The sequence below is a fragment of the Esox lucius genome, chromosome 10, assembly GCF_011004845.1.
Source record: "Esox lucius isolate fEsoLuc1 chromosome 10, fEsoLuc1.pri, whole genome shotgun sequence".
NCBI classification, from domain to species: Eukaryota; Metazoa; Chordata; class Actinopteri; order Esociformes; family Esocidae; genus Esox; species Esox lucius.
In genome coordinates this window covers 27,952,114-28,064,107 of record NC_047578.1, presented here as the reverse complement: position 1 = coordinate 28,064,107, position 111,994 = coordinate 27,952,114, and the positions used below count along the sequence as shown (strand labels likewise).

Sequence of the window (111,994 nt, the reverse complement as noted above, 5' to 3'; positions counted from 1 at the left end):
TATATATATATATATATATATATATATATATAAAATATATATAAATATATATATATATATATAATATATATATATATAATATATATACATACACACAAGGACAGTAGTCAGCCATTTTGCCAGTTCTCTTATTCCTGAAACGTTTTAAGGGAGGCATTTATAAGACACCTGTATGCCAAAGGAGAAGTCAATTGGATTTATGGTTCATGAGAAGATTTTTATAGTTTGACACATTTTCATTGTCCAGAAAAATGTATCATGGCAGACTTTATGGGTTCTTGAGGCTGTTTTGTTCATCATGAGAATTGAGGCAGGTACCAAATCATCATTTTAAAATCATCAAATTGAATTGTGTACTATAGCACCCCTGGTGGAGGAATAGGGGTTGGTGTCTGTATGGTTGTTACACATGGACTATTTTAACAGTGCAAGTTTATAGCATTTTTCATCATGGACTTTGAGTTAATAAGCATTTTAGGTGCCAAGAATAAAAATTATAATAATACTAACAATAACAATAGGGTTTCTCTTACTGGACAACCCCTAATTACAAGATACATTTGTTTTAAAAAGCACATAGATTAATTTGTTGTCAAATTAAAGAAGAATAACTTGAAATAATAAAATGTTCTTCAATTAACAATCAAAAGGAAGAAACAAATGTCTAAGTTTGCATAAAACATTATTTTGCGATTGAGCCAGCAGTCAAATTAGGTCCATACAGCTGATCATAATGTGTGATCATAATAAAGTAGGCACAAGGCAAATCTCAAGACATACAAGATTTTATAAATGATATGTGGAAGTATGTGGCCTACATGTTTTGGCAGATGCAGGACATCATCGTGATCAATTGACAACGTCGTCAGCAAAGCACATTACTGCATCTTGGCTAGCTAGTGATAGTGACAGCTTATTGCTTCACGAGCAAAACATTTGCGGGCAGGCAACTTTATCTAAGTCTGACAAAAACAAACCGGACAATTAGTTGTCTAGTTAGCATTTTTCATATTTGAATGAGATCGGAAGAAACACGAGAAAACAATCAACTGGTCAGCCAGCTACACAGCTACTGCAACGCTTTCCATTACTAGACTGAGCAAGCAACCGTTCGAGCTCCACAGCTGATGTGCTTTTCTATTAAGTTATCACGACAGGGATGCTGTTTTCATCAAAAAGATATTACCAACATTTCACAGCATAAAATATGGACAACACAAAACTTATAGCCACAGTTTTACTTGCTCACCTCAACATCATTATCGCTTTTAAAGAGCACGGATGTTTCTAACCTCGTATCACCAAACAACACAGAAACAATCTCTTCTAACGTAAAAAGTTGTGGCTGATTTGGCGCTAGCATTTTGAATAAGGCTATTAATAAAAAAAAGTGAAATGACAGCATACCCTTTTTTGGTTTCTAATCAATGATTACATCCATGGGAATACAGTAACATGCTTTTATCAGGTAGATTTTGTGATTATACACACACACAACTATTATTTTTAAAGAAACATGCCCGTTCAGCGGCCGCAACGGGCATGTTTATATTCAGAGATTCAACAGACATTCGACAGACATTTTACATTTTAAAAACTACTTGCATTCTTCACTGAACTCTGACTTAAAATATTCTATATTAGGTTGGATAACTTTTACAAGCCTTTATTTGATCAAACAATAAAACCTAGATTTTACACACATTCTCTCTAGCATTGAAAAACGCTATTATATCGCAATAGCTTTTTCTAAAAGTATCATAGAAACTTCATTCCAAGTTCCAAATATTCTCCAGTAGGCTGGACAACTTTTACAACCTTTAGTTTGATGGAAATAGTACACTGAAATTTTATAAAATGTTTCTAACATTGTTCAAAAGTTGTGTTAAAACTATGTATCATAGAAACATAATTCCAAGTTGAAAATATTCTGCAGTAGGCTAGACAACTTTTACAAACTTTAATTTGATGGAAATAGAGCACTTAGATTTTAAACACATTTTCAAACTTTGAAAAACACAGTTTTAAAGCAATACATTTTCCACAAAATAACATCCAAGGAGGCTAGACGAGATTGGAGATTTAGCCTCGCGATACTAGCCTAAACAAAGCATTCATTGTTTGAAGTTATTCTGAAATTCCATGTAGAATTCATAAATGATGAAATGCAAAAAGAACCAGTGACAGGCTTAGCCACTGTGTTTTGGCAGTTTACACTGCATGCAGAATTATTAGGCAAATCGTATACCTCCAGATTTATTTTATTGTTGAACAAACTCAGCTCTTAGTCAATCCAAAATATAATTGCAACTCAAACCTGAATGTTTAACAAAGGAAAAATTTGTTTTGATCTTTCTCAGGGGAATACATAAGTGTGCACAATTATTAGGCAACTAAATTACAAAAATATTCAGTGACCGATATAGCCACCCTTCTTTTCAATAACTGCCATGAGCCTTCCGTCCATGCAGTCTGTCATTTCTTGATCTGTTTCACGATCAACTTTCACTGAGGCAGCAACCACAGCCTCCCAAGTGCTGTTCAAATAGGTGTATTGTCTTCCCTGACTATAAATCTCACGTTTGAGAAGGGTCCTCAAGTTCTCAATAGGATTTCAGTCAGGTAAGGAAGGGGGCCAGGTCATTATTCGGGCATCTTTGAGGCCCTTGCAGTGGAGTACTTGTATGTAAGGCTGGGCGATATGGACGAAAAGTCATATATATATAAAATCATAAGAACCGCGAGCCTGTGACCATGTGAACAGCATTTTGGAATAATACGGTTGTCGTAATATTGGATGTGTTACTTTGGTATTAGGTCATTTATGCATTGAGGGGTGTCCTAATCCTATTACCTTCTTTCCAAGAACCTAGCTAAGCAACTCTTAATAATATTGTCTACTTCTGAAATTACCTACTCTTTTGTATGATTCTCAAATAATAGCTAACCAACACTAAATTATTCTCATCGATGACTCTCAAATTATTGTTCTCTGACTACTATCAAATAACTAGCTCTGACTCTCTTGACTAACTTGCTCTTTCAAATCCTTTTCTAATTTCCATTTGCATGCATATCTCAAACTCCTACTGCCAACCCTCGAAGTGACCGGATTTCATTAACCTTTTTATACACGCAGTTTCATAACAGCCATTCTGAAAACGACAACGGTTGGGCCTGGTTGGAACTCAAAGGTAATTTTGTGACGTCTGAAGCTTTGAACATCATTGGTCGCATGGTGTTGTACTTTGAAACTAGCTTCTGGTACACTGCATCAAAACAGTAGAGCTTGGAAAACTGAACGTTGCTTCGGAGCTTCGTGTTAATTTTTCATGTCTCTAGCAAGCAAGTTATATAGCACAATTCATACATACAGTGGGGAGAACAAGTATTTGATACACGGCCGATTTTACAGGTTTTCCCACTTATAAAGCATGTACAAGTCTGTAATTTTTTATCATAGGTACTCTTCAACTGTGAGTGACGGAATAAAAAAAAAATATCCAGAAAATCACATTGTATGATCAAGTAATTAATTAGCATTTTATTGCATGACATAAGTCTTTGATACATCAGAAAAGCAGAACTTAATATTTGGTACAGAAACCTTTGTTTGCAGTTACAGAGATCATACGTTTCCTGTAGTTCTTGACCAGCTTGACTGCAGCAGGGATTTTGGCCTACTCCTCCATACAGACCTTCTCCAGATCCTTCAGGTTTCGGGGCTGTCGCTGGGCAATACGGACTTTCAGCTCCAAAGATTTTCTATTGCGTTCAGGTCTGGAGACTGGTTAGGCCACTCCAGGACCTTGAGATGCTTCTTAGTGAGAGCAAATGTCCAGTCAAAGTCAAAGCCAGATATGGCATGTCACAAGTAGTTTTATTGAAACCTGCTATTTCAGTGAACAGTTGAAAAATCAAATGAATAAATAATAAACAGGGCTCTTCACCTAGTTCATGATTAAATGCTCAGCTGTTCAAATAACAATAACGTAAACTTAAACACTGTATAACAACAGGAGTACATTTTTTAAAAATCAAAGCTCCATAAGGTGCACTTTCAAATAAAAATAAATCTTCAATTAAAATAGCCATAAAATAGGCCTATCTTTTTCTGAAATTAATATTTATGTTTATTATATTTATTTTTTCTAACAAATACGCAGATGCAAATAAAGAACATTACAAAAGAATAAAATATGACAAACCCTAGTAAGGGCAGAAATTATATATAAAGAAAGAACAAAATAAAGTGCTCAGTTTGAGAAAATGTTTTTTAAACATCAGCCTGAGATTACCTTTTGCTTTTTGTTAACTCAATTTCTTATCTGAACTGCCTCAACCAGTTGCACAAGAAACAGACTATAATAAACATTTCCCCCCTCTTTTTACTTTGATAAACAGTAATGCTGTCTTGAGGTAGACATTAGAAGACAAGCGTGTCCTCCTTCATTTAAAGAGTTTGTGCGAGAAACACCAGCCTGTCTACGGCATCTGGCTTCAGAGATGCTCTGTGGCAGGTCACGATATTGCCACTGCAGCTGAAAACCCTTTCGGAGGGTGAACTGGTAGCTGGTACCAAGAGATACTTTTTTTGCCAGGTGGCTCAGAGCTGGAAAGACAACTTCACAATCCTTCTACCAGAAGGTCAGTGTCACGCAGTCAGTAAGTGTGGAGAAAGTAACTTGAATGCCTTCTTGAATGCTAAGGACTTCTTTCTGTACCACTGCTTGAAGAAAGAATCTTCCAGAAACTGGCAGTACGTATGGGAGTTGAGTTTCAGTCCATCTTCAACCCGAAAAGGTCCAGTTACCTCAGCCTTAATGATAGCAGCCCATACCAGTACCTCTCCTCCACCTGGCTGGTGCCTGACTCGAAGTGGTGCCCTGTGTCCATTAGTGATGGCCACAGGCCCATCCATCTGGTCCATCAAGAGTCACTCTCATTTCATCTGTCCATAAAACCTTGTTTGTCTTCAGGTATTTCTTTGTCCAATCTATACAGTACATTTCAAATCTTATTCAGTGGTGGTCGTGTTTCAGCTTTCTTCACCATGGCCATGTCTCTGAACACTTGACACCTTGTACTTCTGGACACTCCAGGTAGGTTGCAGTTCTGGAATATGCTGGCACTGGAGGATAATGGGTTCCTGGTAGCTTCACGTTTAATTGTTTTGGAGTTAATTTGGGTGTTTTCTTCTTCATGCATTTTTTGCAAGGCAGTTGTCTATTCGCAAAAAAACTTGAGTGTCAGATGGTCATGCCTCAATAGTTTAGCTATTTCAAGAGTGTTGCATCCCTCTGAAAGGCATTTTACAATTTGGCTTTTCAGTGTCCGTTAAATATATTTTTTGGCCATTTTACCTGAGGTGCCTAATAATTATGCACACCTTGATATTAGGTTTTATTCACTTTTGCCATACCATCCCTCATTACAGAAATGCATATCACATGAAAATGATTCAATCCAATGAGCAGTCAAGTTTATATGGCTTGGAGTTTGAAAGTGTGCATAGAAATAATACGATCAGAATACTCACTTGCCTAATAATTGTGTACAGGATTTGATAAAAATTGTCTGCTTGCACCACAAACTATGACTTGCCTGCCTAGTTCTTTGCAAGCTGGGGGAAAAAAAGGTCTTCACAAATAGCCTGTTGTAATTAATTCTCCAAAATGTTCCATGATGATTCCATGTTTTGGGCTGTGCAATCTTACAAGAATTAGGGTTGCCACCCGTTCGGGAAAATATGAAATAGTTTCACATTTCACTGCATTAACGTTCCTTTTTCGAAATGATCATTTCCACATTTGACGGTCTTAGAAAAAAATATTTTGGTCACTATCAGGAATGTATATTTCCTTTTGTTTATTGCTTCACAATAAACACAGCCATACATTTGTCTTGTCATTGATCAGCTTGAGACACCTCACACCTGTATTTAGCCATGCTGCCTGTCTGTGGACATGTGTGTGTCAAACTCTGCTGAGTGGCTGTCAGCTACTCTACTGCCATGGTAACAATGAGGCGCGGAACTGATTTAATAGCAAGCGACATAATCCGAGGCTGTTTCCGTGAGTCTGTGCAGTAGCTAGTATTTCTTTATAATTAAGTTTATGATTTGATAGAGCAGAAAATATGAACTTAGCATTGGTGGACAACAAGCTAGCAAGTCCATTAGGGCTTTTCATTCAAGTAGCACCTAAAAAACCTCTGCCCAGCAGCACGTATTGCAATGCTTATGTTGTGCGTTGCTATTTCTTTCTTCAAAATATGCTTCAACTTAATGATTGATCATTATTACTTAATCCAGGGGGATGTTAATTGCTATATAGGTAATCATTTTAAAATGGTCTCACTCCCACTTTGTTTCCCCTACCAACAGGCCAAGCACCTACAAAAGCCTTATGAGATAAACCTGATGGAGGAGCTGACTCTGAAGGGCATCACCCAGTACTATGCGTATGTCACTGAGCGGCAAAAAGTTCACTGTCTTAACACGCTGTTTTCCAGGGTAAGCCTTAGCCAGTCTCACTTCCCTTGCCCTAGCCCCCTTATTTAAAAAGATGACAGACTCTAGACAGAACCTAGAATTTGGGTGCAGGTTAGTCTATTATTAACGTTTTGCTACCAATGTTTTAAATCCATTTCAAAATGTGGAGTCATGTTAATTCATTGGTATTCATTTCTCGTGTGATTTTTGTTCCCATACAGTTGCAAGGTCAAGACATGTCATTTGTATATTCTTTTGGGAAAAATTGCATTTTCCAGTTTTAAAATGATCTTTCTCTTGTGATTCTCACAGCTGCAGATCAATCAGTCTATCATCTTTTGTAATTCAACCCAGCGAGTTGAACTGTTGGCTAAGAAAATCACCCAGCTGGGCTACTCCTGCTTCTACATCCATGCCAAAATGATGCAGGTGAGACCCCATGCAATATTTTTTACCCATGCTTTGCATTTTCAAATAAGTGTATGTGGATATAAGAATCGCAGATCTATGAAATTCTTCAGAGTAGGAGACATTGCAGCATATAAAATAAACAGATTAACTATATAGCTAATTTAACATTTTCACACCGTTTCAGATATCATTTATTTACGTAATTATTCAGAAGCTCTCAAAAGTTTTGGACAAATTATTAATTCCTATTCTTGCATATTTAGTAATGGACAAATACGATCAGTGAAAAAAGCTTTTTTCTCATGGGAAATTATTGAGGGGGACACCAAATGTAGTGCTGTAATACAGTTTTAGTTTGCGCCACCGGTTTGCTCGCTACTACAGGTCAGCAAATTCAGCAATTGTGTGTGAACCCTACCAACACAAAACAAACTGACTATTAACCCCACATTAGCTATGCGCATTGAGTGCCTTTCAGATGGTTGACACGAACACAGTCACCTTGCCAGCTTAGGAACACTACATAAATTGCAAGCTTCTCTCATTGACTCATTCAAACAGATGCAAACAGTGGTTAATGGTACTGTAGCTAGCTAGCAAACATCAGCTAATCACTAGCTAACAAAATGTAACCTGTAATTCAATGCAGCAAAAGTGAGTGACTGAAGATTGGTGACTGTTATAAATGTCTGATTGTACTGAGCGGTAGAAAAGAAATGTCTAACATATTCCTTTGTTTGAACTACTTAGTGAAAGTCAGCCACCAATGACAGACTCCCTCAGATTCCCCCACACACACTGTAGTTATGTAGTACCTGCATGATGTGCCACTGCTGAGGACTGGATCAAACCATTGTGAGGCAAAGGGTGGGGGGTCGCAATATTTTGAAACTTAAAAATGTCTTAAGTGTCTATAATCCTCAAGTGCTTTCATTGCGTGTTCCATCCATCCATCCATCTTCTCCCGCTTATCCGGGGCCGGGTCGCGGGGGCAGCAGTCTAAGCAGGGATGCCCAGACTTCCCTCTCCCCAGACACTTCCTCTAGCTCTTCCGGGGGGACACCGAGGCGTTCCCAGGCCAGCCGGGAGACATAGTCCCTCCAGCGTGTCCTAGGTCTTCCCCGGGGTCTCTTCCCGGTGGGACGGGACCGGAACACCTTCCCAGGAAGGCGTTCCGGAGGCATCCGAAAAAGATGCCCAAGCCACCTCAGCTGACCCCTCTCGATGTGGAGGAGCAGCGGCTCTACTCTGAGCTCCTCCCGGGTGACCGAGCTTCTCACCCTATCTCTAAGGGATCGCCCGGCCACCCTGCGGAGAAAGCTCATTTCGGCCGCCTGTATCCGGGATCTTGTCCTTTCGGTCATGACCCAAAGCTCATGACCATAGGTGAGAGTAGGAACGTAGATTGACTGGTAAATCGAGAGCTTCGCCTTGCGGCTCAGCTCTTTCTTCACCACGACAGACCGATACATCGACTGCATTACTGCAGAAGCTGCACCGATCCGTCTGTCAATCTCCCGTTCCATCCTTCCCTCACTCGTGAACAAGACCCCTAGATACTTAAACTCCTCCACTTGAGGCAGGCACTCTCCACCAACCTGAAGTGGGCAAGCCACCCTTTTCCGACTGAGGACCATGGCCTCAGATTTGGAGGTACTGATTTTCATCCCCACCGCTTCACACTCGGCTGCAAACCGTCCCAGTGCATGCTGAAGGTCCTGGTTAGAAGGGGCCAACACGACAACATCATCTGCAAAGAGCAGAGACGAAATTGTGTGGTCCCCAAACCTGACACCCTCCGGCCCCTGGCTGCGCCTAGAAATTCTGTCCATAAAAATGACGAACAGAACCGGTGACAAAGGGCAGCCCTGCCGGAGTCCAACATGCACTGGGAACAAGTCTGACTTACTGCCGGCAATGCGGACCAAGCTCCTGCTTCGGTTGTACAGGGACCTGACAGCCCTTAGCAAAGGACCCAGGACCCCATATTCCCCAAGCACCCTCCACAAGATGCCGCGAGGGACACAGTCGAATGCTTTCTCCAAATCCACAAAACACATGTGGATTGGTTGGGCAAACTCCCATGAACCCTCCGACACCCCGTAGAGGGTATAGAGCTGGTCCAGTGTTCCACGGCCCGGACGAAAACCACACTGTTCCTCCTGAATCCGAGGTTCTACTATCGGCCGTATTCTCCTCTCCAGAACCCTGGCATAGACTTTCCCGGGGAGGCTGAGAAGTGTGATCCCCCTATAGTTGGAACACACCCTCCGGTCCCCCTTCTTAAAAAGAGGGACCACCACCCCGGTCTGCCATCCAAGAGGCACTGTCCCCGACCGCCACGCGATGTTGCACAGGCGTGTCAACCAAGACAGCCCCACAACATCCAGAGACTTGAGGTACTCAGGGCGGATCTCATCCACCCCCGGTGCCTTGCCACCGAAGAGTTTCTTGACCACCTCAGTGACTTCAGCCCGGGTGATGGACGAGTCCACCTCTGAGCCCTCATCCTCTGCTTCCTCAATGGAAGACGTGTCAGCGGGATTGAGGAGATCCTCGAAGTACTCCTTCCACCGCCCGACGACATCCTCAGTTGAGGTCAACAGCTGTCCACCTCTACTGTAAACAGCGTTGGTAGGGCACTGTTTCCCTCTCCTGAGGCGCCGGATGGTTTGCCAGAATCTCTTCGAGGCCAGCCGATAGTCCTTCTCCATGGCCTCACCGAACTCCTCCCAGGCCCGAGTTTTTGCCTCCACAACCACCCGGGCTGCAGCCCGCTTGGCCTGTCGGTACCCGTCAGCTGCCTCAGGAGTCCCACAAGCCAACCAGGCCTGATAGGACTCCTTCTTCAGCTTGACGGCATCCCTTACTTCCGGTGTCCACCACCGGGTTCGGGGATTGCCGCCTCGACAGGCACCGGAGACCTTACGGCCACAGCTCCGAGCGGCCGCTTCGACAATGGCGGTGGAGAACATGGTCCACTCGGACTCAATATCTCCAACCTCCCTCGGGATCCAGTCGAAACTCTGCCGGAGGTGGGAGTTAAAGATCTCTCTGACAGGAGACTCGGCCAGACGTTCCCAGCAGACCCTTACAGTACGCTTGGGCCTGCCGAGTCTGTCCAGCTTCCTCCCCCGCCATCGGATCCAACTCACCACCAGGTGGTGATCAGTTGACAGCTCCGCCCCTCTCTTCACCCGAGTGTCCAAGACATACGGCCGCAGGTCAGATGAGACGACAACAAAGTCGATCATCGACCTGCGGCCTAGGGTGTCCTGGTGCCACGTGCACTGATGGACACCCTTATGCTTGAACATGGTGTTCGTTATGGACAAACTGTGACTAGCACAGAAGTCCAATAATTGAACACCACTCGGGTTCAGATCCGGGGGGCCGTTCCTCCCAATCACGCCCCTCCAGGTGTCACTGTCGTTGCCCACGTGGGCGTTGAAGTCCCCCAGTAGAACAATAGAGTCCCCAGTCGGAGCACTTTCCAGCACCCCTCCCAGAGACTCCAAGAAGGTCGGGTACTCTGCACTGCCGTTCGGCCCGTAGGCACAAACAACAGTGAGAGACCTATCCCCGACCCGTAGGCGCAGGGAAACGACCCTCTCGTTCACCGGGGTAAACTCCAACACATGGCGGCAGAGCTGGGGAGCTATGAGCAAACCCACACCAGCCCGCCGCCTCTCACCATGGGCAACTCCAGAGTGGTGAAGAGTCCATCCTCTCTCAAGGAGTGTGGTTCCAGAGCCCAAGCCGTGTGTAGAGGTGATCCCGATTACCTCTAATCGGAACCTCTCAACCTCACGCACCAACTCAGGCTCCTTCCCCGCCAGCGAGGTGACATTCCACGTCCCTAGAGCCAGTTTCCGTGTCCAGAGATCGGGTTGTCTAGGCCCCTGCCTTCAACTGCCGCCCGATCCTCTTCGCACCGGCCCCTTATGGTCCCTCCTGTGGGTGGTGAGCCCACGGGAGGGCGGCCCACGTCGCCCGTTCGGGCTGAGCCCGGCCGGGCCCCATGGGGGAAGGCCCGGCCACCAGGCGCTCGCATACGAGCCCCAACCCCGGGCCTGGCTCCAGGGTGGGGCCCCGGCTGCGCCATACCGGGCGACGTCACGGTACTCAAAATGTTTTTCTTCATTTAGGGGGTTTTGAACCACTCTTAGTCTGACCCGTCGCCTAAGACCTGTTTGCCTTGGGAGACCCTACCAGGGGCATATAGCCCCAGACAACATAGCTCCTAGGGTCACTCGGGTACTCAAACCCCTCCACCACGTTAAGGTGGCAGTTCTTGGAGGGGCCATTGCGTGTTATAAATATTATTGAAATTACATAGTTATGTTTACAGTGATATATTGGGGATGGACAAATCATAGTTTTTCCAGGATTGCAAATCTGTCCGGAAGACGGGCAAATGTACATGACCATCCGGTCTCAGAGTTACTCATCACCTTTCTATATCTTTGGTTGATAAACAAACATAGCAGAGCCCACAAATGGGTATCTTAACTTCTAGAAGTTTTTACTCAATGATTTTCACCGGTTGTCAACTCTCCCAGGATATGATAAGATGTTCTAGTCGCTAATATAATTTGTTTTTGTGTCAGACATTATTTTAGAAAAATATGACTGCTAGTTCTGGCTGGCTGTTGGTACATAAGTAACCCTTGTCCCAATTTGAACGCTTGCTACCTTGTTAATATCATAGTGTAGTTCTTCAAACAATTACAATGAGGAACTGAAGTTATAAACACTGAGCTGAATGTGAAGGCGTCAGCGGCCTTCCTTTCTGGGGTTATCGCTTCTCTGCCTTTTGGCTAAGATCAAGTGTAAATAAAAGCAAGGTCTTACCATTAATTGTTGTGTCACTCGTACCTAGACGTTTTAATGGTGCATTCTAAAAATACTTTATAATCACACTGATGATGAACTTGTAGGCTATCTTAACGCCCTGTTTAGCATTCATCAAAATGCATGAACACTTATGTTATGCACAACTGTAGTTCCATCAACCCTCTTGAATAACTGCAAATGACTGACCTACAGTTGATAGACAGGTTTGTTAAACATGTTACAGTGGCCTACTTTTATTGTATACTGCTGTGTCAACTTAAGCATCAATACTGAGAAATGCATATTGTGATGGCAATACCATCGATAGGAACTCTTAAAGGAGTAAGTACAGAGACAAAATTCTGTTGGCATAATTAGCAGTATATTTGAAAATAGAGAGACGTGTCAAAAGCTTACAGAATAACCCTCTGAGGAATCTCTGAGGTAAATACATGAACATTCAGTATTTATTACAGTTAAAAGGGGTGTGCTAAGATGCTGCCCAGCTGTCTTATGTCACCCAGGTTTTACCCAAAGGGCGGGCTGTCCCCCCACCTTAGACTTCCTGCCCTAGGTGTTCACTGTTGTTTACCCAAAGGGTCCAATTGCCCCTACTTCCCCCAAGGGCCACATTCTTAAGGAACAAAGGACAGATACCCTTATTGGTTTAGGCAGATAAACAGATGGTCAGAGTACCTAATGATCCTCTGATATTATGCAGATGTTTGTCACAAACAAAGACCAGAGTTAAATACCAGGTAATAGAAAGGCAGACATTTCTCAAATGAATTTCTATAACAATATCTGTTTATATTCCAACCTATGGTGGGCTGAAAAGAATTTGCTCACCCCTTGTCCAGATAGAAAGGCTTTCTCCAAACCTTTCGTAACTGTTAATTATCTACAAAGTAACCCTTGCCTACTTTGTAGGATTTTATAATTATTTCCATCTATCTAGTTGCGATTAGTTTTGCATACTCAACAGTGGTCGACAGACAATGCCAACAATTTTATTTTCAAGTATCTACATTTCATAGATGTTTCCCAGTGCTCTCATGGTTTTGTGTACCTAAACGTCCATATGATTCAGTGCATTTTAAAAGCTTAATATCAAACATCGGTACGTCTGAGGTTATGTATTCAGTGCAGTTTTTTTATTCTTACAGGAGTACAGAAACCGTGTGTTCCATGACTTCAGAAATGGACTCTGCAGAAATCTTGTCTGCACTGGTATGTCTCCATATGAATTATTTAGGGCTGTTTTGGTAGTTATCTCATTTGACTAGGGCATAATTTTTTGGTTTGAAACAGATCTTTTCACCAGAGGTATTGACATCCAGGCCGTCAATGTCGTCATCAACTTCGACTTCCCCAAGAACGCTGAGACATACCTGCATCGCATTGGAAGATCGGGTATGGGGACCTTTGTGTTTCTTATGGTGTTGTGTTGGTGCGTTCTGTTAAATACTATGCTGCATGTTTATTTCATCATTGCCTTTCTCTTTTAGGGAGGTTTGGTCACCTTGGTTTGGCCATCAACCTGATAACCTCTGAGGACCGCTTCAACTTAAAGTCCATTGAGGATCAGCTGGTCACTGACATCAAACCCATCCCTGGCAGCATCGACAAGAGCCTGTACGTGGCTGAGTTCCACACTGCCAACCCCAACTGCGAAGTGGATGAAGAGCTGAAGGAGACAGGCCATCAACAGGGTGAACTTTAGAACCCCCCTCAACTGGTGAGTCATTCTCTAATATGCCAATGATGCGCTACACGATTCAACATCGCTAACATTGCTGCCTCTCACATTAATTTTACGCCTTGACTGTAGTTTATTTTTTCCCAACACTCAAAACCGTTATACTTGTATAAATATCTGTCCAGTAGTACGTTTTAATAACATTGCTATTAAGCATCAAAGCTGAAATGAGTTTGCACTTGCTGGCAAGTAGAAATGCACAGGTAGTTGCCGTTGGTACTGCTTGACACATTCTGTACAGTACATATTCTGATAACATGGTACTTCATCTCACTAGCTTTTTCTCTGGCAAGCTCTGGCTTCCTGTTTACCATTATCATATACAGGTGCTGGTCATATAATTAGAATATCATCGAAAAGTTGATTTATTTCAGTAATTTCATTCAAAAAGTGAAACTTGTGTATTGCATACATTCATTCCACACAGACTGATATATTTGAAGTGTTTATTTCTTTTAATTTTGATGATTATAACTAATGAAAACCCCAAATTTAGTATCTCAGAAAATTAGAATATTGTGAAAAGGTTCAATATTGAAGACACCTGGTGCCACACTCTAATCAGCTAATTAACCCAAAACCCCTGCAAAAGCCTTTAAATGGTCTCTCAGTCTAGTTCTGTAGGCTACACAATCATGGGGAAGACTGCTGACTTGACAGCTGTCCAAAAGATGACCACTGACACCTTGCAAGGTCATAGCTAAAGAGGATTGCTGTTCACAGAGCTCTGTGTCCAAGCACATTAATAGAGGCGAAGGGAAGGAAAAGATGTGGTAGAAAAGTATACAAGCAATAGGGATAACCGCACCCTGGAGAGGATTGTGAAACAAAACCCATTCAAAAATGTGGGGGAGATTCACAAAGAGTGGACTGCAGCTGGAGTCAGTGCTTCAAGAACAACCACGCACAGACGTATGCAAGACATGGGTTTCAGCTGTCACATTCCTTGTGTCAAGCCACTCTTGAACAAGACCCAGCGTCAGAAGCATCTCGCCTGGGCTAAAGACAAAAAGGATTGGACTGCTGCTGTGTGGTCCAAAGTTATGTTCTGTGATGAAAGTAAATTTTGCATTTCCTTTGGAAATCAAGGTCCCAGAGTCTGGAGGAAGAGAGGAGTGGCACAGAATCCACATTGTTTGAAGTCCAGTGTAAAGTTTCCACAGTCAGGGATGGTTTGGGGAGCCATGTCATTTGCTGGTGTTGGTCCACTGTGTTTTTTGAGGTCCAAGGACGTCTACCAGGAAGTTTTAGAACACTTCATGCTTCCTGCTGCTGACCAACTTTATGGAGATGCAGATTTCATTTTCCAACAGGACTTGGCACCTGCACACAGTGCCAAAGCTACCAGTACCTGGTTTAAGGACCATGGTATCCCTGTTCTTAATTGGCCAGCAAACCTGACCTTAATCTATGGGGTATTGTGAAGAGGAATATGCGATATGCCAGACCCAACAATGCAGAAGAACTGAAGGCCACTATCAGAGCAACCGGGGCTCTCATAACACCTGAGCAGTGCCAAAGACTGATCGACTACATGCCACGCCGCATTGCTGCATTAATTCAGGCAAAAGGAGCCCCAACTAAGTATTGAGTGCTGTACATGCTCATACTTTTAATGTTCATGTTTTTCAGTTGGCCAACATTTCTAAAAAAAAAAATTTTTTTATTGGTCTTCCGTAGAATTCAAATTTTCGGAGATACTGAATTTGGGATTTTCATTAGTTGTCAGTTATCATCATCACAATTAAAAGAAATAAACATTTGAAATATATCAGTCTGTGTGTAATGAATGAATATAATGTACAAGTTTCCCTTTTTGAATGGAATTACTGAAATAAATAAACTTTTTGATGATATTCTAATTATATGACAAGCACCTGTATTTGTTAAACATCTGACTGCAAGGGCATGGACAATTTTATGCATTGTCTCTTATTCAAATGTGTCTGACTCTGTGTAGACTAAATTGGGATGCTTGCCTTTAGATCTGAAAGGCTTTGATAGGTTTAAGCAAGATGGCAGTTTTCTCAGAAGGCAACATTGGTTCATTGCCTTACTGTTTACTTATTATTTTTTGTGATACAACATGGGGGACAAAAGGTTTCAAGTGGGGCATCAGTGTTGTAATGTTATGAAGTACTTGACCCTATTTTTTTAATCCTTGCCATCTTATTTTCTATCCAGGACAATAGGACGTACCCAGGCTTTTGCACAACATTCAGCTCTTGCACGCAGGCTTCAGGCACCTCTTCAACTTCTAATTTCTCAACTTCAGAACCTGGCACATTGTTGTTATGGGTTATTTTGTGTTGTGTTCCTCTCCATTCTTAAATTTCAGTAAGAGCTGCGTGCATTTTTTACTTGACTATGTTGTTTTGCACCAAAGGTAACTTACCATGTGAATGCAATATCAGTCTTTTTTTGTTTAGGATGTGTAGGCTAATATATTTTGGGATTATGTCCAGGTAATCCAAGGATAATGTTAAAGACGGGCAAGGAATACTGCCTTGAAAAGGCTAAATGTTGATCCAAGTTGTTTTATTTCCAGTTAAATACATTGTTTACTTTTATGGCCAACTATTGTAGAAAAGATGGACTTATAATTGCTAAATCACACCAGCCACCATGCCGCTTACATTCACACAACTTTTGTCACTGAAGTGCCTTAATTACTCTCCCTCCTTATCAGTTCATTTGTCTGTCTTTCTCTCACCACAGACAGAACACGAGCACAATAAAGCTGTATTTTAATGTTTGTTTATTCAGATATCCATTATGCAAGTTAAACGTCTATCTTTCAATAACCAATGCTCAGTCTGCCTGCCATCTAGAATGTGAAAATACCTTTTAACATTAATGCAATAAATTAGGGCAGCTTTTAATAAAATGCAACAGGTTGGTTTTCCTGTCACTATAAATCATCAATGTGTGGAAAGAATTACATCTCTAATCCAAGTCCACTTCAAGAAGAGTGCTTTCTAACACCTTTGGATGGTAGACAACAATCAAGCTTATATAGTTCAGGATAAGACTTTCCCTAACTAAAAAAATGTCACGCCAATACAGGAACAATCCCTGAAAACAAGTAACAGTAGCATCCAATTATTTATCTTCTGCTGCATTTTACAAGTAAAAATAATTAAACATCTGAACTGTTATGTAGTTTGAGGCGGATCTGGCACACTTATGGATGTTGTTTTTAATGTGACAATGATGCCTCCCAAATGGCACCCTATTCCATTTAGAGGGCCCTGGGTGAAAGTAGTGAAAATATACCTGTAAGTCTGCAGCTATGGAAGGGAATTTACCGTCTGATTGCTCAAATGCCTCCAATTTCTGAAGAATCTAACAGATGTTATTGGAGAGAAGTCAGCATTGGCATTTTGATGTTTTTTGTGTGCAAAACAGCATGGTTAAGTTTTTATTTTATTTTTTTCCCTCAATGTGTAAGGGTCCCTCAGTAGTTTTTATATTTTTTGTATGCACTGGGCCAGTTGTATGGGTATGTCCTTCTGGTTAGGGCCTAATTTGAATCTCCAAATGTGATATTTTTCTTATCCCCTTTGTTTTCGTGAATGTACTACTGTGCAACCCAATGGTACATGCTGAGCCCAAAATATATTTTGACTAAAACGAGGTAAAAAAAAAAACTAGGTTTTATTTTCAAATATTAAGAGCTCTTGGGTGATTATCACCCTGCCTCCAACAGAAAAGGGAGGGTATTTTGGTATGACACATGAGATGAGAACTTTACAGACCTCATTTATCTCTGCTATTGATTAGGTCAGAGGACCCTGATTTTTATTTTTGTACAGTTTCATTACAATTGTGAAAAGCTGAGGGACATTTCTAGTGTGTTGGGTGGGTTGGCGCACATCAGAATTTATATTTTCAAAGCGAATTGTAGCATCTTCTAACTGGCAGCTGTAATTGTTTTTGGCCCGCTAAAAATGTTTAGCTGATAAATATGGCACCATCTAGTTTTTCTTTCTAAAATAATTGTTGGCAGTGCTTGCCTAAGTGGGGGGTGAGGGGTGAAGTGTGGGATCAAGGGTTTGGGGCACTAGGTTTGTGAGGATTTGTGAGCCCCTTACTCTTCAGTATGGGTTCTGGAATCTCACTCTTTCTGGTTTTAAAGATCTCTAGCGCAACAATGCATCTAGTTTTCAACTGTTCTGGAACTGAACACATTTGTCAGTTTCTCCCAAAGTAAAAAAAATGAAAGTATATTTTTATCATTTGTTTGCTTATTTTTCTAAGCACTGGAGAGAATGCTACTCTAGCACAGTCATACTGGTTAACTAGGCCAATCTTTTTACAAGGTGGTTGTAATCATTTTGAAGAAGTTATGTAAATGATTCGTAGTTTACAGAAATTGTTTACAGTAACAAAACACAATTTGCTTCATGGTGGTAGTTTGAATATTTGTTTGATTTTTAAATGCTGACTTTCAGGATTTATTGAAGCAAAACCAAAAAAGTGTAATGTTATGACATTTTCTGTGATTGATTGGATGTGAGAAACACTGTATGAGAGGCCCATTGGTGTGTGTCAGTTTCCTGTCTAGTTTGTATTTATGTGATTGCCTGTGTCTGTTAATGAATGGCTGTTCTGTCAGATTTGTTTGAGTGGGTGTGAAATTTGACTGAGTGTGAACGCATGTGCTGAGAATGCGTGCTTGTTTGTTTGTAAATCCTGAGTGACATAATGTCACCTTGACTGGTTTCCCTGGCCTGTTTTTGGTTTATTTTGTAACTCGTAATGGGCAAGGTAAACATTAGCTTATAGTGTAAACCCTCAGCTAGCCCAAGGCCTAGTTGACTTCAGATTCCCTTCACACAAACTGTTCTTTCCAATCAGTGGTTATCAAATGGACTAAAAACAGGCAATGTTAAGTGTTGACAGTATTTGTTCTGTCAGTGGCCTATTGTCTGACAAATGTATGACACTGTCTAATCCTGTGAGTATTTTTGTGCTCTTGACCATTGGTTGTAATGGGTACAAATGGGTGCGGGAGGGTTTGCTGGTTGGTCACTTCATGATTTCTATGGAAAAAAAGTCACCATGCTCATACTAATTGAAAAAACGAGCTATGGTCGGGAAAGATTAAGAGGTTAATTGGGCTTTGAGAAAGATAAAACCACCTGGCTTTTCATTCTAAAAACAGAATCACTAATCCCCAGATTATCAAAAAATATAACTGCAGTTGCAAACATTTATTGAATTGAAAAATGAATTGGATGTATGACACTTCTTATGCAGATGTATGTTTGATGCTGACACTCCATCCAAAAAAGACTGTTCTGCTAAATCTGGAAATTATTTGTGACTAGAATGTGGTTTGACGGGTCCTGAAAATATAATTTGCCTATCTAAATTTACATTATAAAGGAGCCATAATACCTGCAAAATGGTTTGGTTTAATGTTTCCACATAACCATTGGTTAATTTTGTCAACATACCTGGTTTGTTAAGTGGGGAAGTATTTTCAGAGTTCTGTTGTACTTCTTTTTTTTTTTTTACTAGTTTTTGTACATTGAAATGTTCACACCTTGGTGGCTATTCCTTTTTCTCATTTTAAATTTCTTCAGTCCTTTCATGAGCGAAGTATGAATCAGTGTTGAATCAGTCTTAACACTGACACTTTGGCCAGGGAGTTTGTCACACAAATGAGAAGACAATATTTGGCCACGAAATTGCAGTGTACATTTTACATCCCTGCTTGATTAGAAAATGGGTGGGTAAAGAGGCACCCTTTATTTGCTTACAGTATTTAAATTGTCAATTTGACTTAGTAAGCTCCACAGTCTCCCTGAAAACATAAGCAATACAAAAAAACATCAACTATCTACTTCTATCACTGTCTTAAACTGTACTTAAATAACATTGATATAATTGCAGAGGGGTTAAAAAAAAATAAAATGAACTCAAATTAAAAATGTCTCTTGTTTGTTACCATCTTAACCCTCTGAGTACTACGCTTAAAATGTTTGGGTGTCACTTCTTTTATATTTGGGCTTATAAACAATATGTAATGTGAATCGATCATTGTGTATTTGGCATCAAATTATTCCAAATTACCTCAGCTAATATAAGCTTGCATGTTAATGATCTTATAAGGTAGTGTTTTAGGGAAAAATGCACAATTCAGTAAATAATTTCATAAGCAAAATCAGATTTTTTCTATATTTCATTGAATTCTGACCATAACACACCCATATGGAGTGATACTCCCAATACAAATGTTCTGTGCAAACACAATGCACATTTGTGTAAGAAAAGGCTTCACAATGAATGTGAACAGAAAAATGAAATAATTTGCCTTTTGTCCAACATGTTTTTGACACAATTTTTCATTGAAATCAACCACCCCGGTATCTAAACCCAAAAACATTCCAAAAACACTTTTCAAACCCTTTTTCTTACACAAATATGCATTATATCACAATAAAAGTGAACAGAACAATTAAATAATAATTCACCTTATGTGCATACAGGACAATATGATTATGACACCCATAATTATTTTCTATATGATTGAATTCAGACCACACACAGCCATGTGGAACAGTTCTCCCATTCCAAATACGCAAAGCAGACAATATCTATAATGATCACATTTGTATTACATTATTTCATGACAAATAGGTTATTAGATGTTACTTACCAGACTGTACTTGCGTTAGCATTAGCCTGTTGTTAGCATTCGTCCTTTGTTGTCTGGTAACTCAGCTATCCAACGTTTGATAACCATAACGGACTATGGCTACATTTAGTAAAAGTGTTTTTACGTTTTGCCATTTTATACTAATAATAATACTTATAAAACTGTTGAAAACACAAATGCTTTCTTTGTCTTTTCAACAAGTTAGCGTTACGCAAGGACACAATGCTAAAACGTTCGCTAATGCTAAGTTAGCATGCTAGCTAAGCTGACATACTGCTACAACCTCTTCAACAGTCAGAATGAGCAAATGAAGAAAACAAAACTTACGTCCCACCCAGCAACCTTATGATTGGATCAAATACGCAACAGATACCTTCCCCAGATTGGGTAAAATAAACTATTCTGCATGGCAACAGCCTTCCATTGGATGCTGTCACTCAACAGCCATTCCATTGGTCAGGTGCACAAGGTTTTGGTTTCATTTGGACAGGATGACAACAACAAGGAAATATGCCAAGTAAACACAAAGCGCATCTGCGTTTTCATCGGACTCTCGTTGAAACAGCAAAGAAAACAGAATCTCTCTATTACAAACCGTTTTGAAAATATGTAATACTATGTAATTGTTATGCAAATACGCCCCGGGCGTGGGAGCTACCGCCTAATCCGTCCTCAGAGGGTTAAAGGATTACATGCATAGCATGTTTGCTTTTTTATGCACTTAGTGTAAACTGGTCAAGTTTACAGTTATCTGACAGTTTATGCTGCTGCTTTTAATTAATAGTTAGGACACATTACTACAGAAGTCTTGAAGATGTGAAAATTTTTTTTGGTGCTGCATCTTTAAGTATCTTGTAATTAAACTAATTCTCTGAATCATTGATATGCAGAACATCTCATGCATCTGGCTTTATTTTTACTTTCAGTTTATCATGTGTTGGCAGTAACATTTAGCATTTTTAACAGAAGAAAACAAAAACAGGAACAAATTAACAAATAGAGCCTTTGACTATTACAGCAAATCCCAACCATGTTCTCTATAGCTGATCATTTCAACATACAGCCACACAAAAAATATGAAAAAATTTAAGGAATACAAACATCCACTTTCTGAGAATAAAGACCAATGCAAGAGATGCTTTGCATATCAATTAATTAGACTTTGTCTTGAAATAAAAACTACTTTTTTTTGCTGCTGCATCTTCATCCATCCATCATCTTCCGCTTATCCGGGGCCGGGTCGCGGGGGCAGCAGTCTAAGCAGGGATGCCCAGACTTCCCTCTCCCCAGACACTTCCTCTAGCTCTTCCGGAGGGACACCGAGGCGTTCCCAGGCCAGCCGGGAGACATAGTCCATCCAGCGTGTCCTGGGTCTTCCCCGGGGTCTCCTCCCGGTGGGACGGGACCGGAACACCATCCAAGGAAAGCGTTCCGGAGGCATCCGAAACAGATGACCAAGCCACCTCAGCTGACCCCTCAAAGGTCATGACCATAGGTGAGAGTAGGAACGTAGAATGACTGGTAAATCGAGAGCTTCGCCTTGCGGCTCAGCTCTTTCTTCACCACGACAGACCGATACATCGACTGCATTACTGCAGAAGCTGCACCGATCCATCTGTCAATCTCCCGTTCCATCCTTCCCTCACTCGTGAACAAGACCCCAAGATACTTAAACTCCTCCACTTGAGGCAGGCACTCTCCACCAACCTGAAGTGGGCAAGCCACCCTTTTCCGACTGAGGACCATGGCCTCGGATTTGGAGGTACTGATTTTCATCCCCACCGCTTCACACTCTGCTGCAAACCGTCCCAGTGCATGCTGAAGGTCCTGGTTAGAAGGGGCCAACACGACAACATCTGCAAAGAGCAGAGACAAAATTGTGTGGTCCCCAAACCTGACACCCTCCGGCCCCTGGCTGTGCCTAGAAATTCTGTCCATAAAAATTACGAACAGAACCAGTGACAAAGGGCAGCCCTGCCGGAGTCCAACATGCACTGGGAACAAGTCTGACTTACTGCCGGCAATGCTCCTGCTTCGGTTGTACAGGGACCTGACAGCCCTTAGCAAAGGACCCAGGACCCCATATTCCTGAAGCACCCTCCACAAGATGCCGTGAGGGACACAGTCGAATGCCTTCTCCAAATCCACAAAACACATGTGGACTGGTTGGGCAAACTCCCATGAACCCTCCGACACCCCGTAGAGGGTATAGAGCTGGTCCAGTGTTCCAAGACCCGGACAAAAACCACACTGTTCCTCCTGAATCCGAGGTTCTACTATCGGCCGTATTCTCCTCTCCAGAACCCTGGCATAGACTTTCCCGGGGAGGCTGAGAAGTGTGATCCCCCTATAGTTGGAACACACCCTCCGGTCCCCCTTCTTAAAAAGAGGGACCACCACCCCGGTCTGCCATCCCAGAGGCACTGTCCCCGACCGCCACGGGATGTTGCACAGGCGTGTCAACCAAGACAGCCCCACAACATCCAGAGACTTGAGGTACTCAGGGCGGATCTCATCCACCCCCGGTGCCTTGCCACCGAGGAGTTTCTTGACCACCTCTGTGACTTCAGCCCGGGTGATGGGGTCCACCTCTGAGCCCTCATCTTCTGCTTCCTCAATGGAAGACGTGACAGCGGGATTGAGGAGATCCTCAAAGTACTCTTTCCACCGCCCAACGACATCCTCAGTTGAGGTCAACAGCTGCCCACCTCTACTGTAAACAGCGTTGGCAGGGCACTGTTTCCCTCTCCTGAGGCGCCGGATGGTTTGCCAGAATCTCTTCGAGGCCAGCCGATAGTCCTTCTCCATGGCCTGCTGCATCTCAAGTTTCTCATTATAATGAGTTATCTTGTTATTACTAAGTATCAAAATAACGAGGAGAGATGCAGCACCCATTTTCTAAATCCTCTGATAGGATCTAATCTATTGTAAAGTCACGAGTTGATCAGGATTAACAAAAAAACAGGAAAAGAACCAGGCAAGCCTAGTTTAGCCGGCCCGCAATTAAGTGATTTATTTTCGCGGTCGCTGGATTCAAAGCGGGGTCTTCCATGTGAGTGGCTGTGTCTTTATCCACTACACCACAGTACTATAGGTTTGTCCAGTGCCTGTATAGCATTTTGATATTAGATAATTTTGTCACACATTAACGTTACGCCAACTTTGAATATTTTGTTAGAAACCATTAAGCATTATGTTAAACTGACTAATGTTTTTTTATTAAGTTAACCTCCACCACCAATAGCATCTATGAAATGTATGGCTTGCCACTGGCTGTTTTAACTGCTTATTAGCCAGTAATAGGCTTACTAGCATCTTACTACTTGGAATAGTCATAAGAATTGAGCAATTGCTAGCGAGACTGAATATGAACTTAATACAGCCAAAGCTATTTCATGTCACACAAACGTTTGTTTTTCATTCATTTGTGAATGAAATTGATATAACTATCAATATTAGTGACGATAACTGACTTTTTCATAAAGTGAAAAGACGAGAGAATTGTGGAAACCCATACTTGATTACTGCCCAAGGGGTTTTCATCTATTTTACCCTAAAAATCATGCATGGATGCGTACTTTAGAAAATCCACCAGAAATAGTTGCAATATAACCGTGATTTTTTTTTTTTAATACTTACTATAACGTAGTTCCTGAAGGTTGTAGCTAGCAAAGATTTTGTCCATTCTGACCCAGAAAGCATGCACGGATGCGTACTTCGAAAATCCATGTCGTAATATTATTGTGAACCGTTTTATTTTAGTCTTACTATAATGCAGCTACCGAAGCGGACCTGCAATCAATAAATCCTAATGCGTCATTTGTTTTGACTGTGACAAGTTTCGAATGCGGGACCTATTGATTGCAGGTCCGCGTCTCTACTACGCTATTTAATAACGGTTGGTCGGTGACATTCACTCTTCTTGGCCGGCTACACTCAAGCAGTCCAGCAAAAACATTGTGTGATTCGAATTTGTGATATGCTGAAACTAAACTATAGCATAGATTTTATAGGCTAAATAGGCTTGTAACAGTCAATTGATGTAGTCAAACATTTGTTTGACAAACATGCCTGGTGTAAATACACTCACATAAAGGATTATTAGGAACACCTGTTCAGTTTCTCATTAATGCAATTATCTTATCAACCAATCACATGGCAGTTGCTTCAATTTTTATGGGTGTGGTCCTGGTCAAGACAATCTCCTGAACTCCAAACTGAATGTCAGAATGGGAAAGAAAGGTGATTTAAGCAATTTTGAGCGTGGCATGGTTGTTGGTGCCAGACGGGCCGGTCTGAGTATTTCACAATTGCTCAGTTACTGGGATTTTCACGCACAACCATTTCTACGGTTTACAAAGAATGGTGTGAAAACATCCAGTATGCTGCAGTCCTGTGGGTGAAAATGCCTTGTTGATGCTAGAGGTCAGAGGAGAATGGGCTGACTGATTCAAGCTGATAGAAGAGCAACTTTGACTGAAATAACCACTCGTTACAACCGAGGTATGCAGCAAAGCATTTGTGAAGCCACAACACGCACAACCTTGAGGCGGATGGGCTACAACAGCAGAAGACCCCACCGGGTACCACTCATCTCCACTACAAATAGGAAAAAGAGGCTACAATTTGCACGAGCTCACCAAAATTGGACAGTTGAAGACTGGAAGAATGTTGCCTGGTCTGATGAGTCTCGATTTCTGTTGAGACATTCAGTTGGTAGTGTCAGAATTTGCCGTAAACAGAATGAGAATATGGATCCATCATGCCTTGTTACCACTGTGCAGGCTGGTGGTGGTGTAATGGTGTGGGGGATGTTTTCTTGGCACACTTTAGGCCCCTTAGTGCCAATTGGGCATCGTTTAAATGCCGTGGCTTACCTGAGCATTGTTTCTGACCATGTCCATCCCTTTATGACCACCATGTACCCATCCTCTGATGGCTACTTCCAGCAGGATAATGCACCATGTCACAAAGCTCGAATCATTTCAAATTGGTTTCTTGAACATGACAATGAGTTCACTGTACTGAAATGGCTCCCACAGTCACCAGATCTCAACCCAATAGAGCATCTTTGGGATGTTGATGGAACGGGAGCTTCATGCCCTGGATGTGCATCCCACAAAACTGCAAGATGCTATCCTATCAATATGGGCCAACATTTCTAAAGAATGCTTTCAGCACCTTGTTGAATCAATGCCACATAGAATTAAGGCAGTTCTGAAGGCGAAAGGGGGTCAAACACAGTATTAGTATGGTGTATATTATTATTGTTATTATTATATGCCTTAAGTATAAATCTTTTTCCATGTTTTTCCAGAGTTTTCAGATCCTTACTCAAAACAATATTAAAGCAAACCTGTGCGGAAATGTATTTTGGTATTTTGTATTTTAAGTTATACAACACTTTATAAGTTTATAACACCTGCTTATAACTTGTGCATGCGCTGCAGCTAAACACTTACTGTAGCTGTTGATCAGTTCAAATTGGTTTGGAAAAAGCTTCCCTTTTGATTCAACTGTCCAAAGAAAAGTACTTAATTTTTTGAACAATGTGTTCCATTATGTTGGATGAAATCGAAAGTCTGCATTCCCTAATATTGACCCATCTCCAAGTTCAATCTAGGGTTCTTAGGAAATTCGTTGCTGTATGAGTGATAGGAGCATTTTTGCCAGACCGCGTAATCGGAGCCAGCCAAGAAGAGCAAATGTCTCTTACTGAGTGAGTGACTGACTAACTATTCCCCCTTGTTAAATAGCGTAGTGGTTAGAGAAGCAGACTTGTTAACTATAGTTCCCGAGTTGGTATCCCCTCACAGGCGAAGCGAGGTACGCATTATGATTTATTCCTTATAGACAAAAACTTTGCTGGCTAAAAATGTAGGGTATTTAAAATGCAGGTATCTACATTATGCTCAGATTCTACACTCCCCCCTATCAAACATTTAAAGAAAAACATTACATGTTTGATAAAACATTACAAGTACAATTCAATTCTTAATGAAAAGAAAAGGCCCATACACTTATGTTACAAATGACTAAGACGAAACAACAAAAGGAGCATCTGACCAATAAGGTCTTATTTGTCCTCAAATGAAAATGAATGTAGACAAGACATTTGATACACCACACTCCGACACAACTCAATGTATGACAGTCATCAATCCCGTCCCCTCCTCATTATAAGGGTCGAGAAACATTTTGACATCAACAGGTTATTATGTGTTAACGGTGTTCAGCAGAAAATCAGACTCAACATGACATTGTGAATAAAACATGTCCCCCAAAGTACACTGAACAATCAAAACCCCCCTTGTCCGTTTCATGATCCATGCAACAATATCATACAAAAGACTTGTGCATATCCTGTTGTACCTGTTAAAGATTCCACCTTTAAAATAGGGAAAACATCTACCTTTGACAGGGACCACCTATAATAGGGAACAATTCACTGTCCAAAGAAACCATGATAGCCGTCATAGTGTAGATCATTAAGCATCATCACAAATACGCCGAAGTCCAGTACTGGGATTGTCATCGTATAGTTTCCCACTTATCTTGCGAGAAACAAACCTTCATACATATGAAATCATATCAGTTCATTTAGGAAAATCATTGATTGTAAGAAAGAAGTTAGTTTTCAATCAAGTGTCCTTCAGTTCTTGTCTTCAGTTTTCTTTGTCTTGTATCAGTGATGAAAGTTAAAATATCAGTTATTGCAGTCAGTGTGATGTGGACCCAGCAAATTGCCTGGTTGTCCTAACAAGTCAGTGTAGGTGTATAATGGAACAGGGAGTTTCCAACACTTCACTAATTCAAGATTAACACCACAACAGTGTATTCCACTGTGTTGGGACCATGTGACCTTTCCAGTCAACTGGCCCGTGGTACTCTGACCTGTAGTTTGTGTAGTCCTTCAGGACATCTCTCTGTCGATGATTCATCTAAAAATGGAGTGTGAAGCCAAGTGATCTGACCCTGGCATCGTTCTGCCATGTGAGTGGTCAGGAAAATTCGAAACAGATTCAACCAATGTGGTTGTAGAGGTCCTTCTTGAACATCTATGGCGTAGTTATACCATTCACTGCCATTCACTGTTCAGTTGTTTTCAGCAACCAAACCGGAAAAATGTCTACCGTTCTGGGGCTCCACCTAAACAGTCAAAGCCATACTGTTAAAATAGAGGACGTTTTGGGAGGAGTGGCTGTCCTGTCCAGATTTTTCCAAAGAACATGGAATCCAGAAAGTCGAGGAGTCCTAGAACAACATCCAGGGAAGTGCAGACCTCACCTAACCTAAGGTCAGCGTTCAGTCCACCATTAGAAAGACCAACCAAATGCTATACTCACCTAATACACTGATTCAGAACATTATGGAAATTCTTACACAAACACAGCAGCCCAAAGTGACCATTTGGAGTAGTTGGCCCCGACGCTGTTGAAGTCTAACACTTCCCTGAGTTGGTTTGTTGGAAAGGAGAATAAAACACCAGGAGTCAGGTCAATTACCGTATCATATGTCCATTTATTACAGAAGCTTCTGGAGACACGTGTCGCCGCACAATGTCTAAGGATCAACATTCAACATTTTATACTTCTACTACGCCCAAAAGATAGAGTCGTTAAATTCACAAAACAAGTATGCTATTGGTCCAGTTCCAGTTCTATTCCTTATAAGGATAAACGCAAACATCTTCTTGTCCCCTCCTGGTTTCTGTCTGGCCTGTCAGACTGTGTGTGTGTCTCTAACCTGTGTCCTGTTTCTCAAAAGACAGACATTCTAAATCTTTCTCTCCCCGGCAACTGCTTGAACAGGGTTTTCCTATTCTCCTACTTGCTCCTTCAGTTTCAGCTCATATTACAAACATTTAATATTTTGTTTCATTGGTTACAACAGCTTATAACAGTTCACTAACTTATACAATCAATACATCTACAACGCACAAATTACCTTCAACCACTACACCGCCAGTGATAATATTCAAATCAAAATATCTATCCAAAATATCAACACTAATTACTGGAAAAATTGAATGAAATTGAATGTTTACAAATTCTGTATAGAATGTACAGACTCATTGACCATAGCCTGGCCGTAAAGACAACATGCCATAAAAACATGAATGGTAAAAGAGGAATGGCTTTGTAAACATTGTGGGGTCAGGTGATGTTAATTTTTAACATTTCTTACTCCACTGCCCTAAAAATGTAATTAATTAAATCAAATTGGGATTTTGTTGGGGAAAACATATACACAAGATCTTGCATCTGAAATTGTCCTGGCCTGTCTATATACAGCTCTGGAAAAAATTAAGAGACCACTGCAAAATTATCAGTTTCTCTGATTTTACTATTCATAGATATGTGTTTGAATAAGGCAAGGCAATTTTATTTATATAGCACATTTCATACACAATGGTCATTCAAAGTGCTTTACATAAAAACAATTTAAATATCCATTTGACAGAGGTACTGTTACAGAAATAAGAAAAAAATAAAAACCATTAAGAATATAAAATCAAATACAGAACAGTGAAGAAATAAGAAAAAAACGTTAAGAATATAAAGTAAAATACAGTTTAGAATAAAAAATATAATAAAATAAAGGACAGTGAAAACAGTCGGACGGACAGTGGCACAGTGCTCATTCATTAAATGCAAAGTAAAATAGATGTGTTTTGAGTCTGGATTTGAATGTGACTACTGTAGGAGCACATCTGATCTCTTCTGGAAGCTGGTTCCAGCTGCGACTGGCATAATAGCTAAAAGCAGACTCTCCTTGCTTAGAGTGAACCCTTGGTATTTCTAGCTGATGTGATCCTAATGATCTGAGTGTTCGTTTGGGTTTATATTCATTGAGCATATCTGCAATGTATTGAGGTCCTAGGCCTTTGAGCGATTTATATACCAGTAATAATACTTTAAAATCGATCCTATATGTAACTGGCAGCCGGTGTAAAGACCTGAGGACTGGTGTGATATGATCATATTTTCTGGTTCTGCTGAGAATCCTGGCCGCGGCGTTCTGTACGAGCTGCAACTGTCTTATGGTCTTTTTGGGAAGGCCAGTGAGGAGTCCATTACAATAATCCACCCTGCTGGTGATGAAAGCATGCACTAGTTTTTCTAAGTCTTGACTAGAAACAAAGCATCTAATTCTTGCAATATTTTTCAGATGATAGTATGCTGATTTAGTTATTGCTTTGACATGACTACTGAAATTAAGGTCTGACTCTAGAGACACACCGAGATTCCTGACTTGATTTTTAGTTGTTTGACCTTTAGAGTGAAGGTACGCGTTCACCTTGAGAACTTCATCTTTATTTCCAAACGCAATAACTTCAGTTTTATCTTTGTTTAACTGAAGAAAGTTTTGGCACATCCAACTATTTATTTCATCAATGCATTGGAGCAGGGAGTCAATTGGGCTGTAATCGTTAGGCGATAGGGCTAAGTAGATCTGTGTGTCATCTGCATAGCTGTGATAAGAGATTTGGTTGTTTCTCATTATTTGGCTCATTGGGAGCATGTACAGGTTGAATAGGAGTGGCGCAAGAATTGAGCCTTGAGGAACTCCGCATGTCATGGACGTCCACTCAGACCTATGGTCTCCTATACTCACATAATACCCTCTTGCTTCTAAGTATGACCTGAACCATTTTAGGACTATCCCAGAGAGCCCCACCCAGTTTTCCAGCCTGTCTAGAAGTATGTTGTGATCGACAGTGTCAAATGCAGCACTGAGATCAAGTAGTATCAGCACTGATAATTTGCCTGAGTCAGTATTTAAGCGAATATCGTTTATTATCTTAATGAGCGCTGTCTCTGTGCTGTGATGCGGTCGGAAACCAGATTGAAAATTGTCAAAGTATCCGTTTGAGCTTAAGAATTTGTTCAGCTGATTGAAGACAACTTTTTCAATGATCTTGCCTATGAAAGGAAGATTTGAGATCGGTCTATAGTTGTTTAATATGGTCTTATCCAGATTGCTCTTTTTCAGGAGGGGTTTGACAACACCAGTTTTCAGGGAGTTTGGGAAACTTCCAGAGAGAAGTGAGGCATTTACCTCTTTTATGAGATCTACTTCTAAACAGTTTAACACACTTTTGAAAAAAGATGTGGGAAGTGCGTCAAGGGCACATGTTGATATTTTAAGGCACAGGTGTCAAACCGGTTCCACGGAGGGCCGAGTGTCGGCAGGTTTTCGCTCTCACCTTGTACCTGATTAATTAGTTCACTAATTGGTTAATTTCTACCCCCACCTGGTTGTTCAGGTCTGACCTGGGAACCAATTTAAAGGAAAACCCAAAGACCTGCAGACACTCGGCCCTCCGTGGAACCGGTTTGACACCTGTGTTTTAAGGTGTCGAACAGTTTCTTCCAAAACTTTGCAATCAATTTCTTCGAAATCAGACATAGTAACTACTTTCTCAGGTAGTGGTTGGATCTGTCTGACCCCAGCACTACTTGAGGATGTGCTGATCACCTTTCTGATATTATTGATTTTCTCAGAGAAAAAGAATGCAAACTCACTGCACTTGCTGTCTGAGAGCATTTCACTGGGAATCTGGCTTGGGGGATTTGTTAGTCTATCGACAGTAGCGAAAAGAATGCGAGTATTATTTAGATTTCTGTTTATAATATTTGAGAAAAAAATCTGTCTAGCTTTGCCTAAATCCATGTTGAAAGCATGGATGGTGTCTTTGTAGATGTTGTAATGTACTACAAGTTTTGTCTTTCGCCACATGCGCTCTGCTTTTCTGCATTGTCTTTTCATATTTTGCACTGCTGTCGAGTTTCTCCAAGGTGCTTTTTGTCTACCATTCTTTCACAGGAGCAATATCATCAATTACACTTTTAACCTTTGAGTTAAAATAATCAAGGAGAAAATCAACAGAGTCAGCAGATATGCTTGGTGTTAAAGATATGGCCTTCATAAAAAGTACACTAGTGTTCTCATTTAAGCATCTCTTCTTGACAGACACAGATCTAACTTCAATGGCAGGAGAGATCAATATATCAAAGAAAATACAGAAATGATCAGACAGTGCTACATCCTTAATAATAATTGATGAAATATTTATACCCTTGCTGATAAGTAAATCTAGAGTGTGTCCACGATAGTGTGTGGGTCCATGTACATGCTGAGTCAGATCAAAAGTTATTAAAACTGTTTTGATTTCTTTTGCCATATTGTTTTCTGCATTATCTATGTGAATGTTAAAATCTCCAGCAATAGCAAATAGCAACTCTGAGGAAATTATTGATAACAGTTCTGTAAAGTCCTCAGCAAAGGCTGGAGAGTATTTAGGAGGTCGGTAAATAGTGATAAGTAAAATGCGAGGAGCACCTTTTAACACAATACCCAGATATTCAAAAGACTGGTAGTTCCCAAATTATATTTGCTTACATTGATAGACATCTTTAAAAAGAGCAGCTACTCCCCCACCTCTCCTCATTGATCTGCAGACACTCATAAAATTTAAATTAGGAGGGGATGCTTCATTGAGAATTGTTGCACTGCAGTTGTCTTCTAGCCAAGTTTCATTTAGAAACATAAAATCCAGGTTGTATCTAGTTATTAATTCGTTGACTAGAAGTGATTTATTTTTAAGTGAGCGGATGTTTAAAAGTGCTAACTTAACAGTCTTACTTTTTAATAAAAATAAATAATAAAATGAACAGTTTTGTTTTATTCTATAAACTACTGACAACATTACTCCCAAATCAAATTCCAAATAAAGATATTGTCATTTAGAGTATTTATTTGTGGAACTGGTCAAAATTACCAAAAGAATATGCATTGTTTTCAGACATCAAATAATTTTTCCACAACAAAATGCTAATGTTTTAACTTTTTAATCACAGCTTTCATGTATCTTGGCATGCTCTCCACCAGTCTGTCACATTGCTGGTGGGTGACTTTATGCCACTCCTGGCATATAAATTCAAGTAGCTTGGCTTTGTTTGATGGTTTGTGACCATCCATTTTCCTCTTGATCAAATTCCAGAGGTTTTCAGTGAGGTTCAGGTCTGGAGATTGGGCTGGCCATGACAGGGTGTTGATCTGGTGTTTCTCCATCCACACCTTGATTGACCTGGCTGTGTGCCATGGTGTAATGTCCTGCTGGAAAAAACTATTCTCAGAGTTAGGGAACATGGTCAAAGCAGAAGGAAGCAGGTGTTCTTCCAGGATAACCTTGTACTTGGCTTGATTCATGTGTCATTCACAAAGACAAATCTGCCAGATTCCAGCCTTGCTGAAGCATCTATAGATCATCACCGATCCTCCACCAAATTACACAGTGGGTGCAAGACACTGTGGCTTGAAGGCCTCTCCAGGTCTCCGTCTAACCATTAGACGACCTGGTGTTGGGCAAAGCTGAACATTTGACTCGTCAGAGAAGATGGACATACTCCATTCCTCTACGGTCCAATCCATATGGTATTTTGCAAACTTCAGCCTGGCTCTTTGCATCTCATTGATGCACGACTAGCTTTGCACAACTTCAGCCCTGCCACTAAGAGCCTGTTTCGAACTGTCAATGCACTTCACCCCAGCTGCTGTTTGCCATTCTTTTTGTAGGTCACTTGATGTCATCCTATGGTTGTTGAGTGACATTCTAATGAGTTGACCGTCATCTCGGTCAGTGGACAGTCCTTTTTGCCCTCTGCCAGTCTGTAGCTTTGTTGTCACCAATGTCGGTCCTTGACCTTGTTCTTATGAACCGACGTCTTTAAAATGTTCAGGATTGAAGCAACCAGATGCTCACTGTATCCCTCTACCAGTAAAGCTATAAAATTGAACCCTTCTTACATTGCTCTTGTAACAGGACCAGCTGGATTGGCAAAAACAAAGTGATGACCACAGCAGTGTTTTTTAAATAATTTTCCTCATTAAATTAGATTTGGTTCAGGTAATCACCTAATCAGTACCTCATTGAGTAAAATGAGGTGTGCTTGTGTTGGAATTTAACAAACACTGGAATGGAATGGCTGCCATACATGTAGATATGCTTATTTAAGAAAAATTTGTAGTGGTCTCTTTTTCCAGAGCTTTATATATGACAAACAGTGATTTACAGTTACTTGTGAAAATATTCCATCCCCATCACTTTCTCTGCATTTTGTGTTATTAACTTACAATTAATTACTTCCCCCATCACTCAACGCACTATAGGCTATCATTACATTATACATTTGGGCTGATTTTCTAAATGTTAAAAAGTGAGATCTCGTGTTAGAAATCAGCTGCTTCATATAGTGTTTAAAATAATTATTGCATACCCGGTTGTCAAGGGAGAGAGTAATTCAGTTATTTATTGCAGCATTAGATAGTCTTGTTCATGAGGTTACGGACCTGGTATTCCTTACACAACCTCAATCTCATCTCACTGTAATGTTGGTTACACGCTGATATATACATTGTGTGTCTACCTAGCCAAGATCAGGATTCCAAGACAGTGACCCCCATGAGAAATGGTCAATGTAAACATTCATGTGGTTATCAGAGCGCAACCTACAGAGAGAATCTAAACAGAGATGTTTCTGTTGTTCTCATTATCTAGGCACATTCACTTCCAATGAAACGTACATTCATATTGTAATTATTAATGCTCGGATTCCACACTCATGTACATAACCATACATGGGGCCAGGACAACAACCTCTCTCTCAACGTCTGTAAGACTAAAGAGATGATTGAGGACTTCAGAAAGCAGCAGAGGGAGGTCATGCCCCCATACACATCGATGGATCTGAAGTGGAGAGAGTCTCCGAATTCAAGTTTCTCTGTGTGTTCATCAAGGATGACCTCACCTGGTCCAGAAAAGCGAACTTGGCAGTGAAAACTGCCCAAAAACGACTATACTTCCTAAAGAGACTATTGAAATTTGGCCTGTCTGCAAAAACTCTTCCCAACTTCTACAGATTGTAGATATATTGATTGTATAAGTTAGTGAACTGTTGTAAGCAATGAAGCAAAATATTTATTGTTTGTTATATGAGCTAAAACTGAAGGTGCAAGTAGGAGAACAGGAAACCCTGTTCAAGCGGTTGCCGGGGAGAGAAAGATTTAGTATGTCTGTCTTTTGAGAAACAGGACACAGGTTAGAGACACACACACATAGTCGGACAGACAACACAGAAACCACAAGGGGGGCAAGGGGGGTACTTGCAGTTATCCTTATAAGGAATAGAACTGGGATTGAGCCAATGGCACACTTGCTTTGTGAACTTAACGACACTATCTTTTCGGCGTAGTTGAAGTATAAATTATGTTTTGACTGTTGATCCTTAGACATTGTGCGGCATCACTTGTCTCCGGAAGCTTCTGTAATAAATGGATATAGGATACGTTAATTGACCTGACTCCTGATGTTTTATTCTCCTTTCCAACAAACCAACTCGGGGAAGTGTTGACTTCAACAAGATGCACCATTGAAAGCATCCTCTCAAGCTGCAATACTGCCTGGTACGGCAGCTGCTCCGCTGCAGACCGCAAGTCCCTCCAGAGAACGGTAAAGTCTGCGGAGTGCATCATCGGCTGCTAACTCCCCTCTGTGCAAGGCATCTACTATACACGATGCCTGAGGAAAGCATGGACCATAATCAAAGATCACAGCCACCCAGGCTATGGTCTGTTCACACTGCTGCTGTCTGGTAGACTCTATCAGAGCACTCACTTCAACTGTCATAAAACTGATTTTTCCCTTAGGCCATAATGCTCCTCAATTAGTAACACTGATCGATGATCATAATGATAACACACAAACATTCCAGATGCTCTGATGCCCTTACAGGTACTTTAATGGACATTAGAATATTTAAAATCGATGCTAGTTTACATTTTCTTTTTCAGTGTATATTACTGCCATACCTGCCATTTCTACAATATTTAATACTACAACCAATATTGCTGCTAATCTACAGTACTCTTTTTAAATTGCTGCTATGTACAGTGTTATGTATATGGTCACATTATCCTCTTGATATATTTAAAGCTGTGTGTAAATTATCTTCTTAATTCTCACTATATAGTTGTAGTGTGCTATGTCAACATTCAGTGCTTATTGCACTCATGTCTCTAATAAATCAGTTGCTGCTAGGTCATGCTATTACAGTTGTGCTCATAAGTTTGTATATGCTGGTAGAAATTGTGACATTTTGGCACTGATTTTGACCCCTGAGTTTGGCTCCTTTTTAAATCATAATGATAACAGAAGTAACCCAAATGGCCTTGATCAAAAGTTTACATACCCTTGAATGTTTGGCCTTGTTACAGACACACACCCAGGTGAAAATGGCAATTAAATATCAATTTCCCACACCCGTGGTTTTTTAAATTGCAATTAGTTACTGTGTATAAATAGTCAATGAGTTTGTTAGCTCTCACGTGGATGCACTGAGCAGACTAGATACTGAGCCATGGGGAGCAGAAAATAACTGTCAAAAGACATGCGTAACATGAAAATGGAACTACATAAAGATGGAAAAGGATATAAAAAGATATCTAAAGACTTGTAAATGCCAGTCAGTACTGTTCAATCACTTACGAAGAAGCTAAAAATTCTGGGATCTTTTGATACCAAACCAAGGTCAGGTAGATCAAGAAAGATTTCAGCCAAATCTGCCAGAGGAATTGTTTGGGATACAAAGAAAACCCCACAGGTAACCTCAGGAGAAATACAGACTGCTCTGGAAAAAGACAGTGTGGTTGTTTCAAGGAGCACAATACAACAATACTTGGGACAAAAATGAACTACATGGTCGAGTTGCCAGAAAGAAGCCTTTACTGCGCCAAAGCCACAAAAAAGCTGGGTTACAATATGTCCGACAAAATCTTGACACGCCTCACAGCTTCTGGCCCACTGTAATTTGGAGTGACGAGACCAAAATAGAGATTTATGGTCACAACCATAAGTGTTATGTTTGGAGAGGGGTCAACAAGACCTATAGACCTATAGTGAACAGAATACTATCCCCACTGTGAAGCATGGTGGTGGCTCACTGATGTTTTGGGGGGTGTGTGAGCTCTAACGGCACAGGGAACCTTGTGAAAATTATTGGCAAGTTGAATGCAGCATGTTATCAGAAAATACTGGCAGACAATTTACATGAAGCTGCACATGGGATGCTCTTGGACTTTCCAGCAAGAAAATGACCCTAAGCACAAGGCCAGTGGTTACAGCAGAAAAAGGTGAAGTTTCTGGAGTGGCCATCACAGTCTCCTGAGCCGTTCTGGGGAGATCTCAAATGTGCGGTTCATGCAAGACGACCAAGATCTTTTCCCAACAACCTCCTTCCCTCAGTGAGAGCATTGAAGATGGGTCGTGGCTGGGTCTTCCAGCATGACAACTACCCGAAACACACAGCCAGGGCAACTAAGGAGTGGCTCCGTATGAAGCATCTCAAGGTCCTGGAGTGGCCTAGCCAGTCTCCAGACCTGAACCCAATAGAAAATATTTGGAGGGAGCTGAAAGTCTGTATTGTTCAGCGACAGCCCTGAAACCTGAAGGATCTGGAGAAGGTCTGTATGGAGGATTGGGCCAAAATCCCTGCTGCAGTGTGTGCAAACCTGGTCCAGAACTACAGGAAATGTATGATCTCTGTTATTGCAAACAAAGGTTTCTGTAATAAATATTAAGTTCTGCTTTTTTGATGTATCAAATACTTATGTCATGCAATAAAATGCTTAAAATACTTAAAAATCACACAATGTGATTTTCTGGATTTATGTTTTAGATTCTGTCACTCACAGTTGAACCTATGATAAAAATGATAGACTTCTACATGCTTTGTAAGTGGGAAAACCTGCAAAATCGGCAGTGTGTCAAATACTTGTTCTACCCACTGTAGTTTGTCGGGTGCCATGTCCTAGGAATTTCATTGTACAGGATGACACTGTTGTTCTGTGCCTTTGACAAATAAACCTTGAAACATTACAGTGGGGCAAAAAACTATTTTGTCAGACACCAATTGTGCAAGTTCTCCCACTTAAAAAGATGAGAGAGGCCTGTAATTTACATCATAGGTACACTTCATCTATGAGAGACAAAATTTGGAGAACAAAATCCAGAAAATCACATTGTAGGATTTTTTATGAATTTATTGGTAAATTATGGGGGGAAATAAGTATTTGGTCAATAACAAAAGTTCATCTCAATTCTTTGATATATACCCTTTTTTGGCAATGACAGAGGTCAAACGTTTTCTGTAAGTCTTCACAAGGTTTTCATACACTGTTGCTGGTATTTTGGCCCATTCCTCCATGCAGATCTCCTCTAGAGCAGTGATGTTTTGGGGCTGTCGCTGGGCAACACAGACTTTCAACTCCCTCCAAAGATTTTCTATGGTGTTGAGATCTGGTGACTGGCTAGGCCACTCCAGGACCTTGAAATGCTTCTTACAAAGCTACTCCTTCGTAGCCCGGGCGGTGTGTTTGGGATCATTGTCATGCTGATAGACCCAGCCACGTTCCAGGCATCTTCAATGCCCTTGCTGATGGAAGGAGGTTTTCACACAAAATCTCACGATACATGGCCCCATTCATTCTTTCCTTTACACAGATCAGTCATCCTGGTCCCTTTGCAGAAAAACAGCCCCAAAGCATGATATTTCCACCCCCATGCTTCACAGTAGGTATGGTGTTCTTTGGATGCAACTCAGCATTCTTTCTCTTCCAAACACAAGTTGAGTTTTTACCAAAAAGTTATATTTTGGTTTCATCTGACCATATGACATTCTCCCAATCCTCTTCTGGATCATCCAAATGCTCTCTTGCAAACCTCAGATGGGCCTGGACATGTACTGGCTTAAGCAGGGGGACACATCTGGCACTGCAGGATTTGAGTGCCTGGCGGCGGAGTGTGTTACTGATGGTAGCCTTTGTTACTTTGGTCCCAGCTCTCTGCAGGTCATTCACTAGGTCTCCCTGTGTGGTTCTGGAATTATTGCTCACCGTTCTTGTGATCATTTTGACCCCACGGGGTGAGATCTTGCATGGAGCCCCAGATCGAGGGAGATTATCAGTGGTCTTGTATGTCTTCCATTTTCTTATAATTGCTCCCACAGTTGATTTCTTCATACCAAGCTGCTTACCTATTGCAGATTCAGTGTTCCCAGCCTGGTGCAGGTCTACAATTTTGTTTCTGGTGTCCTTTGACAGCTCTTTGGTCTTGGCCATAGTGGCGTTTGGAGTGTGACTGTTTGAGGTTGTGGACAGGTTTCTTTTATACTGATAACAAGTTCAAACAGGTGCCATTAATACAGGTAACGAGTGGAGGACAGAGGAGCCTCTTAAAGAAGTTATAGGGCTGGGAGAGCCAGAAATCTTGCTTGTTTGTAGGTGACCAAATACTTATTTTACTGAGGAATTTACCAATAAATTCATTAAAAATCCTACAATGTGATTTTCTGGATTTTCCCCCTCATTTTGTCTCTCATAGATGAAGTGTACCTATGATTAAAATTACAGGTCTCTCTTATCTTTTTAAGTGGGAGAACTTGCACAATTGGTGGCTGACTAAATACTTTTTGCCCCACTGTATGCACATAACTATTCAGACTATATACAGCCTTTGGCAGTAATCATAGCTTCAAGTTGTCTTATGTATGCCTCTACTCGCTTTGCACAACTGGATTTGGGCAGTTTCTACCATTCTTCCTTCTATGTCCTCTGAAACTTTGTCAGATTGGATGCAAAGTGCAATCTTCAGTTAATCTCCATGTTCAATGGGGTTCAAGTCTGGGATTTGGCTGGGCCACTGAATCACGTTCACAGATTTGTCTGGAAGCCAAAATTTGCATTGACTTGGCTGTGTGCTTCGGGTAATTCAATCATTTGAATTTGCAATAGGTGGACTATTGTATGTAGATTGATGACAAATGTTTAATTTAAAATGTATTAAGTCTATAAAACAAGAAAATGTGAAAAAATGAATTCAGTCATCTTCACAACACAGCCATAATCTCGGTAATAAGGGGTAAAGCTGAAGCATATAGGGTTTAAAACATCTTGACTTCAATGGTTTTTGAAATCAAACAAACTCTTATTTATCCTACACGCCTTGCTGGTTTTTGTTGTCCAAAGGTTAATTAGGTACAAAAATGTCAGTTTCAAGAATTAAAAATAGTATTTTATGGAGAAAACCCTTACAGGATATTTATAAGACTTATTGTTTTGTAGGAGTAATTTCTGTACCTATTCAACATTTAAAAGCACAATCACCATTTGTTTTGCTTTCATGATCTTAATGATAACATATCCTTTTCAAATGTAGGCTTTCTGTGGACCCCAGGAAGAATAACTGTTGCTTAGGCATGTGCTAATAGAATCCCAAAAAATATTGCTGCCACAATTCGAAACAGAGGTTATAACATAATGCAGAGAGAGATACATTTAGCTGCCTTAAATAAGGTGGATATCCAACATAAATATAACCCACAAATATAAACCTTGATGACAATCATCACTTGACTTTCCCACCTACACGAGTAAAATTGGGTCTCTGCCATGGACTATCACGCTGCCAATGACCTTCAAAAAATAGCTCTTGTCTTACAACTCTGTGCTGCAACCAACCAACTCAATGACTTCATTGATCTCGTTCACCAATCAGCAGTTACCGAACAATGCTGACACTCCCCTTAACCTTGCTTTTTGCCAAAGTCTGTTGGGAACGACCGATGTTGCCTTTGTCCAATATTATTGCGTCTAGTAGGTGATGGAAATGTCTAGTAACCAATTCCCTACAAGTGAAATTAGGAAACCACAGTCTAAAATGTGAAACCACGCCTACTAAGATTGAATCTTCATGCTTGTTGCTTACGCAGAGAGTGACATGTATTTCAACTACACGTTGTTCAGAATTATACTGGTGCCGAATCCAAGTACTTCCTTAAGTTAGTAGGCGGGTCTTAGCTTTGACTCATGGCTTAAAGGTCTTCTTCGTTGGTACTGCCGGGTGTTGCATCGTCCTCTGAAAACCTCAGCGTGAGTAGCGATCTTATAACACGAGGTTTATTTAGAAATAGACCGTTCAAAGATTTCCATTAATTGTGATGCTGACGATCTTTTAAAATTGGCATTAAATTATTCATAGAAGCTATGGCACGCGTATTTTCAGTGGAGAGCCCATGCAAAAATAGCTCAGCTATACGACATGTAACTAGCTAGCTAAGCAAGACACCTAATACGCTAATGTTAGCCACTTAGCCCTACTACTACTGGTTAGCTCGTTAGCTAGCTACTACTAAGTCGCTTAGCACATCTGTCTCGTACAAGATTAACGTTTGTAAGCTTCTAACCAGTTACACTATACCCGACCAGTTAGTTAACTCCTTATAGGTAATGAGTTGTCTTAAAGCTGTTAGCCGATTGAATGAATTAGCATTGTGCCTGGCGCAGAATGCCGGTATGCCGGTAACGCGTCCACCACACCAGCAGAAATAACTAATTAACAACCTTACTGCCATTGATATTCGTAATCAGAAATTGCCACTGCTGAGAACTGTACCATACGATTTAATGAGATGATGGGTACTACAAGAAACCTTGGGTGGTATGTTCTATACGCCGGCTAGCCATGCTGCGATGACTGCCACATGAATGCAAGCGCATCCAACTACCTAGCTAAAGTACTAACCTTGTAACGATTGTTAAGCCATGTCATCCCATCGTTGACAATAGAGAAGAAAAGCTTTTGTTCTTTAGATGAGAAACTTATAGTAATCGAGTGTGTGTTTGTGTATTATACTGCGTAACGTGTCTAATATAAATCAGAGCAGTATATGAACGGCCGCATAATATATGAGGCATCTGGTTAGTTCGTTGGGCTGGTGACCAAAGGTCATTTTTCTGAATATGTCAGTGTGCCCTTTAGCAAGGCACTTAAACCTAATTACTCTTAAATGTTATTTCCCAAAATGGGCATGTTGTAGCCCCTATTTTACTTAATAATTTGGAATTTATTCAGCTTAGATTTTTTTTCTTAGGGGATTTGTTTACATATGTGCCTCCATTTTCATTACATTAAATGCAAATTATATATGACTATCTTAGTAATCTCATCGGTTGCATATTGCACCCCCTTTTCTCTTATTGCTAAAATATGCATATGAAATACAGGTTTAGCTAATAATTAGTATTTTCTGTTGTTACGGAATACACCCTGCATCCTCCTACAAAATCCACCACCTCACATTCTCCATACTGTTACTGCTCACCCTTTTATTTTCAACCTCATCACTTTCTTTCACAGAATGGGCAGTGTTTTGGCTGCCAGTTCCCCCAACCCGCCTCCAGCCCCTGTCAGTGGTGGTCCAGGGATGACTGTACCACCAGGCTTCTCCATGCCCCCTGTATCGCCTGTCCTGCCTTCGGGCAATACTGCCCCTGGTCAGCAGGTTGATGCAGAAAGCTCTCTCCCCAACCCTGGCACATTTGAAGAGTGCCACCGTAAATGTAAAGGTAAACCAATTGGTCCTTCACTTATCTAGAGAAAGTACATATGTATGAGGTTTGTGATTTCAGTAGACCAAATGTGGTCATATCTTTGTCTCTGCATGGGGGTTTTAGACATACTATTAATCCCAATCAATTCTGCTTTCTTTCTCTTTCCAGAGGTGTTCCCCATTCAAATGGAGGGTGTGAGGCTAATTGTTAACAAGGGACTGAGTAATCACTTTCAGGTCTGTATTTTTTTGTGCCTCATTTTATCATTATTGGCTGGAGATGAATCTCATTAAGTTGCAAGTCTTCAAATAAAATATGGTGTTAACCTGTATCAATACTGGTTGTGGTAACCAAATAAGGCAAACAATTAAGCTCTTGAGCAGCTTCTCGTATCATAATGTTTTTTGCTGCTGTTGTTTACTGGCCCTCCCTTTAATTTTGCACAATTAACTTTCCATTGTTTGCTTGGAGCATTGCAATCAAAAAATAATTCTTTGTAACTAAAGCAACCTTAACCCCAACCAGGTGAATCACACCGTAATGCTCAGCACAGTAGGGGACTCAAGCTACAGGTTTGGTGCCACCTATGTGGGAACTAAGCAGATGGGTCCCGCAGAGGTGAGTCAGAACTCCTAGGCTAATGTCACTGTCTGAAAGTCTTGTTTTTGTTTTCAGTCGCTAGGTTTACTAGATTCATATAAGTCTATTTTCCCAGCACTATTTCTACCAAACAGACTTTTTGTTTTAACAAGAAACCAAGCAAGCCTAGTTCAGCCAGCCCACAATAGAAAGTGTTGATTGTTGTTGCCTTCCCGAGATTCGAACCCTGGTCGGCCATGTGAAAGGCTGTGTATTTCACCACTACGCCACAGAGCTATAGATTTGCCGGGTGTCGGTATAGCCTTGTGACATTATATAATTTTGTCACGCATTTCGTTAGACCCCATTGACCATTGTGTTACACTGAGTAACGTTTCTTAAGTTTACTTCCACCGCAAATTGCATCTATGAACTTTGTGGCTTTTGCCACTGTCTGTTTTAACAGCTTATTAGCCATTAGTGAATTACATTGATACAATAACAATATATCAATATAAGTGACGCTAACAGACTTTTTTGTCAAGTGAAAAGACGAGAGAGTTGTGTAGCCAGCGAAATGCTTGTCTAACCTGATCACTTCCTATTACGTAGCTACTGAAGGTTGTAGCTAACAAAGCTTTTGTCTGTCCTGACAAGTCCTGAGGTATAATGCGTTTTGACTATATCGGGAGTAGAACGGGGACCTGTTGTTCCGTAGGCCACATCTCTAACCACTACACTACTAACAAGTGGCAGTCAGTCAGTCGGTCACTCACTCTCTCTGTCAGTAAGAGACATACGCTCTTCTAGGCTGGCTCCGCTTACGCGGTCCGGCATAAAAACTATGTAGTGATTTATTATTGATTTAATAGTTATGTGTTAAATTCTGCACACAAGGTACATTTGCAGATTTAGTGATTACATATTCATTTAGTGATTACATATCAGAACCTGTTTCCATCAGTTTCTGTTTTACAGATAGGGTTTGTGTACCCTTTCAGCCTACTACTATAAACGTTGTGGACCGGGTTCTGGTGTTTCCACAACTCATCTTTTCACTTGACGAAAAGTCAGTTATTGTCACCTTTATTGATAGTTATTGTATCACTGTCATTCACGAATGAAAGACAACCAAACGTGCCATGAAATAGCTTTGTCAGTGTGATGTTTGTCTTTAGTCTCACTAGCAATTGCTCAAATCTTATGACTTTTCCAAGTAGTAAGATACTAGGTGGTCTACTCCAGGCTAATAAGCTATTAAAACGTCCTGTGGCAAAAGCCATACAGTTCATAGACGCTATTTATGGTGGAAGTAAACTTCTAAAATGTTAGTCAGTTTAACAATGCTTAGTGGTGTCTAGTTAAATATTCAAACTTGGCTTGATGTTAATGCATGACAAAATGATCTAATGTTGAAACGCTATTTTATGACATTTTTATGAAGTTAGTGTCCCAATTGGTCCCAATACTGGCATACAGGGTCCGAAATGTTCTTTTTGTCTCACCTGCCAAGGGGACTGGTAGATGAAAAAATCCACCAGCCAAGCATATTTTTACTGGCCAAAATAATAATTTCCTTTTTGTGTTATGTATACATTCATTTCAGTACATAACATTGAGATAATAAAGTTCGTATTCAAAAAAACTTATTTCCAATGACAAATCAGTTTTTTCTGCTTTTATCTTTAGCATACTGGCCACACACAAAACAACTCGTCACCACAGCCTCACCATCATACTTGAAACTCTCTAAACCTCCAATTCTCACAAAACCTTATTTTTCTATGTGATGCTACAAACATGCTTTTTTATGTATTGCAATAATGTTATCCCTTTATATCAGTCTCTCTTCCTTGTCAACTTAACATTATTTGACAATCCTTATTTAACATAATTCCCTACTTACCTAATTACTCGCCCTCAATCATTCTTTAAAACTGTTCATGAATCGCCTCCCAGATTTATATCACAATCCATCTACAAACCTCATGAGCAAAAGTAAATTAACAACAACATAAAGAAATCAGATTTTCTTTATATTAGAAAGGTTCTCTGTTAACTTACATTCTAACCATTTCTGAATGTGCTTCACATTATAATATTCTTTACCTTATATAATGTATTATTTAAATAGTAATTTCATTTATATTTTACCCTACATAGTTTTTTCCTCTGAAAATATAAACAATATACACACAACCCATCGCAGGCTTTTATTTTGAAGGCAAAGTACGAAAACCGGAGGTCTTATTGCTGCTGACGAATCTCTAACGTTGCCTGCATGACTAATCAATTGTAGCTATCGAATTGTGAAAGTTAGCTAGCTAGCTTCTTACTTTGAGTTGTCCGTCAGGTGGTGGTTACCTTTATATGAATGTGACAGTTCAACACAAAGGTGCGCATACACAGACACAGCCAGTTACTTTTCTCTGATATCACTAGCTAGTTTGATACTTTGTACGTGCAGGACGTTGTTTCTCTGCTCTGATGCTCGTGTAATCGTGAACTGTGCGCGGTTCATTAAATCTTTTCATGCTCTGGCAGTGGCGTCGTTAGCCCTGAGCGACCGAGGCTAAAGCCCCGTTTCTTTTATGAATAGCCCCGGATCTCAAAGAATTAAAAAAAAAAAAAATTGCCTCTGATCTGTTCATCTATAATTTTAATATAGACTTGTAGGCCGCTAGCGTGTACATTAAAAACCCTGTACTTTCTTTGCCGGGCGGAGGGTGGGTTAAGCCCCGAATGTATTGTGATCCTAGTGACGCCTATGTGCTCTGCTCTTTCATTTTTCTGCGAGTGGGCTGTCTTTGGACATTTTATTTCGCCTCTCCAGTGGTGGAGTTAGCTGTTGTTGTTCTGCACTGCTAGCATTGGCGTACTCATTGAACTCAGCGCTGTGTTGTCTATTGATGTTGGACCAAATTGCTTGTGTTGAATTAGTGTTTTTCCTTTCCTCTTGACAATTTCGCAGAGCTTGCACTCTACTTGCGTCATTGCTGACATCTTCGTCATCCTGCTCGACCAATCTGAATTCTATATTCTATACCTAAGCGTCCAGAGGCGACACAACCTTCGAGTTTCCCTTAATGTTTCCTTCTGTAAGTGCAAGTACATGAGCCCAGTATCGGCCAGATATTGCTATCTGTGCATCCCTATTTATTACTGTAAATAAATAGGGATGCGCACTTCTTTTAACAACACTATATAAGAGCCAGAAATCTTGCTTGTTTGTAGGTGACCAAATACTTACCAGATACTTTTTTTCTCATTTTCTCTAATAGTTGAAGTGTACTTATGATGATAATTACAGGCCTCTCATCTTTTTAACTGGGAGAACTTGCACAATTGGTGGCTGACTAAATACGTTTTTGCCCCACTATGTATTGCCTGTACATTTTATTATAAAATAGCTTAGTCAAGGAATAAGTTATTCCTTTTTTTTTGTGTTTTCCAGCTGCCTTCACTCATACATGTTATGTATGCAGTTCATTCCCTAAACCTCTCTAGCCAAGTTTACATTCTAATCCATAAAACATGCCACGTTTCAATACTGTTTAATAGGTTCAATAAGCTTAGATAAGGGGCTAAATGTAATGACTGCTGTGAATTAGCCTGTGCAATTGTAATATTTTTTTATTCTTTGAGGTGTTGATGAAGGTTAGGACCTAAGCCTTTGTCATTGTCATCAGTGTCTCCTAATGTGTTGCTGGCTACTTAAGGTTAAGGAATTTTCAACGCTCTCGCTGTTGAAACAGACATGCAACATCTCTAATGAATCCTCCATTTAACATTTCATAAACGTATCTTAACTGTTCTCACTTTGTCATGGATTTACTGGTCCAATCTTTACAAAATACCTCTACTGATCTTAACGTTACCGTACCATTTGTATTTAGTCCTGCACTGTGTATCTCTGTAGTATTGACTTGTGCACTGTACCAATAAGCCTATGGTGTCATGAGTCTACCCCCTGTGGAAAGGCCTAGTACCCAAGGGAACCTGGCACCCCTGGTTGGGAACCACTCGTTTATTATATGAAATGTGGGGCTTGATGGGCAGTAAATACTGGAAATAAAATGTGACAACACATTAAACAAAAGTTAGTTTAGTTTAATGTGAACTTCTTGCTGGTTTTATTCTGAAATAGATTTAACTGTCGTTCTCTCTGCAGTCCTTCCCAGTTATGGTTGGAGACATGGACAATAGCGGTAGTCTAAATGCCCAGGTCATTCACCAGATCTCCAACAGAGTCCGCTCCAAACTGGCCTTTCAGGTAGACTATTTTTGGTAATTTATGGTTGTTTTTGATTAGTCTGCCGTCACATCCCTTCAGTTTCAACCCCTAGAGTTAAAATTAAGGGTTGTTAAACACGGGCTGAAATGTATTGAGTTGATTTGTGTTTGTAATTTATCACATACGCATTCTCCATATATCAAACACATTGTGCCGTACATGAGTGCTTTGACAAGAAACCTAACCTTCAAAGCAAAATAAGATTTGATCCTCACTATAATTAGAACAGTTGATGATTATTTTTTTAACAATGTGTCCTGCCAACAGACGCAGCAGCAGAAGTTTGTGAACTGGCAAGGAGACTGTGAGGTCCGGGGAGAGGACTTCACTGCTGCTGTTACTCTCGGCAACCCAGACATCTTAGTTGGCTCTGGTATGCACACCTCCGTCGAGCCTCTACAATCAATGCTGTCTTAACATGTTGGGAATGTTAGACTATATCAGCAGTGTTGTAGCTGGTCTTGAGTTGCAAATAATTTGTGAATGGAGGTTTTTTGTAAAACTGATTTGTGCTGGAACATGGAAGCTTATCTCTTGTATTTTCAAGTTTTTCCTTATACCATCTCTCAGGTATAGTCGTAGCACACTACCTCCAGTCTATAACTCCATCCCTAGCTCTGGGAGGGGAGCTGGTTTACCATCGCCGGCCAGGAGAGGAAGGCACAGTCATGTCTCTGGCAGGCAGGTATACAGGTGAGACATACTGATGTATAAATGCCAAACCAATGAGATTTCAGGAGTTCAATTAAGAAATAAGGCACACAGGGGTGTGGTATATGACAAGTTGGGTACCATCAAGTGGCGCACCTGAATACCGCTCTAAGGCTGGTGGAGCGCATATCTCACTTTTTTTTTTTTTTTTATTAGATTCAAATTTATTGTCATTGAACAAGTACTGTACAACGAAATGCAATTAGCATCTAACCAGAAGTGCAAATAGAAGAGGGCAGAAAATGTACTTGTATTCCGTATAATGTATGTTACAGATGTGACATACAGATTTGTACTGCAAATGCAGTACAAATGGCAATTCTTAATGCCACTAAACATTCTCTGCAATGTGCTGTTAATGGGGTTGCCAACCATATGTTTAAAGATTTACATGTTATTATAGTATTAGTTAATTATTAAAAACCTTCTTTGATATTGTGTTTTATGGCTTTTTAAATGCACAAGAACAATATTTATGTAATAGAATATCCAATTAGCCGTTTGTAAACCAGCGTTTCTAGCTCTGGGATTGTTATTAATCGGGATACAATCTTAAATCGGGATAATTTTGGCCAGGATAATCGTAGCATGAAATTCTCATTGTCCCACCCCTACTCGAAACGCCACCTTCCCTTGCGTGTGTAAAGACAATGGGCTCCCTGCACAACTGTTTCCGCATTCACCTTAATACCGCTCCTGCATTTCCGGTTGTGCTGCTCTGTTATTAAAATAATGGAGCTCTTTTATTCAAGGTGTTTACAAGAGTTGCCTGAAATGTTTTATTTTGTTTGCAAGGCTCCAGCTAAAAAGTTGGAGAAAGGATTTAAGATGTATTCATTGACATACATAAACGATTACGAAGGGACTGATTTTCATGAAATGACAGCACAGTAGTCATGTTCCAGACTAATGCGGAATCTCAAATCGCATACTACAAGTATGTACTTTGCGGTTGATGGTGTAGTATGTACTGTTTAGTATATACACTGAACAAAATGATAAATGCAACACTTCTGTTTTTGTCCCCCATTTATCATGAGCTGAACTAAGACTTTCTCTATGTACCCAAAAGGCCTATTTCTCTCATACTGTTCACAAATCTGTCTAAAATCTGTGTTAGTGAGCACTTCTCCATTGCCGAGAGAATCCTTCCACCTCACAGGTGTGGCATATCAAGATGCTAATTAGACAGCATGATTATTGCACTGGTGTGCCTTAGGCTGGCCACAATAAAAGGCCACTCTAAAATGTGCAGTTTCATTGTATTTGGGGGGGGGGGGGGGGGGTCTGAAAACCAGTCAGTATCTGGTGTGACCACCATTTGCCTCACTCAGTGCAATAAATCTCCTTCGCATTGAGTTAATCAGGTTGTTGATTGTGGCCTGTGGAATGTTGGTCCACTCCTCTTCAATGGCTGTGCGATAGTTGCTGGATATTGGCAGGACCTGGAACACACTGTCGTATACGCCGATCCAGAGCATCCCGAACATACTCAGTGGGTGAGTATGCTGGAACATGTCCGGGGTGTATGCTGGCCATGCAAGAACTGGGATATTTTCAGCTTCCAGGAATTGTGTACAGATCCTTGCATCATGGGGCCTCTCATTATCATGAGATGATGGTCGTGGATGAATGGCACAATAATGGGCCTCAGGATCTCGTCATGGTATCTCTGTGCGTTCAAAATGCCATCAATAAAATGCACCTGTGTTCGCTGTCCATAACACATGCCTGCCCAATACCATAACCCCACCGCCACCATGGGCCACTCAATCCACAACATTGACCTCAGCAAACCGCTCACCCACGCAACGCCATACACGCTGGCTGCCATCTGCCCTGTACAGTGAAAACCGGGCTTCATTCGTGAAGAGAATTTGCCCACTCAAGTCGGTTACGACGAACTGCAGTCAGGTCGAGACCCCGATGAGGACGTCGAGCATGCAGATTTGCTTCCCTGAGACGGTTTCTGACAGTTTGCAGAAATTCTTTGGTTATGCAAACCGATTGTTGCAGCAGCTGTTTGGGTGGCTGATCTCAGACGATCTTGGAGGTGAAGATGCTGGATGTGGAGGTCCTGGGCTGGTGTGGTTACATGTGATCTGTGGTTGTGAGGCCGGTTGGATGTACTGCCAAATTCTCTGAAACACCTTTGGAGACGGCTTATGGTAGAGAACTGAACATTCAATTCATGGGCAACAGCTCTGGTGGACATTCCTGCAATCAGCATGCCAATTGCACGCTCCCTCAAAACCTGCAGCATCTGTGGCATTGTGCTGTGTGATGGAACTGCACATTTTAAAATGGCCTTTTATTGTGGCCAGACTAAGGCACACTTGTGCAATAATCATGCTGTCTAATCATCTTGATATACCACACCTGTGAGGTGGAAGGATTATCTCGGCAAAGGAGAGGTGCTCACTAACACAGATTTATACAGATTTGTGAACAATATTTGAGAAATAGGCTTTTTGGGTACATAGAGAGAGTCTTAGATTTAGAATTTTGTTCAGTGTACTAAGCTAATATGCAAGTATTGGGATCGATTGGGACATAGTACCCTGTCATACAATTGTCTTCAACATTAGATAATTATGTGAAGCATTAACGTTGCACCAAGTTTGAATATTTAGACACCATAAAGCATTGTGTTAAACTGACTAACGTTTCTTATGAATTTTTATGGCTTATTAACCAGTAATAGGCATACAAGTATCTTAATACTTTGAATAGTCATAAGAATTGAGCAACTGTGATCAAGACTGAAGACAAACTTCACGTTGTCAAAGGTATTTTGTTTCATGCCACAACAATGTTCATTTTTCCTTCATTTGTCAATGACATTGATATAGTAACTGTCAATGTAGGTGATGATAACAGACTTTTTCATCAAGTGAAAAAATGAGAGAATCGTGGAATCCCCTCTTACTGCGCAATTAGTGGAATCAGGTGTGCTAAATTAGTTGGAGAGAACCTACAGGATGGTAGATCTCCAGAACCAGGGTAGTGCAGCCCTGAAATAGCTGATCTTTGGTGAAATACCCGTTGCATATTTTAGATTGCACTGTAATATATTGAAGTGGTCCCAATGTATTTGCACAAACCACTGCTTCTTTAGCTCAATGTCAAGCTGGAAGCTCTGCATACTAATTACCCCATTTAATTTAGTAGATGGAATGCACAGGGGTACAGAGCAATGTTCTGAATATTTCTTTAATTGTTTCTTAAAAAATAGGTTCTGGAATCTTTTTCCGAGTCTCAATCATTTATTTAGCTAAATAAACTTGCGCCGTCAGGCGAATGTATAAAACTAAAGGTGCGTGCACACTGTCTGCTCGCTAGAGCTACAAAGAGGCCCTCTAATTCATTTCTAACACGCAGATACAAAATACTTATTTATATTTATAGAGACTGATGTTTCCCCTATGCTGGTTGGCTGGTTGTCACTGGCATAAATTAGGAAGATATGCCCTGCCCGAGCGGACTGTGTGCATGCTATTTTTGGCTCAGCGACAGCTCATCAGAGATTGAGCGAAGAGGACTGTGTGCACGTAAGGTAACTGTGCGCATGCATATCGATTCGTTTTCCCACGACTGACTCAATCCATCTTTTGTACATCTTGTAAGTTCAAACGCTATGGAAAATATATTGCTGACTACAAGTCTATCTACCATTTTATTTTCACTCTGTAAATCTGACTTTTGTCCTATTATATAGACCTCATAAGACAGGGTCCAATGCAAACTTGTTTTTCTCACTGGCCCAACCGGACCAGTTGGTCTGAAATCTACTGGCCAGGACTAAATTTTTACTGTCCCGAACTGAATTAAAAAAATATATAATTACTTCATTAGTTGGTTGACTGGCTTGTTGTGTGTCACTGCAAGCAAGGACTTAGGCAGGCGTAGTTAACATGACACTGTTGACAAGCCGTGTCTGTATGGTTTCTATATCTGTGTTCAACAGTCTATCTCATGGATGTTGTCTGTGAATGGTTTCTCCCTCTTCACAAGATGATAGACGGTCATGATTCGTTTTTGATTTGACTAAGCGCCACCTCATTCTTTCGGAGCAGACAGATGTTCATTGGTGCAGCTGCGGGGTTGTCCACAGCCCATTTAGCCAGAATACACGCAATGTCAGGGATGTCACTAGAAAATCGGGCTAAGTCTCGTTTTGGGAGGGCTGGGCATACTTCCCAAAACATATTTTCATCATGTATTTTTAGAGTAACAACAGGTGTAATATCTATCGTTATTTTTGGTCAAGGTAAGCTAAAAGTATACCGGTCTCATAGTTTGTTAGACAAGTCCACTCTGTCCTCATCCATCCAACACCAACAAAAGGCACCAGAACGGCTGTACTATGTAGCCAAAATACTCTTGTCAAATAGTTTATAGTAAATGAACATGTTAGAAATCAGCCGTTTCGAATAGTGGTTGAAATAATGAATCGCGTACCCGGTTGTCAATGGAGAGAGTAAATCAATGATTTATTGCAACATTTGATAGTCTATTAGCTCATGATGTTACAGGCTCAATCTCTTCTCTTTTGTAATGTTGGTTACAAGCTGATCTATACATTGAAAGGCGTGTTTACCTAGCAATGATCAGGTTTCCAAGACCGTAACCCCCATGCCAAATGGTCAATGTAAACATTCCTGTGGTTATCCGAGCGCAACCTACAGAGAGAATCTAAACATATGTTTCTGTTCTCATTATTTAGGTACATTCACTTCCAATGAAACGTTCATTCATATTGTAATTATTAATGCTCAGATTCTACAAACATCTACATACAGTACATATTATATTTCTTTCTAATAGACTAAGACTAAAATGTGTCATTTGTAATACAGATAAAAAATAATTATAATGTAATTCAAGAAAATAGTAAGATGGCCAATAACTGGAGACGGTGGCCGATAATAGTGGGTCATCTTTTTTTAGCCATGTCACTAACTACTGAGAATATAAATTTCCCATTAATGACATGATAGCTAACATTAGTATGTCATTAATAATCATCATAAACATTGATGACTTGATCAAATGATTACTCTGTACATGAAGATTGGTAAATATTGGTGTTGGATATGCCGACAATAGGGGGTTAGATTATGTTCAATTATTCTGTTCAACGGAACACAGTTGCAAAACTGTGTTTCTCAGATTCATGTTTGTTTGGGCATGAAGTTAACGTACTGCATTATTTTCTGTTCAGAGGAAGGGAAATCCGGCTATTAAATATTTCTTTTTTTAATTGATGTGTTTTAATGACTTCATTCCGAGATGAATGGGCAAATGACTAAATCTGTTTTGAAATTATTTGTAATGAATCTAAAATCTCATTTAGAAACAGAATATGTACTGTATGTAGATGTTCATTTACTATAAACTAGTAAATGAGTAACAACGGGTGTAAAGCCCCCCCTGTAATGGGCCTAGCAATGTCCATGTGTGACCTCATGCAGGGACTTAAGAGCTGGTTTTCGGTAGTTGTTCATTCCCTTAATAAATGACCCTGCTTTATCTGCTTTTGTCGGGAACGCACAACATGAACGGCAGTACGTGTCCCTTGCTATTATCATTTTGACCCATGGAACCTGTTCTTTCCATGGAAAAAATGCACTATGAACTATGACTGGTCAAACAGATAAGCCATCAAATTATTGGTCAAAAAGATGTTACTCTACCATATCGCGGGGGGAGAAGATGCGCCACAGATGCATTTTAATGTGAGAACAAGCAAATGTCGCAGGGTGACAAAAATGACAAGCAAACATTTTAATACAATACTATGCATTTAAATGGAGAGATTGAGCACTCCGTTTAAAAAAGCCCTAGAACTTTAATTCCTTTAATAGCAGTTCCTGGGACTCAAAGGGTACCTTCAGCCCATTGTCATTTCCACCGCGGTCTGAAGAACTGCGAGAATTAGGCAAATTAGTAATCTGACGAATGCACCATACGCTATACAAAGCGACAGATGGGCATCTTTATTATTTATGGGACACTGCAACATCACAGCAACCATGGAGGAGATTTAAGTTGTTGATCATGATTTATTGGTATGCAAATGTGGTCATTGAGTCAATGGTGGAAAAGAGACGAGCAGTAGTAGCAAAACAGATTCAAAATGTGTGAAATGCTAGACGAGTTGCAATATGAATAGTGAACAGATTTTACAAGATTAACCATGAGATGACTGAGACGGATTCTCCCCATCGCATAAAGAAAATTGTACACTAATTTTTTTTTGTAGGCCAATATACGTAGTTCCTGGTTCTAGACCCTGTGGTGGAAACACAGCGAATTCCTGGAAAGGTTCCTAGTTCCTGGGTTTAATTCCTGCGGTGGAAACGCAGATTTTGTCTACTGGTCTGACGTTATGTCTTACTGGACCCTGTAAGATGAACTGGAGGCATGTTGTTGCTATTATATAAACTGTTTTAAACACAATTAGAACTTAATCACACCAAGTTGTTTATAATGTACAGTGAGGGGGAAAAAATATTTGATCCCCTGCTGATTGTGTACGTTTGCCTACTGACAAAGAAATCATCAGTCTATAATTTTAATGATATGTATATTTGAAAAGTGAGACACAGAAAAACAACAAAAGAATCCTGAAAAGAAACTCATGTCAAAAATTTTATAAATTGATTTGCATTTTAATGAGTGAAATAAGTATTCCACCCCTCCGCAAAACATGACTTAGTACTTGTTGGCCAAACCCTTGTAGTCGTTTCTTGTACTTGGCCACCAGGTTTGCACACATCTCAGGAGGGATTTTTGTCCCACTCCTCTTTCCAGATCTTCAAGTCATTAAGGTTTCAAGGCTGTTTGGCAACTCGAAGCTTCAGCTCCCTCCACACATTTTCTATGGGATTAAGATCTGGAGTCTGGCTAGGCCACTCCAGGACCTTAATGTGCTTCTTCCTTAATGTGCCACTCTTTTGTTGCCTTGGCTGTGTGTTTTGGGTCATTGTCATGCTGTAATACCCATCCAAGACCCATGTTCAGTGCTCTGGCTGAGGGAAGGAGGTTCTCACCCGAGATTTGAAGGTACATTGCCCCGTCCATCGTCCCTTTAAAGCGGGGAAGTTGTCCTGTCCCCTTAGCAGAAAGACACCCCCAAAGCATAATGTTTCCAGCCATTCCAGCCTTGTGTAGGTCTACGATCTTGTCCCTGACATCCTGGGAGCCGAATAATTACAATGTAATGTCTCTCTTGTTTTGTGCAGAATATAGCTGATTGCATATTTTTTGTTAATCCTTTCTCATAGATGTTATTTCATCTTTATCAACAGTGTAAATAGTTTTTCACCCCACCATATCTATATTGCTATGCTAAGAAGTTAATGGCTGTTTTTTTCTTTTTGCCATTTCAGGGAGCAACTTCATTGCCACTTTGACACTAGGGGGAGCAGGTGCACATGCCTCATACTACCACAAAGCCAATGACACGGTATTGCCCTATTCCATTATTTGTTTTGCCTGTAACTACATTTTCATTGAACGTTTATGAGTATTACTTATGTTGTAAAAACAATGAAGAATCCGGGCAGGTAGCTGAGTGGTTATCGCATCAAAAGGTGGTTTGATCATGAATCGGGGTCTCTTCCTGAGCATTTAAATCCTATTTCTCCCTAGATCATTTTTGGTAATACCAATGTGTTCTCAGTTAACTAACTTGAAAAACTGGGGGGAAATTTTTTATAACTCTGCCAAAATGTTAGTTTGACATGGTGAGATGCTCTAATAACAAACCTAAAGCATTCCACTCAGTAGAAAGACCTAAATCCTTCAAATTTAAAAAGTGGTGTACCTGATCTTTTTCTGTATAATTTAGGTGTTTGAGATTATGGCTGTAGCCTACACGCCAATGTTTCACCTGCATGAAGTTGGCTCCTTACCCAATGCAAAACTTTGGCAAAATAGTTTTGTGCTCCATTTGTGACGTTACCATTTTTGTTTGTGCTGCTCTAATTTTTGTAGATATTAAATGCCATTGTATAGATTTAAAATGTACGTATAGTGGTTAAATAAGAGAATCAAGGGAGAATACATTCTGTATTTATTGGAATAATGCAGCAGAGGTACAAGCTGACAGTACATTGAAGGCTGTGTATACCTAGCAAAGATCATGTTTCCAATACGATAACCCCTATGTCAGATGCTTTCTGTAAACATTCCTGTGGTTATCAGAGCACAATCTACTGTTAGATAATCTAGAGAATGAAACATACCTTAATAATACATTTAAAATACTACATTATTACAGATTCCACAAGGTCTTTGAGGTCACTCAGCCTCCCAATGTGCTTCAAATTCAACCAAAATATTCCCATTTGTTTGTGCTGTTAAGTTTCATTTATGCTGCTTGGATGCCGTCACCAGCTCCCCAAAACACTCCAAATTCTCTCAAAATAGGCTCAATCGTTGACCTCAGAATGACCTACTGTATAAAATATTCTTAGATTAAATATTATGGTGAGCTTTACATGGAGGTGATGCAGCTTTCCAGTAAATAGTCTTGATCTGATAAATCTGATGACAAATGTGACAGCAATTTGGCCCCAAAATATATATTTTTTTATGTTGTCAAGTTTACCTCTGTATTTGCAAGTTATTGCCTAAACTTAAGTTCTAAGACCAGTTTTGAATAACGATAGAAGTAGATTAAGCTTCAGGTTTTTATTCAGCACACAAAAATGTCAGCAAAAATAACTTTGTTTGGGTACGCCACTGGAAAGAATGTGTATTTTATGAATGCAGATTTAAGAATACTTACAGTAGGGAGAACAAGTATTTGATAAACTGCTGATTTTGTAGGTTTTCCTACTTACAAAGCATGTAGAGGTCTAATTTGTTTCATAGGTACACTTCAACTGTGAGAGACAGAATCTAAAACAAAAATCCAGAAAATCACATTGTATGATTTTTAAATAATTTGCATTTTATTGCATGACATAAGTATTTGATCAACTACCAACCAGTAAGAATTCCGACTCTCACAGACCTGTTAGTTTTTCTTTAAGAAGCTCTCCTGTTCTCCACTCGTGACCTGTATTAACTGCACCTGTTTGAACTCGTTACCTGTATAAAAGACACCTGTCCACACACTCAATCAATCAGACTCCAACCTCTCCACAATGGCCAAGACCAGGGCATCAATGATCGTGAGGAAGGTGAGGGATCAACCCAGAACTACACGGCAGGACCTGGTCAATGACCTGAAGAGAGCTGGGACCACAGTCTAAATAAAAAACATGGAGGTGGAAACATCATTCTTTGGGGATGCTTTTCTGCAAAGGGGACAGGACGACTGCACTATATTGAGGGGAGGATGAATGGGGCCATGTATCGCAAGATCTTTTCCCAACAACCTCCTTCCTTCAGTAAGAGCATTGAAGATGGGTCTTCCAGCATGTCAACGAACAGAAACACACAGCCAGGGCAACTAAGGAGTGGCTCCGTAAGAAGCATCTCAAGGTCCTGGAGTGGCCTAGCCAGTCTCCAGACCTGAACCCAATAGAAAATCTTTGGAGGGAGCTGAAAGTCCGTATTGCTCAGCAACAGCCCTGAAACCTGAAGGATCTGGAGAAGGTCTGTATGGAGGAGTCGGCCAAAATCCCTGCTGCAGTGTGTGCAAACCTGGTCAAGAACTACAGGAAACGTATGATCTCTGTAATTGCAAACAAAGGTTTCTGTACCAAATATAAATTTCTGCTTTTCTGATGTATCAAAGACTTATGTCATGCAATAAAATGCAAATTAATTACTTAAGTCATACAATGTGAATTTCTGTTTTTTTGTTTTAGATTCCGTCACTCACAGTTGAGTACCTATGATAAAAATTACAGGTTATCAAATACTTGTTCTCTCCACTATATCTGTTGCTTATTAGAATGCAACCCAGCTCCTGACTATTTACCAATGTATTGTTTTGTTCTGTTCAGCTCCATCACCCATTTTTTTTCCTCCCACAGTTGCAGGTAGGTGTTGAGTTTGAGGCTAGCACCCGTATGCAGGAGACCAGCGTATCATTTGGCTACCAGTTAGATGTACCTAAAGCCAATTTGCTTTTCAAAGGTATCACCATTGATTTAAGAAAGTCTGCCGTCTGCATATTAGCTGTTTTGCTTTTGTATTTTCATGTCCTTCAATATTCTCCTTTTCCCTCCTACTCTAGGCTCCATTGATAGCAATTGGGTTGTCGGAGCCACACTAGAGAAGAAACTGCTTCCTCTGCCACTCTCTCTTGTATTGGGGGCCTTCCTCAACCACAAGAAGAACAAGTTCCAATGTGGCTTTGGCGTAACCATCGGTTAGACTCACTGGAGTAATGGAAAGCCTGTAGGCAGTACTCACAGAAAGGACAGACAGACCATGGACAGAGTCACAAAGCCAGGACTCCCCACTGAGTCTCACATCACTGAAATTTGTCCCGTTCTCTGACTACTTAGAAGTTCATGGTGGTTGATTTTGAAAGTATCACATTTCTTTAATGTGTTGTAAAAACATATGATTATGGTAAAGAAGAAACAAAGGTTGTGTAAATAAGAATGCATCTTTAGGACTAAGATAATCAAATTATCATATTTCAGTCAGAGTTAGTGGGAAAATGTGGTAATGTGATTGGACAGTGGCCATATACTTCAAAGACTAACATACAGAGACCAGCATAGCAAATGGCAGTGAAACAGGACTTCATTAAACATGTTAGGAAACTATTAAATTATACAGTATGCTTTTTTGTTTTTAGATGTGTGCCTGTCCAGCTTTGTTTAGCTCTGTTCATTTTGTTTTGTTGATTTTTATTTGTTTTATACTGTGTAGGCTGTCTAGGCATGAAGTGAATGGTAATGTGCTAATTTTTGTTTTTTATGATTATTTTTAGGTTTGGTTCAGGGATAGGTATGCGAAGGGAGGGTTAATGTCATGGTTCTAAATCTGTTTTTGTGTCCTCATCTTTTTCATAATGGTACATATATATGAAACCATATATAGAACCTGTATATATCTACTGGGAAAAGGATAAAGGCCATTTCTTACAAAACATGGAGAGAATTATTTGTCCTCCGTATTGTGTAATTGTTTGGAGTGCCTCATTGCAGCCAGCCATTATCTTATCAAACTGCTCACTCGTGTGTGTGCGTGCGTGCGTGTGTGCGTGTGTGCGCGTGTGCGTGTGTGCGCGTGTGCGCGTGTGCGCGTGTGCGCGTGTGCGCGTGTGCGCGTGTGCGCGTGTGCGCGTGTGCGCGTGCGCGTGTGCGCGTGTGCGCGTGCGCGTGCGTGTTTGTGTGCGTGTTTGTGTGTGTGTTCGCGTTCTGCGCGCGCGTTCTGCGCGTGCATCTGGTTGAGTCTCTGTGGATGCCACAGAAGGTAATTGCTGAAAGTGCTGGCTGGTCGTAGAGTGCTGTATCAAATCATATTCATGGAAATTTCACTGGAAGGGAAAAGTGTAAAGGATATGGGCTACAAGTAATGCATTCCTAGTGTCAAGCCACTCCTGAACCAGAAGCGTTCTCCCTCGGCGTAGGAGAAAAAGGACTTGTGGTCCCAAGTCCTCTCTTCAGATGAAAGAAAATGTTGCATTTCATTTGAAAATCAAGGTCCCAGAGTCTGGAGGAAGAGTGGAGAGGCATTGAATCCAAGTTGCTTGAAGTCCAGTGTGAAGTTTGCGCAGTCAGTAATGATTTGGGGTGCCATGTCATGCTGGTGTTGGTCCACTGTGTTTTATCAAGTCCAGAGTCAATGCAGTTGTCTACCAGGAGATTTTAGAGAACTTCATGCTTTATGGAGATTCTGATATCCTTTTCCAGCAGGACTTGGCATCTGCCCACAGTGCCATAACGACTGGTGACTGGTTTGCTGCCCATGGTATTACTGTGCTTGAAATATAACAAAAGTTCAAGATATAGCCTAATATAAGTAGTTTTTAGTTTAATAGATAGTTTACTGGGCATATATTCATTTTTAATAAAATAGTCTTACAGTATTATAAACTACACTCACCTAAAGGATTATTAGGAACACCTGTTCAATTTTTCATTAATACATTTATCCAATCAACCAATCACATGGCAGTTGCTTCAGTGCATTTAGGGGTGTGGTCCTGGTCAAGACAATCTCCTAACCTCCAAACTGAATGTCAGAATGGGAAAGAAAGGTGATTTAAGCAATTTTGAGCGTGGCATGGTTGTTGGTGACAGACGGTCCGGTCTGAGTATTTCACAATCTGCTCAGTTCCTGGGATTTTCACGCACAACCATTTCTAGGGTTTACAAAGAATGGTGTGAAAAGGGAAAAACATCCAGTATGCGGCAGTCCTGTTGGGGAAAATGCCTTGTTGATGCTAGAGGTCAGAGGAGAATGGGCCGACTGATTCAAGTTGATAGAAGAGCAACTTTGACTGAAATAACCACTCGTTACAACCGAGGTATGCAGCAAAGCATTTGTGAAGCCACAACATGCACAACCTTGAGGCGGATGGGCTACAACAGCAGAAGACCCCACCGGGTACCACTCATCTCCACTACAACTAGGAAAAAGAGGCTACAATCTGCACGAGCTCACCAAAATTGGACAGTTGAAGACAGGAAGAATGTTGCCTGGTCTGATGAGTCTCGATTTTTGTTGAGACATTCAGATGGTAGAGTCAGAATTTGGCGTAAACAGAATGAGAACATGGATCCATCATGCCTTAGTTGTTACCACTGTTCAGGCTGGTGGTGGTGGTGTAATGGTGTGGGGGATGTTTTCTTGGCACACTTTAGGCCCCTTAGTGCCAATTGGGCATTGTTTAAATGCCACAGCCTACCTGAGCATTGTTTCTGACCATGTCCATCCCTTTATGACCACCATGTACCCATCCTCTGATGGCTACTTCCAGCAGGATAATGCACCATGTCACAAATCTATCCTATCCTATCAATATGGGCCAACATTTCTAAAGAATGCTTTCAGCACCTTGTTGAATCAATGCCACGTAGAATTAAGGCAGTTCTGAAGGCGAAAGGGGGTTAAACAGTATTAGTATGGTGTTCCTAATAATCCTTTAGGTGAGTGTAGGTCTGAATAGTAGTGTACCCTGAACTAGAGACATCCTTGTAACAGACGTCAGTGGGGTCAGCCCCTCTATAACCAATGGCTGTACCCCAATTATTAGACTTGACTCTCTTGAACCAATCGGCATGTTTCCAAATGCCCAACATTTCACTCTGAGCAAATGGAATGACACCTAAGAGAATACCACCTATAGCTGTGAAGGGAGTGTGAGTACACACCCAGCAGCTGCTTTGATTCACCATCTGTGCGTACTTCAATGATAATGCTAAAAATGTGTTAATACCGAAATGCCCATCCACGTGGCTAGAAGCACTGCGGTCCCCTGCAGACCCTGCAAAAAATTATACACATTAATCCCAAAATAAGAAAATCAAAGGAAAACTAATATGACAATTTGACCAAATAAACTAGATCACAAATGTCCTTTTGCAAGATGCTCAGTAATGACATAAGAGAAGTCAACTACACCATTCACGCTATAGATTCTACAAACAACAACAGCAATTCAATGTCCAGTCACTATATCGGGAACTACAGATGGTTCAGTCTTTCCAGTGGTCAGTGAGACTGTAGTTAGCGTATCCTATGGTCATGAAGGCTGGGTCATGACCGAAAGAACTAGATCGTGAGTACAAGCGGCTGAAATGGGTTTTCTCAGAAGGGTGGCTGGCTTCTCCCTTAAGGATAGGATGAGAAGCTCAGTCATCCGTGAGGAACTTGGAATAGAGCCGCTGCTCCTTTGCATCGAAAGGAGCCAGTTGAGGTGCTTCGGGCATCTGGTAAGGATTCCCCCAGGACGTCTCCCTAGGGAGGTGTTCCAGGCACATCCAGCTGGGAGGAGACCTCGGGGTAGGCCCAGGACTAGGCGGAGAGATTATATTTCGACACTGGCCTGGGAACGCCTCGGGATCCCCCAGTCAGAGCTGGCAAATGTGGCTCGGGAAAAGGAAGTTTGGGGTCCCCTGCTGGAGCTGCTGTCCCCGCGACCAGATACCGGATAAGTGGATAAAATGGGAGATGTGTCAGTAACATGTTTTATCACCATAACCCACTGCCCTGGCACTATATCATGGACCCCATCTGGGACTGCTCCCCATGTATCTCTAACCTGCTGTTCCGCTCCTTTAACTGCCTCAGTGAGTGTCATGCAGTAATTAAGGAGTGCATCGCTCATGAGATGTATGTCAGCTTTTCTTAAGTCCACAGCGCCTGGCAGAGATATTGGTCTTCCAATGATGACCTCAAATGGACTTAACCCTGTGGTTTTGTTAGTGTAGCTCTTATGCTGCAGAGAACAGTAGGGAGTGCATCTGGCCATTTCACTCCTTCTTGGTGCATTTTTGACGATCACTCTTTCAGTACACGATTGCACCGTTCAACCTGTCCACTCGACTGGGGATGGTATGGACAATGCACTCTCCATTCCATATTCATCAGCCGAGACACTTCTTGGCACACCTTTCTTGTAAAGTGTGTCCCTTGGTCGGAATCAATTTGTTCTGGTAATCCCCACCGGGGAATGATTTCCCGAACTACTATTGTTGCTGTGTGATGTGCTGTTCCTTTCTTGGTCGGGTATGCTTCTACCCAACGTGAAAAATTATCCACTATGACCAACACGTCTTCGTAACCTTTACTCTTGGGTAAAGTGATGTAGTCAATTTGTAGATGTCTGAATGGCCCTGCTGGGGGCATTTGACGTGTTTACCATATAATCACGTAAAATACAGTATCACACTATAAGCTTAGAATAAAATATACATTGTCATACTCTGGTCACACGAAATACAGTTTAACGCTATTCTCAAATTTTTACAGTTTTATTCGCACTAGATCGCTAGTTACGTTGGGAGATGATCAACAGATATTTGATTTGCATGTTAATGAAAAATAATTGAATATGCAGGCAGCAATATAAAAGACTACAAGTCATGAAACACCCCAACAAGGGTAGGTCTGTCTCTTAGCAGACCCAGATTGTTTTCTTTCCCAAAACACATTTCAGCAGGCCGAAACACAGGTGAATCTTAAAGCCTCAAAGTACCTATTGATGGGTTTACAGTGTCACAGATGGCAAACAAAACTCACATGTTCAGTAGCAGTATTTGGGGCACTGAACGCAATCATGTACTGACTGTTTTATTGAGAGCAATATAGTATTGCTGGTCCATATTTGAGGAAAAGTGAAGCAGAAAACAATAACAGCTTGTAAGTTTAGTTCATTAGTGAACTAATCTTTGGGAGGTGGACTGGCCGCCCGAGGCCGCCGATGACTGGCCGCCCGAGGCCGCCGATGACTGGCCGCCCGAGGCCGCCGAGGACTGGCCGCCCGAGGCCGCCGAGGACTGGCCGCCCGAGGCCGCCGAGGACTGGCCGCCCCCGCCCAAGGCCGCCGATGACTGGCCGCCTCATCCAGCAGCGCCCTCTCCTGCCCAGGAGCCGCCGCCTCATCTAGCAGCGCCCTCACCTGCCCAGGAGCAGCCGCCTCACCCAGCGGCACCCTCACCTGCCCAGGAGCTGCCGCATTGTCCAGCGACGCCCTCTCCTGCCCAGGAGCCGCCGCCTCGTCCAGCGGCGCCCTCTCCTGCCCAGGAGCCGCCGCCTCGTCCCGCGGCGCCCTCTCCTGCCCTGCAGCCGCCACCTGTCCCGGCCTCAGCGGCGCCCTCGCCTGTCCCGGCCTCAGTGGCGCCCTCGCCTGTCCCGGCCTCAGCGGCGCCCTCGCCTGTCCCTCCGCCGGCTCCTGACCCTGGGCCGGCTCTCCCGGCTCCTGACCCTCTGCCGGCTCTCCCGCAGGCTCCTGACCCTCCTGCTCCTCCGCCAGCTCCTTCTCCTCCGCCGGCTGCTGGCCCTCTCCCTGCTCCTCCGCCGGCTTCTGACTCTCCGCCGGCTCCTGACCCTCCGCAGGCTCCCCCGTCTCCTGCTCCTCCGCCGGCTCCTGTTCCTCCGCTGGCTCTTTCGCTGGCTCCTGACCCTCCGCCCGTTCCCCCGTCTCCCGCTCCTCCACCGGCTCCTTCTCCTCCGCTGGCTGCTGGCCCTCTCCCTGCTCCTCCGCCGGCTCCTGACCCTCCGCCGGCTCCTGACCCTCCGCCGGCTCCTGCTCCTACGCCTGTTGCTGACCTTCCGCCGGCTCCCCGGTCTCCTGCTCCTTCACCGGCTGCTGGCCCTCCGCCGGCTCCTGCTCCTGCGCCGGCTGCTGGTCCTCCGCCAGCTACCCTGTTTACTGCTCCTCCGCCGGCTGCTGACCCACCGCCGTATGCAGGATGTGTTGGGTTCAGTTCATGTTGGGTTCAGTTCACCAAACTTCTATATAGTCTATTTTGTCTAATGAGAAAGAACCACACCAATAGTCAGAAAGACGTTTTAGAAGTCACTTCTGCAGAAGGGAGAAAGCCATTGATCTCAACTGAGCCAGGAACGAGCCTGACAGTAGGATTCAACTCAGCAACTCACACTTCTCCATGGGTGGACTCGTTTTTATTTAGAAGCACAGCGTTCAGTAGTCATAACACACATGTCCTTTTCCTCTTGGTTATCTCTAGTTGTTATTGCATACTTGAACATCTTGTTATTGCTCAAAGGTTGTACTGTCTCTGAGTGTTATAGGTAGGAAGCATGTGGTTTCATATCTGACAGTTACAGTTTGTGGTCTGTTTTCAATTGGAACATGTTATTCTAGGCTTATACTGAACGTAATTTAGATAGACTGGCGAAAGCTTTCACAATGATTGCGACAGATCCTATATGAAACATTAACTTCTTACAGGCTGGCACCGGACAGGGCTGGGGCACCTGGACCACCCCGCCCCAAGACATCCTCTGGGTGTCTTGGGGTGGACACCCGGAGGATTGATTTAGTCTCTTCCGTCGACGTCTCCTCCTGGATCGATGCTGTGTTTGCCCGGTGTGCCGCAGGGGATGGTAGGGGTTCTCCTCCTCCTCTGTATCGCTATCCAGCCAACAGAGGAGTTCCCCTACCGTCCATCTCTGCCGTGTCTCCTTTTGGTGGTTCATTCTGTCACGGTCGTGGGAGGAGAAGGACACAGGCGCAGAGTAGAGGTACTGGAGATAATCCATCTTTTAATGAAAACAAAACTCAAACCAAACCAAACAAAAGGCAGCAACCAGTGACGTGGGTTAACATCAACAGGACAAAACCAAAATGAACCACACCAACATGGCCAACAAACTGAACTTAAATAGGGTCCCCAATTGGAGGCAATAACCAACACCTGCCTCCAATTGGGGAAACCAAAAAAAAGGATTAGAGGTGGCTAGAGGCCACCTCCTGTCCTGTCCTGGCTATGCCCCGAGCCCAGCGCAGAGATGGCTAGGGGCACAGCCAGGACGTGACAGCGTCCAGCAAAGTTGAAGTTATCTCCTGTCTGGTTGGCCATGTCCGGGGTTAGGGTTATCATTGAATCGGGCCACACTGTCTTCCTAATCCCCCCGTCACCCTAGATTTACACTTAAATAGTATTCTACCGGCGGGTGCAGGGTCAGTCTGTCCTGTCTGAGTCTCAATTGTTAATGTTTATGTGAAGGGAGACTAGCGTCAGTCAGAATTACCTGAGCCTCTGGAACACGCCTTAGGACTACCTGCCCTAGCAACTCCTAGCTGTCCCTGTACAAAGTCCTCCTGGCTGTGTTGCAAACATAGTTTATGCCTAATGATGTTTTGTAAAATACATCATTTACTATTAGTATTCATAATTGATGTCCAAAAAGCTAAATAACAGGGAACATGACATTAAAAATAACTTCAGTGCAATCAAACATTTTGTAACACTACACAAGGGTCAGTATCAACCAGATTGTTCAGGTCCAGATTGTCCAGTTCCAAAACATTGCTGAGGCAAAGCAATATGGTACTGTTGTTAAAGCAAAACAGTGTTGGATTACATTGGTATTACTTTGGATTACAAGTATCATAAATTCAGGATTCGATTAGATCCAGGTTTGATGGATCTCATCACACACTAATTCCAGGAATAACTTCTCTCATAAGACATGTTCAGTCTTGAACAGTATTTATTACGACAACTAATTAATATTCATGTCCTAAATGATGGACACTGAAGAGTCAATATAACCTAGTTTCCTAAATTCACCTGGTCTTTATTTACAATATAAATCCATTAAATCTACAAAAATTACACAGTTAAAAACATACCTGTGGCGGAATTACTTGCCCTGGTACTAGTTTAGTTTGTTTTTAGATCAAAATTCAATATGTTAGTTAATTTGACCATGGGAAACAGAGGTACAGTTTACATACTGCAATATTTGTTTGATTGAATTGATCCCTGACACTTTTAACTTCTAAGTTAAAATAATTCCAGGTTATAGACAGAATCCAGAAAGGTTGACCATTATATTGTATACCAATAGAGACAATCAGAATAAGACTTGCAGGCCAAAGGCCAGTCAAAATAACATCTTATCAGTGTGATCTGAGCTTGCTGATATCAGGCATGCTCTCTGCTATTCTTGTCATTATCCATAGACCTTTGTAATAGTATAGTGATAGGACTCTTTCCTGTTGGCTAATACTACGCATTTAATAAGCTTTGTAAGTCACATATACTTGTTCAGAATGTTGCTTTGTAAGGTTTTAAAATGTCTTATCTGTTTAAACATTATGGTCTTAAATGTATTGCAATTAAAGGATCCTCGGGAAAATGCTTAAAAAAGGGCAACTGATGTAAATTCATTCACAAACACATGATACACTGTATGTAAAAAGTATACACACCCCTGTTAAAATGTCAGGTTTTTGTGATGTAAAAGAATGAGATAAAGATAAAACATGTCAGAACAATTTCCACTTTTAATGTGACCTATCATGTCAACAATTCAATAGAAAAACAAACTGAAATCTTTGAGGGGGAAAAATTACAAATAAATACCTTACAATAACCTGGTTGCATAAGTGTGCACACCCTCTTATAACTGGGGATGTGGCTGTGTTCAGAATTAACCAATCACATTCAAACTCATGTTAAATAGAAGTCATTACACGCCTGCCATCATTTAAAGTGACTCTGATTAATCACCAATACAGTTCAGCTGTTCTAGTAGGATTTTCCTGACATTTTTGTAGTTGCATCTCAGAGCAAAAGCCATGGTCCGCAGAGAGCTTCCAAAGCATCAGAGGGATCTCATTGTTGAAAGGTATCAGTCAGGAGAAGGGTACAAAATAATTTCCAAAGCATTAGATATACCATGGAACACAGTGAAGCCAGTCATCATCAAGTGGAGAAAATATGGCACAACAGAGACATTGCCAAGAACTGGACATCCCTCCAAAATTGAAGGAAACTGGTCAGGGAGGTTTCCAAGATGCCTACAGCAACATTAAAGGACCTGCAGGAATTTCTGGCAAGTACTGGCTGTGTGCTACATGTGACAACAATCTCCTGTATTCTTCATATGAATGGACTGTGGGGTAGGGTGGCAAGACGGAAGCCTTTTCTTACAAAGAAAAACGTCAGAGCCTGGCTGAAGTTTGCAAAAACAAACATCAAGTCCCCCAAAAGCACATGGGAAAATGTGTTGTGGTCTGTTGAAACCAAGGTTGAACCTTTTGGCCATAATATCAAAATAACTATAATAATTTGTACGCTGCAAGTAAACTATAACTAGCATAAAAACAGTCACACTGCGTTGTTATACATCACCTTTTCATCCATCACTGCAAGACCAGTTGAACATGTGTTGTATTCTGCAGGGAACTCTGAGATAATTTTTCTTTCTGTCTGACAAGGCCTTGATGGTTGGTGCCTATGGAGCATTTAGGGAACATGATCTTGTTTATGGAAGTCATAGCCGGTCCAACTTAGGAACTTTTTCTGACGGCATCTTTTTTACTGAATTGGTCTTCACGTTGTGAGACATTCAGATATACAAACATACCATACATTGACTTGGTTGACACTAGTGGTTTGCTTAATGATATGTATCAGATTCTATATGAAGGTAGGCTAAGGCTTCTTGATGTAAATGCTGGTAAGTATACTAAAAGAAGAATGTTTAAAAATTAAACCATTAAAAGGAGTTAGAAAAACCGGGGGTCAGAAACATACCCCGGACCCTTTTTAAGTGCTCCTTCCCTTGATCTGTAAAGATGTGATAAACTAATGATAGGATAATCCAAGCCCCTCCAAGGAAGTTGGTTTCGGTTTATAAGGAACCTATTAGGGATATATATCAGAGGCTTTTACTGGACTGTATTGATCTGTGTATCATGTGTATTGTGTGTGTTCCTTCAAAACTGCATGATAGTGTGTGATAGTGCTAACAGCTCAATAGTGCAACGTGGAACCAAAATAATAACCCGGCAATAAAAAAACAACACTTTGTGTTGAGAACTTCGGACACAGGGCCATTCACCTTGCATTTATCAAATAGTGTCATAGCAATCAAAGTTGTATAAATACCCAGTGAACCTTTCAATCAGTCTACTTACAGCAACATAACCACAGAGAATCTCTAAGGTAAGTTACTGACTCATACAATTTGTTTAATCTTATTATCTGTTCTTATGCTTCCAGAGTGTACCAGAGTAAACTCGAAAAGTGGGGGAATACTATTTATATTTTTAAGGCTGGGATTCAAACCGATGAGGGATCATAAGGCATTGCAGATTTTAAAGGCAACGTTTCAGCGTTCACAGAGATCCCATTCATAGTACAAACTGTATATGTCAACTTAGTCTCAAATTGCAGTTTTCATGCTTATAACCTGTAATCTGACTACGGGTTAATTTAAAAAAAAAAAAACATTGCAGTATTTACGCAGCTGTTCTTTATCCCATGGTCAAATTAACACATTTTTAAGTCTTGGGTGCTATGTAAAACATTTAATCTACTACCAGGGTGACCTCTTCTCAGGTATGTTTTAACTTTTCAGAACTAGGAGTGAGTGGTTACTTGAATGATTATTGTGATTGTAAAGACACTGTGTAGATATTGCTATGGCAAGCTGGAATTGATTCCATGTACTTCCAAGACTGAATTCAACCAATCTCCACAGTGTGTATGTACAGAAGCTCTGTTTTTAATGGTCAAATAAAATTACAGACAGGTTGTGTGTGTAAAAGAAAGAAACATTATATACTGGGTGATTTGAACCCTAAAAGTTGATTGAATGGACACTGTGGTATTTGAGACCATATAGCATGGTTAGGATACATATATTTCTTTTACAGTATTTATTGCGTTGGTAACCAGTCCATATGGCATCTTAGGGTTTGTGGTATATTGTTAACATACCACGGTTTAAGGCTGTATCCAGGCACTTGTGTTGTGCTTAAAAATAGCCTATAGCCATGGTATATTGTCCATATACCACACCACCTCATGACATATTGTTTTATTGAAGACCCAATTCTGAGTGGCTTGCTGGGCATTCTAGAGCCTGCATTATTTCCCAATAGTTCACAATACAATTGCTCAATATGTGTAATTCAGTGACTATGAAGTTCATTTCTTGAGCTTCATTTAAGAGAAAACGTTGAATTGACACAAATGGCATTATAAATGTAAATATTAATATGTCAAATGATTTGGCTGATGACTACTACTGAAATCTTCCACTGCACGTATCGTTCGCTTCATATTTTAGTCTGAGTCTCCTTTCATCTTGGTTGTTTTAGTACATTGAAACTAGGGTTGGTGTACAAAACCAAAATATCAGCAACTGGATCAGCTTTAACCAATTGGTTGGCAGGAAATGTCATTATAACCATGGAATAATACAATAATACATTTGGTTCTCTGGAAAATAATTTAAGTGTTTGGAAGGAATAATGCCTTTTTCCTTCCTGTCATGGTACTGTTATATGAATATACTTTCATTGTGTTTCCAGGTATATAGTTGGCAGAACGCCATGAAGGCTGTTGCAGTTATCCTGGCTTTAGTTGCTCTCTCAGGTGAACATTCTACTGAGGATGTGTTTCAAATGCTATTCCTTATTCCTACATTGGAAATAAAGTGTCATTAGGGGAAAAACGATTTAACAATTTATTTAGTAATAAATTTGAGTTGCTCTGTGTTTTCTGAAACATTACAGAGGGATGATGGACAGGGGCAATACAAATAACTGTTTTAATTGTGTCATTCTATATTTCTACTGTAACAGCAGGTTGCAATGCATGGGTGTTACCAATGCAGGATGAGCCCCAGACACGTTGGGAGAAAACTATTGAACAGTTCAAGGACTACATTGTAGACCTGACCTCTAAGACTAGCGAGGTTGTGAAGAACATCAAGGCATCCGAGTTAAGCAGAGAACTGGAGTGAGTTCATCATTTGTGATTATTCACCTGCAGAGTTCAATGCATCCAAGCCAAAAGTATATAATCTCATTATCTTATGGGCTTATTTACTTTACACAGATAAGCATAGTCCTAGAGTACTCTAGGCTTAATCTGCATCTTGGAAAGCGGACATTTATTATGGTTTTGTAGAAGGTATAGGGCAGTTGTAGGCATTGTGTATGATGCAGTCTACCTTTAGATGAACCATGCTTCAGATGGCCTTTTCTTACCAAAGCGAGATATATAATATTCTATGATAAGTTCTATATACCATCTCTGTGTAACACATCTGGCTGTTTTTCCTTCCAGTACTCTGATCACAGACACCATGTCTGAGCTAAGCATGTACACTGATGATATGAAGACCAAACTAGGCCCCCTCACTAAGGAAGCGGCTGAGCGTCTGGGCAATGATGTGCAGGTCCTAGCTAACAAGTTGCAGGTTCACATGGTCGAAGCCAAGGAACGAATCACATTGTACACTCAGGAATTCCAGACAATGATGGAGCAGAATGCTGATGACGTCAAGACCAGGTTCAACACATATAACCGCAAGCTGAGCAAGCGCCTCAACAAGGACATCCAAGACATCCACGTGTAAGTTGGTAGGATAGTACTGAGTATGTTTACATACACACTAATCATTCACTATTTAACTGATTGTGGTAGTAGACCATATATGGCATTGGTGATCACCTTACTATCCTTATCGGCCATAGGTCATAATCGAAGACATACAATTTATTTTTTAGGTAATCTCAAAAATTATTGGTACATGTTACTGAATTCATTAGCTGAATTGGAATGTGATTTCATTGGTGTACAGTATATGTATATAAACATTTTAAATGAACAATTGAAGTGTTTGATGATATGTATATGCCTAGTATATGAAATACATCTGGATGTATTATAAAGAAGCCATTAGACTCTGTGCACCAGCGTAGTGAGGAACTTCCGCTTTTGTCTATAAGTCGGTATTGCAGTTTCCGGTTTACTTACTAATACTCATCCGCATTAGTAAACACCTAAACTCACAACAAGATGAGTGATGCTGTTGAAAAAGAAATATAATGTACATGACTCATTTAAGTTTCAAGGTACAAGTGGGGCATCATTTTAATCAGGAGAATGTCCTCTTTTTAATAAAATATGGCTTGCGCCATTCAACGACTTCAAACGCTAGACTAGAAATAGTCAGAAAAGGCGATTTTTAAAAAAATATTTATATACTTGCGTCTTTCAATGACTTCAAACGCTAGACTAAAAATAGTCAGAAAAGGCGATTTTTTTATATATTTATATACTTGCACCATTCAATGACTTCAAACGCTAGACTAAAAATAGTCTAAATTTTTTTTAATAAACTTCCACGTAACGCAGGTTTAAGCGCAATTAATACCATATAGGACTAGATGTTTACTTCCTATGCCAGTTGTTATTTTTCAGTTTCGTTGTGAAATGAGGTTACAGTAGTAAAATAAAAGATTTTGGTGCTTTTCTGAGGCTATGGAATTTTAAGCTTCATTCAGGTTGAAGAGGCTGAACGAAGGTTTGTTTCAATTCACTTGCTATGGGGACGCGCTAGCGTTCCAGCTCAGCCAGCGTTCTTTTACCGTTTTTGAGGCTAGGAATTTTTATGCATTCTATTGTCCTGCCTAATACTACACTAAAAAGGAACACGTCGCTAACTAGCTTAGCCGATAGCCTGCCAGCACACCACAGTAAACTACTTACCCTCGTAGTTGTGCAGATAACTCGATACGTAGAGTTTGAATCCCTTGTTCCACTTGCTTGTTGGAGCAGGGGACCAGGCTTTAACAATTCGATGGACATCACTAATGCTTATTTTAGGCAGGTCTTGGAGACATCTACTAAAAACTAAAATTTTGTGCGACACGGGAGATCGCCTTAAGTAAACCGGAAAATTATATGCCGACATCTGGCTAAAGCGGAAGTTCATCCATACGCTTGTGCACAGAGCCTATACTAACTGGAATTAGGGCAATTGCTGGAAAACTGTAGGGACTCCTAGCATGTCTTTTACACTCCATTTCTACTGTTTTAGCAAAGTGACCACTTACTTTGATGAGCTACACTCTCGAACTGCCACTAGTATGAAATCTGTGAAGGATCGCTTGGAGCCTTATTACATCCAGGTGCATAAGAGTGCTGAGGATAAAATGACTACCCTTGGCAAACTGCTGATTACACAAGCTGAAGAGGTGAGTACTGCGAAATTCTGTAGCTAGAAAATGGTGCTAAAGTATGTACCAAGGATTGTGGGTTGATGCCCTCTGGGGTCATCCATACAAAATAAATGAATGCATAACCATAAAGCTCTTTGGATAAGCATCCCCCAAAACAGTTTATTTTGGATTTAGGTAAAGGAAAAGCTGGAGTCTGGGGCTGAGGATCTCCGCAGCATCCTTGAAGACAAGATGGAGGAAGTGCGCAACTGGTTCAAACCCTACAGCAAAAAAATCCGTGATCAGGCTAAGGCCATCATTGCGATCATGTAAATCAACACAATCACTATAAAGGCATTAACCTATTATGTTCTATGTAAACTAAATACTTACACAAGGCAGGGACAAGACACGTTTGTCACACATTTGCCAAAAAGACTATGCATTTTTGGCTGAGCCCCAAACTTATTTAGGATCTCCAAGAGCAAATGAATACATGTACTTGGTTTGATATCCTCTCTCCCACTGTCTCCCCCCTCTATCAAACAAATTCTATGAAGGCCTATGTGAATACGTTTACAGAGATGTCCATTTCTGACTAAAATGTAAGTGTATAAGCATGAATAATGTACATTCCGGTACAGCATTGTGTGGTAGGTGCCAAAGTTTACTATCTGGGGCCTGGTAATAACTAATAACAAGCCCACTTTGTGAGTCTAACAATCTAATAAAAAATGTCTTCATCTGCAAATTGTTATTCCTATTCTTTTAACATTGATCATAGGATAGCATTTCATAAAAGCTGCTGATGGAATAACTAAGCATTTTTATGTAATAATAACTATAAAGCAATAATGTTGCTTAGCTAAAAACAATGTAATAAGTTACTTTGACTGGTTAAAAAAATAAATGTAACAATGTCATAAACTTACTGATTATGTAATAATATATTCAAATCACTGTATATAACTTGTTTTCAGTGACAGCAAAGTGTCACACTTCCATAACACCTTCCCTTACCGTATATTTATCATAAAAAAAATCAGTTCAGATGAATACACCAAACCTCTCTAAACTCTTAGCCATAACTAGCAACACACACAATATGCAGCCATAAGCTCAGCAGACTCATAAACAGAAAAACATCTATTGTTCATTCTTGAAGACATTTGAAAAAAAATCTTGGCAGTTCTTCATTTTGACTAGTAGATGGCCCTTGATAGAGAAATGATCAATTCTTAACCCTGACATGATGCTGCCATTTTCAAACTTTCCTCTTCCCTAACACAATGTTGGAAAGATTAAATAACAAATATTGAGATGAGATTAACATAAATAAAAATCTATTTAGTGGATAAGAGCATAAATATTTGCAAAAATAACTGTGGAAATATGTTTACAGTGGAGAAAGTACAAAGAAGAAACTTCACACAAAAAGTCAAAATACTATCACTTTTATTATAAGACTACACAAACAAAATAATTTCATTGCTGAGTGACATCTTAACAGTGAAAACAGTACAGATTTAATGTAACTAACATTTTCTTAGTGTTGACAATTTTCATAGATGTTAAATTGTATGTGCACACAGTGCCTAAAGAGTCAATGAGTAAGGTAGCTGCCACAATGGCACATCTGTATTGTGATACCGAATGCTTTTCAATGTCATATGTTGGCAAACTGCATATGACACATTGCAGTTTGGAAAAAAAAAACTTTTTACTGACTCAGTTCAACTTCTAAAAGGCAGACAGACCAGTCAGCCGATTAGTACACTTGACAAACATTGGACAAAAATATATTTGGATTCTTTTCTCAATAGTTCAGTGTGGACACATTGAATTCTTGCCGAATACCCATAGATATTACTGAAAATTTTAATACTGTACCAAACCAACATTCACATTTCCAGAAAAACGAAGATGGTTACGTAATTATCATTACCACACCATTCAATGTTTCAAAAGCAGACCAAAGGACACAGGCAGCCCAAATCTTATATTCTTTCCACTATCTGACAAATTACATCAAAATCTTTTTCTGATCTGAATAGTCAACAGACCAATTAGATTTTAAAACATGACTGCCTTTGTAAACTCAGCCTCTTTCCCCATAGGACTCAAATTGAGTTCTCAAATGTACAATATAAACAATGTAAAACATAAAAAAAACTATTAGAAACGCAGTGTTCATATTCATACAGCTTCCCCAAAATGAGAACAAATAAGCAGCAGGACATATTAGAGAAAAAGTTCAAATTATGACAAGTTGGTATTTTATTCAAAAGGCACATTTCTGTAGTAGCATACAATAAAAACTCTTACAAATCTTTTTTAAAATAAAAATGTGAATCATTGTTAAAAGGATAATGCGCTAAAACATTTAATAAATCACAATCCCTATGAGGTTAACAAGACTGTTACTTATTAATAGTGTAATGTGGTTTTAGCTGTGTACACACACGGGAAATTGAATGTGTCTTCTTGCAAAACCTATACAGAATTGGCTGTACAGAATTTTGCAAGAAAACACATTCAATTCCCCATGTAGGAAAATGTGTTATGGTTTGATGAGACCAAGGAAGACATTTTTGGCTTTCATTCTAAAGCCAACACAGCTTAACACCCAAAGTACACAGTACCTGCTGTCAAAGAAAATGCCAGCAACATCATGCTGTGTAAATACTTCTCTTCAAAGGGGACAGGAGCTCTGGTCAGCAGAGAGTGGACAATTAATGGCTCCTAATATCAATATATTTTGGAGCAAACCCTGTGACCCTCTGCCAGAATGCTGAAACTAAAGATATATTTCACTTTTAAACACAACAACGATACAAAGCACAGAGACCTATCCAAACAGCCTTACTGCTGTCAATGCAACCAAGGCATTGACATTTATTTTTCCAGAGAAATTATCAATTTGTTTTTCACTTAAATATTGTTGAATAAAATATCTTATTATAGTTGAAATAAGGTCTCACATGATTTGTCAGCCTTCACAAACAAAATAGGGGTGTGTAGCCTTTTTATACCCACTGTTTACCCACTGTTTTTAGAGACTGTTGGGAAAGCTAGGAGAACATTTTGTTGAAGGTGAATGTGTGCAGCAATCATACCCATGCGGCAGTTGTAAATGTACAACAGAAATGTTCACATTACTTCCTACAATTTAAATCCCAACATTTTGTTTTCACTAGCTGGAATACTGTAATTCTTAAAGACATACTGCAATTCGGGCATACTGTAATAAATCAAAGTGCATTATTCCTTTAACCATTGCATTGATGTATACTGTTGCTATTAAAAGGGAGTAAGATTAACTCAATGACTGGAAGTCCGGAAGGGCTAGTATGCAAACTATTTTTGTTGTCTTTCAATCAATACGCTAGCACCAGTTCCTATACATCCATACTGAATGCAGATTCATAAAAAATGGTGTCTGACTTGCTTACCAACATCTAAGTATTAAATCAAGACAACCATGATTGAAGGGTAATTTCACACATCTTTACATGTTTTTGTATCACATTCTTTCTGAGACTTTAGGTGATCCCCATATGTTGAATTCCAGAGAATGCTAGACATTTTCTCACCAATGACTATAATATATTACAGAAATGTGCCTAAAGCATGTAAGAAAATGCTACCAAATACTCCAAACCAAATAATATACTGAAGCCTCAGAATCCTATTCTATATGGGGTTTACATTACATTTAAAAATTCCACTGTTCCATAAATGTTTTTGTTGTTGTAAACATATCATTCAAAGATTTTTTTTTGTGCAGATAGATAGTATAGAATGGGTCCTGATTTTATGAGCTGATTGTATTATTTATATGAATGGTTGTAGAGTGGCTTCTAATATGCTTTAGCCAATATTTATCTACAGTCAATGGTAAGTGATCAGGAGGTTAACAACAAAGCCACATGTAAAAATGGGTCATCTTCCCCTTTAACACCAAAACAGATACAGAATTTTTCAGATTAGCATATTGATACCATCATAAACAAATATAAATTGAGTGGAAAAAATATGTATTGGGTCCTTTCACTTTACACCCCTGGCATGATGTAAGTAATGTTCATGTAACTCTGAGATGTCACTAAATGTCACTAAACAATCAGCACACTCAAAGCCACCAAATCGCTGCTTTGTGCCTCTTGGTATCACAATTGTTGTTGAGGCTCTAAAAAAAGGGTTATCATCTCCCACAAACTTTGCCTGACTTTGAGTTTGTACATTCATAGGTAGATATGGTAAAAGAGGTTTGTGTGTCTGAATGTGTGTGTCGATTTGGTGCTTTGGCATTTTATTAGCAGGTTCGTCAATGAGGACACATGAGGATGATGAGGGTTGAGGTAGATCGGAATTGCTTGCCTCACAACAATCATTTCTAGGGCTGGTTTGCCCTTCATATTCAAGAAACACAGTGTTACAAGACAGAATGGAGGGTGAGCTGTAATTTGGAGTCATCTGGGAATCTTCTTCGGTATCTGAAATAATGACGGGTGGCTGTGAGGATATTTTAGGGACAACATACAGATGATCAGGGTTAGGATACCTATAAAGATGCTTTTTCTTTGACAGAGGAAGACAAGGTATTGTCTGTGGGGATAACATGACTCTCACTTCAAGTTCATTTGAGAGCTTGGAGGTAAGGGTATCAGAAACAATATTAGCTGAACTGCTAGATGTGTTCCCCTCCCTGGTAAGATGGCAAACCTGATGGGCCTGGAGCAAGTCTGAGGTTGTAAATCTGGCTTTACATTTTCTACAGTGATATGGAAAATTTAATGGTTTCAGTGGCCCATTAGGGTTTGGAATAACAGGGTGAACTTCATGAGACTTCAAGTGATTCTGTAAGGCTTGGTTACTAGGAAATGGCAGATTGCAAGGGATACAGTAGTGCGAGATGGCACCTCTGTGTAAAAGCCTATGCCTCTCCAAGTTTCTGAACCTGGTAAAACCCTTTCCACATGTGTCACATTTAGGGCTGTTACTAGGCTGGTGATTTTCACACAAATGGGTATTTAAGTCTTCTTCAATGGCATAGGTTTTGGGACACAAGGGACAAGCATATGGTCTCTGTGCTGCATGTTCCTGCATGTGCTCTCTATAGGAGCCAAAAAAGCGAAACTTCAAATTACACTGAGTGCATGGGAAGCTACAGCGTTTTTCTCTGTGTAGTCCCTGATGCAGCCAGAGCTTGTGCCACCAGGTAAAAGATTTTCCACATTGTCGACATGAATATCGGGCATGGGTCTGAAAACTAGAACGAAATTTTGAACGTTCAGAATTGCAGCTCATTGCTGAAAGTGAAGGTAGGGAAGGACTTGGACACCTGGAGTTGGAGGGAGTAGGTGTGTGAATCTCTAATTCATTGCCTGGGGTCTGGCAAGCAGAGTTGGGGTTTTGTGGAGCATCTGAGGAACACTCCTCCAAAGTTTTCAGAGATGGCAGGGGCTCAGACTCCTTGCACTGAGTATGCTGTTCAGTAGACATTTCCTGATGGTCCTTGTAAAGAGAATCTAAATCAATCTCAGATGTCTGATTCTGCAGAGGTTGGGGTTTGTGCCAGACATCGGACATGGATGAATTGCATGCCCTCTGCTCCCCACTTGATTTGCAGCAAACTAAACAATGAACACACAATTCAGGTACCTCCTGATAATACTGTTGTCCACAGATCTCACAAAGGTTTGGCTTGTTGTTAGTGTGAGTTTGTAGATGAAGAATGTACTGACACCAGTGACGATAAAGTTGTTTGCAAATCTGACATTTAAAGTACAATGGGGTATTAATTTGTCTTTCAGCCCTTTTCTCCACCAGAAACCCCTCAATGTCAATCTTGCTATCATCTTCAGCTATAACACCAAAACACACTTTGGAGACTTGATGAGATCGCAAGGATGAAAAGTTGCTGAAAGATTGACCACAGTGGTTACAGAAGAAAGGCATGTCCCCTGAGTGCATATTAGAGTGTGTTTTAAGCTCTCTTAGCAGATCAAAGGCTTTTCCACATACAGAGCAAGCATACGGTTTAACTGGCCAGTGTGTCTTCTCATGTGCATTGAACTTTGAGATATTGCTAAACCTTTTGCTGCATATTTTGCATGTGAAAGACCTCACACCACTGTGTAATTGTAAATGCATCTTCAATGTGGCCTTATTGAAAAAATCTTTTAAACAAGTGGAGCATCTAAGGGATTTCCTGCCGTTTGCACAGACTGGGGAATCTATGTAGTCAGCATATGGTTGAATTTTAATTTCTCTTCTTGAATTATTCAAGCTGAACCTCCTGGTGTCTTTAATATGGATCTTGAAATGATCAATCAAGTCATCTTTGTTTGGAGTTTGAGTAATGCAACATGGGCATTGCATGGGTCCATGTTTGTGGAGGTTTGAGTGTGAGTTGAGTTGGGAGAGCTGAGCAAAGCTCTTGCCACAATTCTGGCACCTGTAAGGCTTCTCACCTGTGTGAATGCGCTTGTGCATTGTGTATGCAGATATGTGGCGAAATGAGCGACCGCAGAAAAGGCATGACATAGGTTTCTTAGTCTTCACATGTTTTTGGAGTGCACTTGATGCCTGCCGTTTAGCACAAGCTGAAAGGGGTTGAACTTGAGGATTGATCTTCACATGAACTATGTTGGAGTTGTTTGTAACTGCTCTACATTCTCTCTCTTTATCAACACATTCCAATGTGCCATTTTCTGTTAACGATTTACAGAGGCTGGATTTAAATGAGAGTCCTGGGTTGTCAATGGAAGACTGAACCAATTCCTCAAGAGTATCCCTACAGTTCACTTTGGAGAGCAACCGTTTGGATTTTACTTTTGTAGCCCACCCAGTTTTATTTGTCCTGCGTTTCTTCTTCATGGCAGTCACATTATGAGGTTGTTTTGTGACAGTGGCTGTTAATGGGGCAGATTCATCTTCCTGAATTCCTTGTGACACCCCGGCATCAACAAAAACAATAGTTTCTGATGTTTGTGAAGTCTCAAATTCATGCATCAAAATATTGGGGGAATTAGCTGTGGTTTGTGGAGAGAAAATGTTGCTGGATACATCCATGCTTTCCCATGTGCCTTTCTGTCGTTCAAGAACAATTTCTTCAAGCTTCACTACCTTGGATGCTCTTGTGTGCTTTGTTGAGGGTTTTGACACCGGGTTCAAATCAAGCATTTTCTCTCCTCTAGGTGTTTTGACTGATTGGATGTTCTGTTTCTGATTCACAGTCAATTCTCCACTAGTGTTTGACTTTTGTTGTCTGCATGACATTGTTATTACATTTCTTTTCTTGAATGGCCGACCTCGTTTCTTTTTTTGTTTATTAGCTATAGCGGTCGGGATATCTAGCCCCATAATTTCTTTGTCCAATGTTGGTTCTACTGTAATGGATTTCTTACAATTGTTCCGCATTGTTTGATTACCTGCTAATGTGAAGTCCATGAATTCAGAGGCATCATTAAGATATGATTTTATCAAATAACTTCTGCTTTCAGGTTCTCTTTGTTTTACTGGTATACTGGTGACACACAGGGATGTTTTGTCTTGGAAAATATTAATGCAGGGTTGTTCAAAGGGGATTTTGGGGGTGGATGCAATTGCTTTTACTCTTTTACCTTTACGTTTTAGGGTCAGGGCACTGATTTGGTTTATTGAAAGAGATGTGGAGTGCCCTGGTTCATCGGTCGAGGATTTAAAAAATAATGCGTCATCTGCTATTGCATTGACATTTTTCACTTGAGAAGGGCTGTGTTGACTTGGTCGATTAGAACTGTCAGTTTTGAGAATTCTGCCTTTCTTTTCTTTTAAATAATTTTCTGGGCTTTTATCTTCCACAATACCTTTCTCTTTTAATAATGCTAATGATAATTTGGCAGACAACGCATTGTCACCTGTGACATTCTTATCAAGATCTCCTGTATGTTTATGTCTCTGAAGTTTTTTCTTTGTTAGAGGTGTCCTTATTTTATGTGGCATTTTGTCTCTATGTTCAGCACTGACTAATTCAGTAATCTGTCCTTGTGCTGCAACTGAGTATACTGTTGTTGATGCAGGACTGGTAGGGAGATTAGTGAGATATGATGCAACAGATATAACTGGTTGATCTTGCATCAACTCTGTGGTCATATGTGAATTGCATTTGGAGGGCCTTCTAGAATATCTTACATTTGATATTGCTTGGGTTGATCCACTTTCTTTTCTTTCTTTGGAGCCTTTATGAGTATCAAGAATATTCGGATCCTGGTCCACACATGTAAAAGACTTAGTCATTACAGAATATCCATCTTCCATTTCAAACGAAAGTTTTGAACTTGGTGGGGTTGGAATTTCAGTGGTATTTGCGGTTTGTTCGGATGATTGCCCACTTTTCTCGCATGCCTCAGAAATGTTATTTTTTTGTGTGGATAGGATATGTTCATTCTTAGATTCTGACTTTACCCCTGATGCAAGCAAATACATTTGCTGAAAAGTACTGTCATTAAGAGTTGCTTCTTTTTCTGATATGGTAACATTGCAGATCTCTTGTTTTACACATTTTTTTGATCCAATGAGCTGTTTGTGGGCTGCTTCCATATTCACTAATGTCACAGTTTCATCTTTAACTAAATTGTTATTGGCTTTTCCATCACTCTTTCTGTTTTGCTCTGCATGGGTTAGGTGGGAAGGGATTTCAGGACATTCAACTTCTGGAGTAGGATTTGAAGTTATCATAACTGGTCTTTTGTCCTTTCCTGAGAGTATTTTGGAACGGAGTTCTCTTTTCCTGCATTCTTTTGTATTTTTAGTTGCCATTTCCAATATGGTATGCTCCATTCCTGGTTCTGTCTTAACCTCGGATTTTAGCAAAGAAACTTGCTGTAACACATGTTCACGCTGTTGTAGCTGGCTATCTGAGGAAAGAGATTGTTCTGGTTCCGGTTCTGTAACATTTATGTCTTCTATTTTAATCTTCTTTCTTGGTCTTCTAGATTGATGTGGTTTGAGGGATGCTGGTTCTGAATGATAATCAGTCACTGATTCATTTTCATGCTTTGCTAAATTGTTTTGGGATTTTCCATCACACTTTCCTCTTGTCTCTGCTTCTGTAAGGTGGGAAGGTATTTCAAGAAATTCAGCAATTTTGTTTGATTTCTTTGAGAGATTTTTATGAGTGAGTTCCCTGCATACTTTTGACTTTGTTTTTGTTGCTTTTGTAGGTATGGGTTCTGGTAACGTACAGGGGGTAGCCAGTTCCAACATGTTATCCAAGGCAGGAAAGGTATTTTGTTCTGATGGTGGACCATTACTTTCTTCATTTAGCTTATTTTTTGGCCACTTACGCTGACTTGGTTTGTGGGCTGCCGTTTCCAAACGACCATCTGTTGCTGATTTCAATGCTTCCTTTTCATGCTTAAATAAACTGTTAGTGATTCTATCACTCTTTTCTCCTTTCTCTGCTTTGGTTAGGTAGGAAGGCATGTCATGACATCCATCTTTTGCACCAATAGAAGAATCTGAAGTAAGTACATTAGCCTTTTTTACATTTTTAGAGCGTTTTCTAGAAGAGTGTTTCCTGTGTTCTTTTGACTTAATTTTTGTACTAGTTTTGGGAGTCACATTTTGTACGTCGGACTTTGTCTTTCTGGGTTGCAAATAATTTTGTCCAAATGAACTAGGCAGGTCATCTAAGGTCCGAAAGGTTGTTTCTTCCAACGGAGCAACGTTACCAGGCTCTTTTAAATGTACTTGCTGACCCGTAGGATTGAGTGGTAGGTGAAGATCCTCAATCACTGATTCTATCACAGCTTCCACTTGTCTTATTTGTTTAAACATTTTCTGTTGCTCCTTATGTTCATGCAGTTTGTCAAGATCCTCATTTACAGAGTCAGTTAATGCTTCCATGTCTCTCTGTTGATCCAAGTGTGATAATTTAGGACTTCTCTGCTTCACTTCAAGGGAAGGATGCCATGTTGGAACCTGTGCATTATCTTTCTGTAATGGCATTTTTCTTTCTGGGCAAGACTTGGAATTCCTAACGGATTTGGATGGTGCATGCACTGCATAAGATGAAGAACCTGAAGTTGGAATAGCTGCTTTCTTGGGACTTTTCTCTTTCCTGCATGTTTTTGACCTATTTTTGGAAGTAGTTTTGGGTATGGGATTTTTCATTCTGGATGATCCTGTCTTCATGTTTGATTGCAATGGTGGTGGAGATAACACATGATGGTTATGGCATTCAAACTGGTTATCTGAAGGTGGAAAGATTGATTGTTCTGATGCATGAACATCGCTGACCCCTTTTTTGTGATCCTTAATAACTGACTCCATCACTGCTTCCATTTGTCTTATATGATCCACTTGTGGCATATCAGGAGGACTATGTTCCACTGCAAGGATAGGAGCCGGAGTAGACCCTTTTTTAATAATTTGTCTTTGACCCATATCTTCTAGTGGTTTGTGAATATCCTCAATCACTGACTCGATCACTGCTTCAACTTGTCTCATTTGAACCACGTGTGCCATATCAATATTTCTATGTTCCGCTCCAAGGGAAGGATTCAAAGTGGATTCAGAAACATAGCTGGCGTCTTCTTTAAAAAAAAATCTTGGACACACATTTTCCAGTGGTTTGTGAATATCCTCAATTACTGACTCTATCACTGCTTCCACTTGTCTCATCTGATTCACCTGTGACACATCAGGACGTCTATGTTCCATTCCAAGGGGAGGATCCAAAGTTGGCACATGTGCTTGCCCAATGTTTGACTTTTTTCCTGATTTACACATCTTTGGATTAGACTTAGTAACTATTATAGATTTCAAGTATGCAGTGTCAGATTCTGTCTTTTTTTTAATCGGCAGAAAATATTTCTCCTGAGATGTACTGTGATATCGTACCGGCAACAGGGAATCTAAAGAAAGAAGGTCAGTGCTTTCACATAATGGGACCACTACCTTTTCAGTACCTTTTCTATTTGGCACCCTACGTTTCTTTGATTTCCAGGATTGTGACACATTTGGTGCTGAAGTATTTGAACATATTCCATCACTATTAGTTTGATTACATACATCTCCCTTAGGAATTCCATTTGTACAGAGCAATTGTGAGCCAATGCTTTTCTTGGTTTCTTTGATATTTCTTGTTGAGACAACCTTATCAAGAGCCATGGAATCTGAAGGATGTGGCACTGAAGATGAAATTTGTTGGTTAGATGTTGTGTTTTTTCTCTGGGTTTTAGCACATTGGTGGCTTTTCTGTTTAGGAATTGGAGATACCATTGAGGGGATAAGAGTTGTGTCCTCTGATTTGAGGATAGGTCCACCAATATCAGATGGAACTGGTTGTATGAAGTTAAGTGCGAAGTTTGGCTTTGGTTGAAGAGTATTTTGGGTAGCTGTATATGCTCTGCTGGATTTTACATTTAACACACTTGCTTTTGTAACGATTTTCTCCGTTACTTCTGACTTTAGGGGTGGACAGACAGGGACTGCCTGATGGGATTTTGGATCACACTCTTCAATCATGTCACAACCTTTTGTATCATTAGATCTGCATTCCTCTGCAATTGCTAGCAGTTTAGCCATTTTAAATAATGTCTTTTTCTTGAATGGCCGACCAGCTTTTCTCTTTGATTTGAGCATATCTTCAATATTCTTCAGCTGCAAGAGTTTATGGGTTTTTGGAGTCATTTCCCCCTGGTTTCCTGAATTTATTACCTCAGTATTTATATTATCTTTAATTTCCATTGTCATGTCACTTGATGTCCCCTGCTCTTTTTGAGTGATAGAAGAGACCAAGCATCTTGACCTCATATCACTCTCTTCTGAAATGCATTTGGAGGGAGGTTCTCTTTTTTGGTCTCTCTTCAAATTGATTTCATCATCCAAAGCACAAGTGTCTTTTAAGTCTGCAGGCTCTGTTTTTATATCAAAAGACTGCAGTGGAGTTGCATCTGTGGAGATACCAATGATACATTTTTTTGGTGGTGGTGGATTATTAGTTTGTGACTGAGTGTTTGTGTGGTTGGTCAGAGACTTTCGGCTCCTTTTAAACATTTGCTTCTGTCTTTTTCCCGCTTTGGATGCCAGCACTTTTTTCTTTCCAGGTCTCTTCTGTACTTTTCGTGCATTTTCTGTGTTGTCATTAACAGAGCAGGCAGTTTCAGGGGGCACCAAGGTGTTCTGCGTCAAAGACCTCTCCATGTCTGGCACCTTTGAGACCGTAATCAATTTCTGTGTCAGCACTTTCATTTTTAATGCTTCCTCTTTTTGAATGGTCTTTAAAGTTATCTGATTCCTGGAGAGTTGGTTGAATTTGATAGAAATACTTGGTCCATCTATATCAGACAGAGAAACTACACCATCTGAATGTGCAATTGGAGAATTGATTTGATTTGAAGATTCTGACTTGGCATTGCATCTAGAGCTGGTGTTACTTGATGTTGGGGGAAATTCTAGCATTTCATCTTTTTTTTTCTTGTTTGTTTCTTTGTGTGAGGATGTTAAAATATCATTACATTGAGTAACCTTAGCAATTTCTGTGGCATCTGAATCCCAGTCTTGGGCAATTGCAAATAATTTAGCCATTTTCACTAGAGTTTTTTTCTTATATGGCCGACCAACTTTCCGCTTTTGTTGCTTTTTCATCACAGGCAAATGTGAATTAAAGGACATTTTCTCTTCTACTTTCTCTGTTTCCGCAGGTGGTAACATTTGATGGGACACCACAGCACAGGATTTCTCATCAACTGCGCCCCTTAAATATTGTGTGGGGTCACTTACAGAAAAGTCTGATAAAGAAGACTGCTGGGACACAAGGCTTGTGGGTGATGGTGTGACATTTCTCGTGTTCTTTGACAAATTGCTTGACAAGAGGGAGGAAAAAGCAGGACCTCTTCCACTGTCATTTTTAATATCAAATCCTGAAACCAAAACACCAGTTTCCTGAACCTTTGTTTGGCCCACAGGGAATAATTCTTCTGAGAAGGGTAGACACTTATCTTGGATGATCTCTGTTGCCTTCCTCTCTGATAACTCTCTTAGAACATCTTGAGCCATACTCTTGGAATGACTTCGCATATCTGGAAATGAAGCCAAGTTTGCAACAGCCTTAACATTCGGTGCTGCCATGGTCTTTGATGGTTTGTTTGCCAAAAACCCGTCCTCTACTTTTCTTTTCTGTTGACCAAAAAATACAGGGGAATTAAAATTTGTGATTGGAATTAAGTTCTCTAAAACATCTATTCTAACTCATTTCTGTTTAGAAATGTTGTTTAAGGATGGCCCACCTTGTGTTTAGTGATTTGCTGACAGGATCGGCTTGGTAAAAACCTAGCTGCATGTTTTGAGTTGTCTCCTGCTTTATCTACGCTGTCGCATCTCTCCTCCATTTTGTCAAAGGCTTCCAGGAGAACTTGGACTAGATGTTAATCTGTTCAACATTTATTTAAAAGAAACAAACACTGGGTTGTCAATTTTTTACCCTACAGTAATCAGGATGGATCAGCCAATGATATTGAAAGTTCCACCCACTTGACAACATTAAAATTGTGAATTTCCACAATGGAAAACAGAAAATGGCTGCCTTACCAACAGCTGATGCACAATTTATCTTGCTCAAAATGGGAAGTAGGCTTAACTTCAGAAATATACCGATCAACCATAACATTATGACCACTGACAGGTGAAGTGAATAACACTGATAATCTGTTATCATGGCACCTGCCAGTGGGTGGGACATATTAGGCCGCAAGTGAACATTCTGTCCTCAAAAGTGATGTGTTAGAAGCAGGATAATTGGGCAAGAGTAAGGATCTGACTTTGACAAGGGCCAAATTATGATGGCTAGACGAGTGGGTCAGAGCATCTCCAAAACTGCATCCCTTGTGTGGTGTTCCCGGTTTGCAGTGGTCAGTACCTACCAAAAGACCAAGGAAGGAAAAACGGTGAACCAACGACAGTGCTCTGCTGTGAAACCTTGGGTCCTGCAATTTATGTGGATGTTACTTTGACAGGTACCAACTACCGGAGCATTGTGGCAGACCATGTGCACCCTGTCATGGCAACAATATTCCCTGATAGCATTGGCCTCTTTCAGCAGGATAATGCGCACTGCCACAAAGCAAAAATGGTTCATGAATGGTTTGAGGAACACAACTATGAGTTCAAGGTGTTGACTAGGCCTCCAAATTCCCCAGATCTCAATCCAATCGAGCATCTGTGGGATGTGCTGGATAAACAAGTCCGATCCATGGAGGCCACACCTCGCAGCTTACAGGACTTAAAGGGATCTGCTGCTAACGTCTTGGTGCCAGATACCACAGCACACCTTCAGAGGTCTAGTGGAGTCCATGCCTTGATGGGTCAGGGCTGTTTTGGAGGCAAAAGGGGGACCTAAACAATATTAGGCAGATGGTCATAATGTTATGGCTGATCTGTGTATTTGGGTATTCGGTAGCCTAACCGTATGCTGTAATAAGAAATGCAATGTCAATACGACCAGGAAGCGATGGTACAAGCTGCAGTGCAGAAGGATATATCCCAATAAGAGAGGATTAGGTAATTGGTCAATTAGAATCTGACTGCCTTATGTGTGAAATCATGAAACGGGCAAAATTGTATTCATTGTTTTTCCCCAAAAAGCTCTTACATGAGGACATCCGGTTTTAGTATTATTTTGACCTCAAAGTGTGGATTATTATTTGAGTTTTGTCAATCATGTTGACTTCACTGCCACTATTTTAAATGTACTCACTGCTGATCATGTCCCCACTGCTGATCATGTCCAAATTCTTCAGTTATCTGACAAAGACCAACTGAGCTTCTCCCTGGTTGGAAATGGCATAAAGAGAAGAATAAATACATTATTTTACACTAAACATTCAGTTCAATATACATAGTCGATTTATACATAGCATTTCATTTTCAAGCCAGCATACAAATACACAAGAAACAATACACTATAACACCACATTCAATATGGAAAGCAATGAAAAGACTATTCACGCATACATAATCAGTCCCATTGTTCTGCTGCTGAAATTAACCCTTGCCCTCTTATATTTATGCTGAAGAATGGAACCCCTTATATCCTTCCCGAGAGGAGAAGCTTTTTAAACCTTGGCAAGGTTGGGTCTATAATTGTCACTTGCCTGTCTATGTTCGAGTCCCTGAAGTAGAACAGGGTGATATGTAAAAAAAAACAATATCATGATATTTTTTCCTCATATCACTTGATATCAATAAATATCACAATATACCCAGGGCTGTACATAGATTTAGGAGCAATTCTATTCTAGAGGTAGAGCTTTAAATGCCTCTAGTGCTGACAATTAACCACAACCATTATGGACAATACCAGAGTTGAAAACATACTGTACATAAATGTGTATTCAGGGGTCTCCAATCTCTTTAAGCTATTTTAAATAAAAACGTTGTGAACTACTCCTTTTCTTTTTGCTTTCAATTAGGCAGAGTCTTCGATACAACTTTTGCCTAGGTCCTTATTGTAAAAGATAGTACAGTACTACATTCTGTCAATACACATTTCAAGTGTCTACTAAAAAGTAATCTCTACAGCACGGTTTATGATTAGGTATAGCCTGGCCCGGGGGCGTGAAGGTGACCAGAAGGCTTGATACTGTCCACCCTTGCTGTCTTGCCAGGTGGGCTCTCGTCGCCACTGGGATGCCCTCCCCCCAATGCCTTTCGGGTAAAGAGTCACTGGCTTTTTGTTGTCTCTCTGTTGCGCACTTCTGTGATTGGGCTGTACTCTGCTGGTAATACTCTGCCCTCATTCAGGGTGGTTGCGGTTGGTGGGTGTCCCTTTGATTGATGCCTGGCAATGTGGGTGGATTGATTTCCTGCCTGTTGGGCCCTGTCCAGGGCCTCCCCCGGGTAGGGCCACAGTGTCGCCGGACCCCCCCGTCTCAGTTCCAAGGTCCGAGGAATGAGGAATGCATTTTCTGAATTTTCCCAGTCTCATCCCGTTTTAAACTTTAGGAGGACATGAGGACCTGGTCCACACCTGCGGAGTACCTGGTTTGGGGGGCCCGTTGCTGTCCCTGTCCTTGTCCATCAGGTCATACTTCTGACATAGTCTAAATTTAAAGAGACTCTGGATTTAGTCCACATGCATTTATAAATTATTCTAATTGTACTCTTAATATCTCACCCGGCACAGCCAGAAGAGGACTGGTCACCCCTCTGAGCCTGGGTCCTCTCTAGGTTTCTTCCTAAAATTCGGCCTTAGGGAGTTTTTCCTAGCCACTGAAATTCAACACTACTGTTGTCTACTCCTTCGGGTTTAAGGCCGGGTGTTTCTGTAAAAGCACTTTGTGACAACTGCTGTGGTAAAAAGGGCTTTATAAATACATTTGATTGATTGATTGACATAAGGATATAAACCACTCTAAAAGGGGGCCTTATAAATTATGTTTTACTTTTTCCCAAAATAAATAGTCTCACTTGTATTTTTCTTGGCTTGGCACTGTTTTTAAGGATTCTTATATCATTACAGACACACATAGAGAAAAACTAAATGGCCTTCCATTTGAAAGATTCAAATCACAATAAAAAAAAAAAAAAGCAGGTCTGGAAATGTATATTTGCAGGGCTCGTCAATAACGATGGCCTGATGGCCCTGGGCCAGTAAAAAGTCAAGTTGGGACCTATAAAACTAGCAAGTCACTGTCCCGGAAATAATAATAATCACATTATACACTCAACATCCTCCAGTTGTTTTGTAATCTGGCACACGCACAAATAACTACCATGCAGCACTTTGCGTGTGCTGTTGGCCAGTTATGAGTTAAGCAGTGATGTGATGCGTGGCTGTCTGGAATTTTTTTTCAATAAAACATTTAAAAACTTGCGAATCACTCAAGTAAAGAAGGCAGCGAAGGATAAGTACGAGCTCAAATATTTTTTTTTACCTCAATGTAAAATATTATTTACCTGTTTCGCCTTTGATGGAACTCATATGCACTGTTTCGTCTGTCGCAAGTTCCTGGCTAGAGCAGACAAATGTGGGTCTTTTTACAAAGGCACTGACAACTTTCACCAACCGTCCCTGACCAGCCATGCCAATAGCAAACAGCAACTGGTCTGCATGACAGCCATGCGGGTGGCTGACAATCGGTCTTCAGGGCCCTTGACCATACTGGTCAGGATGCACATTGGGTGATTGCAAGACTAATAACAGCTGCATACCTACTGTAGTAACTAAGAAGGACCAGCCGTTCGCCTTGTCCCCCAGGGATGAATGAATTGTTGTATTTAAAAGTCAAATGTTTGGTTGACTTATCTTTTTGATTTTTATAATTAGAAATGTAATGAAAGAAATATACAAATATGTTTTATATATCCAGAATGCATTTCATAAAGGATTAAACATGGTAAGTAATAAAAGTATTTGGTTATATGTTGTAATGTTGATAAATTACAACTTTTGAAAGGAGGGACTCCGTGTGCTTGAATTTCCAAAGAAATGTCTTTGAGGATTAATGAGATTAGGTCATTATTGTGTAGGTCAGCATTTTAAATTCACTATCTGTCATTAATGGTATCTGGAACTGGGGTGACCTGTAAAGTTTGAGTTCACTTTACACAGTTAAGGCTATGCTTATTATTTTCTGTGGAAAACAATCGCAAGTGGGTGTAATAATTACTAATAATTAGTTAGATTATTAATAATTGTAATAATTAGTTAGATCCACGACTTACATTTTATTTCTTAATTCCCCAATCGTGCCATACAATTTCAATGCAAACTACAAGTATAATGCAAACTACTCTAATATTTGGCTGACTTAAGTCTCTAGTGCAGCGGTTCTCATCTCCAGGAAAATATACGGCTAGTTTTCATTCTAGCCCACCAAATATTGACTAATTAAGAGCTTTGACACCAAGAAAAAACAATTAACTATTAGGCAGAATTGAAAACTAACAGTAGTCTGGGTCCTCAGGCTAGGAGTTGAGAACCCCTGCTCCAGTTTATCCCACCTTGAAACATGTGCATACAGGATTACACATGAGAAACCAGATTCAGAACAGTTGGCATAGAAACATGTTAATGGTGCAGTACTGCATTGTGTTGTAACAATTCTAGTTTCTAAACCACTGAAAATTCTTAATGGAATGTTCAACAACACTAACAAAATCTGTTTACTCTTCATGCATTATATTGCAAATGTATCTCATACATCTAAATATCAAAAATGTGTTGACAACCCTTATCCCTCCAAAATTATAATTTGCAAAAGGCTAACTGCATCCAGTGCCTGAAATACTGCAGTCTGATACCACTTGTTGACTAAATATTTATGCAATAGTAGGCCTAATTCGTCTTGGCTTCTATTTCTCCAAAATTGCTCTTGCTTTCACAATCAGGATGTGTTTTAATAACTGTTTGAAGCAAGCTACATGATGTTATAGGTTAAGGAATATTCACAAAACTACACGAAAACATGCCTTTAGCGAAAATGAATGTCAAGTTTATCATCAATACTGTCATTGTTTTTATAATAATGAAAACGTATATTGTTTTATTGCCCAGCACTCCCTGCATTGCAACCCAAAAAGCGAGGATGACGGGTTCACAGTCCCTTTTAGGATGATCCTATGTTACATTTGAGAGATAGTTCCAAAAAAGTGTTATGGTATTAAATTAGATCTTATGTGAGGCTTGCTTCTCTTGACCATATCTGAAGTGCCCTCTCCTTAATATTATTCACCTTCAATTTCTGAATGCCTTTTGGCAATACCTGAACTCCACATGGACCAGATAAGTTGGCATTTTGGAAAACTACTGACAATTACAGCAAACACAGTAAAGGTCATGAGAATGAAAGTCTCCAATATTTTGGGCACAGGCTGAAAATATGGCTCCCTGAACACATAATTAACTTGGAAAAGTAAATTCATAATAGAAAATAGAAATTCTATGTTATTCATTAGTTACTGTTTAAGGGCTGTGCTTAAAGAGCGCAATATTTTGATGATCATGTTGAAAATGAATGTATTGAGGAGCAATTGTCATATGTATTAAAGCTCTTAATCATTGTAAACATAGTTCAGAAATAGCAGGGGGGAAATTACCATATATAAATTACTTTGCAAGAAGAAAAAATAAAAGACTGCATGCAGCACTGAAAGACCGCCACTTGTCGCAGGCTTTTTGCCTGATCTCATTCCAAAAAATAAGCACCCTATACCTGCAACATTACAAATGAAATAAGATTGCTAATACAGTACATTTTAAGTTGCAAAATGCATGGCTGCAACAACGGAACAAGATGTAGTAGTTAAAGGATGATAATTAAAAATGTATATGACCCAGAATGTCTGATTCACACAAATATAATGGTTAATTTGGGTCTTTGTCGCAGAACAAATCTTGAATTTGAATATTCTCTTCATAATTCTCATTTGGAGCACAACTGAGGTCAATAGTAACTAAAGCATTCATTCCATGGGATATTTCTCATATTAGCCTACAGTACAAGGAAATGCAGGAACGGATAGTTAGCATATTTAGACACACTATTTTTTCGAGAATCCACCTAACTTTTGTTAAGAATTTCACGACATTATTCAAATGTGTCTATTTATATGTTATGTTAATTTTCACCAGATGACCCTTCGCTTTTGAGAATAACCTAAACAATGCACATCCGGCCAAACTTTGTGTATCATCCTATCACTGTTCGATCCAGCATTGAGACAGCCTAAAACATTGTTTATCTTTAAGCACGGGTTTCTCCAGGTTGGTTGGTCAACATTTAAAAGTAATACATTAAGTAGGCACTTAATGTATTTTCATGCTTCATACAGGCATCCCCTCCCCCGCATGGCGTTTGGCATTGCAAACGCCACGTTCTACCGACTGAGCTACACAGGACAACAAGTCTATCTTGTACACACTAATTTGTGAGTGCACATCGATAAATAATGTTTAAGTAGCAAGGTCACTTGGTCTGGTGGATAATGTTAATATTCTTATTTTCCTTTGGTGGACTGGATAATTGTCAACGCTAGCTACAAACCGGGTTTGTTTACTAAATTTAGGATCAGAAAGACCAAATGCATAGCAATCACACATAACACAAATGTTTTGCAAGGTAATTAATGTTTCAGTTCCCAAAATTTTTTACAACAATGTTATGTGGCACACAATCATCACTGGTATTTATGTTCTACTAACATAGCTGTAGCAAGCTAGCGCTCGCCTGCTAGTAACACCATACATTCCCACTCTGCTGAAGTTTAGTGTGTCACGTACCATAGGCTAGAACAGGGCGGCGTGCAGATCCTCATGAAGACTGATCACCAAAATTATAAAATCGAGATCAATTGTGACAACAATGTTACAAACTTGTAAATATGTCTATTTCTATTTCGTTCGATGTTGTTTACTGAGAACCATCTGAGAAAGACCGGAAGTGCATGGTGCCCAAGTCGCGTGCAAGTACCGAGTGGGTCTAAGAAATGGAGTGAACGTTCCACCACATAAACATTGTTCCCGACCAGCAAGAACTTTATGTTTCTATTTGCATAGCCACTCAGACTACTTTCTCTAGCCAAAACGTATTCCGCATCGACGGATTCAGTTTTCACACAAAGATTGAACCTTCGATTTCTAGCTTGCAAAAATTAATGTCAACCATCTAACAACTAGATACAGTCCAGCAGGGCGGCGGGAAGATGTTTAGATGAACATTGGGATGCGCATTCCACGATGCGCACGAATCACTAACATGCTAGCAAAGTAACCATAGTTACTGACATATAGAATGTTAAATCTCATTGCAGCTGGCTAGATAGTACATCAGATAATTGACTAAAATAGCACGAGTCTCAATTCCGCACTTAAACAAGGTATATTTACCTGCCAAAACCACATAATAAGGACTCATTATTTATTGACTGAAACAGTCAAGGCGTCACAATGCCAATAAACTCTAGGGGTAAAAAGCAATACTGGTTCTATTTCGGGCAGCTCTGCCCTATAGGGGGAGCTCTGCTCCTATTGGTTTACCCCAGCTGCAATAGTGCAGCTCAGCGTGAGAAATTTGAATGTACACACACAGCGTTAGCCAATTAGAGAGCAGCAACACGTGTATTCGGAGAGCAATCCCGCACATTCATCCTCCCTTTTCCTTCAGCTGACACTGACTGACTGGCATTTTTGCTGAAGAAGCCGCAAGAGAAAAAAATATCTTATTGTTAATGTGCGTCAACATGGTGTCTTTTCTAAATGAGTATGGAATTTTCCATCCTCTCACAAAGCCTTTTTAAATCCACAGACTGCTGTTGCGAGTCTCTTGTGCCTGGATGGCAAGACTCACAAAAATTGCTTTTTTTCATTGTTCCCTCCTAGACAGCGAGGCAGATCGTGTGTTTTTCAAGTTTTGGGGTTTAGTTCTTGGTATAGACTTTGTGCACCCAGCTTAGTGAGGAACTTCCGCTTTTGTCTAGAAGTCGGTTATTGCAGTTTCCGGTTTACTTACTAATACTCATCCGCATTAGTAACACCTAAACTCACAACAAGATGAGTGATGCTGTTGTACGAAAAAATAAATATAATGTACGTGACTCATTTAAGTTTCAAGGTATAATTGGGGCATCATTTTAATCAGAATGTCCTCTTTTTAATAAAATATGGCTTGTGCCATTCAATGACTTCAAACGCTAGACTAAAAATAGTCAGAAAAAGGCGGTTTTTTATATACTTATATACTTGCGCCATTCAATGACTTCAAACGCTAGACTAGAAATAGTCAGAAAAGGCGTTTTTTTTTATATACTTCCACGTAACACAGGTTTAAGCGCAATTAATACCATATAGGACCAGATGTTTACTTCCTATGCCAGTTGTTATTTTTCAGTTTCGTTGTGAAATGAGGTTACAGTAGCAAAATAAAAGAGGAGACCTGTTTTGGTGCTTTTTCTGAGGCTATGGAATTTTAAGCTTCATTCAGGTTGAAGAGGCTGAACCAAGGTTTGTTTCAATTCCACTTGCTATGGGGACGCGCTAGCGTTCCAGCTCAGCCAGCGTTCTTTTGCCGTTTTTGAGGCTAGGAATTTTTATGCATTCTATGTCCTGCCTAATACTACACTAAAAAGGAACACGGTCGCTAACTAGCTTAGCCGATAGCGGCCGGCACACCACAGTAAACTACTTACCCTCGTAGTTGTGCAGATAACTCGATACGTAGAGTTTTGAATCCCTTGTTCCGCTTGCTTGTTGGAGCAGGGGACCAGGCATCAACAATTCGATGGACATCACTAATGCTTATTTTAGGCAGGTCTTAGAGACATCTACTAAAAACTGAAGTTTTGGGCGACGCGGGTGATCGCCTTAAGTAAACCGGAAAATGATATGCCGACATCTTGCTAAAGCGGAAGTTCGTCCATACGCTTGTGCACAGAGCCTATTGTCTGAGCCTGTGTCCCCGCCTAGATTTACTCCTGTGGCGGATTTTGACACAGGTCTAGTTCAGAGGTGGCTAGTTTTTTGACCCATGAAACCAAAATCGAACTTCTTGTTGTCTCAGGCAACAAATTACAATTTGGGTCCTTTTATTTAGATAGTGAATAGGAAAAAGTTGAAATCGGAATAATGTCCGCTAAATGGCGCACAGCTCTCCTATACAATTGAATCAATATACATTATATCCCTGTAACTGAACGTATGAAAACAAACCCAACGATTTTGCTATTTCTAGGTGTGATGATGGTGGTTCACCAATGAAATCCTTAACCATCCATCAACCTGACCATAAATTGCATCAACAAATCTTCTGAATCTCCTCCACCTTTATTCATGTCCTTTACTAGAAAATGGTACCAGACGATGCCCAATACATACGCAATTTCCACCCAGTTACATTACTTAGAAAAAGCTATATTATTTCATTGTACTATGGAATAAGAACATTTTCTACCAAATTTCCTCCTTTTGAGACTAAGTCTCAAGAAAAAGTGATTTTAAACAGTACACCAATGAAAAAACGAAAGCAGTAGAAAGTACATCATACATTCCAGCAAGAGCAACAGATTATTCAGATTATTCAAAAAAAAATCTATCTCCTACCATAAATCTTCATTAAACTAATATTGATTAGATGCAAAATAATTAATAATCTTTTAATAACACATTAACATTTCTTACCATATTCTAAGGAATGAGAGGCAACAAAAACGTTATTATTTATGTTACAGTCACAAAAATAATTTCAGCAAGCAATGATTATATCCGAGGCCATGGTCCTCAGTCGGAAAAGGGTGGCTTGCCCACTTCAGGTTGGTGGAGAGTGCCTGCCTCAAGTGGAGGAGTTTAAGTATCTAGGGGTCTTGTTCAGGAGTGAGGGAAGGATGGAACGGGAGATCGACAGACGGATCGGTGCAGCTTCTGCAGTAATGCAGTCGATGTATCGGTCTGTCGTGGTGAAGAAAGAGCTGAGCCGCAAGGCGAAGCTCTCAATTTACCTGTCAATCTACGTTCCTACTCTCACCTATGGTCATGAGCTTTGGGTCATGACTGAAAGGACAAGATCCCGGATACAGGCGGCCGAAATGAGCTTTCTCCGCAGGGTGGCTGGGCGAACCCTTAGAGATGGTGAGAAGCTCGGTCACCCGGGAGAAGCTCAGAGTAGAGCTGCTGCTCCTCCACATCGAGAGGGGTCAGCTGAGGTGGCTTCCCTCTTGGAGAGGGAAGTCTGGGCATCTCTGCTTAGACTGCTGCCCCCGCGACCCGGCCCCGGATAAGCGGAAGAAGATGAATGAATAATGTGATTTTCTGGATTTTTGTTTTAGAATCTGTCTATCACAGTTGAAGTGTACCTATGATAAAAATTACAGACCTCTACATGCTTTGTAAGTATGAAAACCTGCAAAATCGGTAGTGGATCAAATACTTGTTCTCCCCACTGTATATGTACTCCTAAATAGTCGTGAGAAGTTTACCTCAGCAATTACATTATCGCGGTGGTTGTATACTTCTGATGTGTTAAACTATATTTATGTTTTTGAATCCAGTAAAGCCTGACACATCAAATAGTAGCCTGAAAATTCTAATCTTTTGAAACTGAAGTGTTTAATGGACCCTTTGAGAAAATATCACAATTTAAAAAATATATAATTTACATATATGCAAAAAAAATTGTATCATATTTGATTCATCAGGCATTTATGGCAATTTATTGATCACTACAATTTTTATTTTAGATAACCAAATAGACATTGTTTATTGCATTTGGACCATTTCAGTTGGTTTGGAACTTTTTTTTAACAACTGGAACCATTTTTCACCTTTTTATTTTGCTGTGTGTCCGGTTCTAGAGAGGATAGTGGTTTGTAACACCTCTACTTCTTGCCACCCATAGTCAGGCTGATGACATTTTGAACACTGTACTTCTTTGGCCATCTAAAAATACATTGCATACTCTGAATTTCATTGCGTACTCTGAATTTCTTCTCTGAATTTGTCAATATAACATACAGATTATGATAGCCAATGAGTAATTTTTGTGAAAATCGATGATAAAAAGACATGAGAGTGGGTTGCATATATAAAAAAAAACACAAATATCTCAATTTCCACTGTAAATATATCTTAAATACTTCCAATGTTTCATTAGTTTTATAAAAAATCGAAATTGTGTATTTGGCATTATAGTTGATATAAAGCAGATGGCATCATGAAATCCAATGCAATGACGACTGAGGGATGTACTACCTTATATACCTGCTGTATATTTAATTCACACATTATCAACACGATTTTACTATAAAAGAAGGTACGAAATATTAAGTAATTATAAGTTGCTTCAATACAGTAAATATTCATATTGAAATATTACTAACAATAAAAATGTAATTCTTACCGTAATTTTTTCAAAATTAGCAGAGTTCCCTATCAAAAGCTAGTGTCGCTATATGAAAGCAGACATTTTTGATCGGTCATTCAAAAAGCCTGCTATTGCCTGCAGTGCACGGACTATCCACCAGACATGTATCAGATTGCATACAACAGGTTTTTAGCGAAAGTATTGATAATGTTGACGACGTAGAGGTCTCAGAAACTCATGTATCAAATATGATACAATTGGCGTTACAGGGTAAAGATAATTCTGGTTTAGTCGTGTCTGTTAGTTTTCACAAGTACTCTTCTACTCTGGTTAGCCCAATAGCTATTATAGTGCTTAAGTTTCAGCCGCTATCATAGTTTTTCGAATTGATCATTTTTTTCTATTTAGAAATTATGTAATCTTTCGGTTTTTCTAATCTAGCAATTTTCCAATTTAGACATTCTCTTATTTCGTTAACGACTACTTTGCGCCAGTTGCACATTTTACGCCAGACGACGTGGAGAAGAGCATAGACATCATATATAAAGGCTAGATATCTTGTCCGCGCTGTTGGCCAATGGAGGTCGACGTCCGCACATGGCGGCCATCTTGCCACAGGCCGCTCGCTCACTCGTAACATTGTGTTTTATGGTGCATGTACTTTTTAAATAACCATAACTTTCACATTTCTCTACCGATTTTCAAACGGTTTGGTTTGTTATAAACGTCAGAGATGAAGTTATGATACTGCATACATATGAACCATTAAAACCATGGACTTCCATATGAAAATATCCTTGAACAGAACCAGATAGTTGTAATGAATATACAAACACAAGGTATGTATGTTAAATCAATAAATAGGCTACAGAATGGCAACAAGACATATACACTTTTGTACTATTATAATAACATTACTATTATAAAATATTTTTTATTACTACATGTTTTTTCTTTCTGCCAGATAACAAGCATCTCTGAACTGACCACATTTCAGCCCTCTAGGTCACTTGATATGACTTTAGAAACACAACTGAGCCCTAGCACCAGGTCTTGTGAAGCTGTGTGCAAAAGCAGATCAATATAGAATGAAATTGAGTACTTAAGACCATTATTTGCCAAGGTATGGTCATGCGTATAGTAAAATGCCCTATGGAAACTCCCCATAGGACTTTGTCAGACAAAATTCTGACAATAAAATGTATACTGTGTGGCAACCTCTTCGTGTAGAAGCATAATGAAATGAAATCAAATGAAAGGTAACACTGATGTTACTTGTAGACTATTTGGATTGTATGTCAGGTGTTCTGATATAGAATTACTACAAAAAATATGGAATCATTATACAAGTCTCTATTTTTAAACTATTATAAAAGTGACATTTATTTGCACACAAAAAAAAAATAGGTACACGATTCCCCTTTACAAATATCCAAAAAAGAAATGCTGTAGAGAGAACTACACTACTGTTGAAGTAAAAGAGGACAGTACCTTGAAAACACATACCTTGGGCTAATGCCCTTTGAAAAGCACAGTTTAATTAGGTTTGTTGCATGTTGTTGCTCTGTAAGCTGAGGATGGTAATTCTGGCGATGTGGTGCAGCCTTAAATTAAAAAACAGGGACAGAATTATTTTTAACAGCCTATAGTGGTGGCTGTCTATCCCAACACAAACATCCTCTGAACCAATCCTTTTTCAGACAATGTAAACAACCTCAAGCAGTTTGATGGGCTGTGATCGTCTGGTACTGCCTGATGACTGCCGAATGACCCACTGTGCTGCCCTGACGACCCTCACGGTTCCCTCTGATGGAATCACCAGACCTCCATTGTTTTTTAAAGTCAGCAGGTGGTAGCTCTGGTCCTTGATGGCAGATGCAGCATCTGTCACCAGGCTGGCACGGCAGACATCACACGACAGCTTCTTCAGAGCCTATCGCACAACAAATCCTGAAATTTGAGTTAGTAATATCATAACTTATAACAATAATCATTAATAAGCATGGGGAAATTAAGGGAACACTTCTCTTTTTGGACAATCGTGAGATTTTTTTTTAGTTTTTCCCCAAATTGTGACTATTGGCACTCTTGGTTATAGGGAAAATCGACTTTCAGTTAGCCTTCACCTGAAATGTACATGAGAGCGTTGTCCACAAGACAATCGAAGTGGACGGGAAGGTAGCTGTGATCATGTACTAGGGCAGGAATGTCAGCAAACGGGGATGGAAGATCTTCTCCTCCTGCTGCAGAGGACACATCTACAGCTGGCAGGCTTGTAGAGGTGTCAATGACAGCTGGTATGGACTCTGTGTCGTCACATTGCCTCTGCATGGTTTAACAACCCCACACTGGGCCATCAGCTTTACATCCTAAAGATGTACTTGAAGTGGCTGGCATTAGGGTTGTTATTCCAGCCATCATTTAAAAAAATAAAATAATAATAAATAAAGATGTACAAGTATAGTACACAGATATTCAATACATGCTTTAAAATGTTTTATGCTTAAAACGTTTTTACAAAAAAATACTAATTAGAACTAGCCACCCCTGAATGATCTTTCCACATAAAATAGGTTGAATGACATCATACAATTCAGACTGTATCAGTGAAGATAAGTTCTGCAAACAAATAGTCAAACACAGGCATTTTTCTAAATACTCAAAATGGTTTGTGACACTTCCAGGTATTGTGTATGTCTTAGGGTTAGGGATATGTCTTCAGAAAACAAGTTACCAAAAGTAAAAAAACATATGGACCGACAAACTGAAAACAATACAAGCATTTGCTAACACTGTGTCACTTAGTGTTGCGGCTGGTAAATATAAATTATGAACCCTACCAGATGCTCTGATGGAGTTGAAGAGAAGCTCCAAGTGGTCCTGGCTGAACCTGTAGATCAGGACATATTGCTGTCCTTCAAGCAGCACAGGAACCAACCGGATTGAAAAATCTGTGCAACTTTGCTGGTTAGCAGCTAAACTGTAACATTAGCTGCCATAGGTCTAACTCAAAGCTTATTGTTATTAGCCAGCAAATAACTACAACCACATCCACAAATATTGTAATTTAGACAAAAGATTAGTTGTCATAAAATCGTTATTGGTGTCAGTAAAACCTTTATAATCGAACAGCTCGTTTGTGATATCTGCCTTGATAACTTGCGCAAGTAGCCGTGATCCAACTATGCTGCACGATTTAGACGTTTTTAGAAAAGAAAAGATGCAATTTCAACATTTTCAAACATTCGGAATTATAGCCACATTAATAACGTTTGTAAGAAACCAAACCATTTGTAAATCTGTCAAGGTTTCAGCGAGATAAGAGTATTTGCGTTAGTGCTGATCACTCATCTTACATCGGGTACCACAGAGCCCGCCAGGAAGCCTGCCTGTGACAAGATGGCCACCGGTGATGCCGGAAGTGACTGCGCCATGAGACGTCTAGCCTTTATATAGGATGTCTATGGGGAACAGAACAGCGATCACCTGTGAGTAGCGTCATGCCGGTAACATTAGAAATTCCGTAGCAACAATAAGACTTCCGGTTTTAGGATTTTGCCTTCAAGATAAAAGTCCACGGTAAAACACGATTTTAATCATATTAAATTAATCTTTTTTGCCACTTTGCTTAGTGTATATTGTAAAATGAATTGTAGGAAATCTTCAGGAGAGTGAATAGAGAACATTTCCTTCAATACATTCACTGCGGTGTATATAATTTTTTTTCCTGTATGAGTCAATATGTATTTTATATCCATTGAGTTACATTGTGGCCAGTCAATCAAATGTATTTATAAAGCCCTTTTTACAACAGCAGTTGTCACAAAGTGCCTTACAGAGACACCCGGCCCTAAACCCCAAGGAGCAAACAACAATAGTGTTGAATTTCAGTGGCTAGGAAAAACTCCCTAAGGTCGAATTTTAGGAAGAAACCTAGAGAGGACCCAGGCTCAGAGGGGTGACCAGTCCTCTTCTGGCTGTGCCGGGTGAGATATTAAGAGTCCAATTGGAATAATAAATACATTTCTCTGGGCTAAATCCAGAGTCTACTTGATTTTAGACTAGGAAATATGACCAGGTGGACCAGTACAGGGACAGCAACGGGCCCCCCAAACCAGGTAATCCGCAGGTGTGGACCAGGACCTCATCTCCTCCTAAAATGTAAAACTGGAGGAGACTGAGAAAAGGCCAGTGTATTGGGCGGAGTAAAATGTCAGCACCAATTGCAAATACACAGTGCCCCTTGATTTTTTTTTGCATATAATTACTCTGTTCACTCTCCTGAACATTTCCTACAATACATTTACTGCGGTGTATAGAATAGTTTTTTCTGTATAGTGCAATATGTATTTCATATACATTGAGTTACATTGTGGCCAATAGGATGGGTTGAGTAAAATGCCAGGAACAATTGCAAATACACAGTGCCCCTTGATTTCTTTGCATATATTTACTCTATAGAGACTCCTGAACATTTCCTACAATACATTCAATGCGGCGTATAGAATAGTTTTTTCTGTATGAGTCAATATGTATTTCATATCCATTGAATTACATGGAAAAAGAGGGTGTGGAAATATTGTGTTGCTTGAAGTAGCACACAATTCTCCATGATTAGACAGGTTTGTCTTTCTCTACACATTCACCTGAACATTTCCTACATTGCTTTCTCTGTGGAATATTCAAAAGTTTTTGAGCTTTGAGGCAATATGTATTCCATATCCAGTCATTGGCATTGTCTGAATTTTGCCCTTGGAACGTGTTTTAATTTACAGCGAACCACTAGAAACACCCAGGAACAACTCATCAGAACCTGATGGACTTTATTATGTGAATTTGTTTTAAATTTCAGCCTTTGATCCAATAATTTCTTTATCACACTACTTCACTGTTGATCGGATACTTCTACCTCAGATACTTTTAGCTACCTCAGATACGAAACAGCTCCTAAATCAGAAGTATTGACAAAGGTAAGTTGTGTAATTCACTTGAAAAATATTATGTTGTCTGTATCATCGATTGTTTGTTTTTTAATGTGTGTTCTGATTGGCACCTTTTAATATATGGGAAATATAGCGGCAATTCAGACAATTTTTGTTAGAACGTAATCTGATGGAAATGTGGACTTGTTCAAACTATAGGTTTCTCACCTAAAGGATTATTAGGAACACCTGTTAAATTTCTCATTAATGCAATTATCTAATCAACTAATCACATGGCAGTTGCTTCAGTGCATTTAGGGGTGTGGCCCTGGTCAAGACAATCTCCTGAACTCCAAACTGAATGTCAGAATGGGAAAGAAAGGTGATTTAAGCAATTTTGAGCATGGCATGGTTGTTGGTGCCAGACGGGCCGGTCTGAGTATTTCACACTCTGCTCAGTTACTGGGATTTTCACGCACAACCATTTCTAGGGTTTACAAAGAATGGTGTGAAAAGGGAAAAACCTCCAGTATGCGGCAGTCCTGTGGGCGAAAATGCCTTGTTGATGCTAGAGGTCAGAGGAGAATGGGCCGACTGATTCAAGCTGATAGAAGAGCAACTTTGACTGAAATAACCACTTGTTACAACCGAGGTATGCAGCAAAGCATTTGTGAAGCCACAACACGCACAACATTGAGGCGGATGGGCTACAACAGCAGAAGACCCCACCGGGTACCAATCATCTCCACATCTCCTACAAATAGGAAAAAGAGGCTACAATTTGCACGAGCTCACCAAAATTGGACAGTTGAAGACTGGAAGAATGTTGCCTGGTCTGATGAGTCTCGATTTCTGTTGAGACATTCAGATGGTAGATTCAGAATTTGGTGTAACCAGTCACCAGGTCTCAACCCAATAGAGCATCTTTGGGATGCGGTGGAACGGGAGGGTTCGTGCCCTGGATGTGCATCCCACAAATCTCCATCTCCTGCAAGATGCTATCCTATCAATATGGGCCAACATTTCTAAAGAATGCTTTCAGCACCTTGTTGAATCAATGCCACGTAGAATAAAGGCAGTTCTGAAGGCGAAAGGGGGTCAAACACAATATTAGTATGGTGTTCCTAATAATCCTTTAGTTGAGTGTATATGTGTAAGCATTATGTTATAGCGCAATCTAAATAACAAACAACAAGTATTCTATGTTTTACACAATGTGAACACTTTCATAAAAACTCACTTAAATGTTGTAGCTATTTCTGTATAGTAGTACAGAATATCCTGAAAGCTTTATTTAATAATAAAGTTAATTATATTTTATCAGAATTGGAAAGAGCTTGATTGCCAATTAAGTCTCAAGAGAAAACTAGGAATTTGTTCTGGTCCTCTGGTGCAGCAATTTTGTACAAAAGAAGTAAAAACAAATTATTATTTGTACATTAGCCTGAAAGGTATCTTTCAAATAATTAAATTTAAATATGCTTTATCATTTAGGCTGTCTCAGTGACCCTGAATGGGAGGATGGGATTCTGTGCAGGCATGGTGGCACACTGCAACTCAACCATGTCCAGGGGGAAGGGGCATCTGTGCCCATCTGGATTCCAGTCAGATGCACTTCACAGCAAGAGGGCTACCACTTCCAACAGGCTAAATGGGTGACAGGGAACAAAGTCTCCCCAGAGCTATTTCAGGCCCAGGGTATGACTGGTGTGGCACGCTGGAATTTCCAGAGATTGGTCATCTCAAACAGCCGGGTGTGATTTTGCCTGCAGTGTTTGACCCAGTACTGATTGCTGACTTGAACATGGCCTCTGTGAAGATGACTGGGCGCACAAAAATCCGGCACTACAAGTCTCCAACAGGGACAAGGAAGAGAGGTTTGGACTTCAGTAAATTCAGCAAGGGTGCCGTGCTGTTCCCCTCGACTGGGAAAAGCACAGATCTCAGAAGAGGACAGATGTGTCAGTATTCCTGGCCCCTCTCCCTTTTGAGACAAGCATCACAGCTGCCCCTAACTGTCTTCAGAATCCCTGATTCTGCAGCTCCTAAAGAGAGAAAGCTCTGAGGAGCCCCAGATGAACATGGGTAATTCAGAATAATATTACAAACACAGGCGTATCTCTCTCAAGACCTATCAAGACTGGTGGCCGAGTCTTTGTGTTGGACCACAATCGGTGACCTGGCCCAATGAGGGTGGCTATTGATGGTCTGCTTGCCAGCCATCACGGACAGAAGGATGTGCTGAAACTGGTGGATCATGACTATGCTTCCATGGTGCAAAGCTCATGTGCAGACCCCAACAGCCTGCTTCACACAACCACCAAACACCACACTGGATGGTATATTAAACACCTGGCCAAATTAAAAAAACTCCAGTTCTTCACTTAACACCAGTCCTGAAAAGCTCTTGGAGACTCAACAACTGTGGCAGCACTTAACCATGGAAAGTGACCCAACCTGTATCCCAGTAACAGCACTGCCACCTGCAGTTGTGAACCCACTCGTACTGCCCTCACAAGATGCTCCTCTCACTGAAGCTGCAATTGAGAAGATTGTTATTGTTATTCAAGTTCATAAGGTTTATTTTTATATTTGCAATAACAAGTTATGGTAATTAAATGCTTGGTTTTCCAACTCCCGACAGTGCAGTTAAAATTTAAAAAGTAACAGTAATTATAATATATAAATAAGAATATAACACAAACTCTCAGTAATAACACTCTACAAAAAACATGCATCAATAATAATAGCTGTACAAGTGTGCATGATATGAGCGTGATATAAAGTGACAGGTGTGCATGGGACTATGGATAGAAGGGAGAAGGGGTTCCTGAATTGAGCAGCCTTACGGCCTGAGGAAAGAAACTGTCCCGTAGCCTATTAGTTTTGGTTTGAATACTCCTGTACCTTCTGCCTGACGGCAGCTTAGTAAACCGTCCCTGGCGTGAGTGGCTGGGATCTGTAATGATTTGTTTGCACCTCCTCCTACACATCTGTGTAGAGATCCTGCAGGGATGGCAGGTCAGACCTTGTGATGCGCTCTGCTGTTTTAATCACTCTCTGAAGTGCTTTACGGTCGAGGGCGGTGCAGCTGCCATACCAGGCGGTGACACAGCCGGACAGGATACTCTCGATAGTGCATCTGTAGAAGTTGGAGAGTATCCTAGAATCCATGCCAAATCTTCTTAATCGGTGTAGGAAGAACAGCCGTTTCCTGGCCTCCTTCACCAAGATGTTAGAGTGATGAGACCAGGTCAAGTCATCGCTGATGTTGACACCAAGGAACCAGATGTTGTGAACTCTCTACTGCAGACCCATTAATGTGTATCTCCCCGCCGCTGCTTCCTGTGATCAACAATAATCTCCTTTGTTTTGCTGGTATTGAGCTGGAGGTTTTTATCCTGACACCACAAAGTCAGTGACCTTACCTCGTCTCTTTAGGCTGACTCGTTGTCAGATAACAGGCCTATGATGGTGGTGTCGTCTGCAAACTTAATGATGGTGTTCGAGACGTGGGTTGTCAGGCAGTCGTGGGTGAAGAGAAAATACAGGAGCAGGCTAAGCACACAGCCCTGGCGAGAGCCAGTACTGAGAGTCAGTGGGGAAGAGGTGGTGTTGCCCATCCGCACCACCTGGGTGTTACCAATTGTTTTCTTGGTGACTATGGTCCCAGCTGCCTTGAGATCATCGACAAGATCCTCCTGTGTAGTTGTGGGCTGATTCCTCACCGTTCTCCTGATAATTGCAACTCCACGAGGTGAGATCTTGCATGGAGCCCCAGACCGAAGGAGATTGACAGTTCTTTTGTGTTTCTTCCATTTGCGAATAATCGCACCAAATGTTTTCCCTTTAAGAGTGTGCTCCTAATCTCAGCTTGTTACCTGCATAAAAGACAAGTGGGAGCCAGAAATCCTTCTGATTGAGTGGATCAAATACTTATAATTATATTTAGTTTATAACATTTTTGACATACATTTCTCTGGATTTTTTTGTTGTTATTCTGTCTCTCACTGTTCAAATAAAGCTACCATTAAAATTATATACTGCTCAGTTCTTTGTCATTGGGCAAACGTACAAAATCAGCAGGGGATCAAATATTTTTTTCCATCACTGTAAGTAAGCCAATGGCTTATAATACCTTATCTAACAAGTCATGCGATTCAGTAACACGCTAGCTAACACTTGTAACTACTTAACCAATAACCTCAAAACAATTGGCATGCAGAACTAGCGTGAACTGAGTGAAAAAGACTTGAGCTAGCTGTCTTTTCTCTGTTTTCTTCCTACCTCCGCTGCACTGCTGTACCCGCTGCAGATCCAGCAGCAACTGATCTTTCATCTCTCTCAGTATCAGACACAGCACTCGAAACAGACAAACTTAAAAAAAAAATTCTTAAACTTTACTGACAATCAGCTCGTGTTGCACTCTCTCTGATGACGCGTTTGACTTTGACCGAAATTCCCAATTTGAGCAACCTCTGATTGGACCGGCCTATCTTGGGACCAGGCCAGCCGATGCGCCCACTGGGATAAATCCTTAATATGGATTATTACAACCAGTGCAAAATTATGCAAGTCATGAAATACCGTCCTATGCGCCACCGGCCTGTAAAAAATATTTATTCATATATATTTAAAAAGAAATCTGACCAGCCAACCCCCAAATAATTGTCTGGCCCTTCTGGCATTTACCAGAAATGCCAGATGGCCTGTCCGCCCCTGTACATGGCATATTTAGTACCCTTAATTAGACATGCAACGCAGATAGAAATAGCAGCACTGTACCTGACTTCATGTCGGCATAAGTAAACACGAAAACACAACGTATAGCTCTGGAAAGCACTGCACCTTTTCCTTTCCCAAAAAGTCGAAAAGGAAGGTTTTGAGTGGGGAACAGAAGGGTTAAAATTAAGAGACCACTGCAAATTGAACGCTTATGTTCCTCACTCAAAACTTTCCTTTTCAACTTTTTTGGATAGGAAATAAAAAAAATACGGAGCTGTATATTCAGTGCTGATTCCAGGATATGGCACTTACACCTCGCAGGAGGAAATAATTGCTTTCTAATCAGTTTTGGAAAAGCACACGAATTTAACCACTGACACGATCGCGGGCAATAGAAAAGGAGCTCAGTGAAACTTGTTCTGTTGCCTTACAAAACAGAATGGCGTTAGATATGATCTTGGCTTCCCAAAGAGGTGTCTGCAAGGTGGTTGGGTCTGCACTTTTATTTCTGATGCATCAGACAAGGTAATTAACTTGCTGCATGAAACCAATAAAGGCATGGCAGAGCTTGACAAAGTCCATGGATAGGATCCGTTCTCAGGGTTATCCTCTATAGTTGGTCCCTTGGGTATGACAATATTAAAGATGTTAATTGCTTTATTTGCTATTATTGCTTTTCTACTTGTTTGTTGTATGTTATTATCATGTATAATAAAAGTGTGTACTTCTAAGGTTATGGCAAAGGTACTGATCCAGACACATGCTGACAGTGACCTAGAACCAGGCATTCCAGACCTGTTTCCGTATTGTACAGGTGCTGGTCATAAAATTTGAATATCATCAAAAAGTTGATTTATTTCAGTAATTCCATTCAAAGAGTGAAACTTTTACACACAGACTGATATATTTCAAATGTTTATTTCTTTTAATTGTGGTGATTATAACTGACAACTAATGAAAATCCCAAATTCAGTATCTCGGATAATTAGAATATTACTTAAGACCAATACAAAAAAAATATTTTTAGAAATGTTGGCCAACTGAAAAGTATGAACCTGAAAAGTATGAGCATATACAGCACTCAATACTTAGTTTGGGCTCCTTTTGCCTGAATTACTGCAGCAATGCGGTGTGGCGTGGAGTCGATCAGTCCGTGGCACTGCTCAGGTGTTATGAGTGCCCAGGTTGTTCTGATAGTGGCCTTCAGCTCTTCTGCATTGTTAGGTCTGGCATATCGCATCTTTCTCTTCACAATACCCCATAGATTTTCTATAGGGTTAAGGTCAGGTGAGTTTGCTGGCCAATTAAGAACAGGGATACCATGGTCCTTAAACCAGGTACTGGTAGCTTTGGCACTGTTTGCAGGTGCCAAGTCCTGTTGGAAAATGAAATCTGCATCTCCATAAAGATGGTCAGCAGCAGGAAGCATGAAGTGCTCTAAAACTTCCTGGTAGACGGCTGCGTTGACCTTGGACTTCAGAAAACACAGTGGACCAACACCAGCAGATGACATGGCACTCCAAACCATCCCTGACTGTGGACACTTTACACTGGACTTCAAGCAACGTGGATTCTGTGCCTCTCCTCTCTTCCTCCAGACTCTGGGACCTTGATTTCCAAAGGAAATGCAAAATGTACTTTCATCAGAGAACATAACTCAGCAGCAGTCCAGTCCTTTTTGTCTTTAGCCCAGGTGAGACACTTCTGACGCTCTGTCTTGTTCAAGAGTGGCTTGACACAAGGAATGCGACAACTGAAACCCATGTCTTGCATATGTTTGTGCGTGGTGGTTCTTGATGCACTGACTCCAGCTGCAGTCCACTCTTTGTGAGTCTCCCCCACATTGTTGAATGGGTTTTGTTTCACAATCCTCTCCAGGGTGCGGTTATTCCTATTGCTTGTACACTTTTTTCTACCACATCTTTTCCTTCCCTTCGCCTCTCTATTAATGTGCTTGGACACAGAGCTCTGTGAACAGCCAGCCTCTTTAGCTATGATCTTTTGTGTCTTGCCCTCCTTGTGCAAGGTGTCAATGGTCGTCTTTTGGACAGCTGTCAAGTCAGCAGTCTTCCCCATGATTGTGTAGCCTACAGAACTAGACTGAGAGACCATTTAAAGGCCTTTGCAGGTGTTTTGGGTTAATTAGCTGATTAGAGTGTGGCACCAAGTGTCTTCAATATTGAAACTTTTCACAATATTCAAATTTTCAGAGATACTGAATTTGGGGTTTTCATTAGTTGTCAGTTATAATCATCAAAATTAAAAGAAATAAACACTTGAAATATACCAGTCTGTGTGGAATGAATGTATACGTTATACAAGTTTCACTTTTTAAATGGAATTACTGAAATAAATCAACTTTTTGATGATATTCTAATTTTATGACCAGCACCTGTAGTGATGATATCTGTATTGACCACGATATTTAGGGTATTGATTGTGGTGGCTTACCGCTTAGTGATTCATGTTGGGTTGTTTGTGAGTAAATTGTTTCAGTGTTGACCTTAAGGGTTACTTAAGGTTCAAAAGGGTGTATTATGGGGGAAATCTACTGAACTGATGTATTGATTAATTATACCATTGCATAATACAGTGAAAAATCACTAGCTACCTACTGTGTTGATAGTAAAGTACTGATTACAAGTATTTAGACAGTAGGAAAATGCAAGATGTGTTAATACAGAGCAATACCAATCAAAGGAACAACCCTAGGCTGATTGAGACTATACTGTAGTCATGTGTTGCTCAAAGGTCAGTTATTTTGTGAGATGTTGTCCCAACTTCTTGCCCATTCAAAAGGAGGTGTTTCTGAACTGTACGGCAGAAGTGTTCTCTCGACTCCCAGAGAAGCTGGGAGAACCACAGTGGTGGGACAAGGAGGAGAATCAAACTATATCCCACAGCCCAAGCCACTGCAAACATCAGGAAGCTGAAACACCTAGTATGGCCCTGTCAGCTAGTTGGGTGGAAGACCTTGATTGGTTTATCTACATATTTCTTTGTTATTTTAAATTGAAATTAAGTAAGAGTAAGTCTTACAAAAAGAAAGTCTTAGGACCAGAAATTAATGCACGGAGAGCTTACAGAATTGATTATTCAACTATCCAATCTACTAATTGTTAAAGTCAAGCGAAAGTATTTTTATTTTTCAGATACGCCGAATAACGTAGCGCCATTCTGAACAGTGAAATTCTTGTGACATTCTGCGCAGTAGGCATTACGACTCTTCAATCTGTCAAATACAGCAAAGTAAATAATGCTAATTATTTCATTTCCTTGTCAAGAAATGTAGGTTTGGGTTTGGGTTTGCTTATAGCTCCCCAGCTCTGCCGCCATGTGTTGGAGTTTACCCCGGTGAATGAGAGGGTTGTTTCCCTGCGCCTACGGGTCGGGGATAGGTCTCTCACTGTTGTTTGTGCCTACAAGCCGAACGGCAGTGCAGAGTACCCAACCTTCTTGGAGTCTCTGGGAGGGGTGTTGGAAAGTGCTCCGACTGGGGACTCTGTCGTTCTACTGGGGGACTTCAACGCCCACGTGGGCAACAACAGTGACACCTGGAGGAGCGTGACTGGGAGGAACGGCCCCCCTGATCTGAACCCGAGTGGTGTTCAGTTATTGGACTTCTGTGCTAGTCACAGTTTGTCCATAACGAACACCATGTTCAAGCATAAGGGTGTCCATCAGTGCACGTGGCACCAGGACACCCTAGGCCGTAGGTCGATGATCGACTTTGTTGTCGTCTCATCTGACCTGCGGCCATATGTCTTGGACTGTCAACTGATCACCACCTGATGGTGAGTTGGATATGTTTGGCGGGGGAGGAAGCTGGACAGACTCGGCAGGCCCAAGCGTACTGTAAGGGTCTGCTGGGAACGTCTGGCCGAGTCTCCTGTCAGAGAGATCTTTAACTCCCATCTCCGGCAGAGCTTCGACTGGATCCCGAGGGAGGCTGGAGATATTGAGTCCAAGTGGACCATGTTCTCCACTGCCATTGTCGAAGCGGCCGCTCGGAGCTGTGGCTGTAAGGTCTCCGGTGCCTGTTGAGGCGGCAATCCCCGAACCCGGTGGTGGACACCGGAAGTAAGGGATGCCGTCAAGCTGAAGAAGGAGTCCTATCAGGCCTGGTTGGCTTGTGGGACTCCTGAGGCAGCTGACGGGTACCGACAGGCCAAGCGGACTGCAGCCCGGGTGGTTGTGGAGGCAAAAACTCGGGCCTGGGAGGAGTTCGGTGAGGCCTCTACGGGGTGTTGGAGGGTTCATGGGAGTTTGCCCAACCAGTCCACATGTGTTTTGTGGATTTGGAGAAGGCATTCGACTGTGTCCCTCGCGGCGTCCTGTGGAGGGTGCTTCGGGAATATGGGGTCCTGGGTCCTTTGCTAAGGGCTGTCAGGTCCCTATACGACCGAAGCAGGAGCTTGGTCCGCATTGCCGGCAGTAAGTCAGACTTGTTCCCAGTGCATGTTGGACTCCGGCAGGGCTGCCCTTTGTCGCTGGTTCTGTTCGTAATTTTTATGGACAGAATTTCTAGGCGCAGCCAGGGGCCGGAGGGTGTCAGGTTTGGGGACCACACAATTTCGTCTCTGCTCTTGGCGGATGATGTTGTTGTGTTGGCCCCTTCAAACCCATGACCTTCAGCATGCACTGGGACGGTTTGCAGCCGAGTGTGAAGCGGTGGGGATGAAAATCAGTACCTCCAAATCCGAGGCCATGGTCCTCAGTCGGAAAAGGGTGGCTTGCCCACTTCAGGTTGGTGGAGAGTGCCTGCCTCAAGTGGAGGAGTTTAAGTATCTTGGGGTCTTGTTCACGAGTGAGGGAAGGATGGAACGGGAGATTGACAGACGGATCGGTGCAGCTTCTGCAGTAATGCGGTCGATGTATCGGTCTGTCGTGGCAGTAATGCGGTCGATGTATCGGTCTGTCGATTTACCGGTCAATCTACGTTCCTACTCTCACCTATGGTCATGAGCTTTGGGTCATGACCAAAAGGACAAGATCCCGGATACAGGTGGCCGAAATGAGCTTTCACCGCAGGGTGGCTGGGCGATCCCTTAGAGATAGGGTGAGAAGCTCGGTCACCCGGGAGGAGCTCAGAGTAGAGCCGCTGCTCCTCCACATCGAGAGGGGTCAGCTGAGGTGGCTTGGGCATCTGTTTCGGATGCCTCCGGAACGCCTTCCCGGGAAGGTTTTCCGGTCCTGTCTCACCGGGAGGAGACCCCGGGGAAGACCCAGGACATGCTGGAGGGACTATGTCTCCCGGCTGGCCTGGGAACGCCTCGGTGTCCCCCCGGAAGAGCTGGAGGAAGTGTCTGGGGAGAGGGAGGTCTGGGCATCCCTGCTTAGACTGCTGCCCCCACGACCCGGCCCCGGATAAGCGGAAGATGATGGATGGATGGATGGATGGAAGAAATGTAGGTCCCAGAGGCTGCGATAAGTCCTCTGTTCAGGTATTTCCCCCCACCACTTAATCTCCCCCGAAACAGGAGACAAGAACGCCTGGCTACTCAAAAACCAGGAAGACAGCAGGAGGAACATCTCAACCTCTTCCCTCCACAGGTAACTTCTCTCTTAGCCAATGAGATTGACAGAAGTATCAGTTTATATCACTTTAACATTGAGAGGTTAGTGACATACACCGATCAGCCATAACATGGGCACGTGAGCATCAGAACTGGACTACGGAGCATTGGAAGAAGGTGACCTGGTCTGATGAATCACGTTTCCT

At 40.8% G+C, this 111,994-nt stretch overlaps 4 protein-coding genes across 12 annotated transcripts in view; 3 read left to right on the top strand and 1 right to left on the bottom strand.

Moving 5' to 3' along the window:
- The window catches only part of LOC105028270 (probable ATP-dependent RNA helicase ddx6), a 48,001-nt gene extending 28,563 nt beyond the window's left edge, over window positions 1-19,438 (top strand). For all 5 annotated transcript variants that reach the window (XM_010900885.4, XM_010900889.4, XM_010900888.4 and 2 more), the window contains 6 exons: window positions 6,386-6,514; window positions 6,806-6,922; window positions 12,907-12,970; window positions 13,052-13,153; window positions 13,249-13,478; window positions 15,684-19,438. In XM_010900885.4, coding sequence (XP_010899187.1) covers window positions 6,386-6,514; window positions 6,806-6,922; window positions 12,907-12,970; window positions 13,052-13,153; window positions 13,249-13,463 — 627 coding nt within the window. In that variant the 3' untranslated portion in view covers window positions 13,464-13,478; window positions 15,684-19,438. The remainder of the gene's footprint in view (window positions 1-6,385; window positions 6,515-6,805; window positions 6,923-12,906; window positions 12,971-13,051; window positions 13,154-13,248; window positions 13,479-15,683) is intronic.
- Window positions 19,439-40,052: 20,614 nt separating this feature from the next.
- Window positions 40,053-57,970, top strand: tomm40l (translocase of outer mitochondrial membrane 40 homolog, like). Its single transcript, XM_010900890.3, has 10 exons — window positions 40,053-40,155; window positions 41,423-41,631; window positions 41,785-41,852; window positions 42,142-42,234; window positions 46,367-46,468; window positions 46,757-46,862; window positions 47,060-47,182; window positions 54,595-54,671; window positions 57,196-57,298; window positions 57,399-57,970. Exons 2-10 carry the CDS (start codon window positions 41,424-41,426, stop codon window positions 57,536-57,538), a joined length of 1,020 nt encoding a protein of 339 aa, XP_010899192.1. The 5' UTR covers window positions 40,053-40,155; window position 41,423; the 3' UTR covers window positions 57,539-57,970.
- A 9,743-nt stretch (window positions 57,971-67,713) lies between these two features.
- On the top strand, window positions 67,714-72,534 carry apoea (apolipoprotein Ea). 2 transcript variants are annotated; one of them, XM_010900898.3, is made up of 6 exons: window positions 67,714-67,770; window positions 69,144-69,207; window positions 69,420-69,573; window positions 69,904-70,191; window positions 71,663-71,819; window positions 71,979-72,534. In XM_010900898.3, exons 2-6 carry the CDS (start codon window positions 69,165-69,167, stop codon window positions 72,114-72,116), a joined length of 780 nt encoding a protein of 259 aa, XP_010899200.2. In that variant the 5' UTR covers window positions 67,714-67,770; window positions 69,144-69,164; the 3' UTR covers window positions 72,117-72,534.
- A 687-nt stretch (window positions 72,535-73,221) lies between these two features.
- si:ch73-347e22.4 lies at window positions 73,222-92,680 on the bottom strand. Of its 4 annotated transcripts, none has more exons than XM_010900893.4 (4): window positions 92,662-92,680; window positions 86,530-86,602; window positions 85,064-85,206; window positions 73,222-84,953 (listed from the first exon to the last, which is right to left on the bottom strand). In XM_010900893.4, exons 3-4 carry the CDS (start codon window positions 85,163-85,165, stop codon window positions 75,834-75,836), a joined length of 9,222 nt encoding a protein of 3,073 aa, XP_010899195.3. In that variant the 5' UTR covers window positions 85,166-85,206; window positions 86,530-86,602; window positions 92,662-92,680; the 3' UTR covers window positions 73,222-75,833. The 4 variants fall into 4 exon arrangements, with proteins under 4 accessions (XP_010899195.3, XP_010899194.3, XP_010899196.3 ...); XM_010900892.4 differs by lacking the exon at window positions 92,662-92,680 and adding an exon at window positions 92,056-92,477; XM_010900894.4 differs by lacking the exon at window positions 92,662-92,680 and adding an exon at window positions 87,528-87,546.
- Window positions 92,681-111,994: the final 19,314 nt, after the last annotated feature.

What these genes read in the sequence shown, in the direction of transcription:
- tomm40l (XM_010900890.3), top strand. Translation starts at nt 41,424, where the DNA reads ATGGGCAGTGTTTTGGCTGCCAGTTCCCCCAACCCGCCTCCAGCCCCT. An exon ending in GCTCCAAACTGGCCTTTCAG is followed by an intron (nt 46,469 to 46,756) that starts GTAGACTATTTT and finishes TCCTGCCAACAG; the next exon opens with ACGCAGCAGCAGAAGTTTGT. An exon ending in ACCACAAAGCCAATGACACG is followed by an intron (nt 54,672 to 57,195) that starts GTATTGCCCTAT and finishes TTCCTCCCACAG; the next exon opens with TTGCAGGTAGGTGTTGAGTT.
- apoea (XM_010900898.3), top strand. Translation starts at nt 69,165, where the DNA reads ATGAAGGCTGTTGCAGTTATCCTGGCTTTAGTTGCTCTCTCAG. An exon ending in GACATCCAAGACATCCACGT is followed by an intron (nt 70,192 to 71,662) that starts GTAAGTTGGTAG and finishes CTACTGTTTTAG; the next exon opens with CAAAGTGACCACTTACTTTG. An exon ending in TGATTACACAAGCTGAAGAG is followed by an intron (nt 71,820 to 71,978) that starts GTGAGTACTGCG and finishes TTTTGGATTTAG; the next exon opens with GTAAAGGAAAAGCTGGAGTC.
- si:ch73-347e22.4 (XM_010900893.4), bottom strand. Translation starts at nt 85,165, where the DNA reads ATGGAGGAGAGATGCGACAGCGTAGATAAAGCAGGAGACAACTCAAAA. An exon ending in AGCAAATCACTAAACACAAG is followed by an intron (nt 84,954 to 85,063) that starts GTGGGCCATCCT and finishes TTTGGTCAACAG; the next exon opens with AAAAGAAAAGTAGAGGACGG.